This window comes from Chiloscyllium punctatum, chromosome 36 (assembly GCF_047496795.1).
Source record: "Chiloscyllium punctatum isolate Juve2018m chromosome 36, sChiPun1.3, whole genome shotgun sequence".
NCBI lineage: Eukaryota > Metazoa > Chordata > Chondrichthyes > Orectolobiformes > Hemiscylliidae > Chiloscyllium > Chiloscyllium punctatum.
Genome location: NC_092774.1, coordinates 36,675,472 through 36,797,367, shown reverse-complemented (window position 1 = coordinate 36,797,367; position 121,896 = coordinate 36,675,472). Strand labels below are relative to the sequence as shown.

General features: G+C 46.1%; 3 protein-coding genes and 3 non-coding genes across 12 annotated transcripts; 3 read left to right on the top strand and 3 right to left on the bottom strand.

Annotated features, from left to right (window-relative positions):
• Nucleotides 1–1,571: 1,571 nt before the first annotated feature.
• trnae-uuc (transfer RNA glutamic acid (anticodon UUC)) lies at nucleotides 1,572–1,643 on the top strand. Its single transcript has one exon. It is a non-coding gene; the product is annotated as a tRNA-Glu (tRNA).
• Nucleotides 1,644–7,940: 6,297 nt separating this feature from the next.
• On the bottom strand, nucleotides 7,941–8,012 carry trnaw-cca (transfer RNA tryptophan (anticodon CCA)). Its single transcript has one exon. It is a non-coding gene; the product is annotated as a tRNA-Trp (tRNA).
• A 3,924-nt stretch (nucleotides 8,013–11,936) lies between these two features.
• LOC140460392 (uncharacterized) lies at nucleotides 11,937–90,032 on the top strand. Of its 5 annotated transcripts, XM_072554919.1 has the most exons (3): nucleotides 20,131–25,900; nucleotides 33,737–35,159; nucleotides 88,932–90,032. In XM_072554919.1, the coding sequence occupies exons 2-3, from the start codon at nucleotides 34,120–34,122 to the stop codon at nucleotides 89,725–89,727; spliced, it is 1,836 nt and encodes a 611-aa protein (XP_072411020.1). In that variant the 5' UTR covers nucleotides 20,131–25,900; nucleotides 33,737–34,119; the 3' UTR covers nucleotides 89,728–90,032. The 5 variants fall into 5 exon arrangements, with proteins under 5 accessions (XP_072411017.1, XP_072411016.1, XP_072411018.1 ...); XM_072554916.1 differs by lacking the exons at nucleotides 20,131–25,900; nucleotides 88,932–90,032 and adding an exon at nucleotides 11,937–12,291 and having other exon boundaries at nucleotides 33,737–35,500; XM_072554915.1 differs by lacking the exons at nucleotides 20,131–25,900; nucleotides 88,932–90,032 and adding an exon at nucleotides 11,940–12,314 and having other exon boundaries at nucleotides 33,737–35,500.
• On the bottom strand, nucleotides 39,005–55,782 carry LOC140460401 (uncharacterized). Of its 3 annotated transcripts, XM_072554940.1 has the most exons (4): nucleotides 55,689–55,771; nucleotides 54,094–54,186; nucleotides 52,767–52,924; nucleotides 39,005–45,200 (listed from the first exon to the last, which is right to left on the bottom strand). In XM_072554940.1, the coding sequence occupies exon 4, from the start codon at nucleotides 44,791–44,793 to the stop codon at nucleotides 44,077–44,079; it is 717 nt and encodes a 238-aa protein (XP_072411041.1). In that variant the 5' UTR covers nucleotides 44,794–45,200; nucleotides 52,767–52,924; nucleotides 54,094–54,186; nucleotides 55,689–55,771; the 3' UTR covers nucleotides 39,005–44,076. The 3 variants fall into 3 exon arrangements, with proteins under 3 accessions (XP_072411041.1, XP_072411040.1, XP_072411042.1); XM_072554939.1 differs by lacking the exon at nucleotides 52,767–52,924; XM_072554941.1 differs by lacking the exons at nucleotides 52,767–52,924; nucleotides 54,094–54,186 and having other exon boundaries at nucleotides 55,689–55,782.
• Nucleotides 54,261–77,930, bottom strand: LOC140461037 (uncharacterized). The gene is made up of 4 exons (XM_072555822.1): nucleotides 77,754–77,930; nucleotides 73,535–74,842; nucleotides 65,424–66,368; nucleotides 54,261–55,893 (listed from the first exon to the last, which is right to left on the bottom strand). The coding sequence occupies exons 2-4, from the start codon at nucleotides 74,432–74,434 to the stop codon at nucleotides 54,901–54,903; spliced, it is 2,838 nt and encodes a 945-aa protein (XP_072411923.1). The 5' UTR covers nucleotides 74,435–74,842; nucleotides 77,754–77,930; the 3' UTR covers nucleotides 54,261–54,900.
• Nucleotides 90,033–117,490: 27,458 nt separating the features above from the next.
• Nucleotides 117,491–117,562, top strand: trnaw-cca (transfer RNA tryptophan (anticodon CCA)). The gene has a single exon. It is a non-coding gene; the product is annotated as a tRNA-Trp (tRNA).
• The last annotated feature ends 4,334 nt before the right edge of the window (nucleotides 117,563–121,896 follow it).

The window sequence follows — 121,896 nt, the reverse complement described above, 5'->3', positions numbered from 1 at the left end:
CTGTTCCTCTTGTGAATGTTCCCATTGCTGCCCATGTCCGTGTCAACGTCAGACCTCTGCTGCATGGCGCCGGCGCAATGGATGACGCATCTGACTCCACCTACCTGTTTGAAATGCAGCTCACAGCTTCTTCACACACCCCAATTAATCTTTCTCATTGTCCTGAAGCCGAAATACGGTTTGAATTCCCGATCTGCGGGAATGAGAATCCTTTCACTGTCTCGCGTCAGGAAATGTCCCTGAGAACATCAGAGTCCCGTCACAGCGCTGTCAGAGGAGAGGAAGCATAAATAGCCCCACACGCTGCTCACGGGCACATTTCACTTTCCCCCAACTCACCGCCCCAACCACTGTGGCTATTGGGAGTGGAAAGGGAACAAACACCAAAACCCAGTCTCAGCTTTGTAAATCTTCAGGAAATAAGAAAACTGTTCATCCCTTCGGGTCTTCCATCCTGGGCTGACAGCCTTGATTTTAAATGGCTGTCCAGTCAGTGCCGATTCGTTTTGGCTAAAAAAAAATCTTCTTTATCTCATCCCAGCATTTCTTGCCACAGAGAACTGTGTGGCAGAGTTCATGTATATATTTCCTTGTATGGTATTTTGTAAGTAACATTCGTTTTCCGGTTGTTTGTATCGGGTATTTCAGGTTCATTAGCCGCTGTTTAAGTGTGTTGGTAGGTTTATGGGCTACCATGATGCTGAGAGGGTTGATTTGTCTGGACATCATTTCCCAGGTGTCTTTAATGTAAAGTAATGTGGCTAGGGTTTCTGTAGACGTTTTGTCTCCTTGTGTCAGTTTGTTGATGTGAAATCGGCACACTGGGTTTATTGGGTAGGCAAAAGTGAGGACTGTAGATGCTGGAAACCAGAGTTTAGATCAGAGTGGTGCTGGAAAAGCACAGCAGGTCAGACAGCTTCCGAGGAGCAGGAAAGTCGACGTTTCGGGCAAAAGCCCTTCATCAGGAATAGAGGCAGGACGCTTCCAGGGGTGGCGAGATAAATTGGGGGGTGCTGGGCCAAAGGTAGCAAAGAGTACAAGAGGTGAATGGGGGTGGGGACGCAGGTGACAGGTCAGAGAGGAGGGTGGAGCGGATAGGTGTGAAGGGAGATTGACAGGTCCTGAGGACAGCGCTCAGCTGGAAGGTTGGAACTGAGGTAAGGTGGGGGGAGGGGAAATGAGGAAACTGGTGCAGTCCACATTGATGTCCTGGGGTTGAATGTATCCGAGGCAGAAGTTGGGGCGTTCTTCCCCCAGACATCGGGTGGGGAGGGAGGGGCGATGGAGGAGGCCCAGGTCCTGCATGTCCCTGGCAGAGTGGGAGGGGAGGTTGAAATGTTGGGCCACAGGGCGATGGGGTTGATTATTGCGGGTGTCCTGGAGATGCTCCCTCAAACGCTGTGACTTGACGCTGCGAGGAGTCTTCAGTCTCCTCAATGTGGAGGAGACCGCATCGGGAGCAATGGATACAAGAAACAACTTTGGTGGAAGCCTTCTCAATACCGTGACCCGGGTTCGATTTCCGGGCAGGGAAGCAATTTTCAGTAGAGCTGTCAAACTTCGCTGCCGTCTCCCTGGTGGTCTAGTGGTTAGGATTCGGCGTTTTCACCGCTGCGGACCGGGTTCGATTCCCGGTCAGGGAAGCAATTTGCAGTGTGCTTTTTTGGCGGCCCATTCTCCTTCAATGCGCTGTAGAGTTACTTATTGGTCTTCGGAGTTACTGGGTGCTGCACTGTGTTGTGGTTCGTTGAAACAGTGTCCTCGTTCAGATTTGTTTGTAGGTGTAGGGATGATTACTTCTGTAGCTAAGTACTTGGTTCGTGCGTGTGGCTTTCCTGCAGAGGCTGTTTTGAATTTATCATTGACTGTTCGGTCTACTGTGACAACTAGAAATGGCACTTTGTTGTTGTTCTCCTCTTCTGTGAATTTTATGCCAGGAAGGATATTGTTGATGGTGTTGTAGGTTTCCTCTAATTTGTTTCATTTTTGTATGACAGAAGTATTTCATGGGCGTTTCGTTGATTTGTTTGTAGGGCTTGTTACTGAATATGAAGTGGGTGATAAGGCACAGTTCCACGAGGTTGACAGTGTTATCTTTGCTGCTGAAGTTGGTTCTGTGTTTTTGTCTTTAGTTCTTCGAGTAGTGTCTTCAGTTTTCTTTGGCCACGTTGATGTTAATAGATTGAACAGGGCTGTTATGTCAAAGGACAACATTATTCCATCCTCTTCTATCTTCGTGTCTTTGGTGTTCAGGAATTCTTGGATGGAATAAATGGAGTGACATGAATCTTCGACTTGGTGTTTTAGTCCTCAGTGGAGGCCTTTGACTAGTCTGTATATTGGTGTTCCAAGTAGTGAGACTATGGCCTGAGGGGGGCTCCTAGTTTGAAAAAGAGGAGAACAACAATAAACTGCATTCTTAGATGTCACAGTAGAGCGAACAGTCAATGGGGAACTTCAAACTGGCATCTACAGAAAAACAACACACACAAACCAAATACTTAACCACAGAAGCAATCATCCCAACACCCACAAGCGAAGCTGCATCAGGACATTATTTCAACGAGCCACTACACACTGCAGCACAGAGAAACTACGAAGATCACAAGAGAAATACGTATATAGTGTATTTAAGGAGAACGCGTCCCCAATAAACCTATTCCGCTGATTTCTCAGTGATGCTTCCAAGCTCACTCTCAAAAATTCGGTTTGTCCCTCCATTCTTTCCTGTTTGTTTTTTGTGGGTTTTGAAAGCGTTCCCAATCCTCTGACTGAGTATTGGAGTTGGGAAGGTAAAAACAATGACTGCAGGTGCTGGAAACCAGATTCTGGATGAGTGGTGCTGGAAGAGCACAGCAATTCAGGCAGCATCCAAGTAGCTTCGAAATCGACGTTTCGGGCAAAAGCCCTTCGTCAGGAATAAAGGCAGTGAGCCTGAAGCATGGAGAGATAAGCTTATCTCTCCATGCTTCAGGCTCACTGCCTTTATTCCTGACGAAGGGCTTTTGCCCGAAACGTCGATTTCGAAGCTGCTTGGATGCTGCCTGATTTGGAGTTGGGATGTTATGTTGTGGCTGTACAGGACATTGGTGAGACCACTTTTAGAATATTGTGTGCAATTCTGGTGTCCCTCCAATCAGAAGGATATTGTGAAATTTGAAAGGGTTCTGAGGTACCAATGGGTCCATAGAGGGGAAGAGGCCCTTCTGCCGCCAAGAGTGTGGGAAGACCTTCAGTGATTCCTCTGCCCTGCTGACGGACCAGTTGGTCCACACCAGGGAAGGTTGTTCTCTGGCCCCAAGTGCGAGATGGCCTTCAGCAGTTCTTCCCACCTGTTGAGACATCAGTGGGTCCACACTGAGAGACCGTTCTTCTGCCGCAACTGTAGAAGGGGCATTGCTCTTTCCTCCGATGTACTGGCCCATTGGTAGATCCACATGGGGGAGATGTCGTTCAGTTGCCCTATGTGCAGGAAGGCCTTCAGCAATTCCTCGGCCCTGATGAGGCACCAATCTATCCACACCGGGGAGAAGCCGTTCTCCTGCCCCGAATGTGGGAAGGTCTTTACCTGCTCCTCATAAGTGCTGAATCACTAGCTGGACCACACGGGGGTTTGGGGGGGGACAGTGGCGGAGGAGGGGAGGCCATTCTGCTGCCCTAAGTGCGGGAAGGCCTTCAGCAATTCCTCTGCCCTACTGAAGCACCAATGTGCCCACACCTGGGAGATGCCCTCCAGCTGGACCGAGTGTGGGAAGAGGTTCATGTTTTCCTACAACTTGCGGAAGCACCAGCGGGGGCACCAGCTCTCCCAGCAATCAGATCCTACCAGTGATGATGCCTTCAGTCACCTCCCAGGACTGAACCTCCTGCCAGTTCTGACAGTGGGTGCAGTGGGAGAGTAGGTGGGCTGTTTTAGTCTTCTGCTGGACTGCAATTGCCTTCCCGACACCCCACAATCACAACTCCATGGTGGCTCACGGTTAGCACTGCTGCCTCATGGCACTAGGAACCCAGGAATAATTCCACCCTTGGGAGTCTGTGTGCAAATTATGGAGGGGAGGAAAATGGATCTGAGTGGGTTAGTTTTCGGAAGATCAGTGCAGATGTGTTCGGCTGAAGGACCTGTTTCCACATTGTGGGAGTTCTATGATTCTATGAGGTTTGCCTTCAGTGGACACTGTTGCTCATTGAGCCCGGGACTGCACATTGCCAATGAAATGATCCAGAGAAACTTAAGACCGCAAGACCATCGGAGAAGAAGTTTGGCCTACTCTGCCATTCGTTAGTAACAAAAGTATTGGATGAGATTCGCTATAGTGTGGAAACAGGCCATTTGTCCCAACAAGTCCACACCGGCCCTCCGAAGTGTAACCCATCCAGACCCATTTCCCTCTGACTAATGTACCTAACTCTATGGGCAATTAAGCATGGCCCATCCACATGACCTGCACATCTTTGGTTTATGGAAGAAAACAGGACCACCCAGAGAAAACTCACTCAGACATTGGGGGAAAGTGCAAATTCCTCACAGACTGCCACCCAAGGCTGGAATCAAACCTGGGTCCCTGGCGCTATGAGGCTGCAGTGGTAATCACTGAGCCACTACATATTGCAACCCGAAGTTGGCAAGCCGGGGGTTGTGAGAATACAGCAAGCCAGGCAGCACCAGGATGTGGAGTAGTCAGCGTTTTGGGTATTAACCCTTCTTCATGACTGAAAGAGTGACTTATCTATGAGAAAAGATTTACATGAATGTTGCTGGGGGTTGGAGGATTTGAGCTGCAGGGAGCGGCTGAATAGCGTGGGGTTGTTTTCACTGGAGCATCGGAGGCAGAGAAGTGACCTAATAGCGGTTATAAAATCATGAGGGGTATGGACAGGGTAATAGACAATGTCCTTTCCTTGGGGTGGGGGAGTCCAGAACTAGAGGGCATAAGTTTAGGGTAAGAGGCGAAACAAATTAAAGGGACAACTTCTTCATTCAGAGGGTGGTATATATATGAAATGCGCTGCCAGAGTATATGGGTCAGGTGCTGTCAAATGGGAGTAGATTAATATAGGATATTAGGTCAGCATGGACAAGTTGGACCGAAGGGTCTGTTTCCATGCTGTACGTGTCTCTGACTACTGGTCCTGATGTAAGTTTAAAATAGAGTCCAAGTAACTTTGAATAGTTCAATCTTGTTGAGCTCACCTCCTGAAAAGTTTCAGATGAATCCCTCTGAGAGATACTGTTTAAACATGCTGAGTTGGACAAAGTATCCCATCAAGTTCAACATAAACCCAGAGATGAAGAAGTCAGAAGTCAGAACACCAAGGGGACCAAAACTGATCACAATATTCCAGGTGCAGCCTCATCAACGTCCTGTATAACTACAACATAACTTGCCAACATCTACACTCAATTCCCTAACTGATGAAGGCCAGTGTGCTGAAACCTTTCTTCACTGCCTTGTGTACCGATGTAAACAGAGATATAGGACCTACTTTAAACTGATCCACGATCCAGCTGCTGGGAGCACAGAAGTAGAGAATTGCTGCGAGAGTGTGCTGGGTAGATAACCCAGAGGACGATGGGTAAAAACCATGTGATTCTATTGCTCAATGTCTCTGTAAGCTGCTTTTATATACGAAGGTTCTCTGTTCTGCGTCTTGCCTTTGCATCTGGTTCCCAAAGCTTCTTCAGTGGAGGCGTGGCCGCTGGAGCCCAGGAGTTCAACAACCCCCCGGCGCTGGAGGAAGGTCCAAGCTCCAAGAGGCGAGGGGGGGGGGGGGGGAGGGGTAAGGCTGAAAGCTGGATTTTCTCAATGCTTGTATTTTTAACTCATTTAAATGGTACCTACTGTATGGGGCTATGGTTTACATTAAAACCGAAAAATCATATCAGAGTGTTTATATTTAGCAGTGGTCGTTGGTAAAATGCACACTCTGGGGGAGCACTTTCTATGATGCTGCATTTCTCGCCTTCTGCCCTTCCCCCATTTCTTATCTCCCATCTTGATTTTATATTTTTTTGGTCAAATTTAATTTCAGATTAATCAGACTTGTGATTCACTGTGTGCTATTAATTTGTTTGTTCGAATATTTCAAGTCAACATTAATGCTTTAATTTAATTTCTGATGTCAGAGTTTGACATTGAATGTGCAGGTGTGAATACCAGTAAGTTGTGAAAATAAATCAAGAACTTGTGGTTTTTAACAAAAAGAGCAGTTCACTGATATTCATGGCATCGTCTCATTTGGGAGTGATGATTCAAATCTGACCAACAAACCGTTTCATGCAGTCATCCAATTGAATAAAAATTTTCTTTAATTTAATAAAAGAAAATAATTCTGGCAGGCTAAGATTTATGCAATCTATTTATAAGATTATGTCCATTGCTCGCAATATGGTCTCAACCACATTGGGGAAACTGGATGCCAACTAACCGAATATTTCAGGGAACAACTCTTGGACTCTAATTCTAAATGACACACCGCCCTGTGGCTGAACACTTTATCCCACCCTCCTCTAGCTTATCTCTCCACGCTTCAGGCTCACTGCCTTATTCCTGATGAAGGGCTTTTGCCCGAAACGTCAATTTCGCTGCTCGTTGGAAGCTGCCTGAACTGCTGTGCTCTTCCAGCACCACTATTCCAGTATTTGGTTTTCAGCATCTGCAGTCATTTTTTTTACCACTTTAACTCCCCCTCCCATTCCACCAAGGACATGCAAGTCCTGGGCCTCCTCCACTGCCAACCTCTTGCTACCCGACACGTGTAGGAAAAACACCTCAACTTCTGCTTTAGGACCCTCCAACTACATGGTATCAATGCAGTTTTCATCAGTTTCCTTATTTCCTCTCCCCCACCTTGTTCCAAATCCAACCTTCCAATTCGACACCAACCTCTTGACCTGTCATACCTGTCCACCTTGCTTCTCACCTATTTACTTCACCCTCATCTCTGACCTATCACCATCAATCCCTACCTCCATCTACCTATTGCACTCCCAGCTGCCTTCCCTCCAGCCCCACTTCCTTCCCATTTATCTCTCAGCCCCCTTGGGCCACCCTTTATTCCTGATGAAGAGCTTATGCTCTAAACCAAGACTGTGATGAAGCAACATCTTCAACAAATAGGAAATAGCTCCCAAGTCAGATTTCATCCCCTCTTCTGTTTCCCAGTTCTTTCAGAAATAAGGAATGTCTTTTTCTTCCACTAGAAAGTGGTCTTCCACTTTGCGCTGTCTGAAGTGTTATGCCTCACCACTCCTTCAGACACCTTTTAAGAATCCTTTCAACCTGTTTTTCTAACAATTGTGGAGGTGACCAAAAGCAAACATTTCACTTCTCCTCAATGCCCCATTTCTCCTCCTATGAGCCATTTTGTCATGTTGTCTATGTTACAAGCAGCCGAGTGCACTTGGTTTCTGAATTGAAATTTGGCCATTGAAGTGAACAGGATTAATATTTATCGATGGTTAGCTGAGTTTGCACTAACTGTAATTTTCCATCAATATGATGTATTTTGTTCCACCAAAACTGGAAACAATGATCTGTGTTTATATTGCAGTCGGATGTAGAAAATCATCCCAGCGATCTTCACGTTATTATAGTTTACTGAGACCATAACATCATTACGTGGCAGTTTGATGTGACTAAAACCTGGATGGAAATCTCTAGATTATGTTGTAAAAATATCGGTATAATGTTATTCACACTGCGCTGTCACCAACTGAACGAAGCGGCTGTGTGTTTAAATCCCGTGCTGAGCAGTTTGTGTTCGACTTCTCACATTGCGGGGAGCTGCGCATTTACCCAAACAATGGGCACACCACCTCCCTGACACAGTGTTCACAAATCAAACTGACAGCAAAGATTCACGTGTGATCGAAAGTTTCTGCAAAGAACTTTCGACGTACTCCTTTCTTCATTTGAAATGTTAGACGTTGATTGTAGTGAGCCTGACGTGATTTGAACACACAACCTTCTGATCTGGAGTCAGACGCGCTACCGTTGCGCCACAAGCTCACAGATAACCCATGCCCTCTATTCATGCTTAAGGGAAGTGATCGCACTACAATGATTTTACGTTCATGTCTGTTCTGTTTCTCCCCCTTCTCCTTCTGTCTCTCGAAACAATGTCCAACTCTCTCTCAATAAAAATCTGAAAGAACTGCGGATGCTGTATATCAGGAACAAAAAACAGGAGTTGCCGGTGACCCTTCCACAGAACAGATGGTGATTGGGAAAATGTCGGTTTATATGCAGGAGATATTGTGGGAGGAAGGCGGAGATCAGGACAGAGCCCAAAGCGAAGGAAGAACTGTTGGACAGAAAAAGGAGTTGATAACGATCTGCGTGAGAGGGTGAATAACTGTTAATGGAGACTGTTCGTGGTTAAGTAGTGTGGAATGACAGACTGTGTGATAACAGGGCTTGGCGTGTGCGGCAGGGACGAGGATACCATGGAGTTCAGGCCCTAGAATTGTTGAATTCGATATTGGGACCGGAGGGATGTATGGTCCCCAAGTGTAATATTCGGTGCTCTTCGTTCTGCTGGTGCTGAGCTTCGCTGGAACACAACAGCAAACCTGAGACAGAGATGTTGGACAGGGAACAGGGTGGGGTGTGGAATTGGCAGGCAACTGGAAGCTCAGGGTCTTTTTTGCAGGCAGAACGTAGATGTTCTGTGCAGCAGTCATCCAGTTTACGGTTCGTTTTCCCCAATGTAGATGAGGCCATATTGTGAGCAGCAAATGCAGTAGACTGGATTGTGGGTAGTGCAGGTAAAGTGCTGCTTCACCTGGAAGGTAAGTTTGGCCCCTTGGATAGCGAGGAGGGAATAGGTAAATGGGCTGGCGTCACACATTCGGCACTTGCAGGGGAAAGTGCAATTCAACCTGCAAGTTTACTTTGAGAAAATCCTGGACTTGAACTCCTTAGTCTCTTTGCATTTCGGATTTCTGCATTTTCTCCCCATAATCTTCTGTTCAAACAATGACTATCTATGTCAGGGCAGCACCAGTGATTTCCTGACATATGGATTGTATTTGGGGATATCAAGGAACGTCAGGAACTGTGAGTATCTCAGGAGCAATCGTTATTCCTGGGGGAGGCAGAGAGGAATGTGGTGTGATCCTGTAAACTCCAGAACTTGGATAACTCCATGAGTCAGCAATAACTCCTTCTGGACCAAGAAACGAAAGGGCCAATGAGAAACTGCTACAAGGGAGTTAACAAATAACATACATTAACTATCGCTGGGCAGGAGGAGGCAAAACAATGAGCTGTTCCTTTGGACAGATGAGATAATGGTGTTTAATAACTGTGTGACAGAAGGACAATTAATTCTGCCTGTAGAAGGAATGCCTTGGCGTAAAGGGGTTAATTGCAGGACAGGCTGTTTCAAACAGGTGGAAAACCGTCAAGGATAAGAAGGCAAGCTACAGACCTGAGGTCTCCAGAAGTGTGGGGAGGTGGTGTCAAAATCTAAAGCCTAGCACACTCACGCAGCACTACTCTGCTTCTGGGCTCTCAGCAGCTGGATTGCCCATCAGTTTAATGTAGGTCCTATATCTCTGACAACATCGGTACACAAGGCAGTGAATAGAGGTTTCAGCACACTGACCTTCATTGGTTAGGGAATTGAGTACAGATGTTGGCAAGTTATGTTGTCGTTATACAGGACGTTGATGAGGCTGCACCTGGAATATTGTGATCAGTTTTGGTCCCCTTGGTGTTCTGACTTCTGACTTCTTCAACTCTGGGTTTGTGTTGAACTTGATGGGATACTTTGTCCAACTCAGCATGTTTAAACAGTATCTCTCAGAGGGATTCATCTGAAACTTTTCAGGAGGTGAGCTCAACAAGATTGAACTATTCAAAGTTACTTGGACTCGATTTTAAACTTACATCAGGACCAGTAGTCAGAGACACGTACAGCATGGAAACAGACCCTTCGGTCCAACTTGTCCATGCTGACCTGATATCCTAAATTAATCTCGTCCCATTTGACAACACTTGACCCATATACTCTGGCAGCTCATTTCATATAAGTACCACCCTCTGCATAAAGAAGTTGTCCCTTTTTATACATTTCGCCTCTTACCCTAAACCTATGCCCTCTAGTTCTGGACTCCCCCAGCCCAGGGAAAAGACCTTGTCTATTACCCTGTACATGCCCCTCATGATTTTGTAACCTCAATTAGATCACTCCGCTGCCTCCAATGCTCCAGTGAAAACAGCCCCAGCCTATTCAGCCTCTCCCTGTAGCTCAAATCCTCCAACCCCCAACAACATTTCCGTAAATCGTTTCTCACAGAGAAGTCAACGTTTCAGTCCTGAAGAAGGGTTAATACCCAAAACGCTGACTACTCCACACCCTGGTGCTGCCTGGCTTGCTGGCTCCCAACCTCCTGCTTGCCTACCTCGGGTTGCAATATGTAGTGACTCAGTGGTTACACCTGCAGCCTCACAGCGCCAGGGAACCAGGTTTGATTCCAGCCTTGGGTGGTTGTCTGTGAGGAGTTTGCACATTCTCCCAGTGTCTGCGTGGGTTTTCTCTGGATGATCCTGTTTTCTTCCATAAACCAAAGATGTGCAGGTCATGTGGATGGGCCATGCTTAATTGCCCATAGAGTTAGGTACATTAGTCAGAGGGAAATGGGTCTGGATGGGTTACTCTTCGGAGGGTCGATGTGGACTTGTTGGGATGAATGGCCTGTTTCCACACTGTAGCTAATCTCATCTGCACTACTTTTGTCTCTAATTAATGGCAGAGTATACTCGTCCGGCCCATTGGTCTAACATCTGCTCTGATGGTCTTGCGGTCTTAGGTTTCTCTAGATCATTTCATTGGCAATGTGCAGTCCCTGGCTCAATGAGCAGCAGTGTCCCCTGAAAGCAAAGCTCATAGGATCGTAGAACTCCTACAATGTGGAAAAACAGGTCCTTCAGCCGAACATATCTGCACTGATCTTCCGAAGACTAACCAACTCAGATCCATTTTCCTACCCTTCATAAATTGCACACAGACCCCCAAGGGTGGAATTATTCCTTAGTTCCTGGTGCCATGAGGCAGCAGTGCTAACCCTGAGCAACCATGGGGTTGGTTTTGTGGGGTGTAGGGGGGGGCAATTGCATTCCAGCAGAAAACAATAACAGCCCAACTACTCTCCCACTGCACCCACTGTCAGAACTGGCAGCAGATTCAGTCCTGGGGGGTGACCGAAGGCAGCGTCACTGGTTGGATCTGATTGCTGGGAGAGCTGGTGCCCCCGCTGGTGCTTCCGCAAGTTGCAGGAAAACATGAACCTCTTCCCACACTCGGGCCAGCTGAAGGGTCTCTCCCCAGTGTGGACACACTGGTGCTTCAGCAGGGTGGAGGAATTGCTGAAGGCCTTCCCGCACTCAGGGCAGCAGAATGGCCTCCCCCTCCCCCACCCGTGTGGACCAGCTGGTGCTTCAGCAGTGTGGAGGAGCGGGTAAAGCACTTCCCACACTCGGGCAGGAGAACGTCTTCTCCCCGGTGTGAACGGACTGGTACCTCAGCATGGCTGAGGAATTGCTGAAGGCCTTCCAGCACTTCGGGCAACTGAACGACATCTCCCCCATGTGGACCCACTAATGGTAGATTCACTTAGATATAACTGCGTCACTTTACATATTAAGATATCCCTTTGAATGTGCCCACATCCCTTTGAAATGTAATCTCGTCCATTTAAACCTCTTTATTTGCAGAAATACCCATTAAAATGTCCACGTCCATTTAAAATGCAGATTGCCCCCTTTAGATATGACGCCGTTCCGTTATATGTCGGGATATCTGTTTAAATTGAGCCGTGAGCTTTCCCAATGTAGACAGGGCTCCTCGAAATGTCGCAGTGTCCCCCCTGCAGCTGCAGAGCGAGACAGGAGAGTTTGTTTTTGTGAATGAGCAGTTGTAGCGCGAGGTGGCTGTTACTTGGTGACGGTGAGGCTCCCCCGGCCCCGCCCATCCCCCTGAGCTGACGTCACGCGGGGGTGAAGGCGGTTGGGAGGAGAAGTCGCTCGAGCGGGGAAGGGGCGGCCGTTAGGAAAATGGCGCCGTGCGGCCCGGGGCAGACACCCGTCACTGGGCACCGCCGCTTTCCTGGTGCAGCTGCTGTGTCACGGCCACACCGCCCGGCTGTACAGCAGGCAGGAGCCGGTGACCATTCTGGAGGCGGATGGGGTTAAGGGCCTGTTTGGGAACCCGTCGGCCGCCTGGGTGGTGGAGTTCTACTGGTCGTGGGGCGGCCCCTGTGTCAACTCTGGGGCCACCTGGAAGGTACTGGGCCCGGGAGGTGAAAGGTGAGGCAGGTTGGGGGGGGACGGAGGGGAAGGAATGTGGGGCCTGTCCTGTCATAGTCACATTTTACACTCACTTTCCATCTGCTTTTACTGGGGCTTGTGCTGTTTACCCCCTTCACTGTTTGTTTAATCCTTGTGCTGTTTACCCCTCACTGTTTGTTTAATCCTTGTGCTGTTTACCCCTCACTGTTTGTTTAATCCTTGTGCTGTTTGCTCTTTGCTGTTACTTGTGCAATTGCTGAGGGTAGTGTGTAAATACTGTTGAAGGAGATTATGCACCAGCATGTCGATGCTCCTCAGTGATTGAAGGGGCAGGACCTGTTGAGAATGCTTAGTAAAGTATGTGGTGTACTAAGCCTTGTTAACATGGATATAGTTTGTTATTTGTCAAAATATACTTTTTATTATTTAGAGTCATAGAGATGTACAGCACGGAAACAGACCCATTCGGTCCAACCTGTCCATGCCAACCAGATACCCTACATTAATCTCGTCCAATTTGCCAGCACTTTGGTCATATCCCACTAATCCCTTCCTATTCATCTATCCATTCAGATGTGTTTTCAATGCTGTAATTATACTGACCTCCACTACTTCCTCTGGCAGTTCATTCCATACATGCACCACCCTCTGCAAGGAAAAGTTGCCCCTTAGGTACCTTTAATATCTTTCTGCTCTCACCCTAAACCTATGCCCTCTTGTTGTGAACCTCACCCCGACACTGAGGAAAGGACATTAAAAAAGTTGAGCAGCCAGACAAAATGCAAAAGCTATAAAATGTTGAGCCACATGGGGAAAAAGAACTGTGTCTCTACCCTTTATTTTTCCTATTGGCATTTGAACACTTAAAATCTGTCAATAACACCAGCATCACGACATAATGTCTGTTCCATGGTGTGAACAACAGCACGCCTGCTCGCTGGTGTCACCAACACATGGTCCATGCTCCTCGCTGTCGGCAGAAAAGGCGACGTCGCTTATCTCTGTTCCTAAAGGTCTTCCCTTTATTCTTAAAGTTGTGCCCTCTGGTCCTAGTCTCTCCTACCAATGGAAACATCTTCCCAATGTCATTGCACTGTGGGGATGAAGTCCTACCCTATCTGGTCATTTCTGCTGCTGGGTGAGACTAGGCCTCAAGGTTAGAGGGAGTAGCTTTCAGACAGAGATGAGGAGCAACTGCTTTTCCCAGAGGGTCGTGAATCTATGGAATAGTCTAGATTAGAGTGGTTCTGGAAAAGCACAGCAAGTCAGGCAGCATCCGAGGAGCAGGAAAATCGACGTTTCAGGGAAAAGCCCTTCATCAGGAAAGTGTGTGTGTGTGCATGTGAGTTTGTGAAAAAGACTGCGCGTTGGTGAGTGTATTTGCATGTGTGCATGCTTGATAAATTGTGATTGTGATGGAGTATGAACCTGTGAGAGGGTGAGAGTGTTGAGGGCGTGGTGTATGTGTATGTCTGAGAGACCACATGTATGACAGAGGTATGGATAGAAGTGAGGGGTTACATTTTGCTAAAATAAAGACGGGCAAGACTTGAACAGGTAATGGTAGGGCCCTGGGTCGTGTTGTAGAACAGAGACCCGGAGGTGTTCAGGTTCATTGATCTTGAAAGTTACATCACTGGTAGACAGGGGTGAAGAAGGTGTTTCGCACACTTGCCTTCATTGTTCACATGCTGAGTACAGGAGTTGGGACATCATGTTGGAGATGCACACAGAAAGTACTTTACTCAGACGGTGATAGATATCTGGAATGCATTGTCAGGAAAAGTAGAGGCAGGGATGGTAGATTCATTTAAAGTGCATCTGGGCGGAGGAGATGGTGGCGACCCAGCAAGTCTGAGTCTGTAGTGCTCTGTCCAAGACTCAGGCAAAGTGGGCTGCCTGCCTCCACCACACCTGCCAAATCATTTAAAATAGCTTTTATTTAAATACACTAGTTATTTTGCACCAAACTTGAGCAGTTTAGTGCCCTGTTAAAATGACTAAAGGAAAGAATGCCAGCAGCTCGCACCACATAGGAACCCTTCCCCAGCTGCAGTAGAGGTGTCCGCAGCTGCCCCACTATGGTGGCGAGCCTTGTTGCAGTGATTTCTAAGCTTGAAGAGAAGATCGACACCTTCATAGAAGAGCAGGTGGGAGTCGCTCTCGGTTGCGCTGCAGAAGCACGACCAAGATATTGAAAGAATCGAACATCGAGTCGGAGGGGCGGAGCTAATGGCCGCGACCTCCCAGGCTGCTGCAGAATCAGCCGTGGGTCGGGTCTGGACTCTCGAACAGTGAGTCTGGGCCTTGGAAGATCACATCAAATACCTCAAATCGAGGTGGTCGAGAAAATATTCGTTTGCTGGGCCTTCCCAAATGGGAAGAGGAAGGCCAGCTTACAACGTTTCTGGAGCAGTGGTTTCCGCAGTTATTAAATCTGGAGGGTGGATCAGGCCATGTCAGGGTAGAATGGGCCCACCGGCTTGGACCAGCGCCCCCACCCGGTCCTGTTCCGGCTGCAGTGCTTTTAGGAGAAGCAGATGCTCCTGGAAGCTTCCAGAAATCTTGGGAAAGATCCCCAAGCCATGATTTACAAAGGATCCAAGATTATGCTGTTTCAAGACTTTTCCCTGGCTCTGGTCCAAAAGAGGAGGGCGTTTAAGGGATTTAAACATTCAGTACTCCCTGTGCTACCCAGCGACGCTTCGTTTTAGCCATGAAGGGTCCATGTATAACTTCGGATCACCGGAGAAGGCCAAAGAATTTTTGGAGTCTCTTAGATAAATTGTAAGAGTTAACCCGTGTGGTGAATGATGTTGTTCTGCCCTCCCCCTTCTCTGGTTCACCCTTTTTTTTCTCTTTTATTACTTTATTGCTTAATATGATCTCCGGGAAGTAGGGAGGGGGGGCTTATTTGTTCTCCACTCTGCGATTTTCTCCTTTTTTTTGTAAATATATATAGGCCGGGTGGTCTAGTAGATTTAGGTGAGGAGGGGTCTCTGTTTTGTCTTATTTTTTCTCTTAAAACGGGGTTATTTCCCCCTGTTATTTTGTATTACCATAATTAATTATTATCTGCTGAGATTGTAATTTTATAGTTTTATATGTTTATATGTTGTATTAACATCACCAAATATATCTAGGTGTTGATGTGTGGGTGGGGAGGGGGAGGAGGGTAGGGGACTCATTGTTAACTTTAGCTTGGTCGTACACTTGAATTTTCTTCACTTTATTATGGGGTGCCTTGGTCGAGGGTGGGGCACTGGTCGGGAGAGGATATGATTGGTTTTCGGAAAGGAAGTGATTGCCCCGGAAACGGAAAAAATCTCGATTTAAATATGTTATGTTGTTTTATTTAGAAATAGTTTTTTTTATTTTATTGGTGAGTGTAATAAAGAATCTCAATTTTTGTGAATTTTCTATGGTCTAATCTTTTAGATTAGATTACATTACAGTGTGGAAACAGGCCCTTCGGCCCAACAAGTCCACACTGACCCACCGAAGCGCAACCCACCCATACCCCTACATTTACCCCTTGCCTAACACGGGCAATTTAGCATGGCCAATTCACCTGACCTGCACATCTTTGGACTGTGGGAGGAAACCGGAGCACCCGCAGGAAACCCACGCAGACACGGAGAACGTGCAAACTCCACACAGTCAGTCGCCTGAGGCGGGAATTGACCTGGGTCTCTAGCGCTGTGAGGCAACAGTGCTAACCACTGTGCCACCGTACTGCCCAGGTGCATTTTGGATGGTGTTTCTCCTCCCAGGGGGTCTTGGACTTGCCTGGATGATTATGGTGAGTCATTCGCTTAAATAGTGCACCTGGAATGCCAAGGGGAGTAATTCCCCAATCAAAAGGAAGAAAATATTATCAAACCTCAAAAAGGAAAGGGTTCATATACCTCTTCTACAGGAGACCCATTTATTGGATAAAGGAGATTTGAAATTACAACAGGGTGGATTTGATCAGGCCTTCTTTTCTTCCTTCAGCTCAAAATGTAGGGGAGTAGTCATTCTTATTTGGAAGAATCTCCCTTTCAAAATCCTAAGTCAGATAAAAGATGAATCTGGACGATATATACTAATTAAAGCCCTTATAAATGGAGAGGAATATGGGATTTTAAACCAGTATTGTCCCCCGGCGCATCCTTTCAAATTTATAACTGAAGCCTTCTCCAAACTGAGCTCGTCATACAATTATAGGGGGAGACTTTAATTGCATTATGGAGCCGGAAATAGACAGGATACCCAAGAATACTGCAGGTGTATCCCCCAGATTTAGACAATTGGCGAATTTGAATCAAGAATTAGAATTAATAGATGTGTGGAGGTTCCTCCACCCGCAAGGCAGAGATTTCTCTTTTTACTCTAATCCACATAAATGTCACACGAGAATTGACATGCTTTTTATCCTCTCGACTTTTTAAAATTCCATATCGTCCTGTAAAATAGGTGATATGATCATTTCTGATCACGCTGCTGTGTACATGGAAATCAAGGCTAGGAACAATGAGGCATCCCCCTGACATTGGCGTATGGATTCCTTCTTAATGAAGGATAGTAAATTTGCAAAATATTTTTCTCAAGAATTTAAAGCTTTCTTGGAAATTAATTCAGGTACAGCTAGTAACCCGTCAATGATGTGGGAGACTAATGAAGCTTATGCGAGAGTTGTGATCATTTCATACTCGGTGACCCGGAAAAAATTAAAAGGAAAACAACAGCGTCTACTTGAGGCTCGCTTAAAAGCAGCTGAAACAGCATACGCTGACAGACCTTCTATTGCCAAATTACAAAGGATTATGACCCTTAGGACAGCTCTGAATACCGCCTTCACTCAAACGGCAAAGAGGGAAATATTATTTGCAAAACAAAGATTATATGAATTTAGCGATAAACCTGGTAGATGCTTAGCATTTCTTGTAAGGAAAACAAAAGGGCCCCTCAAACTATCACAGCTATCAGGGAAAGTGCTGGTATTCTGATTCACATCACAAAGGGATCAACACAATCTTCAGAAAGTTTTATTCTGATCACAGGATTGTGAAGATAGAGCCAGGAGGATGCAGTCCTTTTTTAAAAGCCTGGCCTTTCCGGACTTAATCCCGGAATAGGTATCGGTCCTGAATGCTCCCCTAACAACCCAGGAAATACTTGGTGCAATCAGGTAACTTCAGAGCGGTAAGGCACCTGGCCCAGAGGGCTTTCAGGTTGAATTTTACAAAGAGTTCACAGGAGTATTAGCTGGCCCACTTATGGACATATACAACTACACAAATAGTCAGGGCTGCCTCCTGCCTTTACTGAAAGAGGTGAATATCTCCCTTATTCTCAAAAAAGGAAAGGATCCAGATGATTGTGCACGATACAGACCAATATCCTTGCTAACTGTAGATTTTTAAATTCTCTCTAAAACATTGGCATTGAGGCTGGAGAGGGTACTGCCATATATCATAAGAGGACCAGACTGGATTTATTAAGGGCCATGGATCATCTAATAATATTAGAAGGGTCTTGAATGTGAATAAAGTCTGTCATCAGGAAAGAATACCGGGAATAGTAGTCTCATTGGACGCAGAGAAGGCATTCGACAGGGTTGAATGGTCATACCTGTTCTCTACATAGGAAAGGTTTAGCGTTGGAAACGTATTTGCCAAATGGCTCTCAACACTGTATAATGATCCCAAAGTAGTTGTGATCACCAATGGATTAGGTTTGGATAGCTTCAGTGTGGATAGGGGCTGCCGTCAGGGATGTCCTCTCTCACCATTGCTAATCACGCTAACAATTGAGCCACTGGCGGGAAGCGATATGGGCTTACTCTAATATAACGGCCCCGAGGGTTGGTGCAGGTAAACATAAAATTACCCAATACACAGATTATGATCTCCTTTTTCTTAATAATCCTCTGATGTCCATGCCTCTCTTCATCCAAGTTATTAATACATTTAGTTCATTTTCAGGCTACAAAATTAAGTTTTCAAAATCGGAGGCCATGCCGATGGGTGGCCTCACTAATATGTCCCACTTATTGGACGGATCCCACTTCCCCTTTCGGTGGTCTCTGGGGGGTTTCTAACACTTAGGCATTTTTATCACCCCAGTGTTTGGCCAACTGTATAAAGCCAATTTGTACGTCTATTGGAAAGGGTAAGGCAGGACCTTCAACGCTGGGGAGGCCTTCCAATTTCCTGGCTAGGTAGAATAGCCCTAATTAAAATGAATGTCTTGCTCCCTCTTATACCCTATGAGAATGCTTCCGGTGATGCTGCTGAGTATGGCACTGCGCAAACTGTATCATTGGCTGGGTTTTTTCAACTGGAATCCTAGACGGCCCCTCATTAAGTTAAGGAAGCTACAGCTTCCACAGGCAAGGGGAGAGGGCTGGATTTTCCAGACTTTAGGAAGTCTCAGTTAAGTTCCTTGTTCAGCTACATAGCCAATTGGGTCTTGTCTGATCTGCAATCAATCTAGATGGACGTCGAGGCTTCTCAAGTACAGTGCCCTCTTATTAACCTCTTATTTTTAGGTAAGATGAAAATCATCACGAACCACTGTAGAAACCCTACAGTACGAAACACAATTAAAGCTTGGAATATAATGTGGCAAAACGAGGGTAATTCACATAAAACATCCCCCTATACTCCTATAGTGGGGGCATGGGGTTTTCAACCAGAGCTTACAGATGCCATATTCAAATCCTGGAGATCCAGGGGTATCTCCTGTTTCGGGGATCTGTTTGAGGAGGGGTCCTGATGTCTTTTGAATAGCTGCAGCAGAAATTTGGATTACCTAATGGAGACCTCTTTCGATACTTCCAAATTTGAGACGTCATACAGAAGAAGGCTATGCTATTAGATAGTCTCTATAAATCAGATAGAGAACGTAGAGTGTTGTGGCCAATGGGTGTACCCTTGGTCAGCACTCTTTATCATTTATTACATGATGAAATGTCGGAATATATGGACCGTCTGCTTAGAACATGGGATCAGAATTTGGGGCTGGAAATTTCTACAGAACAGTGGAATGACATCTGGGAAAATGCCAAAAAAAATCTCCATTTGTAACAGAACCCAGGCCATTCAGGTAAAGATACTTCATAGGGCCCATATAGTACCAGAACGATTGGCAAACTTTAGGGCAGGAGAATCTGCAATGTGTCCCAAATGTAAAACAGAGGTGGGCATTCTTACACACCGCTTGTGGACGTGCCATAAGATCCTCAAATACTGGACCAAAGTAGTAAACGCCCTGACAGACATCTTGGCAACGTAAATTACAGTAGATCCAGTATCTCCTCTTCTGGGCTTCTCGAGCTTACCTTCTGTGGATGTGCACGGGAGCAAATTATTTTCCATTTTATCCTTCTGTGCAAGGAAAAATATCTTAGTAAACTGGGTGGCTGAGGGCCTTCCAGGACTTCCAAATTGGCATAGATTAATCATGGAATATATTCCCCTTGACTTCCTTACAAATATGGTGCAACAAAAAACTGAATTATTCTATAACATATAGCAGCCCTTTTTGAATTTCATAGATACAGATATTTTGGCCATTCTATCAAGGACTTTCATCTAGTTGAGGTAACGGTTCAGGCTGGTCCGGGGCCCCTTGGGAGAGGAATCCCGCATGAATACGGGTTTTATTATGACTTGATGTTCACTCATTCCAAGCATGTACTTCACGACTTAATTACTATATTATCCTTTTTTTCTCTTGAATAATGTAATTTATTTGATCATACACTCTGGTTAGTTATGGGTTAGATTAGTAGTTAGTTGAGTTTTGTCTTTTTCTTTGTCAGGTTTTGGCTATTATTTAAGATTTAATTGTATATTAATGTTTGTACTTGTGTTTTTTTTATTTGTAAACTTGTAAAAACATGTTAAATTTTCAATAAAAATATCTTTTTAAAAAAAAAGTGCATCTGGACAGATGCATGAGTAGGTGGAGAGCAGAGGGATATAGATTCAGGAATTGCGCGATAGGTTTAGACAGGGGATTTGGATCGGCTTAGGCTTGAAGGGCTGAAGGGCCTGTTCCTGAGTTGTAAATTTTCTTTGTTCTATGTTGAGGCTGTACAGGATGTTGGTGAATCTTTTTTTTGGAGTACTGGGTACAGTTCTGGTTGCCCTGTAATAGGAGGAATACTATTAGAGATGGTTCGGTAATGATTTACTTGGACATTGCCAGGACTGGAGGGTTTGAGTTATAGGGAGTGGCTGGGACTTTATCACTGGAGTGGAGGAGGTTGAGGAATGACCTTATTGAGATTTGAAAAATCATGAGGGGTGAGGGTAAGGAGAATAGCGAGGAGCATGTGCGGTTATGTAGAGTCGGGGTGGGGAGGTGAAACAAAATTGTGGCTCTACCTTTTTTTCCTCCTATTGGCATTTGGCCAGTTGAATCTGTCAGTTACACCAGCATATCTACAAAGCCTACTGCACGTGCCCCTCAGTGTCAGCAAGCGCTACGCATGTTCGCCGGTGTCTGCAAAAAAACCTGCACATCCTTCTATGTCTGTAAAAATGGTGCATGAATTTCATTTGCCAGCCCAATGAGGAGCACTGGAACACCAGAAGGAGGAGCCTGGTCCTCCTACCATTCAGAACAGCCCTATTGTCTGAATTTGAGACGTCGATTTTCCTGCTCCTCGGATGCTGCCTGACCTGCTGTGCTTTTCTAATCTTGACCCATGAACCTCTGAAGCTGCTGCTGCTCCTCTTTCTCTGAATGAAGACTGAGATTCATCCAAGACTCTAATTTCCTTCCTCTGTCCAACAGCACACTCTTCTCTCACTCCCTTTTCTATTTCTTTTATTTTCATGCTGGGATCCAATTGTTGACTTGCAGCAACTGAAAAAGGGAGTGAATCCAGAAAGAGGACAGACTCTGGAAAAGCTGGTCCCGGTCTGTGCCTCAAACATATGGCAAATGCAGTACCACAGGGTGAAGTTATAGTCTTTACTGTGGGGAGAAAATAGCAGAAATTCGGTGTATTGTTTAAATGGTGGTATATTGGGAAGTGGAGAAAGTGAGGAGTGCAAATGCTGGAGATCAGAGTTGCAATGTGTGGCACCAGAAAAGCTCAGCAGGTCAGGCAGCAGCCAAGCAGCAGGACAGTTGACGTTTCGAGGACGAGCCCTTCATTAGGAATGATGTGTGGACGTACAAAGGGGCCTCAGTGTCCTCCTCCGCCAGTCAGACAGGTGCAGCAAGCAATCAGCAAGGCAAGTGTTATATTAGCAAGAGGAATTGAGTTTAGAAGTGGGGATGTCTCCCTGCAGTTAGGGGGGATCATTGAATATATTCAAGGCTGAGTTCACATGATTTTTGAACAACAAAGAAGTGAATGGTTATTGGGGAAGGCAAGAAAATAGTTTTAAGTACAGAACAGTAACAGACTGACTAAACTCATCCCACCTGCCTGTGTTTGGCCCATATCCATCTGAACCTTTCTTATTCATGTACTTATCAAAATGTATTTTAAACGTTGTAACTGTACCTGCATCCTCCACTTCCCCTAGACATTCATTCCACACACAAACCACTCTCTTTTTATTTTAAGAATAAAAGTGCTCCTCATGTCTTTAGAATCATTCTACTCTCACTTTAAACGTTTGCACCCTCATCTTGAAATGACACCTGCCGTTTACCTCACCTATACTCCTCATGATTTTTTAAACCTCTCGAAGGACACCTCTCAACCTCCAATGCTCCAGTGAGAAAAGTCCCAGCCTCTGCACCTAGATGTAGGGAGATCCGTATCCATTTGTGATCTGTTCAATGCTGGTGCAGGCTTGAAAGACCAAATGGCCTACTCCTGCTCCCAATTCTCATGCTTTGTCCTGGACAGCAAGAGACCACAGACATAAGAGCAGAAAGTGGGCTATTCAGCCCATCAGGTCTGCTCTTACCATTCAATCGTAGTTGATCAATTTCTGAGTACCATTCTGCTGCTTTCTCCCTGTCCCCCTCGATACTCAAGAACCTAGCTATCTCAGTCTAAATATCCTCAGTGACCTGGCCTCCGCAGTCTTCTGTGCCAATGAATTCCATAGATTCACCACTCTCTGGCTGAATAGGCTTCTCCTTATCTCCATTCTAAAAAGTCTTCCCTTTACTCTAAAGCTGTGCCCTCGGGTCTTAGTTTCTCCTACTAATGGAAACATCTACCCAACATCCACTCTGTCCAGGCTGTTCAGTGTTCTGTATGTTTCAGTTAGATCTCCCCTGAGTATGGGCCTGTTAATCAGCATGAACCAGACCCTTCAGGATGAGGTACAGCAGGGATTAGGTTCAGCAAATTGAAAATGGAGGGAGAGTGTGTGGGATGGAGATCTTCAGCCTCTAAGGAATAAGAGAGGAAAGAAAGTTCACTATAACTTAGAATTGATTGGATGGGCTGATGGGCCAAGGAGGGGCAGAAAGAGTTGAACTTGGAGAAATGTGAGGTGTTGCATTTTGGTCAAGCAATGCAGGCAGGACTTACACAGGACTTACACTGCAGAAGAAAGAGACCTTGGAGTGCAGGTTCATAGTTCCTTGTAAGTGGAGTCGCAGGTAGACAGGATAGTGAAGATGATGTTTGGTATGCTTTTGTCTATTGGTCAGAGCATTGAGTGAAAGAGTTGGGAGGTCATATTGTGGCTGAACAGGACATTGGTTAGGCCACTTTTGGAATATTGTGTGTAATTCTGGTCTCCATCCTATGGAAGGATGTTGTGAAACTTGAAAGGGTTTGGAAAAGGTTTATAAGGCTGGTGTCAGAGTTGGAGGGTTTGAGCGAGAGGGAAAGGCTGAATAGGCTGGGCCTGTTTTCCCTGTAGTGTCGGGGCTGAGGGGTGGCATTATAGAAGTTTATAAGGGGCATGGATAGGTTGAATAGCCAAGGTCTTTTCCTCCAGGTAGGGGAGTCCAAAACTAGAAGGCAGAGGTTTGAGCTGAGAGGGCAAAGATTTAAAAGGGACCTGAGGGACCACATTTTCTCAGAGGGTGCTGCATGTATGGAACAAGCTGACAGGAAGTGGTGGAGGCTGATACAATGACAACATTTAAGAGGCATCTGGATGGGTACATGAATAGGAAGGGTTTTGAGGAATATGGGCCACATGCTGGCAAATGGAATAGATTGATTTTGGATATATGGTTGGCATCGACGAGGTGGGTGGAAGGATCTGTTTGTGTGGTGTGTGACTCTTACTGTATTCGGTGAATGCAGAAGTGTGGTTGTGAAGACTGGACTTTCAGAGCAGCTTTCAAAGATATTTTGCCCTTACTGGGACCGGAACAAGTTACAATGAAATCTTTTGTTTGTGAGACAGCAAGCAACTAAGTGAGTACATCTGGGATTTTGGGGGAAAGTGGGAATTCGTTTCACTTTAAGGATGAAGCCCTACCTTCTCCAGTCATTTCTGCTGGTGGCTGAGACTAGGCCTTGAGCTTTGGGGGAGTAGGTTTAGGACAGAGATGAGGAGGAGGAAGTGAGGGCTGCTGCTTTTCCCAGAGAGTAGTTTATCTGCGGAATTCTCTGCCCAAGGAAGCAGGCTCCAAAATGCACCGGTTCTAACTCTTCGACTTGATGTACCCGTGACTGTAAACTTTGAAGTGCTTTGGTTAACTGATGTAAATATTTCCCACTCGTCCAACAATACAGTGACAGCTGTTTCAGTCATTGGGATGGTTTTGATTCATCTACTCTTATTAGACAATATTCATGACAATGTACACGAGGTAATTCTATATAAGCAAGTTGTAGACAATTTAAAAAGGCTGACCAGGCAAGGAGGTGTTTAACAAACCCAGGGCATCCCTCTTAGAGTATGCATCTTGTTTGTTTATAAATTAAACACACTTCAGATCTTTTCCTAGCTGCTTTCCAAAAATCTGGGTGCCACCAGGTTTGTGAGTGTTAACAATAATGTACATAATCAACTGAAATAGGCAGCAGCAAAGAATGAACACAAACCAGTCCAGTAGGGGTCACCCACATTTTGGTTTGAGTATTGAGGGATTACCCTTTTTGAGGCCCCTGTGATATCTGTACCATACCCAGGCTAATGTGCATTGAAACCAGATTGAAGTGTTAACTTTTCTGCAAACTTCTACCTGTGTGTGTGTGTCTCTCTGTAACATTTTCCAACTTGATTCATATCTCAGTTTGTCAGCTTTTGTTTATTCCTTCCTTCCTTCCAAGGCTAGCGAAGCACACACTTTCCAGAACAGTCCAAATTAGGGAGTTGAGCCTCACAAATCCTGGCTATGACACATAGCTGCTTAACCAACTGTGCAAACTCTCAATATCTGTCAGCCGTTTCATTTGCAAATCGAACACTGTTTTCAAAGCAAGTTGTTTGTGTCTCTGCATGAGTCCACAACCCAGGGGAAATCCAACGGAGTCTTTAATAGTTGCCCAATGTGTCCTGTATGCTAAATTAATTCAAGTCTGGATGTCCTAAAGCGAGCAATTATACTTATTGCAGATTTCTACTACCCAATTAAGACTAATGTCGGGCACTCGAATGGATTGGTGGCATTTTATATAATTATTCCCGACAGTGTGGGAACGGGCCCTTCAGCCCAAAAAGTCCACACCAACGCTCCGAAGAGCAACCCACCCAGACCCATTCCCCTACATTCACCCCTGACTAATGCACCTACTACGGGGCAATTTAGCATGGCCAATTCACCTAACCTGCACATCTTTGAACTGTCGGAGGAAACCCGTTCAGACACGGGGAGAATGTGCAAACACCACACAGACAATTGCTCGAAGCGGGAATTGAACGCAAATCACTCAGTTACATTTTCCAAAGAAGCCTGTTGTTCTACAACCTAGAGTTGTGTGATTTTAAATCCAGGTTAAAGTGGATTGGCTATGCTAAATTACCCATAGTGCCCAGGGATGTGCAGGTTAGGGTGGAACGGTCATGCTAAATTACCCATAGTGCCCAAGGATGTGCAGGTTAGGGTGGATTGGTCATGCTAAATTACCCATAGTGCCCAAGGATGTGCAGGTTAGGGTGGATTGGTCATGCTAAATTACCCATAGTGCCCAAGGATGTGCAGGTTAGGGTGGATTGGTCATGCTAAATTACCCATAGTGCCCAAGGATGTGCAGGTTAGGGTGGATTGGTCATGCTAAATTACCCATAGTGCCCAATGATGTGCAGGTTAGGGTGGATTGGCCATGCTAAATTCGGCATCAGGTGTATTACTCAGGGTTAAATGTATAGCAATGGGTGTGGGTGGGTGACCCGTGAGAGGGTCGGTGAGTCCGAGTGGCCTGCTTCCACACTGGAGATTCTCTGAAGAGAGGGGGCTTTGGAAAGTGTGTTCTCCGCCCCTTCAGCCGCAGCGCATGCGCAGCGCGTGGGCTTGCTGTCGGTCTTCCCCTCCCCCCTTGCCGTCACTTTTCCTTGCCCCGCCCCTGGTTCCTTTATTGACGTCACAACGCGGAAGTCGACCTGTCAAAGTGAATCTCCCTCCATCTGGACAACTCTTCATCCTGGGAGGGAGGCAGAGATGGAAGGAGGCGAAATTGTTCACTTGTAGCAACTGGAGTGAATCCAGGGAGGGAGCAGACTCCGCAAACTCCGGTATGTGTCTTAATTATCCGGGTGAGGAGGAACTGAAGAATCGATGTTGGGAAGGCGAGGGGTAGATAGTTTTCTGTTTTGATCTTTAAAATGAACCCGATTCCCACCACTAACTGCAACAGGTGTAAGTACAGCACATGCAATTTTCCTCATTGCAGCTTCAAGCCGGTTTTGCGTCCTGTTCTTCCTACGCCTTTGCTCCAGCACAGTCAGCTTCCTTCCCTCATTCCCATCTCCCCGCCCTGATGTTCCAAGCTGACCCTCAAAAGATCTGTTTGTCTCTCCATTCTTTTTTGTGGGTTTTGAAAACTTTCCCAATCCTCTAATTATAAGAGTTGGGAAGTTATGTTGTAGCTGCACCAGACATTGGTTAGGCCACTTTTGGAATGTTGTGTGCAGTTCTGGTCTCTCTGCTGGAGGAAGGATGTTGTGAAACGTGAAAGGGTTCAGAAAAGATTGACAAGGATGTTGTCAGGGTTTGAGCTGAATAGGCTGGGGCTGTTTTCTCTCGAGCGCCAGAGGCTGAGGGGTGACCCTACAAACTTTTATAAAATCAGGAGGGGCATGATAAGGTAAATAGACAAGGTCTTTTCCCTGGATGGGTCATAGTTTTAGTGTGAGGGTGCGTGCAAAGAATGAGCTGCCAGAGAAAGTGGTGATGGCTGGTACAATTACAACATTTAAAAGGCATCAGGATGACATTGACTGCATTGGCGCCACCTCGTGCTCCCACGAGTAAGTTGAGCAATTCATCAACTTCACGAACACATTCCACCCTGACCTTAAATTTACCTGGATCAACTCTGACACCTTCCTCCCCTTCCTGGACCTCTCCATCTCCATTAATGACGACTGACTTGACACCAACATTTTTTTACAAACCCACCGACTCCCACAGCTACCTGGATTACACCTCTTCCCACTCTACCTCCTGCAAAAATGCCATCCCGTATTCCCAATTCCTCTGCCGTATCTGCTCCCAGAAGGACTATTTCCACCACAGAACACACCAGATGGCCTCGTTCTTAGAGACCACAATTTCCCTTCCCACATGGTTAAAGATGCCCTCCAACGCATCTCTCCACATCCCGCACATCTGCCCTCAGACCCCACACCTCTAACCGTAATAAGGACAGAACGCCCCTGGTGCTCACCTTCCACCCTACCAACCTTCGCATAAACCAAATCATCTGCCGACATTTCCGCCAAAAAGACCCCACCACCAGGGATATATTTTCCTCCCCATCCCTTTTCCACCTTCCGCAAAGACCGTTCCCTCCGTGACTACCTGGTCAGGTCCACACCTCCCTACAACCCACCCTCCCATCCTGGCACCTTCCCCTGCCACTGCAGGAATTGAAAAACCTGCACCCTCACCTTCATCCAAGGCCCTAAAGGAGCCTTTCACATCCATCAAAGTTTTACCTGCATATCCACCAATATCATTTATTGTATCCGTTGGTCCCGATGCAGTCTCCTCTACATTGGGGAGACTGGATGCCTCCTAGCAGAGTGCTTTTGGGGACATCTCTGGGACACCTGCACCCATCAACTACACCGCCCTGTGGCCCAATATTTCAACTCCCCCCTCCCACCCCCGACACCTCCCACCCCTGGATGCTTGGAGGAAGAACGGCTCATCTTCTGCCTCAGAACACTTCAACCCCAGGGCATCAATGTGGACTTCAACAGTCTCCTCATTTCCCTTTCCTCCACCTCACCCCAGTTCCAAACACTCTGCTGCCATTTTCACTATTTTCACTTTGCTGTACCTCATCCTGAATGGTCTGGTTCATGCTGATTAACAGGCTCACACTCAAGTGACATCCAATTGGACACACTGGACATTGGAAAGATGTTTCCATTGGTAGGAGGGAATAGGACCTGAGGACACAGCCTAAGGGTAAATGGAAAGCCTTTTAGAACAGAGATAAGGAGAAAGTACTTCAGCCAGAGAGCGGTGAATCTATGGAATTTAATGCCGCAGAAGGCTGCAGAGGCCAGGTCACTGAGGATATTTAAGACTGAGACAGATAGGTCCTTGAGTATCAAGGGGATCGAGGGCTACGGGAAGAAAGTGGGAGAATGGGGTTGAGAAACTTATCAGACACTATTGAATGGTATGAATAGACCTGATGGGCTGAATGGCATAATTTCTGCTCCTCTGTCTTCAGTCACTTGCTGTCCTGGACACAGAGTGAGAAAATTGGGAGCAGGGGTAGGCTATTTGGTCTTTTGAGCCTGCACCAGCATTGAACACATCATAACAGGATATGAATCTGCCTACATTTAGGTGGAGAGACTGGGACTTTTTCACTTGACCATGGGAGGTTGAGAGGGTGACCTTATTGAGGTTGATAAAGGATATGGATGACGTTAATGGTGGGTGTCATTTCCCTCGGTGGCGGTTTCAAGATTAGGGTGCGAACTTTGAAGGTGAGAGGAGAAAGATTCAAAAGAGACATGAGGGACTCTATTTTTCTTTTACACAGAGTGGTTTGCGTGTGGAATGAATGTCTAGAGGAAGTCGTGGATGCAGGTACAGTTACAGGACAGGCTATAAGGGGTGAATAGATTATTTCGGGTGTTGTGAAATTGGTTCCGACTACGTAGTAATAGAGTCACGGAGTTGCAGAGCACAGAACCAAACCCTTCAGTCCAGGCTGTTCAGATATCCGAACTTAATCTAATGACCCATTCGCCAGTATTTGATCCACATCCTTCAAAATCCTCCTTAATCATGTCCCCATCCAGATGCCTTTTAAATGTTGTAATTGTACCAGCCTCCACCACTTCCTCCAGCAGCCCATTCCATATACACACCACCCTCTGTGTGAATGGGTTGTCTCTTCAGTCTGAAATATATCTTTTCCCTATCACCCAAAACCGATGCCCTCTAGGTTGGACCTAGATGTCGGTAGATTCATATCCAGTTATAATTCGTTGAATGCTGGTGCAGGCTTGAACAAACAGATGGCCTACTCCTGCTTCCAATTCTTGCCCCCTCTGTCCAGGACGGCAGGAGAACATAATTCATCGGAGCAGAAATTGGCCATTCAAGGTCAGCTCTGCCATTCGATCATGGCTGATAGGTTTCTCAACCACATTCTCCCACTTTGTCTCCACAACCCTCCATCATCTTGATGCTCAAGAATGTCTCTATCTCAGTCTTAAATATCCTCAGTGACCTGGCCTCCACAGCCTTCTGTGGCAGTGAATTCCATAGATTCACCGCTTTCTGGCTGAAGAAGTTTCTCCTTACCTCAATTCTAAAAGGTCTTCCCTTTACTCTGAGGCTGTGCACACTAGTCCTAGTCTCTCCAGTCAATGGAGACACCTTCCCAACTTCCACTCTTTCCAGGCCATTCAGTATTCATTACGTTTCAGTTAGGACACTCCTGCTTGTGGGCCTATTAACCAGCGTCAACTGCATCCTTCAGGATGAGTTACAGCAGGGATTAGGTTCAGCAAACTGAGAATGGAGGGAGAGTGTGTGGGATAGAGATTTTCAACTTCTAAGGAATAAGCAAGGAAAGAGAGTTCACTATAAATTAGAACTGATCAGGTGGGCTGATTGGCCAAAGTGTGGTAGATGGAGTTTAAATCCGAGAAGTGTGTGGTTTGCATTTTGGTTAAGCAATCCAGGCAGGACTGACATGGTAAAGGGGGATATTGCAGAACAAAGAGACCTTAGAGTGCAGGTTCATAGTTCCTTGAAAGCGGAGTCACCGGTAGACAGGATAGTGAAGAAGGCATTTGGTATGCTTTCCTTTATTGGTCAGTGCATTGAATATAGGAGTTGGGAGGTCATGTTGTGGCTGTGTAGGACATTGGTTAGTCTACGTTTGGAAAACTGTATTCATTTCTGGTCTCCCTTTTTATAGGAAAGACATTGTGAAACTTTGAAAGGGGTCGGAAAAGATTTACAAGTCTGCTGTTTGAGTGACAGGGAAAGGCTCAAATGGCTGGGGATATTTTCCCGAGAGCATTGGAGGCTGAGGGGTGACCTTATAGACGTTCATAAGGGGCATGGATAGGGTGAATATCCAAGGTCTTTTCCCCAAGGTAGGAGAGTCCAAAACTAGAAGGCATACGTTTGAGATGAGTCGGAATTTTTAAAGGCATCTGAATGGGTACATGAATAGGAAGGGTTTAGAGAGATGTGGGCCACATGCAGGCAAATTGGACTAGATTAATTTAGGATATCTGTTTGGCCAGACGAGTTGGACCAAAGGGTCTGTTTCCGTGCTGTATGACTCTAATCTCCTTCGGTGAAAGCAGAAGTGTGATTATGAAGGCTGGAGTTTCAGAGCAGCTTTCAAAGATGTTTTGCCCTTAATGGGAGCAGAAGAAGTAACAATGAAATCCTGCATTTGTGAGACAGCAACTGAGTGAGTGAGTACATCCGGGATTTTGGTGGAAAGTGGGAATTCATTGCACTGTGGAGATGAAGCTCTACCTATTGAGTCATTTCTGCTGGTGAATGAAACCAGGCCTCAAGATTAGGAGGAGTAGATTCAGGACAGAGATGAAGAAGAACTGTTTTTCCTGGAGAATAGTGAATCTGTGGAGTTCTCTGCCCAAGGAATCAGTAGAGGCAGCTTCATTAAGTATATTCAAGACACAGTTGGAGGTGGTTTTTGCATGGTAGGGGAATTAAGGGTAGTTGGGACAATGCAGGGAGGAGGAGCTGAGACAATGGATAGATCAGCCATGATCTTAATGAATGGTGGAGCAGGCTAGATGGGCCAAATGGCCTACTCCTGCTTCTATTACTATGAAACTACAAACCTGCATCTCCCATGGCTAACCCACCTAACTTCGACTTTCTGGGCAATTTAGCATGAACAATCCAAACCAAGGCCAGTGAGCAACGTAGTGATGTGGGAAATGAACTTCAGAGAATGATAGAAAGGGACAAGGAGAGTAAATATGCCAGCAATCAAAAATTGAAACCAGAAATGGTATCTGAATGTGTGCTGCATTGTGACAAAAGTAAATGAGTTGACTGCACACATTGAAGAGAATAATTATGATCTGAGACTCCTTACAGAGACATGGCTTCAGGATGACAAGGATTGGATCCTGAATATCGAGGGTTTGGTCAAATGGGAAGTGAGGTAAAGGTATAAGGTTGGTGCTGCTAATCAAAGCACTGATCACAGGGTAGTCTGGTGTCAGCTCGGATTTCAGGTCCTGATTTCTCTGTCCTCTGTTGATCTCCCTGTTCCTACAGAGTAACATGTCGGTCTGTTGTCAGCTCTGCTGGATTTCTGCTGAAGCTTTGCCCCCCCCCCCAACTTTTTTTTTGTCACATTCTGGAACAATAAAGCATTCAGCCAATCAAGCCCCAACCCACATATCCCAGCCTGTCAACCATCCAGACACACAGTGTAATCATAGCAGGGAATCACACAAGAAAAATGAATCCAAATTTGAAACAAATAGGTGCTCTTGTTTAATGTTTGTTCATTCGGAAGTAAACCAGAAATGGGGGTCTCCTAGGATTCTGAGACTGTCATACTTGAGGAATTCTCTCTCTCTTTCATCTATCTATGAGAACCCAGCTATGATTTACAACAATATTTACACCAACAGAAATAGACAAAGATGTACAGGATGGAAATAGACATTTTCTCTCTCATGCGCGCACACACACAAGTCCACGGGAGTGAATGTATATTTGCAGAGCTGAGCTGAAATGTCACTTTTTGTTATCAAAATTTAAGTTATATGGAGAAGGTGCCTTCCAGGGATTTCTGGGATTTGCATATTAATGAAACCTGCAACCCATTTGTAAAGATGAAAGGCTTAACAATCCAGGTTTGTTCAATGTATCATTTCAGTGGCAGGACACTGTCATCTTTTTCTATAAATTCTATGTATTATGATCTTATTCTCCACAATCACCTGATGAAGGAACAGCGCTCCAAAAGCTAGTGCTTCTAAATAAACCTGTTGGACTATAATTTGGTGTTATGATTTTTAACTTTGTCCAGGTTAGGGGGGATTGCCTATGCTCAATTATCCATAGTGCCCAGGGATTAGATTACTTACAGTGTGGAAACAGGCCCTTCAGCCCAACAAGTCCACACCGCCCCGCCGAAGCGTAACCCACCCATACCCCTACATCTATATCTACCCCTTACCTAACACTACGGGCAATTTAGCATGGCCAATTCACCTGACTTGCACATCTTTGGACTGTGGGAGGAAACCGGAGCACCCGGAGGAAACCCACGCAGAAACGGGGAGAACGTGCAAACTCCACACAGTCAGTCGCCTGAGGCGGGATATGAACCCGGGTCTCCGGCGCTGTGAGGCAGCAGTGCTAACCACTTTGCCACCGTGCCGCCCACATGTGCAGGTTAGGTGTGATAGTCAGTGAGTAGAGCAAGAGGTGTAGGGGAATGGGTGTGGGTGGGTTACCCTTCGAGGGTTGGTTTGGACTCGTTGGGCTGAGTGGCCTGCTTCCACGCTGTGGGGATTCTGTGAAGGAAAGGGATTCCTGCAACTGTGCACCTCACCTCGCCCCGCCCCTTTTGTTTCGCCCCTTCTCCCTCCCCCTCCCCCACCCTCGACGCATTGATGGCGTCACAACGCGGAAGTGGTCCTGTCAGTTTGAGTGAAACTCCCTCTCTTTGGGCAACTCTTTGTCCTGGGAGGGGAGGGGGGAAATCTATTCACTTGTGGCAGTTGGAGTGAATCCAGGGAGGGAGCAGGCTTGGCAACCTCAGGTATGTGTCTTAATTACCCGGGTGAGGAGGGACGGAAGGATAGCGTGGGGCTGTTTTCCCCATCACACCAGAGCCTGAGAGGTGACATTATAGACTTTTATAAAATCATGAGGAGCATGGATAGGGTAAATAGACAAGATCTTTCCCTTGGGATGGGGAGTCCCGAACTGTAAGGTCATAGGTTCAGGGTGACGGCAGTGGGGAGATGTAAAAGAGACCTCAGGGGCAACTTTTTCATGAAGAGGGTGATGCGTATATGGAATGAGCTGCCAGAGGAAGTGGTGGGGGCTGGTACAATTCCTACAGTTAAAAGGCATCTGGATGGGCGGATGAATACAAAGGGTTCAGCTGGAGAGGGGCCAAGTGGTGGCAAATCATAGAGATGTACAGCACGGAAACAGACCCTTTGATCTAACTCGTCCTTGCCGACCAGATAGCCAACCCAATTTAGTCCCAGCACCCAGCCCATATAGGGGCTAAGTGATAACAAATGTGACTAGATTAATTTAGGAAATCTGGTCAGCTCGGACAGGTTGGGCCCAAGGGTCTGTGTCTGTGCTGTGTGACTCTAATCGTCTTCAGTGAAAGCAGAAGTGTGGCTGTGATAACTGGACTTTCAGAGGATGTTTTGCCCTGACTGGGAGCAGAAGAGTTTGAAGTGTATCGGTATTAATGCCTTGACGTTTCATTTTGCTTCCAACTTTCTTGGGTCGTTAACCATTTTGTGTCTGGTTCTTCCTCAAGAAGCTGCATTGCAGGTTCACCCTAAATTGACACTTTTTTTTGCTTCCCAAAAGCAGACCTGCTCACTCTTAGCAATATCCCAGTGTTGTGAAAGATATTAACTTTCAGGTGGAATTATCCAAAATTCAGAGCGATGTCAGTCTTGATGTTTTTTGCTCATCTGCCCCTGTAAGATCCTGAATCAGCACCTTCAGGAGAATTATTTAGATTGGAGTGAGAACAGAGGGGGAGAGAGAGTGGGATGGTGCTTTCAATTTTGTGGAGAAACAAGAATATTCCACAGAAGGTAGAATTGCTTGTTCTGAATTCTACCCTGCACTGACAGTGATGACTTTTGCAATCTCTTTTTAAACAGTGTATTTGAAGATTTGAAGATAGAAGTTTCAAAATCAACGCATGAAGTTCTTATGCCCGAAACGTTGACTCTCCTGCTATTCGGATGCTGCCTGACCTGTTGGCCATTTCCAGTACCACACATTTCAACACTGATCCTCCAGCGTCTGCAGTCCTCACATTGACGTCAATGACTCAATCCATCGGGACCAGAAAGAATTTTCAACTATGAGTCTGTGAGAAGGAGCAAAGCGTTTTGGTTCCTGTTTGAGTACGTTTTCAGCATCAGTGGGACTGGATGAGAGACCCTACCATTGTAGCGCATTGAGTGTGGGGCATGTAGCAGCAGGAATTGACAGCAGGGAGGGGCTGGAAACGTATTTGTGTGCAGCTGAAGCTTCGGCCATGGAGAAACCCGAGGAATCCCGCCCCGTGGAGAAACGGTGCAAGTGCAGTGATGGCGGGAATGGCTTCCATTTCCCGTCTGCCCTGCAGATTCATCAGCACATCCACACAGGGGACAGGCCATTCTCCTGCCCTGAGTGCGGGAAGGGCTTTGCCCAGACCTCCGCCCTGCTGAGGCACCAGCGGACCCACACCGGGGAGAGGCCATTCCCCTGCCCAGAGTGCGGGAAGGCCTTCAGTAATTGTTCCGACCTGCTGAGGCACCAGCGGTCCCACTCGGGGGAAAGGCCCTTCAGCTGCCCCAACTGCGGAAAGAGATTTACCCAGGCCTCCCACCTGCTGAGGCACCTGCGGGCCCACGCAGGGGAGAGGCCGTTCTCCTGCCCTGAGTGTGGGAAGAGATTTACCCAGGCCTCCAACCTGCTGACCCACCGGCGGTCCCACACAGGGGAGAGACCCTTCAGCTGCCCTGAGTGTGGGAAGGCCTTCAGTAATTCCCCCAACCTGCTGAGGCACCAGCAGGTCCACACGGGGGAGAGGCCCTTCAGCTGCCCAGATTGTGGGAAGGCTTTCAGCGATTCCTCTTCCCTACTGACCCACCAGCGGACCCACAGTGGGGAGAGGCCCTTCAGCTGCCCCGAGTGCGGGAAGGCCTTCAACAATTCCTCTTCTCTGCTGACCCACCAGCGGATCCACACTGGGGAGAGGCCCTTCAGCTGCCCCGAATGTGGGAAGGCCTTTAGCAATTCCCCCAACCTGCTGAGGCACCGGCGGGTCCACACAGGGGAGAGGCCTTTCAGCTGTCCCGAGTGCAGGAAGGCCTTCAGCAATTCCTCAAACCTACTGAAGCACCAGCGGATTCACACGGGGGAGAGGCCCTTCAGCTGCCCCGAGTGCAGGAAGGCCTTCAGTAATTCCTCCGCCCTGCTGACCCACTGGCGGGTCCACACGGGGGAGAGGCCGTTCAGCTGCCCCGAATGCGGGAAGGACTTCACCCGCTCCTCCCACCTCCAGAGGCACCAGCGCATTCACCTACCATCGCAGGGTGTTTGAAGGAGCAACGGCTGAGTGTCATTATCGACTGGACTATTGACCCAGTTCCAGGTGCTCCCGGGTTTGAATCCCACTGCAGCAGATGGCGCTATACAGGGTACAGGTTGAAATTGCTGAGTGAGGCAACACTTCCTCCGGGTTAAGGCTGTACCAAGGACCCAATTAGAAAGGGACATCTCAGTGCTGATCAATAGTAAAGAAAGTGGTGGGGCGAAATGTGTGCGCTTTGATTTTGAGCTGTTCAACAAGCAACTTTATCTCTGCCTTTTTGCTGAGGAGATCTGAAGTTGTAACAAAGTTGGGTCGCAATAAAGGTTACCTGAACTTACTGCCGCGCTCAGACTCTCATTGAAAGCTTTGAGCGCCAAGGGGTTTTTGTTTTAAAGCTGCTCATTTCTTTCAGTCTCCTGCACTAAGCTTCCAATGTCGCATATCAGATGGAGTCGTGAATGAGCAGCCAGTATCGTGAGAAATTGTCAATTTTTCAGGAGTGCAGAGAGTGTCATTTCATCGGCGTTGTAAGATTTCTTGGCAGCATCAGGAGGTGTGGGCTGTGTTCACAAGAAATTATGTGGAGGAGCCAATGTTGGACTGGGCTGGATAAAGTTAAAAATCACACAACACCAGTTTTTAGTCCAACAGGTTTATTTGGAAAGCACTAGCTTTCGGAGCACTGCTCCTTCAGCAGGTAACTGTGGAGCAGAATCATAAGACACAGATTTTATAGCAAAAGATCACAGTGTCATGCAACTGATAGGATATATTGAACAAACCAAGATTGCTGTTAAGTCTTTCACCTTTTAGACTGAGTTGCAGGTTTCAGTTCATTAATCTGTAAATCCCAGAACTACTATTAATTCACGTTCTCGAGATGACTTAAGGTTTTTTATTTTAAAAAGTGACATCTCAGCCCAGACAATGCATTAAAAGTGTGAGGTTCAAGTCTGACAGTATCCCAATCTTGAATCAGACTGGTTCTAGTTCCAAAGTAGGAATTTATAAAATATTACATGGATTGACTGCCTGCAGGTTGTGCACTTTTTGAGCAAAGTAGAATGTATCTGCAAACATAATTCTGCCAATATAAGTTTGCCCAAAAAGTGATGTGTGAATGCATGCATGTAAGTGTGTGTGTGCATGCTTGGTAAAGTGAGAGTGTGATGGAGTATAAGCCTGTGAGAGTGTTGGGGATGTGTATATGTGGGTGTCTGAGAGAAAGCGTGTGTATGAGTGAGCTATTAAAAGTGAGGGCTTGCATTGTGCTAAAACAAGGAAGGGCAGGACGTGTACGGTTAATGGTAGGGCCCTGTGTCGTGCTGTAAAAGAGAGACATGATGGGGTTCAGGTACATAGTTCTTTGAAAGTTGCATCGCTGCTAGACAGGGTGGTCAAGAAGGCATTTAGCATACTTGTCTTCATTGTTCACACCATTGAGTAGAGGGATTGGGACATCCGGCGGGTCGGTGTGGACTTGTTGGGCCGAAGGGCCTGTTTCCACACTGTAAGTAATCTAATAAAATCTAATCATGTTGAGGTTGTACAGGATGTTGGTGAGGCCACTTGTAGAGTACCGAGTATGGTTCTGGTGATCCTGTAAGAGGAAGAATTCTATTAGAGAGGGTTTGGTAAAGATTTACCAGGATGTTGCCAGGACTGGAGGGTTTGAGTTATAAGAAGATTTTGGGACTTCATTCACTGGAGCACAGGAGGTTGAGGGGTGACGTTATTGAGATTGATAAAATCATGAGGCGTGGAGGTAAGGTGAACACCAAAGGGCTCTTCCTTAGCGTAGGGGAGCTCAAGACTAGGGAGCATATTTCTTTAAAGTGAGAGGAGAGAGATTTAAAAGGAACCTGTGGGGCAACTTTTTGACAGAGGGTGGTTTGCATGTGGAATTTGGATGAGTACATGCATAGAAAAGTTTAGAGGGATATGGGCCAAACACAGGCAAGTGGGACTAGTTTAGTTTGGGAATCCTGATCGGCATGGATGAATTGGACCGAAGGGTCTGTTTCTGTGCTGTATACCTCTCTGAACCAGAAGTGATCTTATTGAAACCAGTAGAATTCTGAAAGGGGCTTGACAGGATAGATGCATATAAAATGCTGCTTTGTCGGGGGGAGTCATAGAATCCCAATAACATGGAAGCAGGCCATTCAGCCCATCTATTTTAATCTGGCCCTCCGAAGAGTATCTCATCCATATCCATCCCCTTTCTCCGTATTTCCCATGGACAATCTATCCTAAATTGCACATCCCTGGTCGCTATGGGTAATTCAGCACAGCCAATCCACCCTAACCTCTACACCCTAATCTGTAAATTACTTCCTCAAAAATGAAGTCTAAATGCAAAAATTTTTCTCTAAGAAAAATCTCAGTCTGACTCAACATTCGGACGCAGACAGGATTCACACCTATTGTTAGAAAAGCTCTGCATTTGAATGATATTCGTGAGAAGGTAATTAAAATCAAATTCTAGGATTAACATACCTTTCGAAACCCATTCAAAAGGTGAAAGATTTAATCTAAAATTGTTTGATGTATCACATCTCCATGCCACTGGACTCCATTGGCTATAAACTCCGTGATCGTGATCTCATTCTCCACAACCACCAGATGAAGGAGCGGCGCTTCGAAAGCTAGTGCTTCCAAATAAACCTGTTGGATTATAACCTGGTGTTGTGTGAATTTTAACTTTCTCCATGGTTGCTGGTTCCATCACCCCTTCAAGACCATTCCAAATCGTAATAACTTGCTTATTTTCTTAAAAATTAAACCATCTCACGGCCACTACAACCCCCTTTTTAAAAATGGCTACACTATTTCCAATACGGTCATGCTTCCTTAATGTTACCATGTACTTCTACTTATGAACAAGTCTCTTCAGATTTCAATGTATCTTTTTAAATATAAAAATGCCCCTTTACATGTAACTCACCCTTTAAATGTGTTATGTTCCTCACAACGCAATCTCACTCCTCGATAATGTATATTTACCCCTTTAGATATCAGTATGTCTCTTAAAGGGGTACTTCTGCTTAAAAATAGGGCAACGTTTCTTCGAAATGTAGATTCACTTAGATATAACTGCGTCACTTTACATATTAAGATATCCCTTTGAATGTGCCCACATCCCTTTTGAAATATAATCTTGTCCATTTAAATCTGTTTATTTGCAAAAATAGGCCGTTAAAATGTCCACGTCACTTTAAAATGCAGATTGCCCCCCTTTTAGATATGATGCCGTTCCGTTATATGTCGGAATATCTGTTTAAATTGAGCCGTGAGCTTTCCCAATGTAGACAGGGCTCCTCGAAATGTCGCAGTGTCCCCCCTGCAGCTGCAGAGCGAGACAGGAGAGTTTGTTTTTGTGAATGAGCAGTTGTAGCGCGAGGTGGTTGTTACTTGGTTACGGTGAGGCTCCCCCGGCCCCGCCCATCCCCCTGAGCTGACGTCACACGGGGGTGAAGGCGGTTGGGAGGAGAAGTCGCTCGAGCGGGGAAGGGGCGGCCGTTAGGAAAATGGCGCCGTGCGGCCCGGGGCAGACACCCGTCACTGGGCACCGCCGCCTTCCTGGTGCAGCTGCTGTGTCACGGCCACACCGCCCGGCTGTACAGCAGGCAGGAGCCGGTGACCATTCTGGAGGCGGATGGGGTTAAGGGCCTGTTTGGGAACCCGTCGGCCGCCTGGGTGGTGGAGTTCTACTGGTCGTGGGGCGGCCCCTGTGTCAACTCTGGGGCCACCTGGAAGGTACTGGGCCCGGGAGGTGAAAGGTGAGGCAGGTTGGGGGGGGGGGGGACGGAGGGGAAGGAATGTGGGGCCTGTCCTGTCATAGTGACATTTTACACTCACTTTCCATCTGATTTTACTGGGGCTTGTGCTGTTTACCCCTCACTGTTTGTTTCATCCTTGTGCTGTTTACCCCTCACTGTTTGTTTAATCCTTGTGCTGTTTACCCCTCACTGTTTGTTTAATCCTTGTGCTGTTTGCTCTTTGCTGTTACTTGTGCAATTCCCTAGGGTAGTGTGTAAATACTATTGAAGGAGATTTTGCAACAGCATGTCTATGTTTCTCAGTCATTGAATGCGCAGGGCCTGTTGAGAATGGTTAATAAAGTATGTGGTGCACTAAGCCTTGTTAACATGGATATAGTTTGTTATTTGGAAAAGTAGACTTTTTATTATTTAGAGTCATAGAGATGTACAGCACGGAAACAGACTCATTCGGTCCAACCTGTCCATGTCAACCAGATATCCTAACTTAATCTAGTCCCCTTTGCCAGCACTTGACTCATATCCCTCTAAACCCTTCCTATTCATATACCCAGCCAGATACCTTTTAAATGCTGTAATTATATCAGCTTCCACTTCTTCCTCTGGCAGCTCATTCCATATACGCACCACCCTCTGCATGGAAATGTTGCCCCTCAGGTATCTTTGTGGTCTCACCCTAAACCTATGCCTTCTAATTGTGAATCTCACCCCAACACTGAGGAAAAGACTTAAACATTGAGCAGCCACACAAATGCAAAAGCAATCAAATATCGAGCCACATGGGGGAGAAAAAAATTATGGCTGTACTGTTTTTGTTTCGATAGGCATTTGGAAACTTAAAATCTGTCAATAACACCAGCATTGCTACAGAGCATATTGAGGAAAAGACATAAAAACATTGAGCAGCCAGACAAATGCAAAAGCAATCAAATATTGAGCCACATGGAAAAAAAATATGGCTCTCCCCTTTTTGTTCTCCCATAGGAATTTGGACATTTAAGATCTGTCAATAACACCAGCATTGCTACAGTGCATATTGTGTACACTCCTCAGTGTCAACAAGCAGGCACATGTTTGCCGGTGTCACCAAAACATTGGGCGTGTTCCTCGCTGTCGGCAGAGAAGGGGTGAGACCTACGTTTGATGGACAAATAAGGAGCACTGGAGGACCGGAGGGAGAATTGTCCTCCTGCCATTCGGAGCTCCCCTGTTGGTGAATGTGGAAGCTGGACCATGAGGTTCTGAAGCTCCTGCTTCTCCTCTCTCTGAATGAAGATTGAGCTTGACCTCAGATTGCAACTTCTTTCCTCTGTCCAACATCTGAGAGTACGGCACTCTCTTTTCTCACCCCCATTTCCATTTACACTTCATTCTGAAGTTCAGTTGTTGACTTGGAGCAACTGAAAGGAATGGGAGTGAATCCAGCGAGGGGACAGACTCTGGAAAAGTTAGTCCAGGCCTTTGTTCTCAATTGGCAAAATAGACAGGCAGGAGACTGAAAGAATGTAGCAAGCCAGGCAGTATTAGGAGGTGGAGAAGTTGAGGTATCTGGTGTAACTCTTGTTCAGGCCTGGGGGGTGGGTATAGGGAGAGCTGTGGAACAAGGGTGTGCTGGGGGCAGGGTATTGAAGTGGGGATAGGTGGAGACAGGTAGAGGGTACAATAGACAATAGGTGCAGGAGTAGGCTATTCTGCCCTTCGAGCCAGCACCACCATTCATTGTGATAATGGCTGATCATCCTCAATCAGTATCCTGTTCCTGCCTTATCCCCATAACCTGGTACGACCTGGTTGGTGAATGGGAGGAAGGAATCTAGTTGGCAGGGAAGAGTGGAAGGGGCTGGGAAGTGAGTTGGGGGATGGGATGGGAGATTATTTGAAATTGGAGAACTCAGTGTTGAGTCCTCCAGGCTGTTGACTGCTCAGACAGAAGATGAGGTTTTGTTCCTCCAATTAGTGGTTTGGTTTGTTGTGGTAATGGAGGAAGCCAAAGGTAGTCATGTCAGAAGGGGAGTGGGAAGGGGCATTAAAATGGGTGGAGACTGGGAAGTCCGCTCAGCCTCTGCGATGCTCAGCAAACCGTTCCCCGAGTTTACACTCTGTTTTCCCGATGTGGAGAAGACGACAATTGGCAAAGCACAGCAGGTCAAGCAGCAGTAGGACAGTCGAAGTTTTGGGCATGAGCCCTTCATCAGGAATGATGCGTGGATGTTCAGAGAGGCATCAGTGTCCTTCTGTGCCAGTTGTCAGACAGGTGCAGCAGGCACTGAGCAAGGCAAGTGGTGTATTAGCAAGAGGAATTCTGATCGGAAGTGGGAATGTCTTCCTACAGTTAGGGGGTCATTGAATATATTCAAGACTGAGTTCATCTGATTTTTATGTGAATGTTTATGGGGAAGGCAAGAAAATGGTTTTAAGACCAGTATAGAACAGAGTTACAGAGCCATACGGCACAGAACCAGACCCTTCAGTCCAACTAGTCCATGCTGACTATGTTCTCAAACTAAACCAGTCCCACCTGCTAGTATTTTGGCCCATATCCCTCCAAACCTTTCCTATTCATGAACTTATCCAAATGTCTTTTAAACGTTGTTACTGTACCTGCATCCACCACTTCCTCTAGACATTTAGTCTGCATGTGAACCACTCTGTATAAAAAAAAATTGTGGCCTTCAAGTCTTTTTAAAATCTCTTTCTCCTGTCACCATCAAAATTTGCTCCCTAATCTTGAAACCCCAACCCTAGGGGAAGGACACCTGTCGTTCACCTCATCTCTCCCCTCATGATTTTGTAAACCCTGATAAGGTCACCTCTCCACCTCCTATGCGCCAGTGAAAAAGTCTCAGCCCATCCACCTAGATGCAGGTAGATCCATATCCAGTCATGATCTGTTCAATGCTGGTCCCAATTCTCTCTCTCGGTGTCCAGGACAGCAAGAGACCACAAGACATAGGAGCAGAAATTAGGCCACCAGGTCTGCTCATTCCATTCAATCATGGCTGATAAGTTTCTCAGTTACATTCTTCCGCTATAAGCAAAGTGAAAATGGAGGGAGTGAGTGTGGGATGGAGATTTTCAGCTTCCAGGGAATAAGAGAGGAAAGAGTTCACTATAAATTAGAATTTATGGGATCAGCTGAAGAGCCGAGGAGTGTCAGTTGGAGTTTAATTTAGAGAAATCAGAGGTTTGCATTTTGGTCAAGCAATCCAGGCAGGACTGACATAGTTAAGGGGAGTATTGCAGAATAAAGAGACCTTGGAGTGCTGGAGTCTCAGGTGGACAGTTTAGTGAAGGCGGTGTTTGGTTTGCTTTCCTTCATTGCTCATAGCATTGAGTATAGGAGTTGGGAGATCATGTTATACACACTTCCCACTCGAACGTGTTATCTAACTGCTTAACTGTTTTTAGTGAATATAGTCCACATCTCCCGCTGCTGTCATAACATGGTTTGTTTGGAAGCCCTAGCTTTCGGAGTGATTAGATTTATTTTAGATTTTATTACTAATGGTAAAGACAGTGCCGTACTCACAGATGACGGATAGAGGAAAGAAGTTGCAGTCTGAGGTGAAGCTCGATCTTCATTTGGAGAGGAGCAGCAGCATCAAAACCTGATGGTCCATCGTCTGCATTCAGACAGTTGGGGAGCTGTGATTGGCAGGAGGACTAGGCTCCTTGTCTGGCTTCTCATTGGTCCATTTGAAGAAGGGTTTGCACTGTTTCTGCAGACAGAGCATGCGCGGCTTTTGCTGAACAAGCAGAGAGTCAGAAGTGTACAGCATGGAAACAGACCCTTCGGTCCGACCAGATATCCCAACCGAATCTAGTCCCGCCCCTCAACACCTGGCCCACATCGCTCCAAACCTTTCCTATTCATATACCCATTCAAATGCCTCTTAAATGTTGCATTCATACCAGCCTCTACCACTTCTTCTGGCAGCTCATTGCATACACGTACCACGCTCTGTGTGAAAACATTGCCCCTTAGGTCTCTTTTATATCCTTCTCCTCTCACCCTAAACCTATGCCCTCTAGTTCTGGACTCCCCAACCCAAGGGAAAAAACTTTGTCTATTTATCTTGTCCATGCCCCTCATAATTTTGTAAACCTTTATAAGGTCACCCCTCAGTCTCTGACACTCTAGAGAAAACAGCCCCAGCCTGTTCAGCCTCTCCCTCTAATTGTACCTCTTATGCTCGCATCTAAATCATTTATGTAAATGACAAAAAGTAGTGGACCCAGCACCGATCCTTGTGGCACTCCACTGGTCACAGGCCTCCAGTCTGAAAAACAACCCTCCACCACTACCCTCTGTCTTCTATCTTTGAGCCAGTTCTGTATCCAAATGGCTAGTTCTCTCTGTATTCCTCGAGATCTAACCTTGCTCATCAGTCTCCCATGGGGTACCTTGTCAAACGCCTTACTGATGTCCATATAGATCACATTACTGCTCTGCCTTCCTGAATCCTCTTTGTTACTTCCTCAAAAAACTCAGTCAAGTTTGTGAGACATGATTTCCCACACACACAGCCATGTTGACTATCCGTAATCAGTCCTTGCCTTTCCAAATACATGTACATCCTCTCCCTCAGGATTCCCTCCAACAATGTGCCACCACTGACGTCAGGCTCACTGGTCTATAGTTCCCTGGCTTGTCCTTACCACCCTTCTTAAACAGTGGCACCACGTTAGCCAACCTCCTGTCTTCTGGCACCTCACCTGACGTGCACAGTATTCTCTATGAAGATGCTGTTCAGTGGCTCATACTCCATCATACACACATGCACTCACTACTCTCTCATGCATGCACATATATACAAGTCCATGGGGAGGAAGAGAAGGAGTGCAGAATAGTCAACCAGACTGCTGTGGGTCTGGAATCACGTGTAGGCCAGCCCGGGTAAAGGATGCACTGGGACGAGTGAGTGAATCCGTTCACACATCAGCAGTTTCCTTCCCTAAAAAGGTTGAGAGTGAATCAGATGGGGGTTTCCCCTCCCCTCCCTGACAATTGTTTCGTTGTTAGATTCTGAACTCCAGATTTCTAATCGAATTCCAATTCCACCATCTGCCTTGGCAGCTCCCGGAACTGGGTTGATAGTCCAGTCGATAAAGGCACTCAGCTGTCGCTGCTTTAAATCCCCTGCGATGGCATGTGAACTCTCTGGTGTCTCTGCAGGTGGGATGAGCGGTTAAAACTCTTCCCGCACTGATAGCAGGTGAACGGCCTCTCCCCTGTGTGGACCCGCTGGTGTCTCAGCAGGTCAGAGGCCTGGGTAAAGCCCTTCTCACACTCTGGGCAGCTGAAGGGCCTCTCCCCAGTGTGGACCCGCTGGTGCTTCAGCCTGTCGGAGGAACTGTTGAAGGCCTTCCTGCACTCTGTGCAGGGGAATGGCCTCTCCCCCACGTGGACCCGCTGGTGGGTCAGCAGGTCGAAGGAATTGCTGAAGCCTTTCCCGCACTCGGTGCAGAGGAACAGCCTCTCCCCAGTGGGGACCTGCCGGTGGGCCAACAGGGTGGAGGCCTGGGTAAAGCCCTTCCCACATGCAGAGCACCTGAAGGGCCGCTCCACTGTGTGGACCCGCCGGTGCCTCAACAGGTCAGAGCAATTGCTGAAGGCCTTCCCACACTTGGGGCAGCTGAAGGGCCTCTCCCTGGTGTGGACCCGCCGTTGCCTCACCAGGTCGGAGGAATTGCTGAAGGCCTTCCCACACTCTGTGCAGGGGAACGGCCTCTCTCCGGTGTGACTGCGACGATGAATCTCCAGAGCAGATGGGAAACGGAAGTCTTTCCCACAGTCACCACACTTCCACGGTTTCTCCATGGGGCAGGATTCCTTGGGTTTCTCCATGGCCGAAGCTTCAGCCGCACACAATACGTGTAGAGCTCCTCCGCTCCGTGAACTCCTCTTCCCAGGCCTTATAACTGTTTCAGGCTCCACACTCAGTGCACTCCAACAGTAGGGTCTCTCATCCAGTTCCACTGATGCTGAAAATGGACTGAAACAGGAACCAAAAAGCTTTGCTCTTTCTCACAGAATCATAGTTGAAAATTGTTGTGATCCCGATGGATTGAGTGACTGTCAGACATTGACGTCAAAGTGAGGACTGCAGATGCTGGAGAGTCAGTATTGAAAAGTGCGATGCTGGAAAAGCACAGCAGGTCAGGCAGCATCTGAGGAGCAGGAGAGTCAACATTTTGGGCATAAGGCCTTCATCTGTTGATTTTGAAACTTCCGTCTTCAGATCTTCAAATACTCTGGAAAAAAAGATTACAAAACTCATTACTGTCAGTCCAGAATAAAAATTCAGAACAAGCAATTTGTTTGTGTTGTTATTCCACAAAACTGAAAGCACTATATCTCTCTCTCTAACTCATTCTCCTGAATGTGTTGATTCAGGATCTTATAGGGGCAGAAAAGCAAAAACGTCAAGACTGAATTTTGGATAACTCCACCTGAAATTTAATATCTTTCACAACACTGGGATATTGCTGAGACTGAGCAGGTCTGATTTTGGGAAGCAAACAAACATCAATTCAGGGTGAACCTGCAATGCAGGTTCTTGAAGAACAACCAGACAAAATGGTTAACATTCCCAGGAAGTTGGGGGGAAAGCAAAATGAGCCATCAAGACATTGACACCACCACCAGAGAGAAACTGAACATACAGACATGACAAACATTTGTGGAAAGCCAGAGTCATCGAGATGTACAGCACAGAAACAGACACTTCAGTCAAATTCTTCTGTGCCCAACCAGATATTCAAAATTAATCTCGTCCCATTTGCCAGCGTTTTGCCCATATCCCTTTGAACCCTTCCTTTTCATACACTCATGCTGATGACTTTTAAATGTTGTCATTGTACCAGCCTTCACCACTTCCTTTGGCAGCTCATTCCATACATCCACCATTTTCTGCGTAAAAATGTTGCCCCTTAGGTCTCTTTGCAGTCTCCCCCCCGCCCTCAAATTAAATCTATTACCCTCAAGTTCTGGACTCACCATCCCAAGGAAAATACCTCGTCTATTTACCCAATCCATGCCCCTCATGATTTTAAATAAGTCTATCAGGTGACCCCTCACATTCTAACGCACTAGGGAAAACAGCAACACCCTATCCTTCCAACCTTCCTTACCCGGGTAATTAAGACACATTTCTGAGTTTGCAGAGTCTGCTCCCTCCCTGGGTTCACTCCAGTTGCTACAAGTGAACAAATTTCCTCCCCCGCACTCCACCCACCGCTTCCCCCCCCCACTTCCTGAACAGTTAACAAAAATCCCTTCTCTTCACAGAACCCTCACTGTTCTAACAAGTCCACACCAACCTCCGAATGGCAACCTCACCACACCCATTCCCCTACTCCTATTGGTCTACATTTACCCCTTGACTAATACATCTAACCTGCACATCCCTGGGCACTGTGGGTAATTTAGCACCGCCAATCCACCCCAACCTGCACATCCCTGGGCACGATGGGTAATTTGACCTGTCCAATCACACCTTACCTGGACAAAGTTAAAAATCACAACACCAGGTTCTCGTCCAATGGGTTTATCTGGAAGCACTAGCATTTGGAGAGTTGCTCCTTCATCAGGTGGTTGTGGAGTGTAAGATCACAAGACACAGAATTTCTGGAAAAGCATTACAGTGTCCTGCCATTGAAATGATATACTGAACAAACCTGGATTGTTAAGTCTTTCATCTTTTACAATGGATTGCAGATATCATTAATATGTAAATCCCAGAACTTCCTGTAAGGCACCTTCTCAGGATAACTAAGGCTTTATAACAAAAGGAGACACGTCAGCTCAAACAATGCATTAAAGGTGTGAGGTCAGAATCTGTCTGTATCCCAGTCTAGAGTCAGACTGGTTCTATTTCCAATGTGGAATTTACAAAATATTACATGTATTAACTGCCTGCAGATTGTGCATTTTCTGAGGAAAATAGAATAAATATCATTCGGCAAACACAAATTCACCCCCATGGACTTGTGCATGTGTGTGCATGAGAGAGAGAAAAAGTCTGTTTCCATGCTGTATATCTCTATGTCAATTTGACAACAGATACTTTTTTTTTCTGTTGGTATAAATATTGTTGTAAATCATAGTGGGTATTAATAGCTCGATGTAACGGTGAGAGAATTCCTCAAATAAGGCACTGTAGAAATCCTGGGAGAATACTATTTCTGGTTTACTTCCTATTGAACAATATTAAGCACAAGCACCTAATTTTGGTTCACATTTCTTGTTTTATTCCCTGCTATGACTACACTCGGTGTCTGGACGGTTAACAGGTTGGGAGATTGTGGGTCTGGATTGACTTATTGTTCCGGAAGGTGTAAAAAAATAAGGGGGTCAAAGCATCAGCAGAAATCCAGAAGGGGTGAGAAATCAGGACCCGAAATCAGAGCTGACACCAGATTCCCCTGTGATCGGTGCTTTGATTACCTGTGCTAACCCTCTACCTTTATCTTGCTTTCCATTTGATCACCTCCTCAATATTGAGGATCCAATCCTTATCATCCTGGAGCCATATCTCTGTAAGGAGTCCCATATTTTAATTATTCACTTCAATGTGTGCAGTCAATTCATTCGCTTTTGCTCCAATGCAGCACACATTCAGACATACCATTTTTAGTTTCAATTTTTATGATCTTTAGAATCCAGTTTTGATTGCTGGTACATTTACTCTCCATGTCTTTCTGTCGTTCTTGGATGTTCATTTTTCACATCACTGTATTGCTCACTGGCCTTGATTCGGATTGTCCATGCTAAATTGCCCATAGTGTCCAGAGATGTGCAGGTTAGGTGGGTTAGCCATGGGAAATGCAGGGTTAGAGTTTCATAGTAATAGAAGCAGGAGTAGGTCATTTGGCCCATCGAGTCTGCTTTGCCATTCATTTAGATCATGACTGATCTCTCCATTGTCTCAGCGTCTCCTCCCTGCATTGTCCCAACTACCCTTAATACCTTTACCATGCAAAAACCCATCTAACTGCGTCCTGAATACACTTAATTAAGCTGCCTCTACTGCTTCCCTGGGCAGAGAATTACGTAGATTCACTATTCTCTGGGAAAAGCAGTTCTTCCTTCTCTCTATCCTAAATCTACTCCAACTAATCTTGAGGAGTGGTCTCACCCACCAGCAGAAATGACTGGATAGGGTACGGTTTCATCCCCACAGTGCAATGAAATCCCACTTTCCACCAAAATCTCAGATGTACTCACTCACTCAGGTGCTGTCTCATAAATGAAAGATTTCATTGTAACATCTTCTGCTCCCAGTAAGGACAAAACATCTTTGAAGGCTGCTCTGAAAGTCCAGTCTGCACAATGACACTTCTGGTTTCACCAAAGACCCAGAGAGTCATACAGCACAGAAACAGACCCTTCAGTCCAACTCGTATGTGCCGCCCAGATATCCTAACTTAATCTAGTCCCATTTACCAGTATTTGACCCATATCCGTCTAAACCCTTCCTATTCTTGTACCCATCCAGATGCCTTTTAAATGCTGTAATTATATCAGGCTCCACCCCTTCCTATGAAGCTCATTCAATACATGCACTACCTTCTGCATGAAACAAGTTGCCCTTCATGTCCCTTTTAAATCATTCCCCTCTCACCTCAAACATATGCTCTCTACTTTTGCATTCACCCTATCCATGCCCCTTATAAGTATTTATAAGGTCATCCCGGAGCATCCGATGCTCCAGGAAAATATCCCTGACCGATTCAGCCTCTCTCTGTAGATCAAACCCTCCAACTCTGGCAACAGCCTTTCAAGTCTTTTCTGACCCCTTTCAAAGTTTCACACCATCTTTCCTGTAGCAGGAAGACCAGAATTGAATGCAGTATTTTAAAAATGGCCTCACCAATGTCCTGTACAGCCACAACATGACCTCCCAACTCCGATACTCAATGCTCTGACTAATAAAGGAAAGCATACAAAATGCCTTCTTCACTATTCTGGCTACCTGAGACTGCACTTTCAAGGAACAATGAACCTGCACTCCAAGGTCTCTTTGTTCTGAAATACTCCCTTAACTGTCCTGCCTGGATTGCCTTACCAAAATGCAAACATCACATTTCCCTAAATTAATCTCCATCTGCCACTCCCTGGCCCATTGCCCCATCCAATCAATTCTAATTTATAGCGAACTCTCTAATTCTTATTCCCTGGAAGCTCAAAATCTCCATCCCACACGCTCCCTCCATTCTCACTTTTTTGAACCTAATCCCTGCTGTACCTCATCCTGAAAGGTCTGGGTTCATGCTGATTAACAGGGCCACACTCAGGGGAATCTAATTGAAACAAACAGAATACTCAATGGCCTGGACAGAGTTGATGTTGGGACGATGTTTCCATTGGAAGGAGAGACTAGCAGCCGAGGGCATAGCCTTAGAGTAAAGGGAAGACCTTTCAGAACGGAGATTAGGAGAAATTTCTTTCGCCAGAGAGTGGTGAACTGATGGAATTCATTGCCACAGAAGGCTGTGGAGGCCAGGTAACTGAGGATATTTAACACTGAGACAGAAACAGTTCTTGAGTATCAAGGGGATCAAGGGTTACAGGGAGAAAACAGGAGAATGGGGCTGAGACACTTCTCAGCCATGATTGAATGGTATGGACAGATCCAGTGGGCTGAATGGCTTAATTTCTGCTCTTATGGATAGGAAAGGCTCAGAGATATATAGGCCAAACAAGGTAGGACTAGTTTAGTTTATGAATATAGTCAGCATGAAATCAAGTATCTGTTTCTGTGCTGTACGATTCTGTAACTGTTCTTAAAACCATTTTTTCTGTTCCCTCAACCATCCACTTCATTGTTGTTCAAAAATCAGATGAATTCAGCCTTGAATATATTCAATGACCCCCCTAACCACAGGAAGACCCCACCCCACTTCTGAACTCAATTCCTCTTGCTAATACACCACTTGCCCTGCTGACTGCTTAGTGCACCTGTCTGACAACGGATATTGACTGGTGTAGAAAGACACTGAAACCTCTTTGTACATCCACACAACATTCCCGATGAACGGCTCATGTCCAAAACGTCGACTCTCCTGGTCCTTGGATGCTTTCTGACCTGCTGTTCTTTTCCAGGGCCACACTTGTCAACTCTGATCTCCAGCATCTGCACTCCTCACTTTCTCCATATCCCAACATATCACCATTAAAACAATGCACCTCCTTTCTGCTTTTGTTTTCCCACATCAAAGGCTATATTATCACATTGTGGTCACGCATTTGCCAATTGAGACACAGATCTGGACCAACATTTCTAGACAAGTGAGTACTGCAGATGCCGGAGATTAAAGTCGAGAGTGTGGTGCTGGAAAAGCACGCAGGTCAGGCAGCATCCGAGGAGCAGGAAAATTCCTGATGAGGGACCTTTGCCCGAAACGTCGATTTTCCTGCTCCTCGGATGCTGCCTGACCTGCTATGCTTTTCCAGCACCACACTGTCGACCAATATTTCTACACTCTGTCCCCACCCTGAATTCACTCCCTTTCCTTTCAGTTGTTGGAAGTCAACAATTGAACGCCAAAACGAAAAAAGAAGTGGAACAGATGGCGAGAAAAGAGAGTGCTGTACTCACAGTTGTTGGACAGAGGAAGAAAGTTGCAGTTTGGGGTAAAGCTCAATTTTTATTCAGAGAGAAAGGAGCAGCAGCAGGTGCTGCTTCAGAAGCTCATTGTCCAACTTCCGCATTCAGACACTAGCGGTGCTCTGATTGGCAGGAGGACAAGATTCCTTCCGGTCCTCCCAAGTTTCCTATTGGTCCATCAAAAGTAGGTCATGAGTCGTTTGTGCGTACAACCAGGAGCATGCAGTCTTTGCTGACACCAGCGGACATGCGCAGTGCTTGATGACACCGAGGGCCATGCGCATTATGCTCTTCAGAAATGCTTACGTTACTGACAGATTTGAAGTCTCCAAATGGCAATCGGAGGAAAAAAAGTTGAACCACAATTTCCTTCCCCCCACTCCGTGGCTCGACATTGTATTCCTTTTGCATTTTGGCTGGCTGCTCAACTTTTGGCTGACTGCCCATAAGGGCGGCACAGTGGTTAGCACTGCTGCCTCACAGCGCCAGAGACCCAGGTTCAATTCCCACCTCAGGCAACTGTCTGTGTGGAGTTTGCACGTTCTCCCGGTGTCTGTGTGGGTTTCCTCGTGCAGGTTAGGGTGAACTGGCCATTCTAAAGTGTTAGGTTAGGGGTATGGGTGGGTTGCGCTTTGGCGGGGCGGTGTGGACTTGTTGGGCCGAAGGGCCTGTTTCCACACTAAGTTATCTAATCTTTTGTACTTCTTTTCCTTCGGTTAGGGGAGCCACAAACTGGAGGGCATAGGTTTCGGTTGAGTGGGGAAAGATGAGGGACCAAAGGATTAGAAAAAAAGTGTGACATTTAATTTGCCTCAGGAAATGCCAGGACTAGAGGGTGAGTGGGGAAAGATTTAAAACGGACCTAAGGGGTAACTTGTTTCACGCAGAGGATGGTAAATGTATTGAATGAGCTGCCGGAGTGGAGGCTGGTACAATTCCAACTTTTAAAAGGCATCTGAATGGGTGTACGAAGAGGAAGGTTTAAAGGGGTTGGGCCAAGTGTTGGCAAATAGGAATAGATTAATTTAGGATATCTGGTCGGCACAGACCAAACTGTTTCATTCCGTGCTCCATGACTCTATTCTACATAGAAACAATTTCACAATATTAGAATAGGCAACTCGCCCCTTACAGTCTGTCCTCAACTGTGGTCAAACTGCATATATTTCAACACAAGTTTAAAAAAGCTGCAGGCATCTTTCTGAAAAATAGAATTTAACATGCTTTAATGTTGTTTCTGAGTAGCTATTCTCAATGTTAAAGATCAGCCATTTCTCGTGCACCCCCATCTCCCAGGTAGAGTCATCACCATCTGTCTCTCTCTTCTTAGAAGGGCTTGATACAGCAATCAAAGAGGGATGGAGGCACGAGAAATAACAGGTGGTGGGGAAAGAGAATGGTTGAGGGGGGAGGAGCTGAGGGTGGGTGTCAAGAGAGAGAAAATGGACAGGGGGACAGAAAAGAGAATGGACAGAGGGCAGTGACACTACAAATCCAACCTTCCCCAGGACCACAGTAATCATTTCTCAATATACAAATGGCTAAAGCAGTAGAATCACATAATCCTTATCCCAGCAGGCCATTCAGTCCATTTACCTCACACTGACCTTCCAAATAGCATCCCACCAGACCAACCCACTTACCATACAACCCTGCAGTTCCCCATAGCTTACGCACCTGAAAATGCATATCCTTGGACACTTCAGCACAGCTGATCCACCCTAAACTGCAGATCTTTGGACTGTGGGAGGAATCCACGCAGACACAAGGGGGACAATGTGCCAAAGTCGCCTGAGGCTGGAATCAAACCCAGCACTGTGAGGCAGCAGTACTGACCACTGAGCCACCATGCCACCCAGAGCTTTGATGTTCTGCTTTATCTTTTTAGCTTCTGACTTCTCATGCGCCCTCAGCAAAGGCTCTGCCCTCCTGAGATTTGTGGACCACACCCACTGCAGCCTCCCTTTCCCACTTCTCTTGTCCTGAGCACGTCGGTTCCTGAACCTGGTGCCAGACAGACACCGACGCCATCTGGCCTCCTGCTGCTAACTTCAGAGAAAGACGACAATCACCTGTCAATATTCTGCCCTTACCCCCAGCGCTCCCCCTCCCACCACTCAGCCAGTTAGCTCCTCCCCCTGCCTCCCAATCTCAGATCCCCTTTACCTGTGTGATTCACACTCCCACCCTTCTGACCCTATCCACTGACCTAATCAGAAGGCTCTGTCCAGAGGGGAATGACCATCTCCTGGAATAAAGTGTCCGGTTAACTTTCCCCGTGACGTGTCTGCAGCCTGGCTTCCTCTGAGCCAAAGGTCTTCCAGCATGTGTTTACGCTGAATCACAGCATCCAGAACCTCCCACCTTCTGCAAAGTGAAAGACAAGTCTCACCCTGCCCTCTCCAACATGTATGTGTAGATTAGATTCGATTCTCTACAGTATGGAAACAGGCCCTTTGGCCCAAAATGTTCACATTGACCCTCCAAAGAGTAACCCACCCAGACGTGTTCCCCTACCTTATATTTACCTCTGACTAATGCACCCAACACTATGTGGAATTTAGCATGGCCAATTCAACTGACCTGCTCATCTTTTGGATTGTGGGAGGAAACTAGAGCACCTGGAGGAAACCCATGAGGAGAATGTGCCAACTCCACATAGACAGTTGTCCGAGGTGGGAATCGAACCCGGATCCCTGGTGCTGTAAGGCCGATAGCCAAGTTTGGAACCCATGAGGACGGTCTCAACTGGGACCTTGGGTGACCACACTACACTTAACACTGTCTCTCACTCCCACACATACACACCCAGTCACACAGACCCTCTCTCACACACACCTCCCACACCCTCTCACAGGCTTATACTCCACTGCATCGACACACTTTAGCAAGCATGCACATGCAAACACTCACTCTCTCATGCGCACGCGCACACACACACACACAAACCTATGCAGTGAATTTGCATTTGCAGATACATTGTATTTTGCTCAAAATGCACAATCTGCAGGCAGTCAATCTATGTAATATTTTATAAATTCCTACTTTGGAAATAGAACATGTGTGACTCAGGACTGGGATACAGAGAGACTTGAACCTCACACCTTTCTTGCTTTGTCTGAGCTGAGATGTCACCTATTTTTACAAAATCTTAAGTCATCGGGAGAATGTGACTTAAAAGTAGTTCTGGGATATCCATGTTAATGAACCGAAACCTGCAACCCATTCTCAAAGATGAAAGACTGAATTGCAACTGGACTTGTTCAGGAAATCTTATCAACTGCATGGCACTGTAATGTTTTGCGATAAATTCTATGTCTTATGATCCTGCTCAACAGCTACCCGATGAAGGAGCAGCGCTCCGAAAGCTAGCGCTTCCAAATAAATCTGTTGGGACTCTAACCTGGAGTGGTGTCGATTTTAACTTTCTCCACCTCAGTCCAACACCAGCAACTGCCCATCATTTCGAATGAACACAGCCCCCACCTCCTGGTGCTGCCAGGAAACTTTACAATGCCCATAAAACAACACAGGACCTGCACTCCTGAAATATCTGCAATTTCCAACGATACGAGCTACTCATTCACTGCTCCATCTGATACACGACATTGGAAACTTAGTGCAGGAGGCTGAAAGAAATCAACAGGTTTAAAACAAAAACCATTTGAAGCTCAAGGCCTTGAATGAGAGTCTGAGCCTGGCGGTAAGTTCAGGTAACCCTTTATTGTGACCCAACTTTGTTACAGCTTCAGATTCCCCCCGCCCCAGCAAAAAGGCGTAGAAAGAGTAGCTTTTTATTTAAAAACAGCTTAAGGTCAAAGCGCACACACTCCCTTTCTTAACCTGTAGGAAGTATTGCCTCACTCAGCAATTTCAATGCACACTCTGTATCCAAGTCGGTTTCTCCCTGTTCATTTGCTGGGGAATGGGAGGGGCCCAGTGGGGGAGAGAATTGGGGGGGGGGGGGCGAAGAGAACGGGGGCGAAGAGAACAGGGGCGGGGGAGCTGGGGGGGTGGGGAAAGAGAGAACAGGGGCAGGGGGACAGGGTGGGTGTGGGTTCAGTGTGGAGTCAACCATAGGCCAGACAGGGTAAAGGATGCAGCTGGGATGACTGAGTGAATCCTTTCCCACAACGGCAGTTTCCTTCCCGAAAAATGACGTGAGTCAATCAGATGGGGGTTTTCTCACCCTAACTCCACCCCCCACCCCTACCCCAACTCTCCCTGAAAAATGGCTTCATCGTTAGACTTGGAACTCCAGATTACTGACTGAATTCCAATTTCACCATCTGCCACGGCAGGATTCGAACCCAGGAGGCCCCGGAACTGGGTTAATACTCCAGTCAATAACGGCACTCAGCCGTCACTCCTTCAATGCCCCTGCTATGGTACGTGAACTTGCTGGTGCCTCCGCAGGTGAACACCTTACTGCACCCGGGGCAACTGAAGGGCCTCTCCACTATGTGGACCTGCTGGTGTTTCTGAAGTGTGATGGCCTGGGTAAAGCACTTCCCGCACTCGGGACAACGAAAGGGCCTCTCCCCTGTGTGGATCCGCTGGTGGGTCTGGAGGTTGGAGGCCCGGGCAAAGCCCTTCCCACACTCGGGGTACCTGAAGGGCCTCTCCCTGGTGTGGGACCGCTGGTGTCTCAGCCGGGAAGAGGCCTGGGTAAAGCACTTCCCGCATTCACAGCAGCTGAAGGGCCTCTCCCCCGTGTGGACCCGCTGGTGGCTCTGCAGGGTGGAGGAATCGCTGAAGCCTTTACCGCACTCTGAGCAGCTGAAGGGCCGCTCCCCTGTGTGGAGCCGCTGGTGGATCAGCAGGGCAGAGGCCTGGGTAAAGGCCTTCCTGCATTCGGAGCAGCTGAAGGGCCTCTCCCCTGTGTGGACCCGCCGATGGGTCAGCAGGTGAGAGGAATCACTGAAGGCCTTCCCGCACTCGGGGCAGGAGAGTTGCCTCTCCCCCTTGTGGATTCGCTGGTGCCTCAGCAGGGTGAAGGAATTGGTGAAGACCTTCCCACACTCGGGGCAGCTGAAAGGCCTCTCCCCCGTGTGGACCCGCCGGTGGGTCAGCAGGGCGGATGCCTGGGTAAAGCCCTTCCTGCACTCAGGGCAGCTGAAGGGCCTCTCACCGGTGTGACTGCGCCGATGAGTCTCCAGAGCAGACGGGGCACAGAAGCCTTTCCCACAGTCGCCACACTTCCACGGTTTCTTCACGGGACGGGATTCCTCAGGTTTCTCCATTGCCGAAGCTTCAACCGCACACAAACGTGGGTACAGCCCCACCCTGCTGTGAATTCCTCTTTCCAGGCCGTATAACTGTTTCAGGCTCCACACTCACTGCGCTGCAACATAGGGTCTCTCATCCAGTCCCACTGATTCTGAAAGTGTACTCGAGCAGGAAGCAAACGCTTTGCTCCTTCTCACAGAATCACAGTCAAAAATCGTTGCAGTCCCGATGTCCCAGTGTCACTGTCAGACATTGATGTGAAAGTGAGGACTGCAGATGCTGGAGATTCAATACTTCAAAAGTGTGACGCTGGAAAAGCACTGTAGGTCAGGGAGCATCCGAGGAGCAGAAGAGTCAATGCTTCCGGCATAAGACCTTCATCTGTCGATTTTGAAATTTCCATCTTCAGATCTTCAAATACTCTGTAAAAAGAGATTACAAAAGTCATTACACTCAGTGCAGGGTAACAACTCTGAACAAGCAATTCTACTTTCTGCGGAATATACTTTTCTTTTGTTATTCCACAAAATTGAAAGCACCATCCCACTTTCTCACCCCCTCTGTTCTCACTCCACTCTAATTCTCCTCAAGGTGCTGATTCAGGATCTTACAGATGCAACCAACAGAGTCATAAAGATGTACAGCATGAAAACAGACCCGAACCCAGGGAAAAGACTTTGTCTATTTATGCTATACATGCCCCTCATAAATTTGCAACCTCTATAAGGTTACCTCTCAGGCTCCAACGCTCCAGGGAAAACAGCTCCAGTCTGTTCAGCCTCTCCCTATAGCTCAAATCCTCCAACCCTGGCGACATCCTTGTAAATAGTTTCTGAACCCTTTCAAGTTTCACAACATCTTTTCGTTGGAAGGAGACCAGAATTGCACGCAATATTCCAACAGTGCCCTAACCAATGTTCTGTACAGCCGCAACATGACCTCCCAAGACTACAAAATTAACATGAAAGAAGTCTTCGATAAGCATTTGGTACTTAAAGTTTGACAAGGCACTGATGAAATGCATCCAATAATCTTGAAGGAAGGGACGACAGAAATTGTGGAAGCCGTAATTTATCAGTCTTCCATGGACTTGGAGGAGGTGCCAGAAGACTAGAGAACTGCAAACATTGCAGCCTGGTTTAAGAAAGGTTGTAAAGCTAATCTCAGCAATTATAGAGTCATAGAGATGTTTTGCTATCCTATCTTTCCCATAAAGGCTGACAGAACAGGCTGTGAGCAGGACTCTGCTGGGCACCACCTTCATTAATCAAAAGAGAAAGAGCTATTGATTCAGCACCTCAGTAAATCTTGAGACAGTCTTAGCTCCTATGCACATGTTGGGATCCATGTAAGGAGATGTTTATAGTTTGCTTCTGTACTTAGAATTCATAAATTGAAGCCAGTGTACATTTTTTAAATATTCGAGATTAAAAGTACAGAGGAGATCAATATTATACAACAATCCAACAACCCCGTCCCAGGACAACATGCGCCTGACCCTCACAAAGATGGCGGCCGGTTGCCCGGGCAACCCGAGAGCGCCCTCGCCGGTGAAGTAAACACTGGGGCCTGTGGGGCTTCTATTGGAGGCCTCAGGCCTCCCCCTAGGAGTTTATAAACTCCCCAGTCTCCCTCCTCCCGCGGTTCCCAATCCTACCCTGTCTCACTGTCTCCTCTCCCCGGGGGCAGGAGCCAGGTCTTGGCGCTCGGGCCTGGCGACCTCCCCGGGATGTTTCTGAAACCTGGTCCTGTCCTGAAGGAGGATCACCGGGACCCGAAACCCGTCCTCACATTTCTCCCGACACGAGCTGCCGGACCTGCTCAGCTTTTCCAGCGGCTCCTGTTCTTGTTCCTTCAGCCGCCGGCGCCATTCCTCTCCCACACTCAGTAACACCGTCTTTGTCCGGCCGCGGGACCTACACTGCACATGCGCCAACACACAGGGGGCGTGGTCCAAACGATGTCGTCACCACCTGAGGGGGCGTGGTTGGGGAGGCCTACAACCAATAGGGGACAATGGGGGTTGGTTTTCCCCGCCCCCAGCCCCCTGAAAGGTGGGTGTCATTTAAATGTGAATGTGGTTTTCTTTTTAATTTTCAGCCTGTTCAGGAATGTTACTCCAGACCTTTGGAAGGCTGTAACATCGGGAAACTTCCAGACACAAACAAAGGGGTTTTAAAAAATGAATAGAAATAGGGAAGGTAAATTACAAAAGAAGCCGAGTATAAAATATCAAAAGCTTCTATTGTTGTGCCAAAGGGAACAGAGTCGCTAAAGTAAATGTTGGTTCCTTGGAAGATGAAACAGGTGAGTTAATAAGGGGAACACTGAAATGACAGAGCTGCTAAATCAATACTTTTCCTCAGTTTTCACGTTGGAGGACAGCAGTACCATTCGGATTGGAACGAGCAAGTCAAAGTCACATCAACGTCGATAGGTACACTATTAGGATTGAGGGCAAATAACTCCCCTAGTCCTGATGGCCTCCATCCTAGGGTACTAAAGGAAGTGGCAGTGGAGATTGTGGATACATTAGTTACAATATTTCAAAATTCCCTGGACATGAGAAAGATTCATTGAGTTTATTTAATAGAGAGATAGGTAGGTTCTTGATTGTCACATTTTGGCCCACTCTCCTAACCTATCTCGATCCATTTGAATGGTTCATGTTTCCTCATTGCAATTTACCATCACGCCTATTTATGTGTCATCCACAAATTTGGCAAATGAGCCTTTTATACGTGTATCCAAGTCCCTAATGTAGATTGTAAATAGTTGAGGTCCAAGGACCCAACCCTGTGGCACCGGACTAGTTACATCTTGCCATTCAGAAAAAAAAGCCATCAATTCGGACTGTCTGTCTTCTGCCCATCAGCCAGTCACCTATCCAAGCTGATAACTTGGATCAAAGGTTATGGGGAGAAAAAGGGAGAATGGAGCTGAGAAACGTTTCAGCCATGATTGAATGACTTAGTTTCTGCTCCTATATCTTAGGATCCTCTGGTTCCAGTGGATTGGAAAAAATGCTAATGTAATGCCTGTATTCAGAAAGGGAGGCAGGCAATATGTGGGAAATTGCAGACCAGTTAGTTTAACATCTGTTGTTGGGAAGGTGTTAGAGTCAATTATCAAGGAAGCAATATCAGGACGTTTGAGAAGTCAAAACTCTATCCATCAGAGTCAGCATGATTTTATGATGGGCAAATCAGATTTGACTAAGTTCTTCATCGATGTAACAAGTGGATGATGGTGATCCTGTAGATGTAATATATCTGGCTTTTCAGAAGGCATTTGCTAAAGTTCCACTCAAAGCGTTAATTTGCAAGGTTAGATCATATGCGATATGGGCTGAGTTATCAACTTGGATAGGTGACTGGCTGATGGGCAGAAGACAGACAGTCCAAATTGATGGCTGTTTTTTCTGGATGGCAAGATGTGGCAAGTCAGGTGCCACAGGGTTGGGTCCTTGGACCCAGCTATTTACAATCTACATTAGTGACTTGGATACACGTATAAAAGGCGTGATGGTAAATTGCAATGAGGAAACATGAACCTTTCAAATGGATCGAGATAGGTTAGGAGAGTGGGCCAAAATGTGGCAGACAGAGTTTAATGTGGATAAGTGTGATGTCATGCATTTTGGTTAAAAAAAAGCAAAGCAACCTATTATCTAATAGAGGGTTTGGGATGATCTGGTGCAGAGGGATCTGGGCATCCTCATTAATGAGTCAGAGAAAACTAGCATGCAGATACAGCAGATAATAAAGAAAGTGAATGCAGCATTCGCTTTTATCGCTAAAGGAATAGAACATAATGGGAGGAAAGTGTTGCTGCAACCAAACATAGCATTGCTGAAACTGCACCTGGAGGATTGTGCCCAGCTTTAAACTCATTTCCCCTGATATGGTTATGGTAGGGGATTTAACTTTCCAACCATAGACCAGGACTGCCATAGGTTTAAGGGTTTAGATGGAGAGGAATTTGTTGAGTGTGTTCAAGAAAGATTTCTGATTTAGTATGTGGATATACCTATGGAGAAGGTGCAAAACTTGACCTACTCTTGGGAAATAAGGCAGGACAGTTGACTGAGGTGTCAGTGGGGGTGCACTTTGGGGCCAGTGACCATAATTCTATTAATTTTAAAATAGTGATGGAAAAGGATAGACCAGATCTAAAAGTTCAAATTCCAATTTGGAGAATGTCTCATTTTGACAGTAATAGGCAAGAACTTTTAAAAGCTGTTTGGGGGCAGATGTTTGCAGGTAAAGAGACGGCTGGAAAATGGGAAGCCTTCAGAAATGAGATAACGTGAGTCCAGAGACAGTATATTCCTGTTAGGATGAAAGGAATGTCTGGTAGGTGTAGGGAATGTTGGATGACTGGAGAAATTGAGTGTTTGGTAAAGAAAAAGAAGGAAGCATATGTCAAGTATAGACAGGATAGATTGAGTGAATCCTTAGAAGAGTATAAATGTAGTAGGAGTATACTTAAAAGGGAAATCAGGAGGGAAAAAACTGGACGTGAGATAACTTTGGCAAATCGGGTTAAAGAGAATCCAAAGGGTTTTTACAAATACATTAAGGACAAAAGGGTCACTAGGGAGAGAATAGGGCTCAAAGATGAGCAAGGCAACCAATGTGTGGAACTACAGGAGATGGGGGAGACACTAAATGAGTATTTTGCATCAATGTTTACTCTGGAGAAGGACATGAAAAATATAGAATGTAGGGAAATAGATTATAACATCTTTAAAAATGTCTATATTGCAAAGGAGGTGGTGCTGGATGTCTTGAAACACAAAGGTGGATAAATCTCCAGGACCTGATCAGGTGTACCAGAGAACTCTGTGGGAGGCTATGGGAAGTGATTATTGGGCCCCTTGCTGAAATATTTGTATCATTGATAGTCACAGGAGAGGTGCCGGAAAACTGGAGGTTGGTTAACGTGGTACCACTATTTAAGAAAGGTGATAAGGAAAAGCCAGGGAACCTGGCATCGGTGGTGGGCAGGTTGTTGGAGTGAAATCTGAGAGACAGGATTTACACATATTTGGAAAGGCAAGGACTGACTAGGGATAGTCGCCATGGCTTTGTGCGTGGGAAATCATGTCTCACAAACTTGATTGAGTGATTTGAAGAAGTAACAAAGAAGAGTGATGAGGGCAGAGCAATGGACATGATGTATGTGGACTTCAGTAAGATGTTTGACAAGGTTCCCCAAGGGAGACTGGTTAGCAAGGTTAGATCTTATGGAAGACAGAGAGAACTAGCCATTTGGATACAGAACTGGGTCAAAGGTAGGTGGTGGTGGAGCGTTGTCTTTCAGACTGGAGGCTTATGACCAGTGGAGTGCCACAAGGATCGATGCGAGGTCCACGACTTTCTGTATTTTTTATGCAAATGACTTGGATGTGAACATCGGATGTATAGTTAGTAGGTTTAACTGATGACACCAAAATTAGAGGTGTAGTGAACAACGAGGAACGTTACCTCAGATTACAATGGGCTCTTGATCAGATGTGCCAATGGGCTGAATAGTGGCAGATGGAGTTTAATTTAGATGAATGCGAGGTGCTGCATTTTGGAAAAACAAATAAGAGCAGCACATCTACACTTAATGGTCAGGTTCAAGGGAGTGTTGTTGAACAAAGAAACCGTGAAGTGCAGGTTCACAGTTCCTTGAAAGTGGAGTTGCAGGTAGATAGGATAGTGAAGTTGGTGTTTGGTATACTTTCCTTTATTGGTCAGAGTATGGACTATAGGATTTGAGAGGTCATGTTGTGGCTGTACAGGAGTATGTTTAGGCCACTTTTGGAATAAGTGTACAATTCCAGCATCCTTCCTCTTGTAAGGATGTTGTGAAACTTGAAAGGGTTCAGAAAAGATTTACAAGGATGTTGCCAGTTTTGGAGGGTTTGAGCTATAGGGAGATGTTGACTAGGCTGAGGCTGTTCTCCCTGGAGTGGAGGCGGCTGAGGGGTGACCTGAGAGGTTTATAAAATCATGAAAATCACGGATAGGGCGAATAGCCAAGGACTTTTCCCCCCAAAATGAAGGAGTCCAAAACTAGAAGGTATAAGTTTAAGATGAGAGGGGGAAAGATTTAAAAAGGAACTAAGGGGCAACGTTTTCACGCAGAAGGTAGAGTGTGTATGGAATGAGTAGCCAGTGGTGGAGGTGGGTACAATTACAACAGTTAAAAGGTGTCTAGATGAATAGTTCGGATTTAGAGGATTATTGAGCAAATGCTGAAACTTGGGACTGGGCCAGATTGGAACATCTGGTCGGCATGGATGAGTTGAATGAAGTGTCTGTTTCTGTGCAGTGTGACTCTAAGTCTATAACCGTTATGACCGAAACTAGAACTTTTTACTGATAATCTTCCTGCTGGACTTTTTTAGTGCACCCAGTTTCAGTTGATTTCTGGTGGGTAAAATGGGCATATGTCCTGTATCCTGGAAATTCTGAAAAATTAAAATAAATAATTCTTCCTGTGCATAGTGCAATCTACACCCCGTGATGTGAATGGTACAATCCTCCCCTTTCCTTTTCCTCCTCCACACCTTCCATAATCCTTTACTCACCCACAGCCGTTAAGGATACAATCCTCCCAAGTCTCAATGGTACGATCCTTTCCACACCACCCCAAATGAATGGTCCAATCCTTGCCCTGAGAATCCTGAGCTGGGATTCCCCAAACCCTTTCTGTTTCACATTTCCGAAGCCTTTCCCATTTTGAAAACAGTCTCTGTTTCTGGTCTTCCCAAAGTGTATAGCCTCAGACTTTACCACATTGTATTCCATCTGCCCCTTCTCTGACCATTCTCCTGGCCTGTCCAAGCATTCTCAGCATGGACCCCTTTGGAACTCCAAAGACCCCTTTATGCCAACTCTCTGCCTTCTGCCAGTCAGCCAATCCTCTATCCGTGCCAGTACCTTGCTCCTACACCAGGGACTCTTATCTTACTTCGCAGCCTCCTGCACGGCACCTTGTCAAAGGCCTTCTGGAAATCCAAATTGCTCACGTCCACTGGCTCTCCCTTTGTCTAACTTACTCATTACCTGCTCAAAGAATCGTAATAGATTTGTCAGACATGATCTCCTGTTGTCAAAGCCATGCAGACTCGGTCTTGTTTTAACATGCACCTCCACATACTTTCCACTCTCACCCTTCATAAAACCTGTTAAGTTTACCCATTTTTACCATAAATACGTTGTTCTGCTCTTTAAAATGAATTTAAGTTTAAAGATTTCATATTATGTATGTACACTACCTTTGCCCCTCATAATATTTTATCCTTCTGAAGAAGACCTTCAAAAGAGATTAGCACAAGGTATGAAACTGACTGTGACTGCGTCAAGTAAAGGGGTTAGTAAGAATGAGAAAGGAGTGGCTAAATATCTAAACCTACCCATACAACGGTCAAGAAGGCACAACAACAACACCTTTTCTTCCTCAAGATGCTTAACAAATTCGGCATGTCCATAATGACACTCACCAACATTTACAGATGTACCACAGAAAGCATTGAATCTGGGTGCATTACACCCTGCTACGGCAACTGCTCTGCCCAGGACCGGAAGAAACTACAGAAGGTTGTGTGCACAGCACAGTCCATCACGGAAGCCAACCTCCCACCCATGAAATCCATCTACACTTCTCGTTGTCGTGGAAAGGCTACCAACCTCAAGGACCCCTCCCACCCCGGGAATGATCTCCTGCACCATCTTCTGCCAGGCAGAAGATACAGAAGCTTGAACACATGTACCAACAGATTCAAGAATAGCTTCTTCCCTGCTATTATTAGACTGCTGAATGGAGCTCTCCAATTTGAAATTTAATGTTGCTTATGCGCACCTCCTGTGCAGCTGTAACTCTGTATGCCTCACTCTGTCAAACGCGGTATGACCTGCATGTCCTTGTTTGCTCGGATCTGACTGTACTGCTGATAAAACAAAACTTTTGACTCTACTTAGGTATATAGCACAGTACAGACCCTTTGGCACTCGATGCAGTACCGGCCCTTTATCCTACTCTAAGATTAGACTGACCTACATACCATTTATTGTACTAACTTTCGTGTACCTATCCAAGAGTCTATTACATGTCCCTAATGTATCTGACTCTACAACCACTGTTGACAGTGTATTTCACACAGCCACCACTATCTGAGTAGAGAACCTACTCTGACATCTCCCCTGAAACCTTCCTCCAATTACCTTAAAATAATGCTGAGTGTGGGCTACTGGAAAACCATAGAACCATGGAAAACCATCTTCTGGATTAGTGGTGCTGGAAGAGCATAGCAGTTCAGGCAGCATCCAAGTAGCTTCGAAATCGACATTTCGGGCAAAAGCCCTTCATCAGGAATAAAGGCAGTGAGCCTGAAGCGTGGAGAGATAAGCTAGAGGAGGGTGAGGGTGGGGAGAAAGTAGCATAGAGTACAATGGGTGAGTGGGGGAGGGGATGAAGGTGATAGGTCAAGGAGGAGAGGGTGGAGTGGATAGGTGGAAAAGGAGATAGGCAGGTAGGACAAGTCCGGACAAGTCATGGGGACAGTTACTGAACTGGAAGTTTAGAACTAGGGTGAGGTGGGGGAAGAGGAAATGAGGAAACTGTTGAAGTCCACATTGATGCCCTGGAGTTGAAGTGTTCCGAGGCGGAAGATGAGGCGTTCTTCCTCCAGGCGTCTGGTGGTGAGGGAGCGGCGGTACAGCCTGTCCTGAGCTGTGGCCTAACTGCAAATATTCCAGTGCAATTTTCAGAAAGATTTCAGCAGCTCTTTTTAAAAAATTGAAATGCGTTTAGACTTCAATGATGTTTCTGAATACATCATTTTAGCTATTCTCAATTTTAAAGATAAGAGTTTCGAGTGAACACACCTCCCAGTGCTGCCAGTAACCTTTACAATGTTGATGAAACGATGCAGTACCTGTACTCCTTAAAAAATTACAATTTCTAACGATACTAGCTCCTCATTCACTGCTCCATCTGATACACGACATTAGAAACTTAGTGCAGGAGGCTGGAAGAAATGAGCAGCTTTAAAACAAAAAACCATCTGGAGCTCAAAGCTTTCAATGAGAGTCTGAGCCCAGCAGTAAGTTCAGGTAATCTTTATTGTGACCCAACTTTGTTACAGCTTCAGATCCTCCCCAGCAAAAAGATGGAGAGAAAGTAGCTGCTTTTTAAGCAGCTCAAGGTCAAAGCGCACACACTCCCCCTCCCCCCACCTCACTTTCTTTACTATCAGTCAGCACAGAGTTGTCCCTTTGAAATTGGATCCTTGCTACAGCCTTAACGTGTGGGGCTGGGAACGGGGGGAGTGTGGAGTGAAACAGACTGCTGTGAGTCTGGAGTCACGTGTAGGCCAGACCAGGTAAAGGATGCACCTGGGACTACTGAGTGAATCCTTTCCCACAACGGCAGTTTCCTTCCCTAAAAAGGGCGTGAGTGAATCAGATTGGGGTTTTCTCTCTCCTCCCCCCCCCCCACCCTCACAACAGAAAATGGTTTCATCTTTAGATTCTGACCGTATTCCAATTCCGCCATCTGCCGCGGTGGTATTCAAACCCAACAGATCCCAGAACTGGGTTGATAGTCCAGTCGATCACGGCACTCGGCAGTCGCTTTGTCAGTCCCCCTGCAATGGCACGTGAAATCGCTGGGGGCACCGGAGGTGGGAGGAGCGGGTGAAAGTCTTCCCGCACTCAGGGCAGCTGAAGGGCCTCTCCCCCGTATGGACTCGCCGGTGGGTCAGCAGGGAGGAGGAATAGCTGAAGGCCTTCCTGCACTCGGGACAGCTGAAGGGCCTCTCCCCTGTGTGGACCTGCTGGTGGGTCAGCAAATTGGAGGAACGGCTGAAGGCCTTCCCGCACTTGGGGCAGCTGAAGGGGGTCTCCCCCGTGTGGACCCGCTGGTGCCTCAGCAGGGTGGAGGAATAGCTGAAGGCCTTCCCGCACTCGGGACAGCTGAAGGGCTTCTCCCCCGTGTGGACCCACTGGTGCCTCAGCAGGTAGAAGGAATAGCTGAAGGCCTTCCCGCACTCGGGACAGCTGAAGGGGGTCTCCCCTGTGTGGACCCGCTGGTGCCTCAACAGGGTGGAGGAATAGCTGAACGCCTTCCCGCACTCAGGGCAGCTGAAGGGGGTCTCCCCTGTGTGGACCCGCTGGTGCCTCAACAGGGTGGAGGAATTGCTGAAGGCCTTCCCGCACTCGGGACAGCTGAAGGGCCTCTCTCCCGTATGGACACGCCGGTGGGTCAGTAGGGAGGATGAATCGCTGAAGGCCTTCCCACACTCAGGGCAGGTGAAAGGCTTCTCCCCCGTGTGGATCCGCTGATGCCTAAGCAGGGCAGAGACCTGGGTAAAGCCCTTCCCGCACTTGGGACAGGAGAACGGCCTCTCCCCGATGTGGATGCGCCGATGAATCTCCAGGTCAGACGGAGTACGGAAGCCTTTCCCACAGTTACCACACTTCCACGGTTTCTCCATGTCCGAAGCTTCAGCCACAAGCAAATGCGTGCCCTGCCCCTCACTGCTGTGAATTCCTCTTTCCAGGCCGTATAACAGTTTCAGGCTCCACACTCAGTGCGCAGCAACAGTAGGGTCTCTCATCCAGTCCCACTGATCATGAAAATGTACTGAAATAGGAACCAAAAAGCTTTGCTCCTTCTCACAGAATTGTAATCAAAAATCGTGGCTGTCCCAATCGATTGAGTGACTGTCAGATATTGACGTGAAAGTGAGGACCACAGACGCGGGAGAGTCAGTGTTGAAAAGTGCGGCGCTGGAAAAGCACAGCAGGTCAGGCAGCATCCGAGGAGCAGGAGAGTCAACATTTCGGGCATAAGGCCTTCATCTGTTCATTTTGAAACTTCTGTCTTCGGATCTTCAAATACTCTGGAAAAAAAGAGATTACAAAAGTCATCAATGTCAGTGCAGGGTAGAAATTCAGAACAAGCTATTCTACTTTCTGTGGAGCATTCTTTTTTTTTGTTATTCCACAAAATTGAAAGCAACATCCTTCTCTCTCTCCCTCTCCTCCCGCTCCCGCTCCCCCCCACCGCCCGCCCCCCGCCCCCACCCCCACCCCACCTCTGTTCTCACTCTAAGTAATTCTCCTGAAGGTGCTGTTTCAGGATCAGAACAGCAAAAACGTCAAGACTTATATATTGGATAACTCCACCTGAAAGTTAACATCTTTCACAACATTGGGATACTGCTGAGAGTGAGCAGGTCTGATTTTGGGAAGCAAAACAAAATGTGTCAGTTCAGGATGAATCAGGAATACAGCTCGAGGAATAACCAGACACATCAAGGTATTAACACTGACACCAGAGAGAAACTGAATAGAAGAGACGCGGCAAACGTTAGTAGAAAGCCAGAGTCATTAAGATATACCGCACAGTAACAGACCTTTTGGTCCGATTCGTCTATGCTGACCAGATATTGTAAATCAATTTAGTCCCATTTGCAGCACTTGGCCCATATCCCTTGGCCAATCCACCCTACCTTGCACATCCCTGGACACTATGTGTAAGTTAGCACGGCTAACCCACACAAACCTGCACCTAATTGGGCACGATGGGTACTTTAACACGGCCAATCCACCCTCACCTGCACATCCCTGGGCACTATGCATAATTTAGCGTGATCAATCCACCCTAACCTGGGCTGTTAAAAATCACACAAACCCGGGTTATAGTCCAACAGGTTTATTTGGAAGAACAATCGTTCGGAGCACTGCTCCTTCATCAGGTGGTTGTGGAGAATAAGACCATAAGGCACAGAATTTATGGAAACATTTGTGGCCTGCCACTGAAATGATATATTGAACAAAACTGGATTGTTAAGTCTTTCATCTTTTAGAATGGATTTCAGGTATCATTAATATGTAAATCCCAGAACTTCCTGTAAGGCACCCTCTCAAGATAACATAAGGCTTTACAACAAAAGGTGGCATCTCAGCTCAGACAATGCATTCAAGGTATGAGGTCAGAGTTTGCCTGTATCTCAGTCTTGATTCAGACTGTTTCTATTTCCAAAGCAGGAATTTATAAAATATTATCTGGATTGACTGCCTGCATGAACTGCCAAGTCTCATCCACCAGCTGAAATGACTGGATAGGGAGGGCTTGATCCCCACAGTGTAATGAATTCCCACTTTCCACCAAAATCCCAAATGTCCACACTCACTCAGTTGCTCTCTCATAAATCAAATATTTCATTGTAACTTCTTCTGCTCCCAGCCTCCAGTCTTCACAACCACACTTCTGCTTTCACCGAAGACAATTAGTCATACAGCACGGAAACAGACCCTTTGGTCAAACTCGTCTGTGCCAAACAGATATCCGAAATTAATCTAGTCCCATTTGCCAGCATGTGGATCTTATGGTTCTAAACCATTCCTATTCATGTACCCAGCCAGATGCATTTTAAATATAATTGTACCAGCCCCACCACTTCCTCTGGCAGCTCATTCCGTACATCCACAACCCTCTGCGTGAAAACGTTGCCCCTCAGGGCCCTTTTAAATCATTCCCCTCTCACCTAAACATATGCCCTATAGTTTTGGACTCTCCTACCTTGGGGAAAAGACCTTGGATATTCACCCTATCCATGCTAGTTATAAACCTCTATAAGGCTGCCCCACAGCCTCCGATGCTCCAGGGAAAATATCCTGGATCTACTCAGCCTTTCCCTGTAGGTCAAACCCTCCAAGTCTAACAACATCCTCGCAAATCTTTTCCGACCCCTCTCAAAGTCTCACAAGTTCTTTCCGAAAGCAGGGAGACCAGAACTGGACGCACTATTCCAAAAGTTGCCTTACTAAGTTACAGCCACAACATGATCTCCCAATGCCTATACATAATGCTCCGACCAATGAAGGAAAGCATAGCAAACACATTCTTCACTATCCTGTCTACCTGCGACTCCACTTCCGCCTGGGCAGCCTATAGCCCAGCGGACTCAACATCAAGTTCTCCAGTCTCAAATAACCTCACTTCCCATCTCTTCCTTCCTTCCTCCCCTCCCCCCCCGACTCCCTTCTTCCTTCCTCCCCTCCCCCCCCGACTCCCTTCTTCCTTCCTCCCCTCCCCCCCCCGACTCCCTTCTTCCTTCCTCCCCTCCCCCCCCCGACTCCCTTCTTCCTTCCTCCCCTCCCCCCCCCCGACTCCCTTCTTCCTTCCTCCCCTCCCCCCCCGACTCCCTTCTTCCTTCCTCCCCTCCCCCCCCCCGACTCCCTTCTTCCTTCCTCCCCTCCCCCCCCCCGACTCCCTTCTTCCTTCCTCCCCTCCCCCCCGACTCCCTTCTTCCTTCCTCCCCTCCCCCCGACTCCCTTCTTCCTTCCTCCCCTCCCCCCCCGACTCCCTTCTTCCTTTCTCCCCTCCCCCCCGACTCCCTTCTTCCTTCCTCCCCTCCCCCCCCGACTCCCTTCTTCCTTCCTCCCCTCCCCCCCCGACTCCCTTCTTCCTTCCTCCCCTCCCCCCCGACTCCCTTCTTCCTTCCTCCCCTCCCCCCCGACTCCCTTCTTCCTTCCTCCCCTCCCCCCCCGACTCCCTTCTTCCTTCCTCCCCTCCCCCCCCGACTCCCTTCTTCCTTCCTCCCCTCCCCCCCCGACTCCCTTCTTCCTTCCTCCCCTCCCTTCCCCCCCACCGCCCGACTCCGTTCCCCCCCCGAATCCCTTCTCAGCCCCTCCCCCTCATTTCCACTCCTCCTTGTCACTAACCAGATTTATTTCTCCCATTCACCAACCAGGTCAGACCTTTCACGTGTCCCAAACTTCACCACCCTGCCCCCAGGACACCCTTTATCTGCACCCATCCCCAATCCTGAAGAAGGGTTACACCTGAAACGTCGACTTCTCCACCTCCTGATGCTACCTGGCTTCTTCTGTTCTTCCAGCCTCCTGCCTGTCTATTTTGCCAATTGCGACACAGACGTAGAACAACGTTTCCAGAGTCTGTCCCCACCCCGATTCACTCCCTTTCCTTTCAGTTGCTGCAAGTCAACAACTGAATCCCAGAATGAAAAAAAAATGGAAAAGGTGGTGAGAAAAGAGAGTGCCGTACTCACAGAGGAAGGAGATTGCAGTCTGGGGTGAAGCTCAATCTTCATTCAGAGAAACAGGAGCAGCAACATCTTCAGAAACTCATTGTCCAACTTCCGCATTCAGACAATGGGGTGTCTCGGATTAGCAGGAGGACTAGACTCCTTCCGGTCCTCCAGTACTCCCTATTGGTCAATCAAAAGAAGATCGCGCGCCTTTTTGTGCCGACTGCGATGAGCATGCCCAGTATTTTGCTGACACCCGGCGAGCATGTGCACGACATTGCTGACACCGTCAAACATGCGCTGTATGCTCTATCGGGATACTGGTGTGACTAACAGATTTTAAGTGTCCAAATGCCAATAGGAAAAAAAGGGGTAGAGCCACAATATTTTTTCTCCGTGGTTCGACATTTGATTGGTTTTGCATTTTGTCTCGCTGCTCAACTTTTGTATGTCTTCTCCCCTTGTTGATAGAGTCTCCCCGTGAGCTGATTTTGGGCAGCGCTTTAACCAGTTACACAGACTGAAGAAACATTACACTATTCGCAGGAGGGAGTGACTGTACACGTTTCCTGAGTGTGATCCCAGTTTCAATTGTTCATCGGAAACACAGAACCAAAAGGATACCAGAACTGCGGAGAATTTGGGGAAATGTGGGGACTGAGGGAAGGGATTCCATTCCCTGGGGGCACTGGAGGTTCATCAGCTCAGTCGCAGTGCGGACAGGCCGTTCTTCAAAAAGTTATTACAACATTATTGCCCATCGACAAAAACACATTCACGCTGCCTGATTACCTTGAACTTATACAAGTGCTCTGTCATAATATCTTTGATAATAGCTTTGAACATTTTCCCCATTACATATGTTAAATTAAATGGTCTCCCTTTTTGAAGAAAGGATTTGTCCAATCTAAAATAAAACCACCCCTGAAACTAATGAGGTTTGGAAAATTAAAACCAATACATTAACTCTTACGGGGAGAATGTGGGGAAGTGGAGTTGAAATGCCTATTAGCCATGATTGAATGGCGGAGTGGACTCGATAGGCCGAATGGCCTTACTTCCACTCCTACGTCTTATGGTCTTATTTCACGCCCTAATTTCTCTTTAAGAGTCTAGGATGAATTCCTTCAAATACCCGGGACTTATCAGCTCGGAGTTCCAACAGTTTACTCAGTCCTCGTTCCCTGGGGATTGTAATTTTCTTCAGTTCCTCCCTCCCTTTCAATTCCTGATTTACAGCTAGTTCTAGGGTGTTACTTGTATCCTCTCAAGTGAAGTCAGATTCAAACTCTTTTCAATTCATCTGCCATCTCTTTATCCTCTGTTACTAAATCCCCAGACTCATTTTCTGCAGAACCAACACTTATTTTGTTAACTATTTTTAAGAAAAGCTGACAAAACTTTCCACCCTTTTTTAATAATTTCTTTAGCTAACTTTCTAACCCTAAATTGCCGTGCGACTGCCTGCATTATTTCTGATATTTTGCCATAGCTCTCAACTCTAGCATCAACTTGTCTGCGTATTCTATTGAACTGACCTTGATTAAGTGTTGCAAAACACACAAGGGCAAATCTTTCCTCTCCAGAAAGTCTTAGTACTTAACACGATAAAATTCACTTTGAAATATTGTTCATCCAAATTTTACCAAGCACATACTACAGATTCAACATCCCACAAAGACACCCAGTTTTGTTATGATCTTTAATTCTGAAGAGAAATTTGAATACCCAGTGATTAACTGGAAGAACTCTTCATTAAGATTTCACATTTTTAAACAAATAAAAATTACCCATTAACTGGTGTAACTTAGCAGAATGGGATGTATGGCCTTAAATTGTAAATCTAGTTTTCTTTAAATCCCTGCAAGAGTTCCCACGAATCTTTACAAGAGTCTTGATAGTTCATTCACTTGCTGGGAATAGTCCAAGGGATACAACATCTCTTGAGGATTCACTTAAATCCTTCTCAGGATTCCAAGTATTCCTGGTAATTGTATGCGGGAAAAGATCTGCCACCCTGGCAACCCACAATAGGCCCACAAAAGCAAAATTGGCCAAACTGTACCAAAACACCCAGAATGCCTTAGCAGGGACCAAGCAGGCTGACAAGTGAAACTAGACAGCACTTGCAGACAAGGGAATACCTGTACACCTCAAGTACCCACTAACAATGACAGAATACCACAGCTATCCCAAAGCCCTGAGGGCAGCTTCACAACCCAGCAATACCAAAGCCACACAAAAGGACAGGTCAGACAGGCACCAGCAAGAGCATTGCTCCCAGGACAGGACAATGGAAGCACCTCACCATTTCAGAGGAGACATTAGCACCTACGCAAACAGACACACGCGCTCTCATGCACACACACAGGTCTATGGAGTGAATTTGCATTTGCAGATACATTCAATTTTGATCCAAAAGCACACAACCTGCAGGCAGTTGATACATGTAATATTTGTAAATTCCTACTTTGGAAATAGAACCAGTCTGATTCAAGATTGGGATACAGACAGACTCAAACCTCACACATTTCATTGTTGTCTGAACTGAGACGAAACCTATTTATATAAAACCTTAAGTCATCTCGAGAATCTGACCTCAAAGACTTTCTGGGATTTACACATTAATGAACTAAAACTTGCAACCTCTTCTAAAAGACAAAAGACTTCACCACAATCTAGGTTTGTTGAATATATCCGATCAGTTGCACTATACTGTGATCTTTTGCTATAAATTCTGTCTTATGATCCTGCTCCACAGCTTCCTGATGAAGGAGCAGCGCTCCAAAAGCTAGTGGTTCCAAATAAACCACGATAACCTGATGTGTGATTTTTGAACTTGATCCAACCCAGTCCATCTCTGGCTCCTCCATATCATTTCGAGTGAAGGCAGCCCCCACCTCCCGGTGCTGCCAGGAAACTTTACAATGCTGAGGGAATGATGCAGGACCTGCACTCATGACAAATTTACAATTTCTAACGATACTAGCTACTCATTCACTGCTCCATCTGATACATGACATTGGAAACTTAGTGCAGGAAGCTGAAAGAAATGAGCAGCTTTAAAACAAAAACCTGTTGGAGCTCAAAGCTTTCAATGAAAGTCTGAGCCCAGCAGTAAGTTCAGATAACCTTTATCAAGACCCAACTTTATTACAGCTTCAGATTCCCCCCAGCAAACAGGCGTAGAAAAAGTAGCTTTTTTTAAAAAAAACAGCTCAAGGTCAAAGAGTACACAGTCCCCCCCACCCCCCACTTTCTTTACTATTAGTCAGCACCAAGTTATCCCTTTGGAATTGGATCCTTGGTCCAGCCTTAACCCGTAGGAAGTATTGCCTCACTCAGCAGTTTCAACCCAGACCCTGTATCCAAGTAAGTTTCTCCCTGTTCATTTCCGCAGGTGGGGGAGTTAACCACACTGCTGTGGGTCTGGAGTCACATGTAGGCCAGCCCGGGTAAAGGATGGGACGACTGAATGAACCCTTTCCCACACGGCAGTTTCCTTTCCTAAAAAGGACATGAGTGAATCAGATGGGGGTTCTCATGCCCCCACCCCCAAAAATGGTTTCATCGTTAGATTCCGAACTCCAGACTTCTGACCGAATTCCAATTCCGCCATCTGCCACGATGGGATTCAAACCCAGGGGTCCAGTCAATAATGGGACTCTGCCATTGCTCCTTCAATCCCCCTGCCATGGCATGTGAACTCGCTGGTGCTTCTGCAGGTGGGAACAGCGGGTGAATCCCTTCCCACACTGAGAGCAGGTGAATGGCCACTCCCCAGTGTGGACCCGCTGGTGGGCCAGCAGGGTGGAGGCCTGTGCAAAGCCCTTCCCACACTCAGGGCAGCTGAAGGGTCTCTCCCCTGTGTGGACCTGCTGGTGCTTCAGTCTGTCGGACGAATTGCTGAAGGCTTTCCTGCACTCGGGGCAGGTGAAGGGCTTCTCCCTGGTGTGGACCCGCCGGTGGGTCAGCAAGGTGGAGGCGTGGGTAAAGCCCTTCCCACACTCGGGGCAGCTGAAGGGCTTCTCCCCCGTGTGGACCCGCTGGTGCTTTAGCCTGTCGGAGGAATTGCTGAAGGCTTTCCCGCACTCGGGGCAGCTGAAGGGCCTCTCCCCCGTGTGGACCCGCTGGTGCCTCAGCAGGGCAGAGGAATTGCTAAACACCTTCCCACACTCAGGGCAGCTGAAGGGCCTCTCCCCCGTGTGGATCCGCTGATGCCTCAGCAGGGCTGAGGAATTGCTGAAGGCCTTCCTGCACTCGGTGCAAAGGAACGGCCTTTCCCTGGTGTGGACCTGCTGGTGAGTCAGCAGGCTGGAGGCCTGGGTAAAGCCCTTCCCGCATTTGGGACAGCTGAAGGGTCTCTCCCCTGTGTGGACCCGTTGGTGCTTCAGCAGGTCAGAGGAATTGCTGAAGGCCTTACCACACTCTGTGCAGGGGAACGGCCTCTCCCCGGTGTGAGTGCGCCGATGAGTCTCCAGGGCAGACGGGAAATGGAAACTTTTCCCACAGTCACCACACTGACATGGTTTCTCTACGGGACAGGATCCCTCAGGTTTCTCCACGGGACAGGATCCCTCAGGTTTCTCCATGGCCACAACTTCAGCTGCACACAAACATGTGGAGAGCCCCTCCCTGCCATGAATTCCTCTTTCCAGGTCATATAACTATTTCTGGCTCCATACTCAGTGCACTGCAACCATACGGTCTCTCATCCAGTCCCACTGACTCTGAAAACATATAGAAGCAGGAACCGAAAAGCTTTGCTCCTTCTCACAGAATCACAGTCGAAAATTGTTGTGTTCCCAATGGATTGAGTGACTGTCAGACATTGACATCAAAGTGAGGACTGCAGACACTGGACACTCAGTGTCGAAAAGTGCGGTGCAGGAAAAGCACAGCAGGTCAGGCAGCTTCCAAAGAGCAGGAGAGTCGATGATTCAAGCATAAGCCCTTCATCTGTTGATTTTGAAACTTCTGTCTTCAGATCTTCAAATACTCTGTAAAAAAAAAATTACAAAAGTCATCACTGTCAGTGCAGGGTAGAAATTCAGAACAAGCAATTCTACTTTCTGCAGAACGTTCTTTTCTTTTGTTATTCCACAAAATTGAAAGCATCATCCCACTCTCACTCTCACTCCCCCTCTGTTCTCACTCCACTCTAATTCTCCTGAAGGTGCTGATTCAGGATCTTACAGGGGCAGAAAAGCAAAAATGTCAAGACTGACATCTCTCTGAATTTTGGATAGCTCCACCTGAAAGTTAGTTTCTTTCCCAACACTGGAATACTGCTGAGAGTGAGCAGGTCTGAGTTTGGGAAGCAAAAACTGTCAATTCAGGGTGAACCTGCAATGCAGCTTCTTGACGAACAATGAGACACGAAATGGTTAACGTCCCCAGGAAGGGGGAGAAAACAAGACATCAAGGTATTGACACCGACACCAGAGAGAAAGTGAACATGCCGACCAGATATCCAGAATCAATCTAGGCCTATTTGCCAGCACTTGGCCTATACTCCTTTAACCCCTTCCTATTCATATACCCATCCAGATGCCTTTTAAATGTTGTGATTGTACCAGCCCCCACCACTTCCTCTAGCAGCTTGTTCCTTACACACACCACCCTCTGAATGAAAAAGTTGCCCCTTATATCCCTTTTAAACCTTCCCTTCCCCACCCCACCCTTAACCTATTACCCTTACATTCTGAAGTATCCCATCTCAAGGAAAAGACCTTGACTATTTACCCTATCCATGCCCCTCATGATTTTATCAACTTCAGCCTCCAGCGCACAAGGGGGAAACAGCCCCAGTCTGCTTGGCCTCTCCCTATCACTCAAACCCTCCAACCCTGGCAACATCCTTGTAAATTCTTTCTGAACCCTTTCAAGTTTCACAACATCCTTCTGATAGGACTGGGACCAGCACAGCACACAACATTCCAAAAGTGGCTATGGTTCTGCTGAACAATGGCAATGTAATTCCAAAATATTAATTTCTTCATGAGAAGGGAATAATTGGCATTTAGCTGTAAGAGGTCTCTTGCAGAAGAGTGAAGAACCAAGGGAGAGAACTTTCCATTAAAATGGAGAGGAACAGAGGTGATTCTGAGACTGGGGACTTAAATCGAAAGCAAGGAAATTACAACGGCAGAGGCACAAACAGGCCACAACAAATGAGGGAACATTATTGAAAGAAATGACAAACATTTAAAGAGCACCTGGAGGAACTGCAACAGTTGGCCATTCCTGTCTGAAAAAATAAAACACAGAAGGTGGCACAGCCACGGCTAACAAGGGACATGATGGATAGGACGAGATCCAAAGGAGTGGCGTACAAATTGGCTAAAAATAAAGTACCAGATCTGAAGACTGGGAGCAGTTCAGGTTTCAACAAAAGGATTGATCAAAAGGGGAAAATAGGTATGTGAAGACAAAAAAAAATTAGAGAAAACAATAACAACTAGAACAGGCAAAGTTCTCATGTGGAACAAAGAGATGGCAGACCAATTACCCACATATGTTGCTTCTATCATCACAAAGGAGGACACAGGTAACATCCCCAAAATGTTGGGGAACACATGGTCCACTGAGAGGAGAACTGAAGGAAATGAGTAGTTGTGGGGAAATGGTGTTGGGGCAATTGATGGGATTAAAAGTTTACAAATCCTGGCAAATCTTGAGCTGATCTTAGCAGAACTATTTAATGGTAAGGTCCTATGGAGTGTTGCTGAACAAAGTGACCTTGGAGTGCAGGTTCAAAGCTCCTTGAAAGTAGAGTTGCAGATAGATAGGATAGTGAAGAATGTGTTTGGTCTGCTTTCCTTTATCAGTCAGAATATTGATACAGGAGTTGGGAGGTCATGTTGCAGGTGTACATGACATTGGTTCGGTCACTTTTGGAATATTGCATGCAATTCTGGTCTCCTTCCTATCAGAAGGATGTATGAACCTTGAAAGGGTTCAGAAAAGATTTACAAGGATGATGCCAAGGTTGAGGAATTTGAGCTAGAGGGAGAAGTTAAACAGTCTGGTGGTTTTCTGCGGAGAGTCGAACACTGAGGGGTGACTTTATAAAGGTTTATAAAATGATGAGGTGCACGGATAGAATAAATAGACAAAGTCTTCTCTCTGGGGTGGGGGAGTCGATAACTACAGAACATAGGTTTAGGATGAGAGGGAAAAGATTTAAAGGAGACCTAAAGGGCAACTTTTTCATGCAGAGAGTGGTAAGTGTATGGAATGAGCTGCCGGAGGAAGTGGAGGAGGCTAGTGTAATTCCAACATTTAAAAGGCATCTGGGTGGGTATATGAATAGGAAGGGTTCGGAGGGATATGGGCAAGTGCTGGCTCAAGTTAACCCTCCTCCTGTATTGAATTTCAAATCTATCTTCATCATGTCTTTCCTCCACTCCTGGCGTTCTCTTTTCTCCTGTCTACAAACTGAAAATAACATCAACACATCAATGCTCTCCTGGTCACTGCGATCTTGGAAGTACCCAGCGCCACAAATGATCAGATTCATTCACCACAAATTCACAGTCCACCTTCGTGTCATTCTAGATCTCTCTCTCCCTCTCTCCCACTCCCTTTTCCTGTCTGAAGGACACACAGACCAAGCTCAGGGACAGGTCTCTGAGTGAAATGAGGAAATTCTAGTTGAATGACACCAACTGTCATTTCTCTCCCGGAAATGACGGCTGATGGTGCCCTCACCAAGATGGCCGCCCGCACTCCCTGCCCCAAGTCAACATGTGCCTTATCCTTACAATAATGGCGCCCTGTTGCCCGGGCAACACGAGAGCGCCTCCGGTGGTGAAGTGGGTCTGGGGAGGTTTTATTCACGGCCTCAGGCCTCCCCCGAGGAGTTTATAAACTCCCCAGTCTCCCTCCTCCCGCGGTTTCCAATCCTACCCTGTCTCACTGTCTCCTCTCCCCGGGATGTTTATGAAACCTGTTCCTGATCTGAAGAAGGATCACTTGACCCGAAACACCTCCTCGATTTCTCTCGACAGGCGCTGCCGGACCTGCTCAGCGTTTCCAGCGATTTCTGTTCTTGTTCCTTCAGCCGCCGGCGCCATTTCGCTCACACTTACCGCACGCATGCGCACTGCCAGGACCCCATAGAGAGGTTTCTCGATCGCATGCGATTGTGGGAATTGAAGGCGCCATTAATGTCATGAAATCCAGTATCCCATATGCCTTCTTAATTGTCCTATTCATGTGTTAATGAAGTACACGTCAGGGGCAAATCTTTCAGCGATTTTAGATTTATGCATTGAGTAGAACACTACAGGTGTTTAAACTCTAAACTCTAGTTCCAAGTCAGTGTCAGTATAATCACTCTTTATCTGTTCTCAAATAAGCACCGAATCAATGCTCTCCATCTGACCCTTCTTAACGTTGATTCTCTTTAGTTTGCAGATTCCAACTCGCTGTTACAATAATTTATTAAAATCTACTTCTGGTACATGGGCGTCACTGGCTGGCCAGCATTTGGTTCTCCTTGAGAATGTGATGGTGAGCTGCCTTCTTGAACCTTTGCAGTCCACATCCTGTCCGGTGACCCACAATGTCTTCAGGGAAGGAATTCCAGGATTTGGACCAGTGACACTGAAGGAACAGTAATACATTTCCAAGTCAAGATGGTAAGTGGCTTGGAGGGGTACTTGCAAGAGGTTGTGTTCCCATGTATCTGTTTTCCTGGTCCTTCTAGATGGAAGTGGTTGTTCGTTTGAAAGGCAATTTGTAAGGTGCTTTGGTAAATTTTTGCAGTGCGTCTTGTAGATACTACACACTACTGCTTCTGAACAGTGGATATGGTACCAATCAAGCAGGCAACATTGACCTGGATGGTATGAAGCGTTTCAAATACAGTTGAAGCTGCAACCCCATCCAAGCTAGTGGGGAGTATTCCATTACACTGCTGACTTGTGGCTTGTAGAAATTGGAACACATTTTGGAGAGTCAGGAGGTGAGTTACTCACTGCAGTATTTCTGGCCTCTGACCTGCTCTTGTAGCCACTGTGTATATATGGTTCATCGAGTTGAGTTTCTGTTCAATGGTAAACCCCAAGGCTGTTGATCGTGGGGTACTTAGTGACAGTAACATTGTTGATATCACAGGTCAGTGGTCAGATTATCACTTTTGGGGATGAGTCATTGTGTGACATTTGCGTGGCATTCATGTTACTTGCCACTCATCAGCCCATTGGATATGGTTAAGATCTTGTAGCATTTCAAACTGAACTGCTTCAGTTTATGAGGAGTTGTTTATAGTGCTGAACATCTGCAATTATTGCAACATCTCCACTTCTGAACTTATGATGTAGGAAGGTCATTGAAAAAGATGGTTTGGCCTATGAACTCCTGCAGAGTTGTCCTGAAGCCGAGATGACTGACTTCCACAAACCATAGCCATCTTTCCATGTACTAGGTATGACTTAACAATTAAGACATACAAAACTAATTGAAGGAATAGGTATGAGACAACCCTTTTCAGGGTGTCTCCAGTACAGATTTTTCTGTTCTTGAAACAATCTGATAAATGTTGAGATTCATCAGCCTTTTGATCTTGGCAGTTTCCTTTTTCTCCAACATTTGTTTCACATTAGCAAGTTGAATTCTTCTGCATTTTTCAGGAAAATGTTTTACAGAAGGTAACATTCTTAATATCTGTGTAATGTTCCGTGGGAAATCTGTCTATAGTGCACCAGTTGGAGGAAATTTCTCTGAAAAGGTTTGTCAAATGCCCTGCTTCCACAAGACCCAGTGTTCCCAAAGGTGAAGTACTTTTATCAGCCCTTTTATATTTTCCAGAATTCCCATGATAGGAGACATGTGCCACTTATACCCACCACAAATCTCCTGAAACTGAGTGCACTACAAAAGTCCAGCAGGAAGATTATCAGTAAAAAGGTCTGGTTTCAATCATACAGTTATAGATATCTAGAGACATACTGCATGGAAACAGATCCTTTGGTTGAACTCATCCATGCTGACCAGATGTCCCAAGCTGACCCAGTCCCAAGTTCCAGCCTTTGGCCCATATCCCTCCCAGATGCCTTTTAAATATTGTAATTGTACCCATCTCCACCACTTCCCTGGCAGCTTGTTTTACACACACACACAGACACAGACAGACAGACAGACAGACAGACACACACACAGACACACACACACAACCCTCTGCATAAAACAATTGTCCTTGAGGTCACTTATTCCCTTCTTGCTACCCACAGCACCTCCTTTCCGTTCCCCTCCCCCCACCCTCAGCATCCCCTGTCCATCCACAGCTCCTCCTGTCCATTTCCACCCTGCCACCCACAATGCCCCTTGTCCATTTCCCTCTCCCCGCCCTCTGACCCCATCTATCCTCCCTCTCTCCCCTCACCCTCTGCTCTCCATCTCTCTGTTCCCTGTCTATTCTCTCTCTCCACCAACTCTCTGCTGTCCATTCTTCCACCGCCCCCACCCTCTCCTTGCCACTCATTCTCTCTCTCCACCCATCTTCTGCCCCCGTCCATTCTCTCTCTCCTCACGTTCTGCACCCCACACCATTCTCTCTCCTGCCCCCCCCAACACTCTACCCCCACATTCTCCCTCTCAGACCCTTCTCCCCCATTCTCTGGGTCCCCCACGCTCTGCCCTGCAGGCCTTTCTCTCCCCCCCAAGTCCTTCTCCTCTCCCGCACGCTCTGCTCCCCCGTCCATTCTCTCTCTCTGTTCTCCACAGCTCCACCCAGCCCCCGTCCATTCTCTTTCTGTTCTCCCCAGCCCCACCCTCTAGCCCCCATCAATGAGAGGAATGAATCTGGTTGATGGCAGGGAGGAGGAGGAGCTAGAAAGATAGGGAGCTTATTTGAAATTGAGTTCCCCAATGTTGAGTCCTCCCAACTCTACGCAGCCCGGGCGGAAGATGAGATGTTGTTCCTCCAATTTGCAGTTTGATTCATTGTGGTAAGGGAGGACGTCAAAGATGGTCATGTGAGAAAGGGAGTGGGAAGGGGAATTAAAATGGCTGGTGACTGGGAGTTCCGGTCGGCCTCTGCGGGCCCAGGCACAATGGGTTCTCCAAGTCTCCCCGATGTAGAGAAGTCCACAATTGGCTAACACATGGCAAATGCAATCCCACAATGTAAAATTATAGCCTATGGTGTGAAAAAAAGCAGAAAGGAGGTGTATTGTTTAAATGGTGATGTATTGGGGTGTGGAGAAAGTGAGGACTGCAGATGCTGGAAATCAGAGTCGAAAAGTGTGGCACTGGAAAAGCACAGCAGGTCAGGCAGCATTCAAGGAGTAGGAGAGTTGACATTTTGGGCATGAGCCCTTCATCAGGAATGATGTGTGAATGTAATTGAAACCAGTCAATACCAGTTGTCAGACAGGGTCAGCAAGCAATCAGCAAGGCAAGTGGTATTTTAACAAGAGGAATTGAGTTCAGAAGTGGGATGTCTTCCTGCAGTTAGGGGGGGTCATTGAGTGTATTCAAGGCTGAGTTTGTCTGATTTTTGAACAACAAATAAGTGGATGTTTATGGGGGAAGGCAAGGAAATGGTTTTAGAACAGTTTCAGTCCAACTAGTCCATGCTGACTATGTTTTCAAACTAAATTAGTCCCAGCTGCCTGTGTTTGGCCCATATCCCTCCAAACATTTCCTATTCATGGACTTGTCCAAATTTCTTTGAAACGTTGTTACGGTACCTGCATCCTTCCTCTGGACATTTATTCCACACACAAACCACGCTCTGTGTTTTTTTAAAACAAACTGGTGCCCCTCATGTCTTTTTAAAATCTTTCTCCACTCACTGTCAAAATTTGCTCCCTAATCTTGAAACCACCCCAGTGAAAGAAGACCCGCCGTTCACCTCATCTATATCCTTCATGATTTTATAAACCTCTATAAGGTCACCTCGCAGCCTGCTGTGTTCCAGTGAAAAAGTCCCAGCCTATCCACTTAGATGTAGTTAGATTCATATCCGGTTATGATCTGTTCAATGCTTATGCAGGCTCAAAAAAACAAATGGCCGACTGCTGTTCCCAGTTCTCACTCTGTGTCCAGGACAGCAAGAGACTATAAGACATAGGAGCAGACAGTAGGCCATTCAGCCCATCAAGTCTGCTCATACCATTCAATTGTACCTCATAGGTTTCTCAATTCCATTCTCTTGCTTTCTCTCCATAACCCTCGATCCCCTTGGTACTCAAGAACATATGTCTCAGTCTTAAATATACTCAGTGACCTAGCCTCTGCAACCTTCTGTGGCAATGAATTCCATAGATTCACCACTATCTGGCTGAAGAGTTTTATGTTTATCTATTTTCTAAAAGGCCTTCTCTTTTCTCTGACGCTGTGCCCTCGGGTCTGAGTCTCTCCTACCAACGGAAACATCTTCCCAACGTCCACTGTATCCAGGCCATTCAGTATTCTCTGTGTTTCAATTAGATCTCTCCTGAGTGTGGGCCTGTTAGTCAGCATGAAGCAGACCCTTCAGGATGAGGTACAGCAGGGATTAGTTTCGGCAAATGGAAAGAGAGTATGTGGGATGGAGATTTTCAGCTTCTAGGGAATAAGAGAGGAAAGAGAGTTCATTATAAATTAGATTTGTTCAGGTGGGCCAATGGGCCGAGGAGTGGCAGATGGAGTTTAATTTAGAGAAATGAGAGGTGCTGCATTTTGCAGCTGTATAAGACATTGTTTAGGCCAGTTTTGGAATACTGTGTTCAGTTCTGGTCTCCCTGCTGTAGCAAAGAGGTTGTGAAACTTTGGAATTGGTTGGAGAAGATATACAAGGCTGTTGCCATGCTTGTGACCTATAGTGAGAGGCTGAAGAGGCCAGGGATATTTTCCCTGGAGAATTGGAGACTATGGGGTGATCTTACAGATGTTTATGAGGGGCATGGATAGGGTAAATACCCAAGCACTTTTCCCCAGGGTAGGGGAGTCCAAATCTAGAGGGCATATGTTTGAGGTGAGAGGGGAATGTTTTAAAAGGGACGTGACCGGCAAGGTGTTCATGCAGAGGATGGTGCATGTGTGGAACAAACTACCAGATAATGACAACATTTAAAAGGCGTCTGGATAGGTACATGAATAGGAAGGATTTAGAGGGATATGGGCCAAATGCGACGAGGTTAATTTAGAATATTTGGTTGGCATGACAAGCTGGGCCGAAGGGTCTGTTTCCATGCTTTTTAACTCTAATCAGCTTTGCTGAAAGCAGTAGAGTCAGAGCACTTTCAGAGCAGCTTTGCCCTTACTGGGAGCAATAGACAATAGGTGCAGGAGTAGGCCATTCTGCCCTTTGAGCCTGCACCACCTTTCAATATGATCATGGCCGATCATCCTTAATCAGTATCCTGTTCCTGCCTTAGCTCCATAAACCTTGATTCCACTATCGTTGAGAGCTCTATCCAACTCTTTCTTAAATGAATCCAGAGACTGGGCCTCCACTGCCCTCTGGGGCAGAGCATTCCACAAAGCCACCACTCTCTGGGTGAAGAAGTTTCTCCTCATCTCTGTCCTAAATGGTCTACCCCGTATTTTTAAGCTGTGTCCTCTGGTTCGGCACTCACCCATCAGCGGAAACATGTTTCCTGCCTCCAGAGTGTCCAATCCTTTAATAATCTTATAGCCCTTCTAAACTCAAGGGTATATAAGCCCAGTCGCTCCAACCTTTCAACGTAAGGTAGTCCCGCCATTCAAGGAATTGACCTCATGAACCTACACTGCACTCCCTCAATAGCTAGAATGACTTTCCTCAAATTTGGAGACCAGAACTGCACACAGTACTCCAGGTGTGGTATCACCGGGGCCCTGTACAGCTGCAGAAGCACCTCTTTGCTTCTACAAAATGGTCCAATTCTGAAAAGGGAAAACACCCAAGTGGCCAGTGAACCTCTTTGCTTCTATACTCAATTCCTCTTGTTATGAAGGCCAGCATGCTATTAGCCTTCTTCATTACCTGCTGTACCTGCATGCTTACCTTCATTGACTGGTGTACAAGAACACCCAGATCTCTTTGTACTGCCCCTTTACATAAATTGATTCCATTTAGATAGTAATCTGCCTTCCTGTTCTTGCCACCAAAGTGGATAACCATACATTTATCCACATTTAACTGCATCTGCCATGCATCTGACCACTCACCTAACCTGTCCAGGTCACCCTGTAATGTCCTAACATCCTCCTCGCAATTCACCCTGCCACCCAGCTTTGTATCATCAGCAGATTTGCTAATGTTATTACTCATACCATCTTCTATATCATTAATATATATTGTAAAAAGCTGCAGTCCCAGCACTGATCCCTGCAATACCCCACTGGTCACTGCCTGCCATTCCGAAATGGAGCCATTTATCACTACTCTGTTTCCTGTCAGCCAACTAACTAACTTTCAATCCAAGTTAGTACTTTTCCCTCAATAGCATGTGCCCTAATGTTGCTCACTAACCTCCTATGTGGCACTTTATCAAAAGCTTTCTGAAAGTCCAGGTACACGACATCTACTGGATCTCCCTCATCCATCTTCAGAGTTACATCCTCAAAAGATTCCAGAAGATTAGTCAAGCATGACTTCCCCTTCATAAATCCATGCTGACTCTGACCTATTCTGTTACTACTATCCAGATATGTCATAATTTCATCCCCTATAATACACTCCAGCATCTTTTCCACCACTGAGGTCAGACTAACTGCTCTATAATTTCCTGTTTTCTTTCTCCCACCTTTCTTAAAAAGTGGTACAACATTAGCCACCCTCCAATCCGAAGGAACTGATCCCGAATCTATCGAACTCTGGAATATAATCACCAACGCATCCACGATTTCTGGAGCCACCTCCTTCAGTACCCTGGGATGTAGTCCATCAGGCCCCGGGGACTTATCAACCTTCAGACCTAACAGTCTCTCCAACACCAATTCCTGGCAACTATAAATTCCCTTAAGTTCAGGTCCTTCAGCCACTGTTACTTCAGGGTGATTGCTTGTGTCTTCCCCAGTGAACACAGATCTGAAGTGCCAAATCAATTCTTCTGCCATTTCTTTGTTCCCCGTAACATATTCGCCTTTCTTCAAGGGCCCAATTTTAGTCTTAACCACTTTTTTGCCTTTCAAGTACCTAAAAAAGCTTTTACTATCCTCCTTTATATTTTTGGCCAGTTTACCTTGGTACCTCATTTTTTTCTGTGTGTATTTCCTTCTTAGTAATCCTCTGTTGTTCTTTAAAAGCTTCCCAGTCCTCCATTTTCCCACTTATCTTTGCTATGTTATACTTTTTCTCTTTTAACTTTATATGTTTCTTAACTTCCCTCATCAGCCACGGCCACCCATGCCTCCTCCTAGGATCTTTCTTTCTTTTTGGAATGAACTGATCCTGCATCTTCTGCATTATACGCAGAAATATCTGCCATTGTTCCTCCACTGTCATCCCTGCCAAGGTATTGCACTATTGAACTTTGGCCAGCTCCTCCCTCATAGCTCCATGGTTCCCTTTATTCAACAGAAATACTGTCACTTCCGATTGTACCCTCTCCCTCTCAAATTGGAGATTGAAGCGTATTGTATTATGGTCACTACTTCTCAATGGCTCCTTCACTTCGAGGTCCCTGATCAATTCTGGTTCATTGCACAGAACAAGTTACAGTGAAATCTTTAATTTGTGGGACAGCAACTGAGTGAATGAGTACATCCAGAATTTTAGTGGAAAGTGGGAATTCATTGCACTGTGGGGATGAAGTGCTTTAAGGTTTACCGGCAGTATGTACAGTGTGCTGAGTGGGGTGCTAAGTGAAGGGTTAGGTGGGTTCTTGTTTTAAACTGCTCATTTCTTTCAGCCTCCAACATTGTATTTCCACTGCTGTACATCAGAAGGAGTGAATCAGTCACTGTTATCATTAGAAACCTTACGGTTTTCAGTACCTCAGGTATTACATTGTTTTCAAAGTTTGGGAGAAGATTTGTAGCTCGGGTGCTCGTTGTTGTGATTCTGTTCGCTGAGTGGGAATTTGTCTTGCAAACGTTTCGTCCCCTGTCTAGGTGACATCCTCAGTGCTTGGGAGCCTCCTGTGAAGTGCTTCTGTGCTGTTTCCTCCGGCATTTATAGTGGCCTGTCTCTGCCGCTTTCAGTTGTCATTTCCAGCTGTCCGCTGTAGTGGCCGGTATATTGGGTCCAGGTCGATGTGTTTGTTGGTAGAGTCTGTGGATGAATGCCATGCCTCTAGGAATTCCCTGGCTGTTCTTTATTTGGCTTGCCCTATAATGGTAGTGTTGTCCCAGTCGAAGTCATGTTGCTTGTCGTCTGTGTGTGTGGCTACTAAGGATAGCTGGTCGTGTCGTTTCGTGGCTAGTTGGTGTTCGTGTATACGGATCGTTAACTGTCTTCCTGTTTGTCCTATGTAGTGTTTTGTGCAGACCTTGCATGGGATTTTTGTACACTAGATTAGTTTTGCTCATGTTGGGTATCGGGTCCTTCATTCTGGTGAGTTGTTGTCTGAGCGTGGCTGTTGGTTTGTGTGCTGTTATGAGTCCTAGTGGTCGCAGTAGTCTGGCTGTCAGTTCAGAAATGCTCCTGATGTATGGTAGCGTGGCTAGTCCTTTGGGTTGCGGCATGTCCTCGTTACATTGTTTCCTGAGCATTTTAAAGTTTACTGACAGCAGCGGGGTTTGGGCCGTATTCACTGGAAACGATTAAGCAGACAGATAACACACATACGAGAGGGCAGGGTGGGACTTGTCTTTTGATTTGGTGGAAGGTGGGTAGTTCTGCGCGCTGTGATCCGGGGCAAACACGACTGCAATAAATCATTCAATCTCCACAGTGTGGAAGTAGGCCATTCAACCCCTCTGAAGAGCATGCCATCCAGACGCACGCCCACCAGCTCCCTGCCTTGTCTAGTAGTTTCTGTTGGTGGATGAGACTCGGCCATAAAATTAGGGGGAGTAGATTTAAGGTAGAGTTTAGGAGGAGCTGTTTTTCCCGGAGAGTAGTTAATCTGTGATGGGTGAGGGTGGATTGGCTATGCTAAATTTCCCCACATGGTCCAGGGATGTGCAGATTAGGGTGGATTCACCATGTTAAATTACCCATAGTGCCTAGATATGTGCAGGTGAGGTCTATTCGGGGGGTAAATATCGGGCAGGAGAGGAAAGGGAATGGATGTGGGTGGGTTACCCTTCGGAGGGTCGGTGTGGTCTCATTGGGCCGGGTGACCTGCTTCTACATTGTGCGGATTCTCTGAAGGGAAAAGATTTTTGCAAACTGTGCAGAACAGTGCGGTTCGTCAATTCGGAGCAGGCGCAGTGCGGAGCCGCCGTTCGCCCCGCCCCTTTGTTTCGTCACGCCCTATCTCGTGGGCCGTCGCTCGACACTTGCTCCTCCCACTGTCCCGGCCGCACTCCGCCTCCGTACCCGCCTCTCGCTCCACTCTGTCGCCCCGCCCCTGACCCCAATCGTCTCTCCGCCCTATCGCTCCGCCCCCTCCTCGCTGTTCGCCCCTCCCCTTCCTGTCTCTCCTTTTCCCGCATCGACCCATCGATGACGTCACAACGCGGAAGTGGCTCTGCTCGTTTCAGAGTAAAACCCTTTCGCTGAGCAACTGTTCAATCTAAGAGGGAGAAAATCTGTTCTCTGGTAGTAACTGGAGTGAATCCAGGGAGGGAGCAGACTCTGCAAACTCAGGTATGTGTCTTAATTGCCCGGGTGAGGAGGGACGGAAGGATAGGGTGGGGCTGTTTTCCCCAGCCCGCGCCAGAATCTTAGGGGTAACATTATAGACTTTTATAAAATCATAAGGAGCATGGATAGGGTAAATACACATGGTCTTTTCCTTGGGGTGGGGGAGTCCAGAACTAGAGGGTGATTGGTTTAGGGGGAGGGGGCGTGGAGATTTAAAAGAGACCAAAGGAGGCAATTTTTTCACAAGGTTTGGTCGGGTGTGAATGTGTGTATGGAATGACCTGCCAGAGAAAGTATGGAGGCTGGTATCATTTAAAAGGCATCTGCACGGGTGTATCAAAACGAACGGTTCAGAGGGCCAGGGAACACGTGCTGGCAAATGTCACTAGATTAATTTAGGATATCGGGTCAGCACAGAATAGTTTGACTTAAATGCCTATGTCTGTTTCTGTGTGTATATCTCTATGATTCTGGCTTTCCAGTAACGTTTGCCACGTCTGTATGTTCTGTTTCTCTCTCTGGTGTCGGTGTTAATACCTTGTAGTCTCATTATGCTTCCCTTCCCGGGGACATTAACCATTTCTTGAGGTTGTTCCTCAAGAAGCTGCATTGCAGGCTCATCCTGAATTGGCACACTTTATTTTGCTTTCCAAATCAGACCTGCTCACTCTCAGCATTATGCCAATGACGTGAAAGATATTAACTTTCAGGTGGAGTTTCAGAGAGATAAGCCTTGACGTTTTTGCTTTTCTGCACCTGTAAAATCCTGAATCAGCACCTTCAGGAGAATTACTTAAAGTGGAGTGAGAACAGAGGGGGAGAGAGAGAGAATGGGATGACGCTTTCTGTTTTGTGGAATAATAAAAGAAAAGAATGTTCTGCAAAAAGCAGAACTGACAGTGATGACTTAATATTCTCTTTTTACAGCATTTGAAGATCTGAAGACACAAGTTTCAAAATTAACTGTAACGTCAACTCTCCTGCTCCTCGGATGCTGCCTGATCTGCTGAGCTTTTCCAGTGCCGTACTTTTTGACAGTGACTCTCCAGAGTCAGCAGTCTTCACTTTGGTGTCAATGTCTGACGGTCACTCAATCCATCAGGACCACAACGATTTTTTACTGTGATTCTGTGAGAAGGAGCAAAGCTTTTTGGTTCCTGTTTGAGTACATTTCCAGTATCAGTGGGACTGGATGACAGACCTACTGTTGCAGTGCACTGAGTGTGGAGAGTGTAACAGCTATACCGCCTGTTAAGAGGAAATCACGGTGCGAAGGGGCTCTACACGCATTTGTGTGCGGCTGAAGCTTCGGTCATGGAGAAATCTGAGGAATCCCGCCCTGTGGAGAAACCATGGAAGTGTGGTGACTGCGGGAAAGGCTTCTGTGTCCCATCTGCCCTGGAGACTCATCGGCGCAGTCACACCGGAGAGAGGCCCTTCAGCTGCCCTGAGTGTGGGAAGGGCTTTACCCAGGCCTCTGCCCTGCGGACTCACCAGCGGGTCCATACAGGGGAGAGGCCGTTCCCATGTCCCGAGTGCGGGAAGGCCTTCAGCAATTCCTTCAACCTCCAGACCCACAAGCGACTCCACACTGGTGAGAGGCCGTTTTCTTGCTCCGAGTGCAAGAAGGCATTCAGACATTCCTCTGACCTGCTGACCCACTGGCGGGTCCACACGGGGGAGAGGCCCTACAGCTGCCCCGAGTGTGGGAAGGCCTTCAGCAATTCCTCCCACCTGCTGACTCACCAGCGGGTCCACACAGGGGAGAGGCCGTTCACCTGCCCCAAGTGCGGGAAGGGATTTAGTCAGGTGAGCAACTTGTGGAAGCACCAGCGTCTCCACACTGGGGAGAAGCCCTTCAGCTGCCCAGAGTGCAGGAAGGCCTTCAGCAATTCCACCACTCTGCTGACCCACCGGCAGATCCATATGAGGGAGAGGCCATTCCCCTGCACAGAGTGCGGGAAGGCCTTCAGCAATTCCTCCATCCTGCTGAGACACCAGAGGGTTCACACAGGGGAGTGGCCCTTCAGCTGCCCTGAGTGCAGGAAGGGGTTCAGCGATTCCTCCAATCTCCAGACCCACCAGCGGATCCACACTGGGGAGAAGCCCTTCGGCTGCACAGAGTGTGGGAAGGCCTTCACCTGCTCCTCCCACCTGCGGAGGCACCAACGTGTTCACGTGCCATCACAGGGTGATTGGAGGAGCAACAACTGAGTGCCATTAGGGACTGGACTATCAACCCAGTTCCGGGGACTCCTGAGTTTGAATCCGGCCATGGCAAGATCACGGAATTGGAATTCTGTCAGAAATCTGCAGTTCAGAATCTGATGATGAAACCGTTTTTAGGGTGGGGGGCCCATCTGATTCACGCATACTCTTTTTTTAGGGAAGGAAACTGCCATTGTGGGAAAGGATTCATTCAGTCACCCAGCTGCATCCTTTACCTGGTCTATCCTACACGTGACTCCAGATCCACAGCTGTGTGGTTAACACTACACTGCCCAGCACCTCCCCTCTTTCCCCCCCCCCCCCCCCCCCCCCCCCCCCCACTCAGCCCCTGGCAGATGAGCAGGGAGAAACTTACTAGGAGACGGTATGGGTTGAAATTGCTGAGTGAGGCAATACTTCCTCCAGGTTACGGCTGTACCAAGGATCCAATTACAAAGGGACAACTCGGTGATGACCAATAGTAAAGAAAGTGAGGTAGGATGGGGGAGTGAGGAGTATGTGTGCTTTGACCTTGAGCTGTTTAAAAAGCAGCTACTTTTTCTACACCTTTTTAGATTAGATTAGATTACTTACAGTGTGGAAACAGGCCCTTCGGCCCAACAAGTCCACACCGCCCCGCCGAAGCGTAACCCACCCATACCCCTACATCTACATCTACATCTACCCCTTACCTAACACTACGGGCAATTTAGCATGGCCAATTCACCTGACCTGCACATCTTTGGACTGTGGGAGGAAACCGGAGCACCCGGTGGAAACCCACGCAGACACTGGGAGAACGTGCAAACTCCACACAGTCAGTCGCCTAAGGAGGATCTGAAGCTTTAACAAAGTTGGGTCACAATAAAGATTACCTGAACTTACCGTGGGCTCAGAATCTCATTCAAAGTTTTGAGCTCCAAGAGGATTTTTGTTTTGAAGCTGTTCGTTTCTTTCAGCCTCCTGCACTAAGTTTGCAATGTTGTGTATCAGATGGAGCAGTGAATGGGTAGCTAGTATCATTAGAAGTTGTAAATTTTTCAGGAGTGCAGGTACTGTGTTGTTTCATTGGCATTGTAAAGTTTACTGGGAGGTCTGGGCTGTGTTCACTAGAAACCACTGGGGTGGATAAAGTTAAAAATCACACAAGACCAGGTTATAGTCCAACAGGTTATTTGGAAGCACTAGCTTTCAGAGCGCTGCTCCTTCCACAGGTAGCTGTGGAGCAGGATCATAAGACATCGATCTTATAGCAAAATTCACAGTGTCATGCAACTGATATCTTTTAGAATGGGTTGCAGGTTTCGGTTCATTAATATGTTACTCCAAGAACAACATCTAAGTCATGTTCTTGAGATGACTTATGGTTTTATATTTTAAAAAAATAGTGACATCTCAGCTCCCACAATACATTAAAGTTGTGAGGTTCGAGTCTGTCAGTATCCCAATCTTGAATTAGACTCGTTCTGTTTTTAACGTAGGAATATATAAAATATTACATGGATTGACTGCTTGTAGATTGTGTGCTTTGTGAGCAAAATTGAAAGTATCTGCAAATATAATTCTGCCAATAAAAATTCACTCCATAGAGTTGTGTGTGTGTGCATGAGTGTGTGTGCGCATGTGAGTTTGTATGTGAGAGTGCATGTAAGAGTGTGTGCATGCTTGGTTAAATGTGATGGAGTATTAATCTGTGAGTGTGTGAGAGTGTTAGGGTGTGCGTATATGAGAGAGGTATGAATAAAAGCAAGGGGTTGCATTTTGCTAAAACGAGGAAGGACAAGGCTTGTATAGTTAAAACAGAGACGTAAGAGGGTTCAGATACATAGTGATGCAACCTGCAAAGAACTGGTAGACTGGATGGTTAAGAAGGCATTTAGCACCATTGCCACCCAGACCCACTCCCTTACTTCATATTTCTCATAGCTAATCCCCCCTACCTTGCATATCCTGAACAATAAGGGTAATTTCGCATGGCCAATCGAACCTAACCTACACCCTAATCTAAAAACTACCTTCTCAAGAATGTAATTTAAATGCACAACATTTCTAAGAAAAATGTCTGTCTGACTCAACACTGGGACCCAGACAGAATTCACACCTATTGTTAGAAAAGCTCTGCATTTGAATGACTTTCTTGAGAAGGTAATTAAAAACAAGTTCTGGAATTAACATGCCAAAGAGCAGAAACCCATTCTAAAAGATGAAAGATTTAATCTAAAATTGTTTAATATATGACATCTCCATGACACTGGACTCCTTTGGCTATAAATTCCATGAACATGATCTCATTCTCCACAACCAACCTGATAAGAGAGTGGTGCTCCAAACGTTAGTGTTTCCGAATAAATCTGTTGGTTTATAACCTGGTGTTGTGAGATTTTTAACTTTGTCCATGGGAAACACGTGTTGTGGGACTGGTAACAGTTATTTTATGATCTGTTCCACCTGAAATTTCTCCTCTACGCAGACATGGGTGAGCAGTCTGTTTTTGTGCTTTTGTGAGAGATCAGGCGAGCAGCTTTTAAATCCTTATATTCAACAGCACAAGAAAACTGTAGGTCAGCAATCGTATTTCAAGTGTGGTACTTCCAGCTCTGGTAGTCCTGTTGGGTCACCCGAGAGGGAGGGAGAGAAGATGTCACATCTAAAAAGCAAACCGAAAAGTTTTTGTTGGTTCTACACTCAGATGAGACTGGATACTGATTTTAATGGATCAGAATTGAACACTACAATGGAACACCTTACATTTCAAGAACGTTGAAAGGGCAAATCAAACTGTAACCTTGAAGAGATATGCTTCCATTTCTAACCTTGGGGGATCCAAATGAGACATTTTTACTGATCACTCCATTTCAGAATGCTGCTCTTTCATCAGGTGGTCATGGACAATAAGATCATGATCACAGAATTTATAGCCAAAGGAGTCCACGGTCATGGAGATGTCCTTCACTAAACAATTTTAGATTAAATCTTTCATATTTCAGAATGGGCTTCTGTTCTTTGGTACATTAATCCCAGAATTTGTTTTAAATTACCTTCAAGAATGTCATTAAATGCAGAGCTTTTCGAACAATAATGTCAGTCTGACTCGATATTGGGACAACCTATTGTTAGAAAAGCTCTACATTTAAATGACTTTCTGAAATGGCTGATCTTTCACATTGAGAATAGTTACATTGATACTTTCAGACTTTAACAATGTTTCTGAATATATGTTCACTTTTTGAAAAGAACTGCTGAAATCTTTCTGAAACTTGCATCGAAATGTGCGCAGTTAGACAGGCTGTAAAGGATGAATGGCCTAATCCGAGTTTTGTGAAATTGATTCTGACTATGTTGAAATAGAGTCATAGAGTTGTAGAGCACAGAAGCAAACCCTTCAGTCCAGACAACCAAATATCCGAAATTAATCCAGTGACCCATTTGCCAACATTTGGTCCATATCCCTCTGATTCTTTTCTATTCATGTCTCCAACCAGACGCATTTTTTTCTTTTTCAGCTAATTGAAGCTGGAGAAGCCTTAAATCTTTAAAGGATTTCCTGAAAAAAACTTTTATGCAAGATTTGGCTCAGTGGTGAATTTTCTAAAGCTTTGCTATTGTAGTTGTCAATTTGTTAAAAAACTTTCAGTTGTTGTTGTCCAAGGCAGAGTAAATATTCATTTAAGATATAATTGAGATATATACATTCTTTACAATGTTTGTCCATCATTTAGTACATTGAGCATCATCTTTTTGTGATTCAACAGATATGATTTGAAGTGAATTCTGCAAGATACTTTTGTAATTTATCGAACTTTGCTTTATGTTAAAGATTTCCTTTGTGACATTTTAATTAAAATATCTCAATATATAATAATGAAACAGCTAATTTATTCTGAAATTATTTCAATTAGTTGGTCGATTGCCAAATAATAGCTGCTTTACTGTTGTAAATATTGATACCCAGGAAAGCTATTTTGTTTAATATATTTCCTTTGTAAAGATTTTATAAAATGATTGTATTTTCATATGAAATAAAATTTGCAGTGTTTTATTAAATGGTTGAAGGTAACTTTGCACTTAATTGTTCCATTTGGGATTAAACATAGATTATTTATGAAAATCATATTCACAATTTATGGTGAGTGTATTAACAAACAAATGTTGCCATTTGCCATTGAATTGCCTCAAACACAATTTGAAATTCTTGAATGAGTTGAATAACTCACTGTGAATATTTATTGTGCATTTCTGAAATTCTCTGCACTGCCATTGTGCTTGGTTAAACAAGATATGTATCCCTCCTCATAACTTTGTATTTCTTTGATATTTCATTTGCTATTGCACAAATAACTTCATCAAATGCCAAAACATTTTTTAGGCTGTGAATTTTCAGTCTGGTAATGTTATTCAGTTGTGAACAATCTGAAGATTAATTTAAATACATATAAAAAAATTAAAGAGATTGTGATAATAGAAAGTCAACATGTAGAATTGCCAATGAAACGTAAACCAAAGTTACTCTTAATTTGGTACAGACTAAATCGCAATCAAAATAAGTAGAAATAACGGCATTGTGCACAAACTGTTTGTCGTGAGTTCAGAATTTTTCTGATCATTTAATTCTGACCTATGCAGTGATGGCAGCACCATGATCTGTTTTATTTGTTCATGGAACGTGAGCATCACTGGCAAAACCAGTATTTTTCATCGTCCCCTCTTTCCCTTGACTGATAAGCACACAGATATGAATATTGGGTGAGGACACAATGAGGTTGAGTTGCAAGTCCTACTCTGGCATAACAAATTGTGCTGGCTTACACTGCACCCTGACAAGACAGATTTTGGGAGGAGAACAAAAATTGGAATTCCTATTTAAATATTGATGCTCCCATTTATATCTCTCAAAAGGATTTTGTTTGCTCCATAAATTTGTAATGGCTCTTCTGTTGAATTATTTCCCTGCATCCGCATATATCTGGAATCATTTTCTTTTCAAGAATTTTGTATTAACGTTTGCCACTTACTGGTGCCATCACCCCTTCAAGATCAGTCCAACTCGTAATAACTTGCTTACTTTCTTAAAAATTAAATCTTCCCCTGCGCCCCAGCCCAAATCCCTTTTCTTATAAAGTGGCTGCACTGTGTGGTCATGCTTTCTAAGTATTACCATGTACTTTTAATTATGAGATTTCAATGTGTCTTTTTAAATATAAAAATGCCCCTTCAAATGTAATTATGCCCTTTAAATGTGTTGTGTTCCTCTAAACGCAATCTTGCCTCTCGATAATGTATATTTACCCCTTGAGGTATGACTGTCTCTTAAAGGGTCATTTCTATTGATAAATAGGGCAGCGTCTCTTCGAAATGTAGATTCATTTAGATATGACTGCGTCATTTTGCATATTAAGATATCCCTTTGAATGTGCCTACATCCCTTTGAAATGTAATCTTGTCCATTTCAATCTATTTGCAGAAATAGCCCGTTAAATGTCCATGTCCCTTTTAAAATGCAGATTCCCCGCTTCACGGAGCAGCAGTTGCAGCGCGAGGTCGCTGTTGCTTGGTGACGGTGAGGCTCCCCCGGCCCCGCCCACCCCCCTGAGCTGACGTCACGCGGGGGTGAAGGCGGTTGGGAGGAGAAGGCGCTCGAGCGGGGAAGGGGCGGCCCGGGGCAGACACCCGTCACTGGGCACCGCCGCCTTCCTGGTGCAGCTGCTGTGTCACGGCCACACCGCCCGGCTGTACAGCAGGCAGGAGCCGGTGACCATTCTGGAGGCGGATGTTCCTCAGTCATTGAAGGGGTAGGACCCTGTTGAGCATGGTTAGTGAAGTGTGTGGTGTACTAAACCTTATTAACATGGATATAGTTTGTAATTTATCAAAGTATACATTTTATTATTTAGAATGGTAGAGATGTACAGCACGGAAACAGACCCTTCGGGCCAACCCGTCCATGCCAACCAGATATCCTAAATTAATCCAGTCCCACTTGCCAGCACTTGGCTCATCTGCCTCTAAACCCTTCCTGTCCGTAGACCCATCCAGAGACCTTTTAAGGGCTTTAACTGTAGCAGCCTCCACCACTTCCTCGGGCAGCTCATTCCATTCACGCACCTCCCTCTGCATGGAAACGTTGCCCCTGAGGTACCTTTTATATCTTTCTGCTCTCACCCTGAACCTAGGCCCTGTAGTGCAGACCTTCACCCCCTACACTAGGGAAAAGACATAAGAAAGTTCTACCTTTTTTTTTCTCCTATTGGCATTTGGACACTTCAAAATCTGTCAATAATACCAGCATCACCACTGAGCATATTGCTCTGTGTCAACAAGCATTGCGCATGTTCCTTGCTTTGGGTGTCACCCTTGTTCAGGACTGGGGGTGGGTGTTGGGAGAGCTGCAGAACAAGGGTGTGCTAGGAGCAGGGTGGTGAATTGGGGATAGGTGGAGACAGGCAGAGGGTACAAACTGGTTGGTCACTGGGAGGAAGGAATCTGATTGGTGGCAGGGGGGGGTGGGGATGAGCCTGGGAAGGGATTTGGGGTGTGGGGAAGGAGGTTATTTGAAATTGGAGAACTCAGTGTTGAGTTCTCCAGGCAGTAGGCTGCCCAGGTGGAAGATGTGGTGGTGTTCCTCGAATTTGTCGTTTGGTTTGTTGTGGCAATGGAGGCGGCCTAAGATGGTCATGTCAGAAATGGAGTGGGAAGGGTAATTGGGTTGTGATTGGGAGGTCAGGTCGGCCTCTGCAGACCCAGCTGTGACGCTCGGCGAACCGGTCCCCGCGTTTACCCTCTGTCTCCCGAAGACCACAATTGGCAAACACATGGCAAATTCAGTACTCCAATGTGAAGTTAGAGCCTTTGCGGAGTTAAAAAATGCAGAAAAGTGCATTATTTAAATGGTGACATATTGGGATTTGGAGAAAGTGAGGACAGCAGATGCTGGAGATCAGAGTCGAAAAGTGTGGTGTTGGAAATGCGCAGTCAACATTCTACGAGCAGGAGAGTTGACGTTTCGGGCACGGGCCCTTCATCAGGACTGACGTGTGGATGTACAAAGGGGCCTCAGCGTCCTTCTACAACAGTCAATGCCAGTTACCAGGTGCAGCGAGCAATGCAAGCGGTATATTAGCAAGTGGAATTGAGTTCAGAAGTGGGGATGCCTGTCTACAGTGAGGGAATTATTGAATATATTCAAGATGGAGTTCATCTGATTTTTGAACTACAAAGAGGAGGATGTTTATGGGGGAAGGTGAGAAAATGGCTTTTAAGACCAGTACAGAACAGTTACAGAGTCATACAGCATAGAAACAGACCCTTCAGTCCAACTAATCCATGCTGACTATGTTCTCAAACTGAACTAGTCACACTTGCCTGTGTTTGGCCCATATCCCTCCAAAGCTACTTGGATGCTGCCTGAACTGCTGTGCTGTTCCAGCACCACTAATCCAGAATCTGGTTTCCAGCATCTGCAGTCATTGTTTTTACCTCGTTTTTTTCCCTCTGAACCTTTCCTATTCATGTACTTATCCAAATGTCTTTTAAATGTTGTTACTGTACCTGCATCCACTATTGTGTCGGGATGTTCATTCCACACACAAACCACTCTCTTAAAAAAAATGCTGCCCCTCAAGTCTTTTTAAAATCTTTCTCCTCTCACCTTCAAAGTTTGCTCTCCATTCTTAAAATCCCCACATGTGGGGAATGACACCCACCATTCACCTCATCTACCCCCCTCATGATTTTATAAATCTCTAAGGTTACTTCTCAACCTCCTGTGCTGCAGTGAGAAAAGTCCCAGTCTATCCACCTAGATGTAGGTAGATTAATATCCAGTTATGTATGGGACTTTGGTGGAAAGTGGGAATTCATTGCACTGTAGGGATGAAACCCTACCCTATCCAGACATTTCTGCTGGTGGATGAGACTAGGCCACATAATTTGGAGGACTGGATTTTGGACAGAGATGAGGAGGAACTATTTTTCCCGGATAGTAGTCAATCTATGGAATTCTCTGCCCGAGGAAGCAGTAGAGACAGCCTCATTAAGTATATTGAAGACACAGTTGTTTAGGTTTTTGCATGGTAGGTTAATTAAGGATAGTTGGATAATGCAGGGAGGAGGAGCTGAGACGATAGATAGTTTGACCATTATCTTAATGAATGGCGGAGCAGGCTGGATGGGCCAAATGGCTTGCTCCTGCTTTTATTACTATGAAACTATAACCCTGCATTTCCCATGGCTAACCCGTCTAACCTGCACATCCCTGGACATGATGGGCAATTTAGCCTGGTCAATCCAAATCAAGGCTGGTGAGCAATGTAGTGATGTGGAAATGAACATCAGAGAATGATAGAAAGGGACAAGGAGAGTAAATATACCAGCAATCAAAACTGGATTCTGAATGATCACAAAAATGGAAACAAAAAGTGGAGTTTCTGCATGTGTGCTGCACTGTAACAAAAGTAAGTGAATTGTCTGCACACATTGAAGAGAATAATTATGATCTGAGGCTCCTCACAGAAACATGGCTTCAGGATGACAAGGATTGGATCCTGAATATCGAGGGGGTAGTCAAATGGGAAGCTAGGTAAAGGTAGAGGGTTGCCACTGCTAATCAAAGCACTGACCACAGGGTAGTCTGGTGTTCACTCTGATTTCAGGTCCTCATTTCTCTGTCCTCTGATCTCCCTGTTCCCACAGAATAAGATGTCAATCTGTTCTCAGCTCTTCTGGATTTCTGCTGAAGCTTTGACCCCCACCCCCTCTTTTTTACACCTTCTGGAACAACAAAATATTCAGTCAGTCAATCAATGCCCAATCCATAATCTCCCAGTCTCTCAACCAACCAGACACAAAAGTGTAATCATAGCAGGGAATCAAACAAGAAAAATGAAACAACAACATGAGAAATAAATAGGTGCTCGTGCTTAATGTCTGTTCATTAGGAAGCAAACCAGAAATAGGGCTCTCCCAGGATTCTGCTTGTGCCCAACTTGAGGATCCTCTCTCCCTTACATCTAACTGTTAGTACCCAGCTATGATTTCCAATATTTTCACCAGAAATGAAGCATCTTATCAAATAGAGATAGACACGTACTGCACGTAAGTAGACTTTCTCTCTCTCACGCGCGCGTACACACAGGGGGTGAATTTTTATTTGCAGATACATCCTATTTTGCTTAAAAATGCACAATCTGCTGGCAGTCAATACATATAATATTTTGTAAATTTGACTTTGGAAATAGAATCAGTTTGATTCAAGGTTTGGACTCTGACCTCACATTTAATGCATTGTCTGAGCTGAGATGTCATCTTTTGTTACAAAACCTTAAGTTATGTTGAGAAGTGCCTTACAGGAAGTTGGAGATTTACAAATTAATGATGCCTGCAACCCATTCGAAAACATGAAAGACTTAATAATCCAGGTTTGTTCAATATATCATTTCAGTGGCAGGACACTGCAATGTTTTTCCATAAATTCTGCCCCTTATGATCTTATTCTTCACAACCACTTGATAAAAGAGTTTCGCGCCGAAAGCCAGTGCTTCCAAATAGCTTGGTGTTATGGGATTTTTAACTTTGTCCAGGTTAGGGTGGATTGGCCATGCTCAAATTACCCAGAGTGCCCAGGGATGTCCAGGTTAGGTGCATTAGTCAGGGGTGAATGTAGAGAAATGGGGGTAGGGGAGTTACTTTCTGGAGGGTCGGGTGGACTCGTTGGGTCGAGTAACCTGCTTCCACACTGTGGGGATTGTCTGAAGAGATGAGATTTCTGCAAACTATGCAGGGCAGCACAGTTTGTGCGTGAGTGTGTTCTTGCATGTGTGCTTGCTTGGTGAAGTGTGTGTTATGGAGTATCAGCCTGTGCGAGGGGGAGTATTGGGGATGTGTGTGTGTCAGAGAGTATGTGCATAAGAGAGGTGTGGATAAAAGCCAGGGGTTGCATTTTGCTAAAACAAGGAAGGGCAAGAGGGTCTGCAGAGTCTGACCAGATGTCCCAGTCACCACCCATTTTAATTCCTCTTCCCTCTCCATTTCTGACATGACCAGCTTTGGCCTCCTTCATTGCCACAACGATCCAATCTACAAATTGGAGGAACAACACCTCATCTTCCACATGGAGTTGTCCATCCCCCAACTCCCTTCATGGCCTCTGCCCCTCCCATTCACTCTTCCCTGCCACCAACCAGATTCCTTCCTCCCATCGACCATCAGGTTGTATCCTCTGTCTTCACCAATCCCCACTTCAACACCTTGCTCCCGGCACCCCTTTATCTGCATCTTGTCCTACACCCATCCCCCATCCGGAAGAAACATCTGAAACATAGACTTCTCCACCTCCTGGTGCTGCCTGGCTTGCTGTGTTCTTCCAGCCTCCTGACTGTCTATATTGTCAATTGAGACACAGACCTGGACCAACTGTTCCAGAATCTGGATTAGTGGTGCTGGAAGAGCACAGCAGTTCAGGCAGCATCCAAGTAGCTTCGAAATCGACGTTTCGGGCAGAGTCTGTCCCCTCCCTGGATTCACTCCCTTTCCATTCAGTTGCTGCAAGTCAACAATTGAACCCCAGAATGAATAATAAATTGAAAAAGTGGGTGAGAAAAGAGAGTACTGTACTCACAGATGTTGGACAGAGGAAGAAAGTTACAGTCTGGGGTGAAGCTCAATCTTCATTCAGAGAGAGGAGTAGCATCTGTAATCAAATAGACAGAGTCATAGGTGTACAGCATAGAAACAGACCCTTCCCTCGAATCTGTCCATGCGGAGCAGATATCCTAACCAAATCTAGTCCTACTTGCCAGCACCTGACCCATATCCCTCCAAACCCTTCCTATTCATAAACCCATCCAGATGCCTTTTAAATGTTGCAATTGTACGAGTGTCCACCACTTCCTCTGGCAGCTTACTCCTTAAATGCACCACACTCTGCGTGGAAAAGTTGCCCCTTAGAACTCTTATATCTTTCCCCTCTCACTGAAAACCGATGTCTCTAGTTCCCCCCCCCTGCCACTGACTCCAGGGAAATGACCTTGTCTATTTATCCTATCCATGCCCTTCATAATTTTATAAACCTCTATAAGCTTCCGACCCTCCAGATAAATTATCCCTGGCCTACTCAGCCGCTCCTTGTAGCTGAAACCTTCCAACTCTGGCAACAGCCTTGTAAATCTTTTCTTATCCTTTTCAAAGTTTCACAACATCTTTCCGAAAGAAAGGAGACAAGAGGTGGATGCAGCATTCCAAATGTGGCTTAACCAATGTCCTGCAAGCCACAACGTGACCTCCCAACTCCCATACTCAATGCTGTGACAAATAATGGAAAGCATACCAAACACTGCCTTCACTATTCTGTCTACCTCAGACTCCATTTTCAATGAAGTATGAACCTGCACTCCAAGGTCTCTTTATTCTGCAACACTCCCCAGTCAGTCCTGCCTGGATTGCTTGACCAAAATGTATTTCTCTAAATTAAACTCCATCTCCCATTGGCCTATCTGATCAATGCTAATTTATAATGAACTCTTTTTCTCTCAATCCACAGAAGCTGAAAGTCTCCATTCCTTCATACCCTCCTTTGATGCTGCCTGACCTGTTGTGCTTTTCCAACACCACACTCTGATCTTCAGCATCTGCAATAGTCATTTTTCCAACATTTCCTGAGTCTGCGCCCCCCCCCCCCCCGTCCCCTTATTCACTCTCTTCCATTTCAGTTGCTGCAAGTCAACAACTGAGGCCCTAAATGGAAAAAGAGTGTGAGAAAAGAGTGCCATACTCACAGATGTTGGACAAAGGAAGGAAGTTACAGTCTGGGGTGAAGCTCAATCTTCATTTAGAGAGAGAGGAACAGCAGCAGCTTCAGAAGGACATGGTCCACCTTCCACATTCAGACAGTAGGGGGGCTCTGATTGGCAGGAGGATGTTTCCTTCCAGTCCGCCAATGCTCTCCATTGGTCCATGAAGATCGTGAGTCGTTTCCGGGGACAGCGACGAGCATGCAGTTTTTGCTGACATCGGCTAACCCGCATAGACCTTGCTGACACCGAGGAGTATGTGCAGTGTGCTCTGGAGATACTGCTGTTACTGACAGATTTTAAGTGGTCAAAAGCCAATAGGTGAAAAAAAAGTAGAGCCACAATTTTGTTCTCCTGTAGCTTGACGTAACCGTACATGCTCGTCGCTATTTGTCTTACCAAAACCACTCATGATTTTCTAAGTCTCAATACGGTCACCCCTCAACCTCCTGCATTCCACTGAAAAAAGTTCCAATCTGTCCTTATAACTTGATCCCTCCAGTCCTGGAAACATCCTGGAAAATGTTTTCCAAATCCACTCCAATAGTATTCTTCCTATTATAGGGCGACCAGAACTGTACTCAGTACTCAAAGTGGCTTCACCATCATCCTGGACATCCTCAACATGATGTCCCAACTCCCATCTCAACGGTGTGAACAATGAAGGCAATGCTGCTAAATGCCTTCTTAACCATCCTGTCTCCCAGCAATGCACCTTTCAAGAATAATGTACCTGAAAACCACCATGTCTCTCTGTTCTACAACACGACCCAGTGCCCTACCATTACCTGTACAAGTCCTGCCCTTGTTTTAGCAAAATGCAACCCCTTGCTTTTATCCACAACTCTGCCGTAGACATGCTGTCTCTCAGACACACACACATATGCACCACCCACCCCAACCAAAATACTCACCCTCTTACAGACTTATACTCCAATCACACTCACACTTTACCAAGCATGCACACACGCAAACACACATACACAGATAATAGTCTATGGGGTGAATTTGCAGATACATTCTACTTTGCTCAAAAAGTGCACAATCTGCAGGCAGTTAATCCATGTAATATTTTATAAATTCCTATTTTGGAAATAGAACCAATCTGATTCAAGCAAGAGTGGGATACAGACAGACTCGAACCTCATACCTTTCATGCATTATATGAGCTGAGATGTCACCTATTTTTATAAAACCTTAAGTCATTTTGAGAATGGGGACTTAAAAGTAGTTCTGGGGTTTACATATGAATGAACTGAAACCTGCAACCCATTCTAAAAGATGAAAGACTTACTATCATTCTACGTTTGTTCAGTATATACCATCAGTTGCTTGACACTGATCTTTTGCTATAAATTGTGTCTTATGATCCTGCTCTACAGCTATCCGATGAAGGAGCAATGCTCTGAAAGCTAGTGCTTCCATATAAACCTATTGGACTATAACTGGTGTTGTGTTTTTAACTTTGTCTATCCCAGTCCAACACTGGCTCCTCCACATCATTTCTAGTGGAGACAGCCCATACCTCTCGGTGCTGTTGAAATGACACAGTAACCACACTCCTGAAAAATTTACAATTTCTAACGATATTAGCTAGTCATTCACTGCTCTATTTGATACATGACATTGGAAACTTAGTGCAGGAGGCTGAAAGAAATGAGCAGCTTTAAAACAAAAACCTCTTGGAGCTCAAAGTTTTCAACTGTATCATTCAAAATCAGAGACAATTACACAGAGTGGTAAACTTAGCCCAGACAATCACAAAGGTCAACCTCCCATCTATGTAATCCATCTATCAGGCCCACTGTCAAGGAAAGGCCGGCAGCATTCTCAAAGACTCATCACAGCCTGGCAATGTTTTTCTTCAACCTCTACCATCGGGGTGGATAGTACACATGAACACATGCACCAGCCGGTTTTGAACCAGTTCCTACCACACTGTCGTTAGAATACTGAATGGACTCTCAAACTCTTAACATTCGCCTGGACCTGTGTTTTTGTTTTTTGCAGCTGTTTATTTATTATTTACATATCTTTGCTACTTAACTCTGTGATCTACCTGTACTGCTCACAAGACAAAGCTTTTCACTGTATCGCGGCGCACGTGACAATAAATCAATTCAGTGAAAGTCTGAACCCTTCAGTAAATTCAGGTAACCTTTATTGCGACTCAACTTTGTTACAACTGCAGATCCCCCAGCAAAAAGGTGTTGAGATTGTAGCTTTTTCTTTTAAACAGCTCAAGGTCCCCAAGTGCTCACACTCTTCCCACCCCCCCGCCACTTTCTTTACTATTGGTCAGCACCAAGCTACCAAGCTGTCCCTTTGTAATTGGATCCTTGGTACAGCCTTAACCTGTATTGCCTCACTCAGCAATTTCAACCCACACTCTGTATCCAAATACATTTCTCCCCACTCATTTGCTGGGTGTGGCAGTGTAGAGTCAACCACACTGCTGTGGGTCTGGAGTCACGCAAAGACCAGACCGGTTAAAGGATGCAGCTGGTTTTCAGTATCAGTGGGACTGGATGAGAGACCCTACTGTTGCAGCGCACTGAGTGTGGAGTCTGAGACAGAAATACGGGCTGAGAAAGCGGAGTTCACAGCAGGGAGGGCCTGTACACAATTTTGTGTGCAGCTGAAGCTTTCGCCACCAAGAAACCCGAGGAATCCCATCCTGTGGTGAAACCGTGGAAGTGTTGCAACTGCGGGAAAGGCTTCTGTTACCCATCTGTGTTGGAGACTCATCGGCGCAGTCACACCGGGGAGAGGCCGTTCTCCTGCCCTGACTGAGTGAATCCTTTCCCACAACGGCAGTTTCCTTCCCTAAAAAGGACATGAGTGAATCAGATGGGGGTTTTCTCCAGCTCCCCCCACCCGTGAAAACAGTTTCATCATTAGATTCTGAACCCTAGATTTCTGACCAAATTCCAACTCCGCCATCTGACTCAGAGGGATTCAAACCCGGGAGTCTCTGGAACTGAGCTGATAATCCAGTCAATAACGGTACTCTGTCATCACTCCTTCGATCCCCTTGCCATGGCACATGAACTCTTTGGTGCATCCGCAGGTGGGAGGAGCGGGTGAAGCCCTTCCCACAGTGAGAGCAGTTGAAAGACCTCTCCCTGATGTGGACCCACCGATGTGTCAGTAGGTTGGAGGAATTGACGAAGCCCTTCCCACACTCGGGGCAACTGAAGGGCCTCTCCCTGGTGTGACTGCGCTGATGAGTTTCCAACACAGACGGGAAACAGAAGCCTTTTCTGCAGTTGCCACACTTCCACGGTTTCTCCATGGGGCGGGATTCCTCGGGTTTCTTCATGGCTAAAGCTTCAGCTGCATACAAAATTGTGTACAGGCCCTCCCTGCTGTGAATTCCTCTTTCCAGGCCCTCAGGCTCCACACTCATTGCGCTGCAACAGTAGGGTCTCTTATCTAGTCCCACTGATACTGAAAATGCACTCAAGCAGGAACCAAAAGCTTTGCTCTTTCTCATAGATCCATAGTTGAAAATTGTTGCGGTCTCAATGGATTGAATGACTGTCAGACATTGACGTCAAAGTGAGGATTGCAGACACTGGATAGTCAGAGTCAGAAAGTGCGGCACTGGCAAAACACAGCAGGTCAAGCAACATTTGAGGAGCAGCAAAGTCTGTTTCGGGCAAAAGCCCTTCATCTGCTGATGTTGAAACTTCAGTCTTCAGATCTTCAAATACTCTGTTGAAAGAGATTACAAAAGTCGTCACTGTCAGTCCAGGGTAGAAATTCAGAACAAGGAATTTTACTTGCCATTGAACATTCTTTTCTTTTGTTATTTCATAAATTTGAAAGCACCATCCCACTCTCTCTCCCCTTCTGTTCTCACTCTGCTCTAACAAATTCTCCTTAAAGTGCTGATTCAGCATCTTATAGGGGCAGAAAAGCAAAAACGTCAGGACTGATATCACTGAATTTTGGATAACTCCACCTGAAAGTTAATATCTTTCACAACAACTTTAGGGATATTGCCGAGAGTGAGCAGTTCTGATTTTGGGAAGCAAAACAAGTGTAAATTAAGGTTGAACTTGTAATACAGCTTCTTGAGAAAAAAACAGACATGAAATGGTTAACATCCCCGGGAAGTGGGAGTGGAATGAGATATTCAGGCATTGACACTGACACCAGAGAGAGACTGAACATACAGACATGGCAAATGTCTAGTGGAAAGCCAGAGTCATAGAGATATACAACACAGAAACAGTCCCCTCGATCCAACTTGTCCATGCCGACCAGATATCCCAAATTAATATCGCCCCATTTGCCAGCACCTGGCCTCTATTCCTCTGTACCCTTCCAACTCATATACCCATCCAGATACCTTTTAAATGCTGTAATTGACCCCCCCTCCACCACTTCCTCTGGTAGCTTATTCGTTGCAAGCACCATCCTCTGAATGAAAAATATGCCTGAGGTCCCTTTTAAATCTGCACCCCCACCCCACAGCCCTCACCCTGAACCTGTTACTCTCTATCTCTGGACTCTCCCATCCCAAGGAAAATGCCTTGTTTATTTACCCTATCCATGCTTCTCATGATTTTATAAACGTCTATAAGGTCACCTCTCAGCCTCCGGCGCGCAAGGAGAAACAGTCCCAGTCTGTTTGGCCTCTCGCTATCACTCACACCCCCTGGCTACATCATTGTAAATCTTTTCTGAACCCTTTCAAGCTTCACAACATCTTCCAATAGGAGGGAGACCTGAATTGCACACAATCTCCCAAAACTTGCAATGGTTCTGTTGGCCAATGGCAATTTAATTCCAAAATGCTAATGCCTTCATGAGAAGGCAATGTAGCTGTGAGAGGTCCCTTGCGGAAAAGTGAAGAACTGAGTGAGAACTTTCCATTACGATGTGGAGCAACAGAGTTGATACTGAGACTGGGGACTTAAATCTAAAGCAAGGAAATTACAGGCACAAACAGGCTGCAACAAATGAGGGAACATGATTGAAAGAAATGACAAACATTTAGATAGCACCTGGAGCAACTGCAATAGTTGTTCCATCCTGTCTGAAAAGTAAAACACAAAAGGTGGCCCAGCCACCGCGAATAAGGGATATTATGGACAGGACGGGATCCAAAGAAGTGGCATACAAATTAGCTAAAAAAAAAAGCAGCTAATCTGAAGACTGGGAGCAGTTCAGGTTTCAACAAAAGGATTGATTCAAAGGGGAAAATGGGGTATGTGAAGAGGGAAAAAAAAGGATTGGTGAAAACAATTACAATTAGAAATAGGCAAAGTTCTCATGTGGAACAAAGATGGCAGACCAATTAACCACAGATGTTGCTTATATAATCACAAAAGGAGGGCACAAGTAACGTCCCCAAAATGTTGGGGAACACATGGTCCATTGAGAGCAGAACTGAAGGAACTGAGTAGTTGTAAGGAAATGGTGTTGGAGAAATTGATGGAATTAAAAGTTTACAAATCCCCAGCACCTGGTAATCCACACCCCAGACTATGGCCCGAGATGCATCATGCAATTGTTGAATTTAGGCTAATCTTAGCAGGACTTCAACACATAATGATAAGGTCTTTGCTTAACAAAGAGACCTTGGAGTCTAGGTTCATAGCTTCTTAAAAATACATTAGGAAGTGCGGTGGAGATGGTGGATTCATTAGTTATAATCTTCCAAAGTTCTCTCGACGTGAGAAAGATTCATTGAGTTTATTTAAGACTGAGATAGGTAGGTTGTTGATTGTCAAGGTGATGAAAGGTTCTGGGGAGAAAGTGGGAGAATGGGGTTGAGAAACCAGTCAACCATAGTGGGGCAGACTCGATGGGCTGAATGGCCTCATTTCTACTTCTATATCTTATGGTTCCACTGGATTTGAAAAATGCTAATGTAACACCTGTATTCAAAAAGGGAGGGAGGCAATTTGTGGGAAATTGCAGACCAGTTAGTTTAACACCTGTTGTTAGAATCAATTATCAAGGAAGCAATATCAGAATGCTTTCAAAGTCAAAACTCCATCGATCGGAGTCAGCATGGTTTTATGAAGGGCAAATCAGATTTGACTCAGTTCTTCAAAGATGTAACAACCAAATGGTGATCCTGTAGATGTAATATATCTGGCCTTTCAGAAGGCATTTGCTTAAGTGCCACACAAAAAAATTAATTCACGGGTGGGATCATATGGGATTAGGGGTAATTTATCAGCTTCAATAGGTGACTAGCTGATCGGCAGAAGACAGACAGTCCGAATCTATGGCTTTTTTTCTGGACGGCAAGATGTAACTAGTGAGGTGCCACAGGGTTGGGTCCTTGGACCCCAGCTATTTACAATCCACATGAGTGACTTGGATACAGGGATAAAAGGCTCTTTTGCCAACTTTGTGAATGACACAAAAATAGGTGGGACGGTAAATTGCAATGAGGAAATAAGAACCTTACAAATGGATATATATAGGTTAGGAGAGTGGGCCCAAATGTGGCAGATGGAGTTTAAGGTGGATAAGTGTGAGGTCATGCATTTTGGTCAAAAAAAAAAGGAAGGTGATCTACTGTCTAAATGGGGAGAGACTTTGGGGTGCTCTGGTGCAGAGGGATCTGGGTATCATCATTAATGAGTCACAGAAAACTAGCATGCAGGTACAGTAGATAAAAAAGTGAGTAAATGCAACGTTGGCTTTGATAGATAAAGGAATAGAATACAAAAGATAAGGAAATGTTGCTGCAACTATACATGGCATTGCTGAGCCTGGACCTGGAGGATTGTGCCCAGCTTTAGACCCTTTTTCCCCCTTATATGGTTATGGTAGGGGATTTAACTGCCCAAACATAGACCGGGACTGCCATAGGTTTAAGGATTTCGTTGGAGAGGAATTTAAGTGTGTACAAGAAAATTTCTGATTCAGTATGTGGATGTACCTACTAGAGAAGGTGCAAAACTTGACTTACTCTTGGGAAATAAGGCAGGGCAGGTGACAGAGGTGTCAGTGGGGGAGCACATTGGGTCAGCGACCATAATTCTATTAGTTTTAAAATAGTGATGGAAAAGGATAGACCAGATTTAAAAGTTGAAGTTCTAAATTGGAGGAATCCTAATTCTGACAGTATTAGGCAAGAACTTTCAAAAGCTAATTGGGGGCAGATGTTTGCAGGTAAAGGGATGGCAGGAAAATGGGAAGCCTTCAGAAATGAGAATGAGGAGACCAGAGACGGTATACTCCTGTTGGGGTGAAAGGAAAGTCTGATAGGTGTAGGGAATGCTGGATGACTAGAGAAATTGAGGGTTTGACTCAAAAAAAGAAGGAAGCATATGTCAGGTATAGACAGGATAGATCAAGTGAATTCTTAAGAGTATAAAAGGTACAAAGTATAAACAAGTATACTTAACTGGGAAATCAGGACGGCAAAAGGGGGACATGAGATAGCTTTGGAAAATAGGGTGAAGGAGAATCAAAAGGATTTTTACAAAAACATTAAGGACAAGAGGGTAACTAGGGAGAGAATGGGGCACCTCAAAGATCAGCAAGGTGGATTGTGTGTGGAACCGCAGAAAATGGGGGAGATGCAAAATACTCATTTTAGTATCAGTATTTACAGTGGAAAAGGTTATGGAAGATATTGACTAAAGGGAAATAGATCGTGACATCTTGAAAAATGTCCATAATACAGAGGTAGTGATGCTGGATGTCTAGAAACACAAAGGTGGATAAGTACATATGACCTTATCGGGTCCCCCTAGAACTCTGTGGGAAGCTAGGGAAGTGATTACAGGACCCCTTGCTGAGATATCTGTAAATCAATAGTCACAGGAGAGGTACCAGAAGTCCAGAGGTTGGTTAACTTCTGAACTCAATTTTTCTTGCTAATGTACCATTGCCTTGCTGATTGCTTGTTGCACCTGTCTGACAACTGGCATTGATTGGTGTGGAAGGACGCTGAGGCCCCTTTGTACGTCCATTTCTGATGAAAGACCCATGCCTAAAACGGCGACTCTCCTGCTCCTCCGTTGCTGTCTGACGTGCTGTGTTTTTCCAGCAACACATTTTTCGACTCTGATCTCCAGGTCTCACTTTATCTACATCCCAATATATCACCATTTAAACAATGCACCTCCTTTCCGCTCTTTTTTTGACAGCAAATGCTATAACTTCACATTGCGGTACTGCATTTGCCATGTGTTTGTCAATTGTGGACTTCTCTACATTGGGGACACCAAGAGTAAACTTAAGGAACGGCTCGCCGAGCATCGCAGCCGGGTCCGCAGAGACTGACCGGTCCTCCCAGTCACCACCCGTTTTAATGCCCCATCTAGAGTTCCCCCTACACTCTTCCCCCACCGCCCATAAGACCATAAGACCATAAGACATAGGAGTGGAAGTAAGGCCATTCGGCCCATCGAGTCCACTCCGCCATTCAATCATGGCTGATGCGCATTTCAGCTCCACTTACCAGCATTCTCCCCGTAGCCCTTAATTCCTCTAGACAACAAGAACCTATCAATCTCGGCCTTGAAGACATTTAGCGTCCCGGCTTCCACTGGACTCCGTGGCAATGAATTCCACAGGCCCACCACTCTCTGGCTGAAGAAATGTCTCCGCATTTCTGTTCTGAAATGACCCCCTCTAATTCTAAGGCTGTGTCCACGGGTCCTAGTCTCCTCGCCTAACAGAAACAATTTCCTAGCATCCACCTTTTCAAAGCCATGTATTATTTTGTACGTCTCTATTAGATCTCCCCTTAATCTTCTAAACTCCAACGAATACAATCCCAGTATCCTCAGCCGTTCCTCATATGCTAGACCTGTCATTCCAGGGATCATCCGTGTGAATCTCCGCTGGACACGTTCCAGTGCCAGTATGTCCTTCCTGAGGTGTGGGGACCAAAACTGGACACAGTACTCCAAATGGGGCCTAACCAGAGCTTTATAAAGTCTTAGTAGTACATCTCTGCTTTTATATTCCAACCCTCTTGAGATAAGAGACAGCATTGCATTCGCTTTCTTAATCACAGACTCAACCTGCATGTTTACCTTTAGAGAATCCTCGACTAGCACTCCCAGATCCCTTTGTGCTTTGGCTTTATTAATTTTCTCACCATTTAGAAAGTAGTCCATGCTTTTATTCTTTTTGCCAAAGTGCAAGACCTCGCACTTGCTCACGTTAAATTCCATCAGCCATTTCCTGGACCACTCTCCCAACCTGTCTAGATCCTTCTGTAGCCTCCCCACTTCCTCAGTGCTACCTGCCTGCCCACCTAACTTCGTATCATCGGCAAACTTCGCTAGAATGCCCCCGGTTCCCTCATCCAAATCATTAATATATAATGCGAACAGCTGTGGCCCCAGCACCGAACCCTGCGGGACACCGCTCGTCACCAGCTGCCAATCTGAAAAAGAACCTTTTATCCCAACTCTCTGCCTTCTGTTAGACAGCCAATCCTCAATCCATCCCAGCAGCTCACCTCGAACACCATGGGCCCTCACCATGCTCAGCAGCCTCCCGTGTGGCACCTTATCAAAGGCCTTTTGAAAGTCTAGATAGACCACATCCACTGGGTTTCCCTGGTCTAACCTACTTGTTACCTCTACAAAAAATTCCAACAGGTTTGTCAGGCATGACGTCCCTTTACTAAATCCATGTTGACTTGTTCTAATCAGACTCTGCTCTTCCAAGAATTTAGAAACCTCATCCTTAGTGATGGATTCTAGAATTTTACCAACAACCGAGGTTAAGCTGATTGGCCTATAATTTTCCATCTTTTGCCTTGATCCTTTCTTGAACAAGGGGGTTACAACAGCCATCTTCCAATCATCTGGGACCTTTCCTGACTCCAGTGACTCTTGAAAGATCTCAACCAATGCCTCTGCTATTTCCTCAGCAACCTCTCTCAGAACTCTAGGGTGTATCCCATCGGGGCCAGGAGATTTATCAATTTTAAGACTTTTTAACTTTTCTAGCACTATCTCTTTCGTAATGGCAACCATACTCAACTCAGCCCCGTGACACCCTTTAATTTTTGGGATATTACTCATGTCTTCCACTGTGAAAACTGACGCAAAGTACTTGTTAAGTTCTCCTGCTATTTCCTTATCTCCCATCACTAGGCTCCCTGCATCAGTTTGAAGTGGCCCAATGTCTACTTTTGCCTGTCGTTTGTTTCTTATGTACTGAAAGAAACTTTTACTATTATTTCTAATATTACTGGCTAGCCTACCTTCATATTTGATCCTCTCATTTCTTATTACACTCTTTGTTGTCCTCTGTTTGCTTTTGTATCCTTCCCAATCTTCTGATTTCCCACTGTTCTTAGCCACTTTATAGGATCTCTCTTTTTCTTTAATACATTTCCTGACTTCCTTTGTCAGCCAAGGTTGTCTAATCCCTCCCCGGTTAATCTTTCTTTTCTTGGGAATGAACCTCTGTACAGTGTCCTCAATTATACCTACAAACTCCTGCCATTTTTGCTCTACTGTCTTCCCGGTTAGCCTCTGCTTCCAATCTATTTTAGTCAGTTCCTCTCTCATGCCTTCATAATTACCTTTATTCAACTGTAACACCATTACATCAGATTTTGCCTTCTCCCTTTCAAACTCCAGACTGAACTCTACCATATTATGGTCGCTACTTCCTAAGGGTTCCCTTACTTTAAGATCTTTTATAGAGTCTGGTTCATTGCAAAGCACTCCACCACAAAGAAGGTTTACACCCAAAACATCGACTTGTCCACCTCCTTATGCTGCCTGGCTTAGTGTGTTCTTGCAGTCTCCTGCCGATGTATTTTGTCAATTGAGACACAGACCTGGACCAACTTTTCCAGAGTCAGTCTCTGCCTGGATTCACCCCTTTTCCTTTCAGTTGCTGCAAGCCAACAACCGAACCCCAAATTGAAAAAAAGTTGGTGAGAAAAGAGGCTACCATACTCACAGATGTTGGATGGAGAAAGGAAGTTGTAGTCTGGGGTGAAGCTCAATCTACATTCCAAAGAGAGGAGCACGAGGAGTCGCTTCAGAAGCTCGTCGTCCAACTTCCACATTCAGACACTGCGGTGGCTCTGATTGGCAGGAAGACCAATCGCCTTCGAGTCCTCCAGGGCTCCCGATTGGTCCATCAAAAGCAGGTCGCGCGCCTTTTGTTTGGGCAGCAATGAGTATGCGCACTGCGTCGCTGACACCGGCAATATACTCTTGTGGAGATGCGAGTTTTACTGACAGAGTTTAAGTGTCCAAATGCAAATAGGAAAACAAAGGTAGAGCAACAATTTTGTTCCCCCGTGGCTCGACATTTTATTGCTTTTGCATTTTGTCTGGCTGCTCAACTTTTGTATGTCTTTTCCGCATGTTTGGGGGAGAGGGGAGGGAAGACCAGAACTGGAGGGCATAGGTTGAGGATGAGAGGGGAAAGATTTCTGAGGATCTTAAAGGCCAACCTTTTTGCACAAAGGGTGGTATGTGTATGCAATGAAGTGGTGGAGGCTGGTACAGTTACAATATTTAAAATGCATTCTGATAGGGCTATGAATAGGAAGGATTCAGAGGGAATTGGGCCAAATGCTGGCAAATGGGTCACTCGATTAATTTAGGATATCTGGTCGGCATGAACCGAAGGGTTTGTTTCTGTGCTATACAAATCTATGACTCTATTTTGACATAGTCAGAACCAATTTCATGAGACTAAGAATAGGCCATTCACCCCTTACAGCCTGTCCTGAGCTGTGGCCTAACTGCACCTATTTCTGATGGGTGGCATGGTGGCACAGTCGTTAGCACTACTGCCTCACAGCGCCGGAGACCCGGGTTCAATTCCCACCTCAGGCGACTGACTGTGTGGAGTTTGCACGTTCTCCCCGTGTCTGCATGGGTTTCCTCCGGGTGCTCCGGTTTCCTCCCACAGTCACAAAGATGTGCAGTCGGGTGAATTGGCCATGCTAAATTGCCCGTAGTGTTAGGTAAGGGGTAGATGTCGGGGTATGGGTGGGTTGCGCTTCGGCGGGGCGGTGTGGACTTGTTGGGCCGAAGGGCCTGTTTCCACACTGTAAGTAATCTAATCTAATTTCAATGCAAGTTTCAGGAAGATTTCAGCAGCTCTTATTAATTAAATTAAACATTTTAGCTATTGTCAATTTTAAAGATCAGCCATTTGTCACCCCTCCTGGCTCTGGGTTGAGTCATCACCATCTATTCTCTCTCTCTTCTGAAAAGGCCTTGATACAGTGATCAAAGAGGGCTCGAGGCGTGAAAAGAGAGAGAATGGATGAGAGGGTAGAGGGTGATGTGTAGAGAAACAGAAAATGGACAGGAGCAGAGGGTGGGGTTAGAGAAAGACCGGGGGGCAGTGGTTAGTCGGGGGGGAAGAGAAAGACCTGCAGGGCAAAAAGAGAGAATGGGGCAGCAGAGAATGGTGGAGGGGGCCAAGCGAGAATGGGGTACAGAGCATTGTGGGGTAAAGAAAGAGTGGAGTGCAGAGTGTGAGGGGAGGGAGAATGGATGGGAGTCATTGGATGACAGGAGAATGGACAGAGGGCAGAACATGGGTGGAGAAAGAGATAGATGGGGGAACAGAGGGATGGAGAGCAGAGGGTGTGGGGGAGAGAGAAAATGCATGGGGAGTCAGAAGATGGGAAGAGGGATTGGACAGGGATGCAGAGGGTGGGGGTGAGAGAAAGAAAGAGAGAGGGAATGGACGGTGTGCCGGGGTGGCGAGGGAATGGACGGGGGTGTCGTGGGTGTCATGGGGGAATGGAGAGGGGGGAGCCATGAATGGCAGGGGAGAATGGGCAGGGGATGCTGTGTGTGGTGAGGATAATGGACAGGGGCGCTGTGAGTGGCAGGGAGAATGGACGGGGGCGCTGTGGGTGGGGGTGAGAATGGACAGTGGCACTGTGGTTGGCAGGGGGTAAGGCCAGAGGCACTGTGGTGGTGGAGGAATGGACAGGTGTTGCTGTGGGGATGTTTGGGTCTTGGAGGGAGATGGTGGTGGTGAAAGCATCCCACTCACTCCCAGCATCCCCTTCTCTGCACACGTGCGGTGCACATTTTTGTGAGTCTCGATGGGATGCTGTTTGGAGGGTCAGTGTTGACTCGATGGGCCAAATGGCCTGCTCCCACACTGTAGGAATTCTATGATTAGGAGAGCTGTCAAACCAACAACTTCTAATTGGTGAAGTAAAAGACCAGGAGCCAATCTTTAAGCAGTTTTCCATTTATTCACTCAAATTGCCCATTCAATTGAATCCCTTGAATTTAATGTGTTCCGTTGTAGTTTAATTATGATCCATGAAAGCAACATCCAGTAACATCTGAGGGCAGAACCAACTCAACTGACTGAACAAGTGTAACAACTCTTCTGTATGCACTTTAGATGTGACATCCTCTCCCTCTCTCTCTCTGTTGACCCAACGGCTAGAACTGCTCTGTTGACCAGGGCTAGAATTACCACTCTCAAAATATAATTGCTGATCTACTGTTTGCTTCTGCTGCTTAACATAAGGATTTAAAAGCTGCTCGCCTGATCTCACAGAAAGCACAAAAACAGACTGTTCACTTGCGCCTGCGCAGAGATAAAATTTCATTTGGAATAGATCACAAAATAACAACAGGTGCCAATCCCACACTCTGTGTTACACATGGAGGGAAGGGAGGGGAAGTAAAGTATTTTACTCTCAGATGTTAGAGGGGAGGACAAAGTTTCAGCCAGTGGGAAGTTAAAATTAAACCCTGTGCTGTTTTCTGTTATTAAAAACTCAAACCACATAGATTTGGGGGGATTAAAAAATGAAGGAAAGGGAGCTTGCAAAAGTTTCCAAGCCCCCCCCACACACACACAATTCCCACTGCTCAGCTGGAGACAGTGCTGCCACCAACCCCCCCCCCACCCCCCCACCCTGCTCTATTTAGGAGTAAACTCTGGAAAGATGGCGGTTTTGATCGTGAGGAGGATGGTCTCCGGCCACAGTTTGATACCAATCAGCTGGTAAATGGGGCAGAGAGATGGAATTTAATCTCCAGGCATTCTGGGAAATGTAATAATGGAAGAAAGTAATCAATAAATAGTAGGTCCCTACAGAGTGCTGAGGAACAAAGGAACCTTGCTGTCCATGTCCAGAGATCCCCGAAGGTATCAGTACAAATAAAACTAGGGAGTGGCGAAGGCATAGATTTGTATTTTTTTCATGCAGAGGGTGGTGCGTGTGTGGAATGGGCTGCCAGAGGAAATGATGGAAGCTGGGGTACCATTATAACATTTAAAAGGCATCTGGTTTGGTATAGGTATTGGAAGGGTTGAGAGAGATATGGGTCAAATACTCCCAAATGGGTCATGAGATTAATTTAGGATATCCAGTCAGCATGGGTGAGCTGGACTGCAGAGTCTGTTTCTGTGCTGTATGACTCTACCCGCCTAATTCAATGCAAGTTTCAGAAACATGTCTGCAGCTTTATGCTTTTAGACATTAACAATGTTTCTGAATATATCATTTCAGCTGTTCTCAATTTTAAAGATCAGCTATTTCTTGTGCACCCCTGTCTTCCAGGTTGGGTCATCACCATCCATTCTCTCTCTTTCCCGAGAAGGGCTTGATACAGCAATCAAAGAGGGTTTGCGATACGAGAAAGGATGGAGGGAAGGTAGAAGGGAGAGAGAATGGACAGGGTGCAGAGGGTGTGGGGGAAGAGAGAGAGAGAATGGATAGGGGAGCAGAGGGTAGGGTGAGACAGAGAGAAAATGGACAGGGGACAGAGGGTGGAGGGGAGGAGAAAGACTTGGGGACAGAGAATGGGGGGCAGAAAATGAGGGGGAGAGAGAGAATGGCTGGGCAGAGAGATTTGGTGAGTGCAGACTGTAAGGAGAGAGAAAGAATGCATGGGGACAGTGGGTTGGGGAAGTGACAGCACAAATCCCACCTTACCCAGGAATGGTGTCAGTGTTCCATGAACTGGAACCCACTCCATCCACAGCAGACTTGGGGGCAGTCGTTTCTCAATAGACACATGCCTAAAACGGTAGATTCATATAATCCCTACGGGCCATTCGGCCCATAAAATTCAGACTAACCTTCCAAACAGCATCCCACCCACTTTCCCTGCAGTTCCCCATGGTAAACCCACCTTAGGTTGCACATCCCTGGACACTTCAGCATGGCCAATTCACCCCAAACTTCAGATGGTTAGACTGTCGGAGGAAACTGGAGCACCCAGAGTTCACCCACTCAGACACAAAGGTGAGAACACGTCAAAGTCCACACAGAGAGCTGTATGAGAGTGGAATTGAACCCAAGTCCGTGGTACTGTGAGGCAGTGGTGCTAACCACTGAGCCACCATGCCACCCAGAACTGTGAAGTTCTGCTTTGTCTTTGTAGCTTCTGACTTCTCATGAGCCTTCAGTAGAGGGTGTCTCCTCCTGACATTGTTAGACCACGCCTGCTGCAACTTCCTTTTTCCATTTCTCCAGCCCTGAGCACACCGGTTCCCAAATCCTGGCGCCAGGCAGACACTGATGCAATCTGGTCTTGTGCTGCCAACTGCAGAGAATGGTGACAATCCCTGCCACTATTCTCTCCCTGACCACCACTGCCCCCTCCCCAACAATGTTCTTACTCCCACCACGCAGCCAGTTAGCTCCGCACTCGTGCAGACCTCTCTCAGATCCCCTTTATCTGTCTGACCTGTGCTGACACCCTCCTGACCCTGTCCACTGACCCAGTCAGAAGGCTTTGTCTGTAGAGAAATGACCATCTCCCAGAACAAAGTGTCCAGTTAACTTTCCCCTTTTCCCCCAACGTGTCTGCAGCCCGGCTTCCAGCTGCATCTTTCTGAGCCGAAGGTCCTCCAGCCTGTGTTTGCCCTGGATCACAGCATCCAGAGCATCTCAACTCTCTGCAAATCGAAAGACAAGCCCAACCCTTGGAAGAGAACGGGGAGAAACAGAACAGACATGAACGTAAAATCATTGTAGTGCGATCACTTCCCTTAAGCATGAATAGAGGTCATCAGTCGTCCGTGAGCTTGTGGCGCAACGGTAGCGCGTCTGACTCCAGATCAGAAGGTTGCGTGTTCAAATCACGTCAGGCTCACTACCATCGACTTCTTACATTTCAAATCAAGAAAGGAGTACGTTCTTTCCGTATATCGGTCGTGTCAAATCTTCTTTGCGGTAACTTTCGATCACACGTGAATCTTTGCTGTCAGTTTGATTTGTGAACACTGTGTCAGGGAGGTGGTGTGCCCATTGTTTGGGGAAATGCTCAGCTTCCCGCAATGTGAGAAGTAAAACACAGACTGTTCGTTCAGTTGGTGACCGCGGGGTGTGAATAACATTATACCGATATTTTTACAACATAATCTAGAGATTGCCATCCAGGTTTTAGTCACATCAAACTGCCACGCAATGCTGTTATGGCCTCAGTAAACTATAATAATGAGAAGATCGCTGGGATGATTTTCTACATCTGACTGCAATATAAACACAGATCATTGTTTCCAATTTTGGTGGAACAAAAGACATCGTATTGGTGGATAATTACAGTTAGTGCAAACACAGCTAGCCATCGATAAATATTAATCCTGTTCACTTCAATGGCCAAATTTCAATTCAGAAACCAAGTGCACTCGGCTGCTTGTAACATAGACAACATGACAAAATGGCCCTTAGGACGAGAAATGGGGCATTGAGGAGGAGTGAAATGTTTGCTTTTGGTCACCTCCACAATTGTTTGAAAAACAGGTTGAAAGGATTCTTAAAAGGTGGCTGAAGTAGTGGTGAGGCATAACACTTCAGACAGCGCAAAGTGGAAGACCACTTTGTAGTGGAAGAAAAAGACATTCCTTATTTCTGAAAGAACTGGGAAACAGAAGAGGGAATGAAATCTGACTTGGGAGCTATTTCCTATTTGTTGAGGATGTTGCTTCATCACAGTCTTGGTTTAGAGCATAAGCTCTTCATCAGGAATAAAGGGTGGCCCAAGGGGGCTGAGAGATACATGGGAAGGAAGTGGGGCTGGAGGGAAGGCAGCTGGGAGTGCAATAGGTAGGTGGAGGTAGGGATTGATGGTGATAGGTCAGAGATGAGGGTGGAGTAAATAGGTGAGAAGGTGGACAGGTATGACAGGTCAAGAGGTTGGTGTCGAATTGGCAGGTTGGATCTGGGACAAGTTGGGGGAGAGGAAATAAGGAAACTGATGAAATCTACATTGATACCATGTGGTTGGAGGGTCCTAAAGCAGAAGTTGAGGTGTTTTCCTACAAGTGTCGGGTAGCAAGAATTTGGCAGTGGAGGAGGCCCAGGACTTGCATGTCCTTGGTGGAATGGGAGGGGGAGTTAAAGTGTTCCACCACAGGGCGGTGTGTCGTTTAGATTTAGAGTCCCAGAGTTGTTCCCTGAAATGTTCCGCTAGTTGGCGTCCAGTTTCCCCAATGTCGATAAGACCATATTGCGAGCAATGGATATAATCTTATAAATAGATTGCATAAATCTTAGCCTGCCAGAGTTATTTTCTTTAATTAAATTAAATAATTTTTTTATTCAATTGGATGACTGCATGAAACAGTTTGTTGGTCAGATTTGAATCATCACACCCAAATGAGACGATGTCATGAATATCAGTGAACTGCTCTTTTTGTTAAAAACCACAAGTTCTTGATTTATTTTCACAACTTCCTGGTATTCACACCTGCACATTCAATGTCAAACTCTGACATCAGAAATTAAATTACAGCATTAATTTTGACTTACAATATTCGAACAAACAAATTAATAGCACACAGTGAATAAATACCAAGTCTTATTAATATGAAATTAAATTTGATCAAAAAAATTTAAAATCAAGATGGGAGATAAGAAATGGGGGAAGGGCAAAGGGCAAGAAATGCAGCATCATAGAAAGTGCTCCTCCAGAGAGTGCATTTTACCAACCATCACTGCTAAATATAAACACTCTGATATGATCCTCCGGTTTTAATGTAAATCATAGCCCCATACAGTAGGTACCATTTAACTGAGTTAAAAATACAATCCTTGAGCAAATCCAGCTTCTAGCCTTACCCCCCCGCTTATTGGAGCTTGGACCTTCCTCCAGCTCCGGGGGGGTTGTTGAACTCCTGGGCTCCAGCGGCCACGCCTCCACTGAAGAAGCTTTGGGAAGCAGATGCAAAGGCAAGATACAGAACAGAGAACTTTTGTATATGAAAGCAGAGACATTGAGCAATAGCATGACATGGTATGTACCCATCGACCTCTGGGTTATCTACCCAGCACACTCATGCAACACTACTCTACTTCTGTGCTCCCAGCAGCTGGATCATGGATCAATTTAAAGTAGGTCCTATATCTCTGAGTACATCGGTACACAAGGCAGTGAAGAAAGGTTTAGGCACACTGGCCTTCATCAGTTAGGGAATTGAGTATAGATGTTGGCAAGTTATGTTGTGGTTATACAGGACGTTCATGAAGCTGGAATATTGTGATCAGTTTTGGTCCCCTTGGTGTTCTGACTTCTGACTTCTTCAACTCTGGGTTTGTGTTGAACTTGATGGGATACTTTGTCCAACTCAGTATGTTCAACAGTATCTCTCAGAGGGATTCATGTGAAACTTTTCAGGAGGTGAGCTCAACAAGATTGAAGTATTCAAAGTTACTTGGACTCTATTTTAAACTTACATAGGGACCAATAGTCAGAGACACGTACAGCATGGAAACAGACTCTTCGGTCCAACTTGTCCATGCTGACCTGATATCCTGTATTAATCTTGTCCCATATGACAGCACCTGACCCATATACTCTGGCAGTTCATTTCATATATATCCCACCCTCTGAATGAAGAAGTTGTCCCTTTAATATGTTTCGCCTCTTACCCTAAACTTATGCCCTCTAATTCTGGACGCCCCCACACCAGGGAAAAGACCTTGTCTATTACACTGTCCATGCCCCTCATGATTTTATAACCGCTATTAGGTCACTTCTCTGCCTCCGATGATCCAGTAAAAACAGCCCCACGCTATTCAGCCTCTCCCTGTAGCTCAAACCCTCCAAGCCCCATCAACATTCCTGTAAATCGTTTCTCACAGAGAAGTCAACATTTCAGTCATGAAGAAGGGTTAATACCCAAAGCGCTGACTACTCCACATCCTGGTGCTGCCTGGCTTGCTGTATTCTCCCAACCTCCTACTTGCCAACTTCGGGTTGCAATATGTAGTGGCTCAGTGGTTACCACTGCAGCCTCACAGTGCCGGGGACCCAGGTTTGATTCACGCCTTGGGTGGCTGTCTGTGAGGAGTTTTCATATTCTCCCAGTGTCTGCACTGGGTTTTCACTGGGTGATCCTGTTTTCTTCCATAAACCAAAGATGTGCAGGTCATGTGGATGGGCCATGCTTAATTGCCCAAGAGTTAGGTACATTAGTCAGAGAGAAATGGGTCTGAATGGGTTACTCTTCGGAGGGTCGATGTGGACTTGTTGGGACAAATGGTCTGTTTACACACTGTCGCTAATCTCATTTACACTACTTTTGTCACTAACGAATGGCTGAGTAGACCCGATGGGCCGAATGGCCTAACTTCTGCTCAGATGGTTTTGCAGTCTTACGTTTCTCTGGATCATTTCATTTGGCAATGTGCAGTCCCTGGCTCAATGAGCAGCAGTTTCCAATGAAAGCAAAGCTCATATGATGGTTGAACACCTACGTGTGGAAACAGGTCCTTCAGCCCAACACATCTGCACAGATTCTCCGAAGAGTAACCCAATCAGATCCATTTTCCTACCCTCCATAAATTGCACACAGAGCCCCAAGGGTGGAAGTATTCCTGGGTTCCTGGTGCCATGAGGCAGCAGTGCTAACCGTGAGCCACCATGAGGTTGTGGTTGTGGGGGGGGGGGGGGTGGGGGAGGCAATTGCAGTCCAGCAGAAAACAAAAACAGCCCACCTACTCTCCCACTGCACACAGTGTCAGAACTGGCAGGAGGTTCAGTCCTGGGGGGTGACTAAAGGCAGCGTCACTGGTGGGATCTGATTGCTGGGAGCGCTGGTGCCCCCGCTGGTGCTTCCGCAAGTTGCAGGAAAACACGAACCTCTTCCCACACTCGGGCCAGCTGAAGGGCCTCTCCCCGGTGTGGACACACTGGTGCTTCAGCAGGGCGGAGGAATTGCTGAAGGACTTCCCGCATTCAGGGCAGCAGATATGCCTCCCCCCTCCACCCCCCTTTCCCCCATGTGGACTAGCTGGTGCTTCAGCAGTGTGGAGGATCGGGTAAAGCCCTTCCCACACTCGGGCAGGAGAATGGCATCTCCCCAGTGTGGACGGACTGGTGCCTCAGCAGGGCTGAGGAATTGATGAAGGCCTTCCTGCACTTAGGCAACTGAACGACCTCTCCCCCATGTGGACCCACCAATGGGCCAGCAGGTCGGAAGAAAG

Bases quoted from the DNA above. Each gene is read 5' to 3' on its own strand.
- LOC140460392 (XM_072554919.1), top strand. From the start codon at position 34,120: ATGGAGAAACCCGAGGAATCCCGCCCCGTGGAGAAACGGTGCAAGTGC. The intron at 35,160-88,931 runs GCAGGGTGTTTG...TCATCGGCGCAG, and splicing joins CAGCGCATTCACCTACCATC to TCACACCGGAGAGAGGCCCT.
- LOC140460401 (XM_072554941.1), bottom strand. From the start codon at position 44,793: ATGGAGAAACCCAAGGAATCCTGCCCCATGGAGAAACCGTGGAAGTGT.
- LOC140461037 (XM_072555822.1), bottom strand. From the start codon at position 74,434: ATGGAGAAACCTGAGGGATCCTGTCCCGTGGAGAAACCTGAGGGATCC. The intron at 66,369-73,534 runs CAGGGGGATTGA...GCGCACTGAGTG, and splicing joins AGCGAGTTCACATGCCATGG to TGGAGCCTGAAACTGTTATA. The intron at 55,894-65,423 runs TGACAAAGCGAC...GCAGCGCAGTGA, and splicing joins ACGTGCCATTGCAGGGGGAC to GTGTGGAGCCTGAAACAGTT.